General features: G+C 39.6%; 7 protein-coding genes across 15 annotated transcripts; 4 read left to right on the forward strand and 3 right to left on the reverse strand.

Moving 5' to 3' along the window:
* Positions 1-919: 919 nt before the first annotated feature.
* Positions 920-4,935, reverse strand: MAD2L1BP (MAD2L1 binding protein). Its single transcript, XM_026681076.2, has 3 exons — positions 4,805-4,935; positions 4,336-4,610; positions 920-2,120 (listed from the first exon to the last, which is right to left on the reverse strand). Exons 1-3 carry the CDS (start codon positions 4,833-4,835, stop codon positions 1,584-1,586), a joined length of 843 nt encoding a protein of 280 aa, XP_026536861.2. The 5' UTR covers positions 4,836-4,935; the 3' UTR covers positions 920-1,583.
* On the forward strand, positions 4,815-23,050 carry GTPBP2 (GTP binding protein 2). 3 transcript variants are annotated; one of them, XM_026681044.2, is made up of 12 exons: positions 4,815-4,953; positions 13,055-13,081; positions 13,420-13,604; positions 14,627-14,735; positions 15,079-15,276; positions 15,380-15,554; positions 15,771-15,990; positions 17,039-17,174; positions 18,592-18,650; positions 19,052-19,223; positions 20,129-20,293; positions 20,695-23,050. In XM_026681044.2, exons 1-12 carry the CDS (start codon positions 4,867-4,869, stop codon positions 20,890-20,892), a joined length of 1,731 nt encoding a protein of 576 aa, XP_026536829.2. In that variant the 5' UTR covers positions 4,815-4,866; the 3' UTR covers positions 20,893-23,050. The 3 variants fall into 3 exon arrangements, with proteins under 3 accessions (XP_026536829.2, XP_026536837.2, XP_026536821.1); XM_026681052.2 differs by lacking the exon at positions 4,815-4,953 and adding an exon at positions 5,030-5,152; XM_026681036.2 differs by lacking the exon at positions 4,815-4,953 and adding an exon at positions 7,404-7,692.
* Positions 23,051-26,543: 3,493 nt separating this feature from the next.
* POLH (DNA polymerase eta) lies at positions 26,544-44,039 on the reverse strand. 3 transcript variants are annotated; one of them, XM_087965976.1, is made up of 11 exons: positions 44,004-44,039; positions 41,078-41,130; positions 36,294-36,428; positions 35,469-35,686; positions 34,487-34,656; positions 32,132-32,235; positions 31,739-31,858; positions 29,511-29,634; positions 28,754-28,819; positions 27,943-28,112; positions 26,544-27,426 (listed from the first exon to the last, which is right to left on the reverse strand). In XM_087965976.1, exons 1-11 carry the CDS (start codon positions 44,004-44,006, stop codon positions 26,628-26,630), a joined length of 1,962 nt encoding a protein of 653 aa, XP_087822102.1. In that variant the 5' UTR covers positions 44,007-44,039; the 3' UTR covers positions 26,544-26,627. The 3 variants fall into 3 exon arrangements, with proteins under 3 accessions (XP_087822102.1, XP_026536809.2, XP_087822107.1); XM_026681024.2 differs by lacking the exons at positions 41,078-41,130; positions 44,004-44,039 and adding an exon at positions 37,435-37,733; XM_087965981.1 differs by lacking the exons at positions 41,078-41,130; positions 44,004-44,039 and adding an exon at positions 37,176-37,727.
* Positions 44,040-44,074: 35 nt separating this feature from the next.
* Positions 44,075-83,140, forward strand: XPO5 (exportin 5). Its single transcript, XM_026680970.2, has 32 exons — positions 44,075-44,311; positions 46,374-46,495; positions 47,157-47,229; positions 47,765-47,902; positions 48,449-48,631; positions 49,654-49,680; positions 51,265-51,450; positions 51,885-51,961; positions 52,435-52,534; positions 54,875-54,958; positions 55,401-55,526; positions 55,783-55,873; positions 56,287-56,415; positions 56,774-56,895; positions 58,481-58,636; positions 60,105-60,146; positions 61,006-61,095; positions 62,313-62,512; positions 63,887-63,986; positions 64,723-64,904; positions 72,036-72,136; positions 74,311-74,407; positions 74,721-74,857; positions 75,115-75,212; positions 76,169-76,215; positions 76,975-77,069; positions 77,981-78,043; positions 78,561-78,643; positions 80,455-80,562; positions 80,705-80,845; positions 81,038-81,202; positions 81,705-83,140. Exons 1-32 carry the CDS (start codon positions 44,207-44,209, stop codon positions 81,843-81,845), a joined length of 3,609 nt encoding a protein of 1,202 aa, XP_026536755.2. The 5' UTR covers positions 44,075-44,206; the 3' UTR covers positions 81,846-83,140.
* Positions 83,141-84,902: 1,762 nt separating this feature from the next.
* On the reverse strand, positions 84,903-92,128 carry POLR1C (RNA polymerase I and III subunit C). The gene is made up of 9 exons (XM_026680991.2): positions 92,016-92,128; positions 91,047-91,118; positions 90,412-90,519; positions 89,459-89,591; positions 89,230-89,346; positions 88,739-88,888; positions 87,808-87,957; positions 87,063-87,179; positions 84,903-85,370 (listed from the first exon to the last, which is right to left on the reverse strand). The coding sequence occupies exons 1-9, from the start codon at positions 92,082-92,084 to the stop codon at positions 85,252-85,254; spliced, it is 1,035 nt and encodes a 344-aa protein (XP_026536776.1). The 5' UTR covers positions 92,085-92,128; the 3' UTR covers positions 84,903-85,251.
* A 297-nt stretch (positions 92,129-92,425) lies between these two features.
* Positions 92,426-105,262, forward strand: YIPF3 (Yip1 domain family member 3). 2 transcript variants are annotated; one of them, XM_026681002.2, is made up of 9 exons: positions 92,426-92,759; positions 96,735-96,935; positions 97,579-97,685; positions 98,973-99,018; positions 99,708-99,800; positions 100,036-100,167; positions 100,935-101,048; positions 102,018-102,141; positions 104,835-105,262. In XM_026681002.2, exons 1-9 carry the CDS (start codon positions 92,673-92,675, stop codon positions 104,948-104,950), a joined length of 1,020 nt encoding a protein of 339 aa, XP_026536787.1. In that variant the 5' UTR covers positions 92,426-92,672; the 3' UTR covers positions 104,951-105,262. The 2 variants fall into 2 exon arrangements, with proteins under 2 accessions (XP_026536787.1, XP_026536795.1); XM_026681010.2 differs by having other exon boundaries at positions 92,503-92,759; positions 99,711-99,800.
* A 6,285-nt stretch (positions 105,263-111,547) lies between these two features.
* LRRC73 (leucine rich repeat containing 73) lies at positions 111,548-131,654 on the forward strand. Of its 4 annotated transcripts, none has more exons than XM_087966263.1 (6): positions 111,548-111,689; positions 119,133-119,293; positions 125,568-125,690; positions 127,362-127,462; positions 128,525-128,708; positions 130,822-131,654. In XM_087966263.1, exons 1-6 carry the CDS (start codon positions 111,634-111,636, stop codon positions 130,890-130,892), a joined length of 696 nt encoding a protein of 231 aa, XP_087822389.1. In that variant the 5' UTR covers positions 111,548-111,633; the 3' UTR covers positions 130,893-131,654. The 4 variants fall into 4 exon arrangements, with proteins under 4 accessions (XP_087822389.1, XP_087822393.1, XP_026536736.1 ...); XM_087966267.1 differs by lacking the exon at positions 111,548-111,689 and adding an exon at positions 115,211-115,468; XM_026680951.2 differs by lacking the exon at positions 111,548-111,689 and adding an exon at positions 115,282-116,451.
* The last annotated feature ends 1,187 nt before the right edge of the window (positions 131,655-132,841 follow it).

The raw sequence follows: 132,841 nt of genomic DNA on the forward strand, positions 1-132,841 counted from the left end.
GCCGGTACCGGGCCGCGGATCATTTTGTGATGCCGGTACCGGGCCGTGGCACAAAAAAGGTTGGGGACCACTGCCATAGAGAATCTATGGGGCATTGCCAAGAGAAAGATGAGAGACATGAGACCGAACAATGCAGAAGAGCTGAAGGCCGCTATTGAAGCATCCTGGTCTTCCATAACACCTCAGCAGTGCCACAGGCTGATAGCTCACATGCCACGCCACATTAAGGCAGTAATTGCTGCAAAAGGGGCTCAAACCAAGTACTGAGTACATATGCATGCTTATACTTTTCAGAGGTCCGATATTGTTCTATGTACAATCCTTGTTTTATTGATTGCATGTAATATTCTAATTTTCTGAGGTTGTGGATTTGGGGTTTTCATGAGCTGTAAGCCATAATCATCTCAATTATTACAAATCACAGCTTGAACTATCTTGCTTTGCATGTAATGAGTCTATCTCATATTAGTTTCACCTTTTACGTTGCATTACTGAAATAAATAAATTTTTGCACCCTATTCTAATTTTTCGAGTTTCACCTGTATATCTACCCTAGATTTAAACTCTAGTGTGAACATATTTAAGACTACCTCCAAGAGACCCTTATATCTTTCTGTGCCTCAGAATAACTGGTTAAGAAACATATCCATTTTCAGAGTTACAATGTTGTCCCATATATCTTCCTTCATTAGACTTCTTTCAGAAAGAGATTAGATATTGACCTATGCTGGCCCAATATTAATCTGTTTTCATACAATCTGAGCATGTGCAATAGCTAATGGGGAATATTTCTTTTTCACCCATCTCATTACTTCTGACAGTGTTGAACAGGAACTGAACAGGAAATAAAAACCAAACTTTACAATCTTAAAATAAATTTATAGGAACAATTGAACACAACTTCTAATTCCATAATAAGTAATTTTAAAATGTAAGCTTTACTAATAAAAATCAGAGGCAGGTCAGTATTCCAAAAGTGAATATTGAAATTGAAAACTGGAGATCATTCACACATTCTTAGATAAGCATGTATGTAATTGTAATCACACCTATCACCTAACATACACTCTGAATTGCTGCTTGAGATAGGAATGCACCTATCCGTTGTAGAAAATATCAACTTTAACTATTATTCTTCCAAATGGGAGAGCAACTATGCTGCCCTGAACTACAACCAATCTTTAGACAATTTTCACTATTGAAGAAAGCAGCAATGTATATAACTTTCACCATATTTCTGGAAAAAATACTGGAATACATCAAATTTACATAGGTGCACAAATCCCACTGGAAATTCAGTATTGAGTCAGGTATATACTGGCACAGATATTTTCAAGTATCCTTTTATATAAAATCTGCAGCACAGAATACAGGTTAATGGGTTGCATAGGGCTTTGATAATGAATCAGTTCTCCAGCGGTACTTTCTGTCATCATAGACACATGTATTTTTTCAGCTCTGTATTGCAGAGTTTAATATTACTTCTGAAAGGAGAAGAACTTTTAAACAGGGGAATTGTTCTTTGCGATGGAACAAACACAAGATTAGCGTAGTTAGTTAAGACCTTTTCCTTAAAATATTTATCAAGAAAAATAATTAAAGCCTTTGATTATTACTGGAGCTTGGAACCATATATAATCATCCCAAGCAGAGTTTATTTCTTGGCAAGTGGAAAGGGCTGTACTATTTTCACGACTGCACAATAAGTTAACAGTCAATTTCCTTCCTCGAGTTGGCACTTTGTAGTTTAGTTTAGGTCTGAACCAGTCAATACCACAGTTGCGATGCCCTTGAGCCATAACAATGACACTCATGGTGGGAACAGCCTGAAGCTCGCTGAACACATCTGCCATGAAAAGAGAACGGAATAGCTTGCGAACACAGGCTGAGGTTGACAAACTCTCTTCCATGCCACTCATGGATATATCTTGTAAGTTGATTTCATAAAGCTCTTTGGGGCTGACAGCTGTACCTCCAAGCAAAATAAGAACTCGTGGGATCAGCGTCAAACTGAACATAATTTCCAAGTGCTGGAAAACACCTTCAAGATCATTCAGCACTTGCTGGCACTTTTTGTTGTCCTGATCTTTCAAATAGACTTTCCTGACCGTGTCTTTTTCCTATGAAATTAGGGGATTTAAGAGATGCATAATTTAGCATAAAAGGAATAAGGAAACACTTTATTTCAAGACAAAGCATTTACATATTATTTAGAACCCCATCCCAGCTTAATATAAGAAATGGCATCTACTGTTATGATAAATGGAAAGATACATGCATATTTATTCAGTTGTTATCCTGTTACTATTTAACATCAACACAAGACCACTGGCTGAGGTCCTTCAGCTGTACAAGACTGATATCTTCAGTAGGATATTGATACTCAATTATACATCTCAACTCAAACTAGCCAAATGATGCTGTCAGGTTGCTTCCTTAGGGTCTGAAGGCCAGATGGGAAGAAATAGGTTCAGGCTATTCAGGTTCTGGCAAAACCGAGTTGGTTATAGGTTTGGGACCTCTCAGCATTGTGGAGTAGCCATCTTTGGCTTTGAATGCAGTAGCACTCTGAGCGGATGGTATACAATTTGGGCATTCTCCTAGACTCCTGGGTCTTTCTCAAACACCAGGTAGCTATCATAGCTAGGAAGGCCCTTCTACAGCTCTATCACTTGCAGCAATTGGATCCCTCTCTAGATAACAGGGAAAATAGTAGTAGAAAGCCTTCCCACTACCATTTATGCTTTAACCACCATCTCACTACCAATTATGCTTTAACCACCTTCTCGCTACCATTCATGCTTTAATCACCTTACATTTGGATTCTCATAATGCACCTACATGGAGCTACCCTTGAAAATCATTCATAAGTTACAACTGATCCAGAATACAGCAATGTCAGAAATTATTGACATGCCACAGCTTTACTCTACTAAACATCTCTACTAAATATAACATCTGCACTAGCTTCCAGTGGACTTCCAGGACATACTGCAGGCTGATTTTTTTTTTATACGAATGGCTGTCTCCAATACATGTAGTCCTCAATTTACAACAGTTCATTTAATGACTGTTCAGCACTGAAAAAAAGACACTTATGACCGTTTTTCACATTTACAACTTACAACCATTACAGCATCCCCATGGTCATGTGATTAAAATTCAGGTGCTTTGGCAGTTGACTCATATTTATGACGGATGCAGTGTCTCTGGGTCATGTGATCACCTTTTTGGGACCATCTGACAAGCAAAGTCAAATAGGGAAACTTTTATTTACTTACTTATAAGCACTTAACAGTCGTGCTAACTTAACTACTGCAGTGATGCGCTTAACAACTGTGGCAAGGAAGGTGGTAAAATGAGGCAAAACTCAGGTAACAAACACCTCACTTACAGAAATTTTGGGCTCAATTGTGGTCGCAAGTCAAGGACTACCTGCATTCTCTGTTCATTCCATAAATATTACAATGTGGTTATGCTCCAAGGCCCCCTCTTAAAAAGTAGCATTTACTGGGATGGTGTAAGCAGGTCTTCTCTATTGCAGCACCTATCTTACGGAACACAGCACTCCCTGATATTTTTGCATGGGCTCAGCTTTGAGGGATTTTTGTAAGGCATTAAGCTTTTTCACAACAACAGTCAGTATTGGGTAGATTCTGCATGCCATGTAAACTGAAACATCCCCCTTCTTGCTCTCGCATTTTTACAATGCAAAATCTCAACCTTCCTACTACCAGTTTATGCTGGTGTCCGATAATTATTTTTTTCCCCCATGAGAGGAAAAGCGGCAGAGAATACAGATAGTCCTCAACTTATGAGCCTAACTGAACCCAGAATTTACCTTGCTGAGAAATGTGTTAAGTGAGTTTTGCCCCATTTTACGACTTTTCTTCTGGCATCTGTTAAGCGAATCACTGCGGTTGTAAAATTAGCAACAGGGTTCTTACGTGAATCTGGCTTCCTATTCGACTCCTACTTGTCAGGTCGCAAAAGGAGGATCGCATGAACCTGGGGACACCACAACTATCATAAATGTGAAATCAGCTGTCAAACATCTGAATGTAAATCACGTGACCCTGGGGATGCTGCAACGGTCATACGTGTGAAATGTGGTCATAAGTCCCTTTTTTCAGTGCTGTTATAAACTTTGAACGGTCACTAAAGGAACTGTTGTAAGTCGGGGAGTAACACAAACCAACCATCATTAGGGCCCAATGCCGCTTTCCTTCTGGCCTCAAGCAAAAGCCAAGGGAGCGAGGAGTGGCCCGTCCTTCCATTCACGCAAAGGGAGCAGCAGCAGCAGCAACCACCGTTCCCCAACCCGCATTATCTCACCTGGCTGGCGGGCTTCGGCAGCTGCATCCGGCACAAGCAGGCGAGCTGCTCGTAAGGCAAAGGCAGCTGCTGTCTCTGGTACAGGATGTGCTTTAAAAGCTCGCAGGTGAAACGGAAACATCCCTCGCGGGTGACGGAGCCCGGAAAGACGACAGATAACGGGAAGGCGCCTCCAGAAGCCGGAGCCGCCGGCTGGGTCGTCAGCGCCACAGTCACAGACACGGTGGCGGCTTCGCCGAGCTCTAGGCTTGTCTCGGCGGCCTTCAGCAGGTCCGCTGCAATAAAGAGAGAGGGGAGGAGAAGGAGGTAAACTTAAGTGTGCGGCTGCTCCTCTTGCTTGCCCGAGAACGAAAGGAAAAGGCCCGAGGAGAGGAAAGAAGAAGCCTTGTTCAAGGAGACCCCACCTCAAGACTCCTCGAAAGGAGAAGAGGGGGGGGGGAACCGCACCCGGGTGGCGCTGCAGCCTCACCTTCTCGTTGCGTTGCTATCGGCGCGGCCATTTTCTGAGCCTTCGCCTTTACTCCGGTTTGAATGGCCGCCTTCACGGAGCATCATGGGAATATCGCCCGGACGTCATTGGAGCGCGGGCCGAGTCCCCCGGCGCCATCTTTGTCTCGGGTAAGTTGAGCGCAGTTTTGCCTTGTGTGGGGCTAAAATTCAGGGGTCTCCAATCTTGGCAATTTTAAGACTTTGTGGACTTCAACTCCCAGAATTCCTCAGCCAACTTTGAATGGCTGCCTTCACGGAGCATCATGGGAATATCGTCCATTCTTCATTAGAGCGCAGGCCGAGTCTCCCTGCGCCATCTTTGTCTCGGGTAAGTTGAGCGCCGTTGCCTTGTAAGGGCTAGATAAGGGGTCTCAGATCTTGGTAACTTTAAGATTTTGGACTGCAACTCCCAGAATTCCGGCAGTTTAAGTCCACAAGTCTTAACATTGCCAAGGTTGGAGATCCCTGGGCTACATTTTTCTGAAATGGTCAAGCTGCTCAGTCTCATTCGTCCGCCTTCTCTTGATGTTTGACTTTATGGTATGATTAAAATATAGACGCTACGCGGGGAAGCCAACACTGGTCTAAGAGCAGCTATTTGCATGATCCTTAGAAGAACTGTCTTGATTGTCCCCGCCCCCAAACAAACTTTTAAACTTTGGCGGTGACTCAAAAGCGGGACTTAGTGGAGGAAACGCGTTTGCCTCTGTTGCTAAGTTTAGATCTTCAAATATCTGCCGAAAGTAAGATGACTCCCCACGTTTCCAGGAAAACACAAAAAGCGAATTTGCCTCCATTGTATGTCCGCACTTAACTTAAATCTCCACGTTTTAAAAGATACAATTTTGCCCAAATGAAAGTTAATAATCGTAGATATAAGCAGGATCTCCTGGATTAACTTTTTAACAGCTACCTGAGACCATTGTGCATAATAAATATTTTGAGAGGTATGCCGTTATTTATTACTTTAAAATATATTGGGATAGGAGAATCTTGGGACATTCTTCCCATCACTTCATTATGATGACAAACTTCCTTGAACAAGTTCTGAGAAAAAAGTTGAATTTTATAAAGCATTGTGCATTTTTAAAAGGATGGTGTGATTGCAACTGAAAACCCAGGTAGCAGTTGAACTTGAGTTGCACTGGGTAGTATGAGTAATGCTTTCAGTATTTCTACATCATTTTCATAATACATTAATCATGCAGTGTTTTGTATATAGTCAGTTGAATCTGAGGCAATGTATTTCTTATAAGAGGCAATTCATTCCAACTGATGCAACATGTTGGCAATATCCAACAGCAATCTCATATTGAGGTTGTTACATGAGGCTGTTGACTATATTTGTAAATAAAATAATCCACTAACTAAAGTGGGAGAAGGATCTGTTCTGACCACATGAAAGAATAATTCAGCTGCTTTTGTAACTAAACTACTCTTAGGCTAAAACATATGTGCTTTTGATTTAAACTGGGGAATTAAATCTGTGAACTTTATGGATATTATTTGTTACTGAAATTATATTGTACACAAATGTACAAATATGCTGTTGTGCTGTTTATAATGTATTACTGCTAGCTATCAAGGCAATTGAAACATATTTATCATATGACACAGTCACATATTTCAATAAAAAGGAACATAGGGGTAAAATACAAAACAAAGATTATACTATGAAAAACATTCCACTGGAAACTGTATTGGAAAAATTAAGGGTTTTTTTCTTGCTATTTAATTATGTGAAATTACATATTTTTTGAAAGTCACTACTTTTGTGATGGTTGGAGATACATTAATAAGAATCAGTTAAACAAAACAATAGATAGAACTAGTCATTTGAAATATGTGATAACTGACCCTAATAATTCAACATATATAATTAATGTAAGTTGTGAATTTAAAGGTGAATATGTTTATGCCTGCAATGTAAAATGTAATAACATTTTCTTCTATCTCTCTCGTGAAAATTAGTATTTTAAAAAAATTGAATTCAGGATTAGAATTAAGATGCAGGAAACAAATCTTGCATTTTTAGCATACAACACAAAACATGATGTTTAATTTAAATTGTGGTCTAATTCTGTCTGGAAAATGGCTTTATTATAATAAATCGCACATTTCTTAGGACTCCAAAGTTGAATGATATCTTAGGAGCTTGCTCCTGCTGTAAAGCATACAACAGTAAAAGCTGAAGCAGACGTAAATATTTTATTGGGATGTTTTTATTCGAGACGCTACACAAACCCTACAATTAATTTCATCGCCCCCGAGATTGCTTGATGTTGCAGTCCTGCGTTCTGTTCAGAGAACTGAAATAATTGGAAGCAAAACAAAAAACGGAGGCCTAGTGGCACGGAAGCTTATGCCTTTTAATGCAATTTGCAATGCTACCAGGATCCCCCGTTGGTTGCCTAGCACAAACTAACTCGGCTCTCGTTGGGCAAAATGATCAGAGAAAGGCTCTGGCCCCAGTCCCATTCGCCTCCGCATTTGTCCGAAAAGCGCCGCCTTCCACGGGAAAGAGGACGCTGGAAGTTGTAGTCCAATTGTGTTGCCGCTGGGGCCCTGTTTCCCGTGGTACCCTGCGCTTCTTTCTGACGCCAAGCGCCAGAGTGGAGGGTAGCCGTCAAAAACCCAGTCTCGGGCTGAGAGGCAGCCGCAGCCGCGGAGGTCCTGCCGGCTGGCCCCAGGATGGACTCGCGGGTGTCCGAGCTGTTTGGGGGTTGCTGCCGGCCCGTGGGGGGCGGCGGCAACGGGGGTGCCCTGCGAGGCCGCGGCGGCGGCAGCGGCGGTTCTTCCAAGGGGAGGAAGAAGAACGGGAGATACCGAGGTGGCAAGGCCAACAACCCGCCCTACCTTCCTCCGGAGGTGAGCGAGGGAGCCTGCTGAGCCCGAGGTTGGGTCGGCAGGAGCTTTTTCGAGCACGAAGCGGAGGGCGCCCGTCTTCCAAGGTTCTGCCTGGGACGAAGATGCTGATAGTTGGAAGTCAATGGGAGTGGAGCTGCCAGCGTTGAAGGGGATTTGCTGGCAAAATAAAGAGCTGGTTCGTGTTTTAGAGGAAGAATCGACGCCTCCCAAGAGGGCAACCTCTTGTCGGGGTGTAAAAAGTGCTGTTGTGGTGAACGCACCGCCGAGTTTCGTTTTTGGTCTTTTCACACCCCCTCTTCGAGTCCATTCGGGGGTCCTTTGACTGATGTGGCTTAGAACTCTTCCCTCTGACAGCTCCGCCGCCGGCCTCGCTCTAGTCTAGCAGATGTCGCAGGCACTTGGAGCTTGGCTTCGCTTTGAGGGAGAGTATTAAGTTTTGGGACTAGGGAAAGCAAAAGTGACTTCAGTTTTTGTTTCCTTCTTTCTCCTTTTGCTGATGCTGATTCACTAAAATTGCATTTAAATTACATTTGTGCTTCTTTCTGGATATGTAGCCAGCCAATCAAATTTGGAAAGAAGCTTCGAAATCGAGGTTCTAAAATAATTTCAGTTGAAATTACTGGCATATATCTTTGTAAATCTTTGGCTCTGAACAGTGAGCTCTTTTCTAGATAGTGGGAATATCCTAATTCTAATATCCTTATGCTAATTTTCTAGCCCATCCTCAAAACCAGCCTTCTGTTAATGGTAAAGGCAGGTATAGCTGATAGCAAACTACATGGTTCAATAGACTGATTCACTAGAAAACAATGCATAGACACCTCTATATATCTACAGATTATAATAAATTATAGTAATCAATATGGAGAAGATTTTATGAATTTATATAAGATTTGGGCATTTGTGGATATGAATGTCTAGAAAAGTTATAAGTTGTATGTTTCCCTGCAATCTAAGATTGTATGATATACAGGGAAATGTAAGATCTCAGAATATGTTTCTGAGTGAGATAAAAAGTGCTGGTATTATTTCTTTCATTGAGATAATTTGAAATTATTCACCTATGGTTTTCCTTGATGCATTTGGTGGCATATTGGGGCTATCAAATCGAACAGATGACCTTTCCCAGGTTTTAAAGATCTTTAAACCCACATACTTTGAACAGGGTCTTAAATGAGGATGCTTTTAATTTTTAAATTTAAGTAGCCTTTTTAAAAATACTTTACCACAAAAATTTGGCTTGCTTTGATCATATAAAAAGTCAAATTAGCAAACTAGGCATTAGTATATGAAAGTAGAAAATGGAATTTAATGAAAGGCTGAAAAAAGTTCATATAATCACAAATCCAACATAATCCCAGGCCTATGTCGCTAAACCTGCTTTTTGTTATTTATATGATGTGGATGTGCAGTATGATTTTTTTATAGCCAGCGATTATGCCAGTATTATACTTTCTATGTGATCTAAGACATGAAAATAACTACTTTTATTCAAAATTTTGCTTCATATTTTACAACACTGAGTTCTTCCAAGTACCAAGATAAGAATTATTCTTTATACTGTCCCTGAATTTTCAGTGTTACAGCACTATTTTTTTGTCCTCAGTTAACAGCATGAAGTATTGCTGGGCATGTCCAAACCTGTTTCTCCTTCCTCACTTCAGCAGCAACCCAGTGGATAATTAGTGTTCCTTCAACACTGCTAATTTGTATTGTAGGCATAATTTCTTAACTTTCATGAATTTGGATGTGTGTGTTTATATACATTGCAAAATAATGCTCTATTAATAAACCTGTGTTGTGTAAATAAATTATTTAGTCTAATCTCCAAAGTTGGAGTGTCTAATTGCAGGATATTCTTTGATAAGTATTTCCCGTCACCAGCCCTTTTACACCATAGTTAGGCTTTGAGCTTGAAAATAGTACACTACGTGGAAAGAATTTTAGATATAGGAAGGAAAGTTTGCTAAAGAGAGAATGATGTTGGATCTAAAATGGTTAATTGTTTTAGGAAGCAATTAAACTTGAGTAGATACATTTTATGTTATTGTTAATCTGATTTATAATGCTTCCCTTTGAATTCCTAGGTATTAAAAGGTATTAAAAGTATATAAAAGCTCCCTCTCCTAATTCAAGGCCAGCAGGATATGAAGCAAAGTCACATACCTGTTTTTAGAGAAAGATTATGGACTTTCTTACTATACGTTTTATGAGTAATTTAAGTGTTCACTATTACAACCAGAGAGAAATATTTTATGCAAAAATATTGGCATAACTTGTTAAGATTAGAAGAACTATTGTTCCTTAGATCCACCATGACATAGTTCACACTGACTATTTTTCGCTTAACATTATGCTCAGGTCATGAGGAACATTAGTTATTTGCTAGAGTTGTTTGACAATGTATAGCAGAACACCTTTGGGATGGGAGCCAAATAAAGTATGTTAATGCAAAAATTTGATTAGTGGTGAACAAAGTGTAGAATTGTTCATCTCTCGTCAGTTCTCCAATTTTCCTGTTTATGATAGTCTTCAGTTATATTTAATAACACATCAATTACCAATCGAGACAAACAAATTAGTTTTATTTTTAGTTGCCCATCTGAAATGCATGAATTCTGGGCAGTTTACAACAAATAAAAGCAATACAAAAAGGAAAATACATTAAAACATATAAAAATCATAAAACAATATAAAAAACCAAATAACAATTTACAGACAAGATATAAAAACCAATATTCAACAAAACCAATGTACAAGCTGTACTTCATGTCAATTACGGTATTTAGTAATAGTACTTAGACTTATATACCGCTTTACAGTGTTTTACAGCCCTCTAAGCAATTTATAGAGTCAGCATATTGCCCCCAACAATCTGGACCCTCATTTTACTCACCTCGGAAGGATGGAAGGCTGAGTCAACCTTGAGCCTGATGAGATTCAATTTGCCAAATTGCAGACAGCCGGCCACCAGCAGTCAGCAGAAGTAGCCTGCAGTACTGCATTCTAACCACTGCACCACTGTGGCTTCCCTTTATTTCTAAAGAAAATGTCTAGTGAATGATACCAGAACAGAAAACCAAAAGGTATTTGAAAGAGATTCATGAAAACAGAGTGAGAGTCAAGAGTCTATTTAAAACTTGTCTGTCATTTATGAGATGATTTCTGAAGCTTTCTGCATGATTTGACTTATTACAGTTGGTAGAAACATTTTATTAAAATCCTTATTGAATTCTTTTTTTTTTGTAAATTTTATTGGTTTTTAAAAACAAACAAAACAAACAAAACATAAAAACATCAAACTTTCTTCCATAAGTATACAAGCAGTGTGCCGGTTGGTTTACAAATTATTTTGTGCATCCATTTCGTAGTCTTCAGTTACAGTTACATTGCATAATAGCTCATATTATCAATCAAAAATTGAATACCCTAGTATTATTAATCAATCATTTGACTATAGTTTTATTCATTCGTATTTTATGAGATAACCATAATTTACTCAGTTTATTTTATAAGAATTCATATTATCCTCCCAAATCTATCCTAAAAACATTTTGTAGATATAATTTTAAAAAAGTATATCTTTATATATTTATTTTCTAAAAATCTACATATTTCATTACTGTATTTTATTATCTAACCATTGGTAGAAAAGGTCCCAAATTTTATAAAATTGTTTATCCTCTTGTTCTCTAATTTCAAATGTCAATCTACTCATTTCAGCACATTCCAATATTTTCTTAATGATTTCCTCCTGCGATGGTATTTTCTCATTTTTCCAGTTTTTAGCAAATACAATCCTAGCTGCTGTTAATACATTTACAATCAAGTATTTCAAATCTTTGCTATATGTATCAGGTAAAATTCCCAGTAAGAATATCTCTGGTTTCAAGTCTATATGTTTTTTTGTCATTTTTTCCAACCACATGTGGATTTTAGTCCAGTATTTTCTAGCGTCCGCACAAGTCCACCACATATGGTAATATGAGCCAGGTGTCTGATGACATTTCCAACATTTTTAGGATTTATTTTTGAACATTCTTGCTATTCTTGTCGGGGGGGAAATGCCACCTGTAAAACATCTTGTACAAATTTTCTTTATAAGCTGTTGACATTGTCATTTTATAATTTTGAGACCACAATTTTTGCCATTTCTCTAAATCAATCCCATATCCAAAGTTCTTCCTCCAAACAATCATAGTTTCTTTAACTTGTTCTTCTTCTAGTTTAATTTCTAATAAATATCCATACAGTTTTTTAATCACCTTTTCATCAGTACCTGTCAAAATCTTATCTAGATCAGTCAATTTATCATAGAAACCTTCTGTTTTAAAATCTTTATCATACCTTGAATGTATTTGCGCATATGAAAACCAATTCATCTTTATACCTTGTTCCTCTAGTTTTTGTATAGATTTAAGTTCACCCTTTTCATTCAATATTTCCCCATATCTGTTTGTTCCTTCTTGTATATTATAGGATAGGAAAATGCTTCAATAGTCGATAAGCAGACTGAAATTTTCAAATAACATTGTCTTTTAATCTTCTCCCAATTTAACCACAAAGACTCCTGTATATGATGTCTTCTAAAATACCCCTGTATTTTAGTTCCCTTGTACCATAAAAAAGCGTGCCACCCCAACAACAAATCATGTCCTTCTAATGTCAACAATCTAGTATTTCTTAATGTTATCCATTCCTTGACCCACATCAAGTTTGTAGCTTGGTTAAAATCCTTATTGAATTCTTGTGGCATTTACATTAGTGCATAAATTGCTTTAGATGCATGTAAAAAATGGTACTTTGAACAAAATGAATGATACATAATTTTCCTGCCTGGGAATGGCTATGGGAATTATATTGAGAAATATCAAAGAATGGTTTTTGGTAATGTAGGATTTAATCTGTTTTGGAAAAAGTATTTTCTAATAAAGAATGTAACAATATGTGATACTACGGCAGAGAGTTTGTGAGGTCTTTGAACAATATGTTATATTGGTCATATAGCAATGAATTCATTAGTAAACCAGATATAATAAGTATAAAATATGAATATCTTCTAAGTTTTTCTTATATTTTTCTTTTCTTTCTTAGTTTGTATTTTGTATTTGTTTTAAGGTTAAATATTGTCTTGTTAATTATGTTTGAACTGAATAAATAAATTCAATGCAACTTCATCATTTGTATAAAGATGAAAGAACCATGATGTTAAGTGACTTGATTTAACTGCTATAATTTAAACTAGTCTGTCATTGCTCTCTGGCAACTATATTTAGTTGTCAAAAGAGATGGCAGGTTTTATATATGAAATGTTGAACACCACATTATCCATTAATGTCAGATCTCTTCTTCTTGTATATAGGCAGAAGATGGGAACATAGAATACAAGGTGAGTCTCTCATAAAGCCATTTAAGAGTTCAAAGCTAAATGATTCTGTAAGTTCCATGTCTAGGAAGAGAGAAATAAATAACATACAAATAAAAATGATTTTTGCCAAAACATTATTTATAGATGTGTTGGCTATTTCATACTTGAATACTGAACCTGGGTATTATTAAATTTATACAAAAACATATTATTCAATTATTTTAGAGTGCCTTTGAAAAATTGTTAGTCTTGTTGGCTTAACAAATGTTAAAGTATTATGCAGAAAATACTGAAAAAAAATATTCAGCCCCATCAGACCTCTTTGGATGCTGATTATAATTACTTCTTTCTTTGGACAGCTGAAATTAGTTAACCCATCTCAGTACCGCTTTGAACACCTAGTAACGCAAATGAAGTGGCGACTACAAGAAGGCCGTGGTGAGGCTGTGTACCAGATTGGTGTAGAGGACAACGGGCTGCTTGTTGGACTGTCTGAAGAAGAAATGCACGCCTCTCTTAAAACGCTACGGCGGATGGCCGAGAAGTATGTGCACCTGTCCTGCTTCTTGGCCAGAGTTAGCCAATGGTGTGCTCTGTTATTTTGCTGTCATAGGTAGACTTAATATTGGAAATTCAGCTAAAAGCCAACAGAGGAGATGGTTTCAGTAAGATATTTTTCTCAGAGTACCACCACATGGGTACGGTACCTACTAATTGTTTCAATTGTAAAAAGTTTGTGTGTGGCTATGCATATTTTATTATGTGCCATTACACTCAACTGGGGTTGGGCAGCCTTTTGATGGGCAAAGGCCATGTGTCATATTTGGGAGGAGGGGACTGTAAATGAACGGGGTCACTATAAATATATAGGTTGGGCAGAGTTTGGCAGGAAGGTTTGGCAATTTTTTGACAAAGATTGTCTAATGTAGGCAATTTTCTCTGTAGTTTTCATGAGATTCTCCTGTCAAGATGACAGGAAGTTATGTTATCAACAATCATGACCATGTGTATTCTGAGTAGGGAGAGGGTTAGGGCTGAAGTGTCCCCATTCATTCATTTGGGGAGTGGATACTTGCTCATGTTGGAAAGAGATCCATTCCTGATATGTTTCAGAAATACAATTAGCATTTACCTTAATTAGATTTAGTACAAATGACAGTTATGTAGCCTTACTATAGCTGTCATTCCCCCCCACCCAGCTTCAGCCTCATTTAGGTAAAGTTTTATCTCTACATGTCCTGCTGTGGGCAACATGTAATTAGTGGAACAGTTGTCATATCTGGTGATCTAGATAAAGCCAAATTATTACAGATCTTATAATGAGTGAACTCTTTTGACATCTGTGCAAAAATGTTTAAGGGCAATGGTGCCTCCCCAAAATTGGCAAATATGCACATTCATGTGGATAAATATCAGATCATTTTGAAAATACAAACATTTTCCTCAGTATTGTTTAACTGTGAGAGGCTTTTCTGAGCAGCATCATAAGATAACCAGATATTTGTCCTGCTGGGGATTGCAGATGATTCACTAACCCCCAACAGTGTTCTGTTTTGCCTTTTGCAGAGTGGGAGCTGACATCACTGTGCTTCGAGAAAGAGAAGTGGATTATGACAGTGACATTCCCAGGAAGATAACAGAGGTTCTTGTCCGAAAGGTCCCAGATAACCAACAGGTAAAAATTGACCTGATTTAAACACCGTGAGAGAAAAACTGAACATATTTCATTCTAGATTGCTATATTTGTCTCGATTTTGAAGAGCTATAATTGATAGGAATGGCTTGATAGAAAGTGTTAAACTCAGTTTCTTATCTTGTGCATATTTTATAATGCAAAGTAGTAAATTCCAAATGCTTGGGAATTCTTTATTGTAAATACCTCAGAATTATGCAAACTTTGTGAAATTTGGTATCCTTAATGCATTGATCTGCAAAGTAGTCAAGCCTAACTTGCACTTATCAGTTCATCTTTTGAACAAGATGAACAATTTAAAATAACTCCTCAATTTTCTTTTAAGTTTTTAGATCTGCGGGTGGCTGTGCTTGGAAATGTAGATTCAGGCAAATCAACCTTATTAGGCGTCTTGACACAAGGAGAACTGGATAATGGGCGAGGCCGGGCGCGACTCAACCTCTTCCGGCACTTGCATGAGATCCAGTCAGGAAGAACATCTAGCATTAGCTTCGAAATTCTTGGTTTCAACAGTAAGGGAGAGGTATGCGTATTTGTAGACCGAGTTTATCATTTGATACCTCTGGATATGAATTTTTACTTGGGCTTTTATAAGAGTTCCGTAACCTGCATTTTCTGCCTTTTAGGTAGTAAACTATAGTGATTCACGGACAGCTGAAGAAATCTGTGAAAGCTCTTCCAAAATGATTACCTTCATTGATTTAGCTGGCCATCACAAATATTTAAAAACCACCATTTTTGGGCTTACAAGCTATTGTCCAGATTTTGCAATGCTGGTGGTGAGTGCCAATACCGGAATTGGTAAGTGGATGGTCAGAGTTCTCCTTGGGGTTACAGAAGGGTGACATAATGCCTATAGTTAGCCAGTGGGCACCAGTAGTTTAAATTAAGATTCATCCACAGTAACATAGAAATGCTTCCATTGGTTTCAAACAAAGGGCATTGAGTTATGTGTTTCAGCTGCCCTGAAGCCCTACCTTTTTGATTTGATTTTCTGTTATCTTCTATGTCTTACAGCTGGTACAACACGAGAGCATCTCGGCTTGGCGATGGCCCTTAAGGTGCCTTTCTTCATCGTCATTAGCAAAGTGGACTTGTGCTCAAAGGCCACTGTGGAGCGAACAGTGAAACAGCTGGAGCGAATTCTGAAGCAGCCTGGCTGCAACAAACTTCCCTTGCTAGTAACATCTGATGATGATGCAGTTACAGCAGCGCAACAGTTTGCACAATCCCCCAAGTACGAATCACGGTTTCGTTTGAATGGGAGGGAAGACAATTAGCAAGTATGGGTGCGGTTTAAAACTAACACACCTTCAAAATGATGCATTTAGCAAGAAAGGTATGAGTGAGTCAGGTTTGTGGAGCTGGCACTGGTTGATATCGAAGAACAATAAGCAAAGTTCAAGTGATTCTTTGCTTTTATGTCTTCACTCTCTGCTTTGAGAGTAGGCTGTTTTGATTTTATAGTATTTACTCTTAGGGATGATTTTTATACTGCGGGATAGCTTACATATAATAACTGGATAGTCTGCAGAAGTGACTTATGGAACTGGAGGAGAACAGGTGATGAAACGAGTGTTCTGCCATTGTGATGCAAGCCCCACCCCTTTTATATTGTGATATTGCACTCAAGGAGCTTCTGTCACACTGTCTCAAGATTTGCTTCATTGTTTTGAGAAAACATTGGACGCTTCAGATGCCTTTGATCATCTGCAGCTATGCTGCATACTTAGGATTGGAACAGTTATGGGCATACAGGTAGTCCTTGACTTGATCACAACTGCACCTGGAATTTTAAGTCATTGCGGTCATAAGTTGAATCGCCACCTGACTGGATTCAATTTTATAACCAGTTTTATGATGGTTGCTAAGTGAGTTACATGGTCATAAGTCTGAATCCAGCTTATCCAATGGATAGGTTTGCTGAAAAATGGTGAAAAGATTGTAAAAGGCAGGATCCTGCAGACAGTCAAAAATGCAGGCCAGTGGCCAAACACCTGAAATGCGAACATGGGTGGTGCAGCTGTTGTAACTTTGAGGACAGATAGCAATCAACCTTTTTGAAGTCCATCTTAATTCACCAATAAATGACCAGTTGTAAGTCAAAGCCTGTACAGGTTTTGATTCTGTAAAAATTACAGGATACAGAAATTGTTGTACCCTAATTACTTACACATTATTCCACTTAACACATGTGGAATCCAATCTCATTCATATTGTATTCAGTACTAATAGGGATGCCCAATGTCATGGATCACCAGCTTCTTTCACTCGTTTGTTTGCAGTATCACTCCCATCTTCACCTTGTCCAGTGTTTCTGGAGAGAACCTGGATCTCCTGAGAGTATTTCTCAATATCCTTCCTCCTCTGACAAACAGCAAAGAACAGGAAGAGCTGATGCAACAGCTCACTGAATTCCAGGTACACGATAGTCTCTTCTCAGTTGAGAGTCTCCAGCTGTAGTATGCGAAGGCAGGGTATTCTCTGATTCATGGATTTATAGTTTGGGGGATGTTAAAACCAAGCAATTGTAATTACTTTCTGATTCAAAGACAAATTAATGTGATTTATTATTTAGCAATAGCAGTAGCCCGTAGGCTTAAATACTGCTTCATAGTGCTTTGCAGCAATGGTCGCCAACCAGTGGGCCGGGGACCACTGGTGGTCCGTGAGAAAATTTTGGTGGTCTGCAGAGAAATGTCCTCCCCAAAGCAATTAATCCAGGCTGCATGGGAACACAAGGCTATGCCACCCACATGGCCCGTGGGAACACAAGGCTTGCGTTGCTTGCATTGCGAACAACATGAAGTAGTGAGGGGAGGGGGAAAAGGACAGAGGAGGGGAACTTGCCCCATTCACTCCACGTGCCTGGCCTGGCCACTGGGCTGCTTCTTTCCGCTTCTTCTGCTTTTGGCTGCATGCAAGGAAAGAAGCAAAAGTCTTTCTTTCTCTCCCCCCAACTCTGCCAGAAATAAGCTTTTGGGACCCTGCAAGGCCTCTTGCTCCAAGAGATTGTGCCGGCACAAGTCTCACAAAGACTCATTTCTGGCGGAGTTTGTGGGAGAGAAAGCCATTTTGCTGCTTCTGCTGTTTTCCTTACATGAAGCCAAAAGTCAAGTCAGTCAGTTTCTCTCTCTCTCTCTCCTCTCTCCCCCCCCCCGCCCCAAGAACGGAACTGGATATGTATCCTGCGATCCCAAATAAAGAATGGTTGATTGGTTGGAAAATGGAGTGGGGAATTTTCCTGCAGACATTTTTGGGGGATTTTCCCAGGGTCTCTGGTCTGCGGGATTTAAAATTATGAGTTTGGTGGTCCCTAAGGTCCAAAAGGTTGGCGACCCCTGCTTTACAGCACCCTCTTAAGTGGTTTACAATGTCAGCATATTGCCCCCAAGAATCCCCATTTTACCTACCTCAGAAGGATGGAAGGCTGGGTCAACCTTGAGCTGGTAAGGGTCAAACTCCTGGCAGTTAGCAGGGTCAGCCTGCAGTACTGCATTCTGTTCCACCGTAGCTCTTCCTCCTCCTTTATTTGTCTTTACCATTCTTCATTTAATCTCATTGTTAACGTCCTACCAATCATTGAATTGACTCCCAGGTTATTTCTTTTATGAGTTGAACCTGGGAAATGTTTGCACAATGTAATTGGTTTACTGAGAACTGGGATGCTTGAGGCTTGTAACTGGTGTAAGGAAGACAACGTTAAAGGCTTAGAATTCCTATACAAGAACTTGTACTGTTATGTCTGAGAATAAAAGCGTCAAATTGTTAACTCGGGCTTTGAAGTATCACAGTTCAGCACAACATATTTGAAACCTCCATTCTTTTTCTGCTACAGGTGGATGAAATTTACACCGTGCCAGATGTAGGCACAGTTGTTGGAGGAACACTATCAAGGTTGGTACATACGAATTTTGTAAGAAAAAACCAGGATGGGTAGGGAGTGGTGTCAAAGACTTCTTATATCCAGAAGAAGGACCAGGAAGTAGCATTTATTCTCCTTTTCGTGTTATAGGTAAATGTAGGTAAACGTTTATATCTTACTGAATGAGTCAAGGTAGGCAAAACTGCACTCCAGTAAAAAGTAAAAGTATTCCCTAAACAAGTCCTATGTTCTTTGAGCATATAGCATAAATACTTATTCTCTGGAATATCAGATCCAAATTTTCTCTTTGGTATTTTTCATATTTCAAGAGCAAAGAACCTGCATCAAGTTAATTATCTCAATTAGACACAAGAAGGCTTTTCTCCCCTCCTGACAGCTAAATACGGTCATCTTCATTTTATGCCCTTGCTAGTGGGATATGCAAAGAGGGAGAGAATTTGGTTGTTGGTCCAACAGATGATGGCAAGTTCCTTCAACTGAAAGTATGCAGCATCCAACGAAATCGTTCAGCGTGTCGTGTCCTTCGAGCTGGGCAGGCTGCCACCCTAGCTCTTGGCCTCTTTGATCGCTCACTGCTACGCAAAGTAAGCTCCTCCTTAATCCCTCTCTGTCTTTGGTTGTAAAAAACCTTCTCCTTCTGTACCTTTTCTGCAAACAAAACATCCTGCTTTATGGATATTGGGAAATAGAGGTCCCTATCAGAACGCTGCCATTCTGGAGAGGAGGAAAAGCACCATGGGTGGAATGGTTTGCATGCTTTTGCTTTGCTTGGGAATGGAGGGGGAGGAGAATTGGCCATCTGCACTGACTGCCTCTCTGCCAGTTCCAGCCGCAGTGCCCCGAGGACAACCTCTTCTCACCATCCAGCCCTGGAGATTCTCACAACACTTTTGCAGCAGGTTATTGGTTAGAGATGGATAACAGGGCATTAAGGGTAGGGGTTGAGGGGGAAATTGAGCCTAACACTTAATTCTTGAATTCAGATTCTGCCTGACTTCTCTGCAATCATTTTCTCTCAGTAAAAGTTCATTTTGAAATATAAACTCTTTAAGAGTTTTACTTTCTTGGGAATGTAGCTGAGGCAGGTCCTTACAATAGCGAGCTGGGTTCCTCTGGACTGTCTGCTTTTGAGGACAGTCCAAAATAATAAATAATAGATAGATAATAAACTCTTCTCAGTTTATGCCAGTTTATGCCATAAAATTTAAGTTCAAGGAATGGGAAAAGTGGGAACTGTTTTCCCATTGAAAACAGTTTCAAAAGAACAAGAAATAATTAGATTGAATTCTAAGCAGGATTAGTCAGCTGTTAGATCTTTCCCACTCATTTCTTGTGTCCACATTCTTATCTCTCCTTCTTTCTTTGGCTTTCGGAGCAATAAATAAGGATTTCTTTCTGGAAAGATTGTAATCTGTAGTGATCTGTAGTTTTGGAAGAGTTGAGCACCATTGCCAAGAAAATTCAGTTACCCAATCTTGCTGTCATCTAGGGCATGGTGATGGTCAGCCCAGAGATGAATCCAACTATTTGTTCAGTATTTGAAGCTGAAATTGTTCTACTGTTCCATGCCACAACTTTCCGGAAAGGTTTCCAAGTAACAGCACATGTTGGAAATGTACGGCAAACAGCAGTTGTGGAAAAGATCCATGGGAAGGTAAATTTCCCTTTTCTTGCTAAATAGAAATTTGCTTGTCTTCTCACTTGTGTCACAATCACTCTAAGGCCTACCCTTGAGGGTAAGCCCCTTGCTGAACTAGAAACCAGGAAATCCTCAGTTCTAAACTTTCGTTAGGTATGGAAACTGATTTGGCTCTCTCAATCCAACATTGGAGTGGTGTTTTGTGGAAAATATAAGTTGCAAGCACCACATGTTCAACCCTTGAGTATTACAAAATAAAGGGGGATTCTTGTTGTTGTTATTATCCAAAGGGATGCTTTCACAGATAAACCCACCGCAAAAACTCGAGGGTATGCTAAGTTGCTTTCCATGGTTTTCTGGAATCCCTAAAAGTAATTGAACTTTTAAAATTCTAACATACTTTTCCTTTTGTTCAGGACAAATTGCGAACAGGAGAAAAGGCAGTGGTTCGTTTCAGATTCATTAAACATCCTGAATATTTGAAGATAGGAGCCAAACTATTGTTTCGTGAAGGAGTTACCAAAGGTATTGGACATGTCACATCCATCCAGGCTATCACCACTGGAGAAAGTGGCCTGGAACACAATCTGTGTCCTGATCTGGTCAGCTTCTGACTCACACCAGCATTTCTCAGTGCTCCAAATAAGGGAAAGATCTCGTGCCATTGTGCAGAGCCGTTGTTGGCCAATCACTTTACATAGGCACATCTTGTCTGCACTGCAGAAGCCAGAGTTACCTGTTGGACTGAGTGCCCTTCCTGGAGCAAGTTAAGCTTGTTGTTTGTGCATCACCTGCTACTTCCATATTCCTGCTTTTCCTGGAATAGACAAGCAAACAGCTGCATCTTTGACTAGGTTCGAACTCCTACTTTTGTTGACCATTATGGGGAAGTTATTTCCTGAGAGGGGCATATCCATATTGAGTTGGACTGTAATTTTGGGATGCTGCCTGGGAGACAACAGTGGTGGACTCGTTTGTGTTCAGAAGGGTATTAGTGTTGTCCTCGTGCCTGGTTTTGCAGGCTTTCTATGGCAGATGAATTATTATTATTAGGAACTAGAGCTTAACGTTCTGTACTCCCCACAGTACAGCTCAGGATGTTTCTAATCATTTTAAATTATTGTTGGTTTCACATTAAGTCAGTAATGAAGAGTCTCTCTTCTCCCCTCCACCTTTGTGTGCAAATCCTGATCAGCTTAAAAAAGGGAGGGGGGAATACGGTAGGAAGTAATCCCTCTAATGCAGGGGTAGGTAACAATTTCATGACCGGGGCCATGAAGTCTTGTGTTTTGTTTTAAATGGCACTCCAACAGCTGCAGAATCCATAGCTGGTAATGCAGTGACATTGCCAGAATAGATGGGTCGAAATGTTCTGCCTAAACTGGAGAAGAGGATGGAGGCCTTTATGTAAATGGATACATATAATTTTCTCTGAGGCCTTATGCAGCTACACTTATCATTATTATTTTTTTTAAAACCCTGCCACTGAAAACCGGTGGTTCTGCTACCTAATTTCACCAGCATGAGCAATGGAAAGCTATGTGTAGGACACAGGCTGTCCATCCTTTGCTCTAAAATAGCCCTGATCTAATGGCAACTACAGTTCTCCAGCTCAGTTCTTGATACTGTCAGATTTCCCTGCCACCTTATTAGCCGTTTGTTCCTCAGCAGGTGCCCTACCTAAACAAGTTCTTAGAGCAGAGTGCCCCAATATACCACCAGACCCTACGTTGCTTGTTTCTTGAAGTGAGTGGTGGCTGGCAATTTTGATTTCTATGTCTTTCGATATTCTTAACTTTTCTGAGATATGGATATCCAGGTCCAACCTATTTCTTGGGGCAAGAATCTTTATTTCCAATGGCCATACCAGTTAAGGCTGTTCTAGCTGTCGCAATATTGGGAACACTCCCGCAATTCTAATTCTCTTATTCAGCTTTGCCATCTGCTATCATTTGTATTACTCTAGTATCTTTTGCAGAAAATCGCCTTTATACCTAAGATTAAATCTGCAACTTATTGAAAGTATAGCTGAATTTCTGAAATGGTCATCAGACAGAATGGTATCAGACAGTGACAGATACCTTCTTTTTTTTATTAAGATTTTTAAAGTTTGCAATGTTATTTTTATTGTATGTTTTGACCACTATTGCATCAAGGGCTCGAATAAACGAGCTAACATGGCCAGTAAAACATATGACTTTTTATCCTTCCACTCGATTCCCCATTCTGCTGTTTCATCTCTGTTGTACAGAGATTAGATTATTCAGAGCAACTGTTCCCAGGATATAACATGATACTATTAAGTCTTTGTATATAGAAAGATTTTTATTTAATATAGCCTTTTAAGAAAAGCCTTTACTCACCTCCCTGGAGAAAAGAAAATCCTTCCTATAGTCCAATAAATAGTTGCTAAGTATCATGGCTATTTGTTGACAAGCAGTTTTTCTTTTGAAGTTCCTCTTAATTACACACAAGCATTTTGAAAAGCTGGCTTTCTACCTTCGGATTTTGTCCTGTAGTAGGAATATATGCTTTCTCTGCAGTTTACAGTGATGGTTAAGTTGACCCATTGCAAATGTAAACATTCAAGGTGCTTTTTCTACCCTCAAGTCCAGGCGTTTCCTGGTCTCCGCCTTCCCCTGCCTTTTATTGTGTGTATGTGTTCTCAGTGCCAAGCCTTTCATATTCACTGTTTGTGATTTCTTAAAAGGAGAGGGATGTTTTCATTTCTCTGTATAATGCAAATTAAAGATGCTTTATTGAAAAAACAAAGCTGTGGTTTGCTCTAAATGTACTGCATAATTTACTCTGTCCCTTTAATAGTTTTTAGCTCTGTAAAAAAATGTTCTTATCCTGCCCTGACTTTGTTAGTTTCAGATGTTTGTACAGTCATATTTGCAAGCTAGTATATGCTTATCTGACATTACCAAATACAGTATGTGCTAAGCATTTCATAATGAGAGTTTGGGATATAGATTCAATGCCTTAAATACACTATACTTAATGATATTTGAGGTCACTTACAAAAGCAAAAAATCTTTCACTAACAAAGTTCAAGACCAGTTTATAAATACTGGATTAATATATTATTACTCATATGTCTTGTTTCTTTATTCTAATAACTGACACTCCTAATTGTGAGAGGATTTTTTATTTAACCCATTTGTTGGTGCTGCAATTGTTGTTATGCAACATCAGCTACATTATATTAATTCCTGTTCTTAAGTGCAATAGAATGAAGCAGTATTACAAAGTAGTTGGTAATTCCTATTTAAACTTCAAGCTTACACATGTATGCGTGCGCACACACACACACACGGTGGTTCACAAATACAACAATAACCAGTAAAATAAAAATTAAAAAATCAGACAGATGTTTTCACTCTCCCTGGCCAAACTGTTCAGCAAAGAGCCAGGTTTTCTAGCCCTTTTAAACAACAGCATGGAACTCCAGGTGGAAGAGATCTCATTCCGGAAAACAGGTACTACTACAGAGGTGTGCTTCTGGGATCCCAATGGAGACTATGATATTAATAAAAGGGAATTGGTGTGTGCCATCGCTGTAGTTTTCAAATCAGCTGGATAGATGCTGTGGGAGTAGGGTAGTCCTCCAGTAACCAGGGCTTTATGCTGTGTAAACTTCATAAATAATAGAAATCTGAATTGTATCTGGAAGCGATAAGTTTTATTTTGCTAAACTAAACAAAAAGAAACAAATGCATATTTAAGCATTAAAAGAACAATATATTTTAAAATTCATAAGCATAGTAATAATGAGTAATAAAGTAATACACAAATACATAAGGATCAGTAATACACAAATACATAAGTAATACACAAATACATAAGGATCAGAAAATTATGTCATAAACAATTCAAATAATTTTGATAATATTGCTTGATAGTATTCCTTGCCCCCGTTTTAAAAAATATAGCAATCCAATTTTGCAAGGCTGATATCGATTTCTCCTTACTCTAAATTAATTTAACCAATTTCCATGCCCAAAATTTTCACAATTTTTTCTAGATTTCAAATAATGGAATATGCCAAAGAAGCATATATGTGTATTTAACATATGATTAACCCAAAGTTGTCATCAGGACAATAGGACAAGAGCAAACCATGTGGGAAAATGCTCCAACCCCTAAATTATATATCCATCAGCAGGAAAGCTGACCAATCCTTGCTAAATTTTATTTGAGGCATCTCGTAGAAAAAGCAAATTTTCAACGCACTACATTCATTTTAAGAGTATAGGCGGCTAATTTTACATTTAATGCAACTCTCCACAGATTTATAGGATAGGACATTTAAGCATGCATTCCAAAGATCATATAAATAATATAAATTTCACCAATTTCCTTCAACTTCATACAAAGAAGGATTACTGGTTTAGGAGCCACAAATGATTCTTCCAGCTCTTCTGACAACTGCAGTGTTAACAGATAAAGATTCAAATAAATAACAAATACTTAAGTTGCATATATTGTAATGCCAAGAGGTATTCTAAGGCAGTGGCCCCCAACTTTTTTTGTGCCACGGCCCGGTACCGGCATCACAAAATGATCCGCGGCCCGGTACCGGCATCAGCACGCATGACAAGGCAAGGCGAGCCAAGCGACCGGCCAGCCAGCTGTCCCCCGCCACCTTCAACTCCTCCTTTGTACCTTTTTTGTGCTTTTTTGTGCTTTCTTAATCTCTTCAGCCATCGGGACGGCTCTTTGTTCGAAGCCGCCGCCCCCCTCAATGAAACTAAGGCGCAAGGATTCCTTCAGGACCCAAACGCTGCTTTCCAACCGGAAAAGCTCATCTGGAAGCACTTTCTCGTCGAAACAAGATGGCAGCACCCAGCAAACCGGCGGCCCGGTAGAAAATGATCCACGGACCAGTACCGGTCTGGGGCCCGGTGGTTGGGGACCCCTGTTCTAAGGTATACCAAAATAAATACTGCAAAGGCTATAAACAGCTTCTTCCAAATGAGTAGATCCAAAACAATGAGAGATTATTTATCCAATAGTAAATTATTTTTAATTAAATTAAGATTATCCCATCGTGCAATTTTGTCATAGATAAAAAGAAGAGAATATTTGTAGCTGAGGGTTGAACTGTGGAGTCCTTGGTGCTCTCTGAACTAGGTTGTTTTCTTGCAGATGTTTCATTACCAGACTAGGTAACATCAGTACTAGTATGGAGTGGATTTGCTCTGATTTTATACACTAGTAGCTTACTCTGTCAGTGTTGGTGAAAGTGGTCTTGGTGCTTCCTTCATTGGGCTGTTTTTTACTGTTTGGCTTTGAAGAATGGTTTCTTGCAAAAATAAAGGCCATTGGAGTTGGGCAGTTAATAAATTTAAATATATTTTTCTTGGATGGTGCATCATGTTGCACAAAAAAATTCCTATTTATATTATGTTTTAGCATTTTGAAACCACAAGGCTGACTTAGCATAAGAGTTTCATTTACTAAAAGAATGCTTGGCCTAAACAATATAGAATTCTACTCCCAGAAGAGACAATATTGTTACTGAGAAATGCCTAGAGTCAAACAAATAAAATAGAAAAGTATATTACAGGCTTTTTTTACACAAATTTAGAAAAAGAAGCATTCAAATACATGGCAAGGTTCTTAAGAAATTTAAAAAAAACGAGAATGAAAACTGAAGTATTGTTTTCCAAAGGTTGTGGGATCCTCAATGCTATCAATCTAGCTAGCAAAACCAATAGGAAAGGATGCTAGAAGTTGTAATCCACCATCTGTGGGAAGTGTAGATTTTTCTCCCGTCTTAAAATCAAATCCAAAATTCTGTGCTATCTGATATCAAGGTTTCTTATGATTTTCACTCATTGTTATCCTGACTGTAATCTGGCTTTTAGAACCTCTACATGAATGCAAGACTTCTGAAATAAGCAAATCTTCAAAATGATAGAGTGATAGTAGATGAATTCCTCCTTACAGAGCTCTGTTTTAAAACTAGTCATAGGACAACTACAGAACTATTAGCAGAACACAATCTAACTGTCACATTGTCCATTGTCATCTTGTCAAATAAAGCGGGGGACTTCAAACTTGACAGCTTTAAGACTGGTGGACTTCAACTCTTAAAATTACTCCTCCAGTCATGTTAGCTCAGGAATTCTGGGAGTTGAAGTCTACGTCTTAAACTTGCCAAGTTTGAAGACCCCTGAATAAAAAGTAACAGAAGGCCCTGCAGATAGCATACCTTTGATTACAGATTTTTATCCTCATTCATTAGCTCCCAGAAAGATTAGTTTTTTTAAGGAACAATTTATTAGGATTAGTTTATTAGTGAAAGTACATTTTCTAAGTCACAAGTTACTCAAGTGAGCAACTATGGTGGCAATGGTTTAAAAAAGAAATCTAAAGTCCTAGTTCCATCTTGCTTTGGTCGTTTGGCACTGGTGGTTCTCTGTTCCCTTGATTTATTTTTTTCCTTCACTGGATTGTCAAGAGATTCAGCTGATCTGAAGGAGTTAGATCCCAAGAAAGAATTCTGCAGTTCCACAGCAAAGTGGTAATCTGAGTGTTCAGCGAACTCCCAGACTGCCACTTTTTGGTTACATTTCTCACATAACAAGCAGTCATCCATTGAGGAGGGATCAGCCAAACTCATAGCTCCTCCTTCCTGCAAAAGTCCAGGAGCAGCCTGCACGTTTTCTTCTTTAAATGGATCAGGAAGCATTTTCATTTCTGAAGATGACACATAACCTTCACCAGTCAAAGTGGCCTCTTGCAAAGGTTCCATCAACTGCTGTTCGCCCATCATGTTTGGGTTGCTTGGTTCCATTAAGCCTTCTGAAACTTGGCTGCTGTTGTGAGAACTCTTGGTCTGAGTAGCTGTTGGTACTATCATATCACTTACATCAGGAACGAAACACCCAGCAATAGCCTGGCCTTGTTTTCTTTTTGCTGCCCTTTGAAAGAGTGTTTCAATAGCATTAACTGCCTTCTTACTGGTCACCTTTTGGGGACTTTCAAGAAACTTTGCATTCATGCTTTCTTTAATGGTGCTGGTGTGTTGAGTACGTTGGCTATGACTGGTCAAGAAGGAAGTAATGTCCACAGACGATAGTGTAGGGACCTCAGAAAACTTGCTTACACAGAGCTGAAGAAGTGTAACAGGAGGAGTCCTAATGATAGAAGCAAATTATCAAGCAGTTCAAAAGAAAAACACACTCAAAACTAAACTAGATTATAATTTTTCCAGTAATTTGACTTCTCTAAGCATGGAAGTATTTGTCCCCAGGTTATTCTTTCTGTTTACTCTTTCTTCTAGTACTTCAAGATTTTTCTTTCTTTAATCCAAAAATAACTACCCAAGCAAGATACACAGCTGATTTCTGATAACTAGCACTCCAAATTTTACTCTGTCCCATTTTTAATGCAAATTTTCCTTCTCACACTATACCACTAGCTTCTTTGCCAACATCTTGCACAGAATCTTCTAATGTGCTTTGGTTGAAGAGCCAGTATATGTTTGGTAACCCTTATTTTTCAAAGAAAAAAAGTTTCTACTCATCTCATTCTATTATTATATTTCATCTCCCAATTCTTACTGTACACAACAAAATTTAAACATCAAGGATAAGAACCATTTTCCCCCTCCAAAGTAGCTTATTCTTACATTCAAGAAGTAAAATTCTTACCATGTCGCTTGCTGGCCTGCTGCTGTGTTACAGTTCTGGATTAGTGCAAAGGCGTCTCTGCTAATTTTTTGAGCATCATACTGGGACAAGGCACAGCAACGCGTTAGATTGGTATGTTTACCACCCTGCATATGGATCCCAACAGTCAACTGTTTAGCGAGCCGGTTGTTCTGTGGAAAAATAAATATATTAAATAAATGATGGAAATAGTTCCATCAAAGATCATAACAAGAGATACTTGAGATATGAAGCCCCTGAATTTTTTCACCACTGAAGATGTAGCCAACAGAAAAGGGTTAAAACCTTATCCCAGTAGAAAAGCAGGCCTAAGACTTCTACAGTTTGTGGCTGTAGCTCCTTCCCAACTCACTCTTAGTTCTATTTTCCTTTCTTCCATCTGGGCCAAGAGGCAGTAGAATGCATCCATTAATGAATGGATTAATTGAATTAAGAAATAGACAATGAATTAAGAAACAGGGAACTCTTGAGTACAAAGAAACAAAGACTGTAGGAAAAAAAAATGGCCTCAACGGGCTTTTTAAATGATCATCTTTTCCCACCCCCCAATCTTTTGTTTCTACCTTGCCCATCCCACTGAATTTTTTTCACCATTTTGACTCTTCAGAGCAGACATCTATTTATTTATCATCAGAAATTCTACTCAATATCATGGTAGTCAATTCTGCAGCAAAATATTTCTGAGAAAGCCCTGAATTAAACAGGTCAAATCCCATCAAATAGCAAAAGGTGTTCTCCCATATATTTTTCCGTTCTATACACTTATATATTGGTTAGATAGCATTATGCCTACCTGGTCTTTATCCTTATTCAATCTCTCTTCCAGCTCCAAGGCCAACTGCAAGAGCCAATACTGCACCTTCAGACAGGATTACAATACAGTTACAAATCTTAGGACTATGGTTAGTATGCTGCTAATTAAATCAAATTAAAAGAAAATCTTCCTTTCTCAAATGGTCAGATTTCTGTATCTTCAAAATCAGAACCAGAATATATTAATACATAGGTTCATAACAACAATACAAAATCAATATCAAATAATTTATGCAGTTGGAAAAGTACCAAAATACAAAGCAGAATGACTTTCTGCTTATGGTCCAAGATAATCCTATAATCCAAATTATTTCAATATATTATAAGAACTATAGGCTATTCCCACTGATTGAACTGTCAAAGGAAGTTTTGCAATAGCCTCTTTACTGATTGCTGAAGACCTAAGTGCAATGATTCCAAGGGTGCAGGTCTTATGCCCCTTCCTCCAACAGCAAATTATATTTACCCATGCACTACAGTAGCATATGAGCTATTTGTTATTCTAAATTGACATTCTGTGTTTACCTCCTTACTACTAATCTGAATATACAGACTCCCTAAAACAGGAGGATAATAGATCACACTCCAGTTAATGAGAAGGCAGTTGGTTGGCTGTGAATATTTCTATATAGTTTGCACTAGAATCAATAAACCTATACAAATTTTGCAAAATGTATTCCAATTGGCTCAACATTTGCCAGTTCAAATCATATGCTATTCTTGCTGCATTTTTTTACCTGTTTCTGAGTAACCAATGCTGTTTTTCCAGGGAAATTCTTACTGCAACCAATGGACTTTGGCAATTGTCTAGCTTTCACAGGCTCAAAATCAATTCCTCTGCACAGTTCATATAACCAGGATCTGGAAATCATACATAGAACCCCAAGTAAATAATAATAAGGTTTGTGACTAATCATTGGTTTATGTTGTTATTTGTTTAATTATCCAAAATATTTGGAAGTTGCATCAATTTAAAATAAAGGATTCCAAAATGGATAATTTAAGGAACCTTTATTTAGGTACCATTTATATATTTTCAATAAAGCCACCTTTTGCTCAGTAGACCCCAAAATTCACCAACTGGTGCAAAATAATGATTCAAAAAGGCAGATAGAGAATTAAGGAACATGGAGTCTTTGACACAGGACTTAGTTTTCTGTATCCAAATAGATTATATGTATCTATATTTTTACATCCACAAATCTCCCGAGTTACTGCTCCTATTGTTGAAACACTGGGAATCATACTTAGTTTAGTTTAGTTTTCTTTATTGTCATTGCACCTCGTACAATGAAATCAAACACCATCTTTGGTGCACATCATGACCATGAAAATAAACACAAGCACACATCCTTCACACTCCACATATTGAACCAAAACCCCCAATACCGCACCAACACTACACTATACAGTAGAATTCAAAAGAGCTGCTGCCCTGGGATAGAAGCTGTTTTTCAGCCTATCTGTCCTTATTTTTATTATTTTTATTTTATTATTTTTATTATTTTTATTTTTATTATCCTGTACCAGATGGTAATAGTTCAAAAAAAGGGTTCCCAGGATGAGATGGATCTTTGAGAATGTTTTGAACTTTCTTAAGGCAGCGAGAGCTATAAAGCTCTTCCAAAGAGGAGAGAGGGCAACCAATGATCTTTTGGGCAATGACATTAACCCTCTGGAGTGCCGTCCTATCTGCCACTGTGCAATTGGCAAACCATATAGAGTTGTAATAAGTTAAGATACTCTCTATGGTGCAGCGGTAGAAGATCACCAGCAGTTTTTCATTCACTTGTTGTTTTCTGAGGAGTCTCAGGTAGTATAATCTCTGCTGGGCCCTTTTGACCAGTGCTGCAATGTGAGCACCCCAGGTCAGGTCCTCTTTTATGGTAACACCCAGAAACTTAAAACTGGCCACTTGCTCCACTCAGTCTCCATTGATAAGCAAGGGCTGGATGTCTGATCTGTTCCTTCTATAATCCACTATAAGCTCTTTGGTCTTATTGGTGTTGTCTCCACACCACTTTTTGTGTTTTGAGGGATACTACAAACCAAAAGTAACACTGGCCACCCAAAGATCCACCTCTGCCCATCTGTTTTACATTACTATGACATATTACCATTTGTATTTGTTGTCTCTTAACACATCTATGAATTCTACCCTGAGCTCAGTAAAGTAAAAACAGAAGACCAAATTAGATACCGTGTTTCTCATATAATAAGGCGGGTCTTTTTTTTGAGCCCCCAAAATGGCTAGGCTGTCTTTTCGGGGTGACTTAATTCCCCCTTGCATCTTTGGGCGGGCGGGTGGCGATGGCTTGGATGTTGACCTTGGCGTTGGTGGGGCACTCGTATCGGGGTCAACGCAGGCAGCACCATATCCGGTGCGCAACAAAAGTACTTCCTAACGGCAAGCCCCCACCATTCCCCACCATTTTGCATGTTTTAATATAGGCCTTAATTTGGGGGAGGGGCTTAATTTCATTTCATGCCTATAAAACATGCTGGGACTTCCTATTGGGGGAGGCCGTATTGTTGGAGAAACAGGGTATCATGTAAAAAACATAAAAAGATTACTCCAAAAGATCAATACTTGTGGCTGGAGGGAAGTTGAGAATATAATCCAATGCATTGCTGTATTAGCTGGAAGCTATTACAGGAAGATTTCACTTGCCACTCATTCTTTGAATATCCCACTTGTCAATCCAAACAGCACTACAAAGAGTTAGAATAGTCCCACACTGTATCAACTAGTCTTATGATTTATTTGTTATCATATTTGGCTGATTTTTTAAAACTGAAAAAAACCCTTTCAAAATATAGCATATTTCGTACAGTACTGCATTTGTTTCTCATTGTTTCCCAAAATGTCTATTTTCCCTTAGAATAAATTAATAAGCAAAAGAATTAATTAGAATATACTATAAAAAGAAAACACATGGAATCCAAAATTTCAAAAGTGACTTGCCCAGTCTTCTCTCCAAAATGTGTCTGAAGCTGTGATTCAGTGAACTGGATCAGCTCTCCCATATATTGCACTCCAAGACATTCAGTAATAGAAGCACCTAGTTTCCCTCCAAGGTTGCGACTACAAGAGAAAAAGAAACCAATTGGATGGAGAAAGAAAAGATACTAGATCCAGGTACTAATCAGCAAAAGTATTCAGGTAATCACCCAAAGAGGTAAGGACTGCAGGATTTGCGCTATTTGATGAATGGCAAAAGCATGAGGACAGAAACAGTAATGAATAAGTCGCTTCCGCCTATACTAATAAGAAGCAAGCACAAATATGCTCAAGTAATAACATGCAGGAGAAAAGGATAACTTTGAAATTCATGGCTATATCCTCAGTTTTACGTACATGTTGCCGATTGGCATGTTGCTAAAGAGCTGAGGAACAGCCCCTTGTGATACCAGAGTCTGTCGATTTGGTTTGTTGAGGCCACAGGCCAGTTTTGCTAATACCTGAAATGAACCAAATGGCTAGTTTAGCAACAGTGGCTTTTCAATTTCCTAAATTCAATTTTTAGAACAAAAGAAATCAAAATATAAGACATAGTACAAATACAACTACTCCAAATTATATAGTCACTATATTGTGGAATTTCAAGGACACAATGACAGATTTAACTTACTTAACCAAAAGGAAATTATATTTGATCCAAAAATATAAATTCTCATATGTTTCCCCTCGTTTTTATTCTTATCTGTTATTTGCATTTATTTCATCCTGGGGCAAAACACCCAATAGAACTGTATTCATTCTTAATACCAGGATTTATAAAATTACAAAAAAATTTAAAGCAAATTTAGATGGAATGACATGTTCACAGCAGTGTAAGGAGTCTGGAGAATAATGCATTTGCTTCAACTTGGGCAGCTTGCTTTTGGGTCCAGAATAGAATTGTTCCACTTTGTGGGTACTTATTCCAGTTTGTCCCAAAAGCCTTTGAAATAAGACTAACCCAGAGCAGATAGCAGACTTAGAATATTCATCTCATAGGGGATGCCACTTCAGACTTGACTAACTGCATTACTTTCTTTATAAGAGTTTAGGATATTCCTGCAATTATATAAGGGAAAGCATAAGGTGACTTCTGTTAGATAGGCAGGTGGAAGTATCTTTTGGGGAAAATAACAGGTCAGGTTATGAAGAACAGAGATGCAATAACTTGTGCCAGTTCCTTCCTTCTCTTGTTACTTAGGTGGACTATGGTAATCATATTAGCTTACCCTTTGACCTGTAGGTGTTGTTGCTAAATGCCAAGTTAATAAATAAGACCTCCTTCCCCCTGCACTGCAAGCAAACAAGACAGACACAGACTTCAACAGATAGTTAGAACTGCAGAAAAAAACAATTGCTACCAGTCTGCCTTCCACTGAGGATCTGTATACTGTATGAGCCAGAAAGAGGGCTGTGAAAAAATCTACAGACCCCTCACATCCTGGACATAAACTGTTTCAACTTCTTCCCTCAGTTCTATTCAACACTATAGGGCATTGCACACCCAAACAATTAGACACAAGGACAGTTTCCCCCACCCACCCCCACATGCCATCACTCTGCTAAACAACTAATTCCCACAACACTATCAAACTATCTGGTAGGGCTGTATTACTATTATCCTTCTTCTATTTCCTATTACTTATTTCCTTATCTTCTTATGACTACAACTTTGCTGCTTGTATTTTATGATTTACATTTTTTTATTTCTTATCCTAGTATGATTTATGTTGATTGCTTATTTATTATCCTATAGTTATCACCGAATGTTGTATCTTATGATTTATGAATATATTTTATGATTATGATCATGATTTATCACTTGTTGCTTGTATGTACAGTGAGAGCTTATGCACCAGAGACAAATTCCGTGTGTGTCCAGTCACACTTGGCCAATAAAGAATTATATTCTGTTCTGGTTCTATTCTATTCTTATAAGCATATTTTAGGACATAACAACAAAAATAATTATTTAACCCATACAAAAGCATAAAATTAAAATCACATGAAGTATTAGTACCACTTCATGAAGCCTTAGTAAAGCCACATCTGGAATACTGCATCTAGTTTTGGTGACATTACAAAAAAGATGTTGAGATTTTGGAAAAAGTACAGAGAAGAGCAACTAAGATGATTAAAGGCCTGGAGATTAAAACATATGAAGAACGGCTGCAGGATTTGAGTTTGGCTAGTTTAGAGAAAAGAAGGACTAGGGGTGATATGATAACAGTATTCCAGTATTTGAGAGGCTGCCACAAAGAGGAGAGGGTCAACTTATTTTCCAAAACACCAGAGGGCAGGATAAGAAACAATGGATGGAAACTAATCAAGAAGAGAAGCAACTTGGAATTAAGGAGAAACTTCCGAACAGTGAGAACAATTAACCAGTGGAACAGCTTGCCTTCAGAAGTTCTGGGTGCTTCATCACTGGAGGTTTTTAAGAAGAGACTGGACAGTTACTGGTCTGAAATTGTATAGGAGGCTGGACTAAAAGACCTCGAAGGTCCCTTCCAACTCTATTCTGATTGACTGAAATAGCTTCCCCTCAATATTATCAAACAGAATGTTCCCAAGTGCTTCAAGGTTTTTCCTTTCCTTTTTCTCTCTGTTATATTTCCGGCATTCATTGGATACAGATTTTGACATAGACCAATCAAGAGTTGTATGTGTTGAGTAGCAGTGAGTTGAACATTAGAAAACAAGCAGCAATACCTTATTGTGAGAAATTCCAACAGAACATTGAAATCCAGTGACAGACTCCACAGCAGCCCTCATTTCTTCCATGATCACTGCCCCTACTGTCAGCTGCAATTCTGGATTGCTGGGATCTCCAAAAGGCAATGACGTGAGCCACTGGCACACACCACGTTGTCTTATCTCCTCTACAAAGGAACACAAACCAATTCAAAGTAAGCATCTTGCTAGACTGTTAACCATTTATAACCATATTCATTAATGAACCACATACCAATATACCAAAAAACTGTTTTTAGCATCTTAATGTCACTCATGATATAATGCCATGGTACAATAATAATATATAATTTTACACAATGCATTTGGGTGGCTGGAGCATATGAGATCCATTCAAAGTAGACCAAATGGCATAAAGGTTTGCTCAGGAAGATTTCAGTTTACATAACATATAAAAAAATATCATTATAAAAGTTTGAAGAATATATATCAGAGCATGGTTCCTAAAAATAGATGTGAGAAAAGTCCCAAAGTTGGACCAAACAAGCCTTGCTGGAATTGTACACATATGTAAAAGAGACCACAGTCCTAGAGAGTCAGCACACAGAATGAGCATTTTGTGTTGGTATTCTATCTTTATTTTTCTGGAACTCGAACACATCACAGTGAGCTAAACTTTCAAGTGAGAAAAGCAGGCATGGATGAATCTTTCAGTTCCAAAGGTAAACAAGAAATGTTGGAAACCAGTCTTTGATTTCCTATATTTTAGTTTAGATAATAAGAATAATTAGCACTGAAAGTTTTTCCAGCTTCAATATGACAGTCTCAACTCATCCCTAACAGCAAAATCACAGAAGATCAAGTTAACGCAGTTGGGAGAGAGAATCCAATCTGATTCCAAATGCTATCCAATTCTCCAGAAAACATAACTGGACTGAACATTAGTATGAATGGAGTCTCTCTCTCTCTCCACCCCTCGCTCCTCCCACACACACTCTACCTTTGTTGTCAGTATTTTCTTCTTCTTCAGGGTTATTTGGGAATCCTTGAATATATGTAGTTCCCAACTGCTCTACTGGAATATGTTGACCTTGCATCTTCTTCAGCCTTTCTTGTATAGCTTGTGTTAAGTCCAGATAAGCTTCATCGATGCTGGCACGTTCAATCACAGCAAAACGTGACATCACTTCCATCACCTCTATGCTGGCTTCTCTATATCTACATGAAGACACCAAATGAATTTTGATATTTCTGTTCATCCTGCCCTTTCATAATGTAGAATTTGACAACTTACATAAAAACCTCTTCATCCCCTTGTTTTTGTATAGCTTCTGAAACTCTGAAATTATACATTAAAATTCAGCAACAAACTATTCATGGTTTGTTGTAGTTCTATTATTTCCAATAAGTAGTAAAATGAATAGAAAATGAGATATGCAAAACTTCGGACTTTAAATACTTTTAAAAAAGAGGTAAAACCCTGTCCCATTCCCTACACATACACATACATGCAGAAATTCCTTTAATTCATTCCTAGTGCTACTATTATATCACTGTCCTGAATACTGTTATCATAGGATTATATTTTTTTAAAGAATAGACTGAATGTACTGCATCCAGTTTTTACAAGGCAAGCTAACATATTTCTTTAAACTGTTTAGAAAACAAACGTAAGTGCCAAAAGCAGAAAATTCACCAAAAAGCAGCTGTGATTAAGAACCATACTGAGACATTTTTTGTTGTTGCTTCAGATGGTTTCACAAACACCCAAAGGGGAGGGGGGGGAGAGAAAAGTAACTGTAAAAGCTATCAATCCCAGGTTTACCTGGTGAGGTCTGCTTTGCCACGGGCCTCTGGCACTCTAGCCAATTCGAGATCTGGGCACAACTTCTTGGCATCAGCAGCCCACATGTTTCTTTTAACTCCAAAAGCACGGGCTTCATAGCTCACAGCAATTATCCTGAATTCCATGAAGGGGAAATATAATAGATATTACATGAAGGAAAAAAACGATCATTTCCCCCAGTTTAGCATTTAGATAAGAGCAGGTTTTACAATATCACCTACAGATTGAATGCAACTCAGAATTTTCTTCTTGAACATAGAATATTTAGTCATTTTGAGGGAACATTCGTCCCTAAAGATTTTCAGAAGATATTGAGAGGCTATGAGCCTGTGGTAATTGACAGCTGCTGAATCAGTGCTATGGTCGTTCCACCCCCCCCACCCCTCAGGTTAAAAATACATACTTTGGCCCAGGCTGAGCAAAAAGTATCCTATTCAAGGATTCTATATATAAAACACAAAAGAAAAAGACCAGACAAATTTTAGAGAAGCAATGTGAGAAAGACATGATATTTAAATGAGGACACCACAGAAGCTGGTCCAGAAATATAAAAAAAACCATGTGTACATGAAACATGCATTTTCTCCCATTACCGTTTATGAACATGTTGAAAGAAATAACCCTTCCTAAAAACACATTATTTAATCTAGATATATATGCAAAGCAAAATACTGGAGTCATCAGGCTTTCCCCCCCTATTGTAAATAATATGCTTGTTAACAGAAGGAAGACTTTTGCGTGTGTGTGTCCTTGAATTAGGGGGGTTTTTTTGGTGTTTTTTTATGGGGGGGGACGGGACTCTTGGCTTGGCTGCCTGGATTAGTCCCTGAAGTTTTCTTGGCAAGATTTCACAAATCCTACCCTCTTTCTTAGGCTGAGAGAGAGAGGCGCAAGGTTACCCAGTCGGCTTATACGCTCGTCACACCAAACTGGCTCAAAGAAAAGTAGAATTAGCTTAAAACGTGTCTCCGCGAAGTTGCACTTTCTTTGTGGTGCTTTTAACGATGCCGGAAGAAGACACGGCTCGTTTGTTTTCTGAAGCGAGTCATTCCTTCGCCTCGATTATCTAACACTTCATTTTCTTCCCAGTCTATACAAGGAGAGGAGAGGAGCTTCCTACCCGCCACCTTTCCACGTCTTATACTGCACCACGACACACGGCTTTCCATGCAGACGGGGATCCAGCCGTCGCTCCACCTGTATGTAGAAACAGTCCATATCCGCCAACGCCACCACTCGCTCCTGTCCCCGAACCATCGCGGTCCGCTGACGGCCACCAACGAGGATTAAACCGAGGCCAGAAGTAGAAGGGGAAGCAGAGGAATCCGGGATAACCTCCCTCGTTTGAGTCCCGTTCCCGCCGTCGGGCAGGATTAAAGAAAAAAAAAAAAACCTCTTCTCTCTACTGTTTCTAACATCCGCCCAAAACACAAGGCACCTTGGGAAACGTAGTTTTTTAATATCATAAAAGTAATTGCCTTTGCATAGTATATAGCTCGACGCTCCTTATGCTTTTATGGATAGATTCATATTTTTTCCAAGTATGAAAACGATTTGCCTTTGCCTTCTCTGGGTTCTTTTTTTTCCAATTTCCCACTAAATGTCTATGGAGATTCTCAGTCATCCGGGTCATGGTTGTCACAACCAGCGCTTGTTCAAAAGGCAACTGGACTTTGTCTTTTCCCCCTAAAGAAGCTTCTTGGATGAAAAGCAAAACGTCTTCAAAGAAAGAAAGAAAAACAAAATCCATCTGCCTTTTGAAAAAGCACTTTTGGGATTCCCACACTAGCCTATATAGGAGAAAAGCCATCCTGGTTTATGTTAGCAAAAAATAAATAAAAATGGAAGAGCCTGCTAACATCTTTTCTGATCAACTCGTTTAATTAAAAAACATAAGCTTTCGTGATCTGCAGCTCTCTTCATCAGCATAAGCAATAACACTTAGACGTATATACCACTTTATAGTGCTTTACAGCCCCCTCTAAGCAGTTTACAGAGTCAGCATATTGCCCAATCTGGGTTCTCATTTTACCCACCTCGGAAGGTTAGAAGGCTGTAGGATTTAAAATGGGGTAAGGCAGAGTGGGGGAAACAGGTTTGGTAAAAAGGTTGCTGATGAAGGGAGCTGCAGATGACAAAAGCTTATGCCAGTCATGAGTCAAGACACCTGGCCATAAAGATAACAGTCTAGTGCAGGGGTCTCCAACCTTGGCAACTTTAAGACTTGTGGACTTCAACTCCCAGAGCTCCTCAGCCAGCTTTGAAGTGTGGAAAGGGAACTTCACGAAGACAGTAGTGTCACAAAAACAGGAAAAGCCCAAGGGGAATATCAGGTCAGCCAGAAAACAAACTTACATAGGAAAAGGAATCAAATAAAAAGTATTAAAGAATCCCTATAGACCAGGGGTGGGCAAACTACGGCCCGCGGGCCACATCCGGCCCGTTGGTCTGTCCAATGCCCCTGAAAAAAAATCGCTGCCATTGGTCTGTCCAATCCGGCCCGCCCCTGAAAAAAAATTGCTGGGCGTGGCATATTGCCCTGTGCCGCGTGGCCCCCAAAGCTGCAAAACAGTGCGGAGCAATCTAGGGGTAGGAAAGAAAAGAAATTTGCAAAGGCCTCGGCTGGGAGTTCGAAATCACCTTCGAGTGCGACCTCTCCGAAGGTGAATCCCCGCCGATCCCCTTTTTTTTTCCGGGCTTCCAGGCTTAAACTTTGCAAAGGCAAAGCTTGCAGGCTGGAGCGTCTTCCCGCTGAGGAGCGGGAAGGGTTCCACCCGGCGGGCGGGCGGGCTGCTTGGAGCCACCTAAAGCTAGGCCGCTGCTGGTGGAGCCTTGCCCTGCCTTGGTGCCCCGTTTCCCGGCTCGGCGGTCCTGCTCGGGCGGCACTTTAAAAGCCTGCTCCCAGCACCCGAGCAACTTCCCAGCAACTTTCGGCTTCGTTTTAACTCGCGGGCGCTCGCGCCTGGCCCCGAGCCACGCGGCGGAGGGGAAGCCCGGCAGGCGGGCGGTTAGGCGGGCTGCTTGGAGGAGGCGACCGGCGGCGCTCCGGGCTTCCCCTCCGCCCGTGCGGCTCGGGGCCAGGCGCGAGCGCCCGCGAGTTAAAACGAGCCGAAAGTTGCTGGGAAGTTGCTCGGGCCGGGCTTCCATGGCTTTGCAAAGGCAAAGTTTGCAGGCTGGAGCGTCTTCCCGCTGAGGAGCGGGAAGGGTTCCGCCCGGTGGGCGGGCGGGCTGCTTAAACTTTGCTCGGGCGGCACTTTAAAAGCCTGCTCCCAGCACCCGAGCAACTTCCCAGCAACTTTTAACTCGTGGGCGCTCGCGCCTCGCCCCGAGCCGCACGGCAGCCCGCTCCAAGCAGCCCGCCCCGCCCGCCGGGCGGAACCCTTCCCGCTCCTCGGCGGGAAGACGCTCCCGCCTGCAAACTTTGCCTTTGCAAAGCCCTGGAAGCCCCGGAAACCCGAGCAACTTCCCAGCAACTTTCGGCTTCCTTTTAACTCGCGGGCGCTCACGCCTGGCCCCAAGCCGCGTGGCGGAGGGGAAGCCTGGCGGGCGGGCGGGCGGACTGCTTGGAGGAGGCTCCGGGCTTCCCCTCCGCCAGGCACGAGCGCCTGCGAGTTAAAAGGAAGCCGAAAGTTGCTGGGAAGTTGCTTGGGTTTCTGGGGCTTCCAGGCTTAAACTTTGCAAAGGCAAAGTTTGCAGGCTGGAGCGTCTTCCCGCCGAGGAGCAGGAAGGGTTCCGCCCGGCGGGTGGGCGGGCTGCTTAAACTTTGCTCTGGCGGCACTTTAAAAGCCTGCTCCCAGCACCCGAGCAACTTCCCAGCAACTTTCGGCTTCCTTGTAACTCGCGGGCGCTCGTGCCTGGCCCCGAGCCGCGTGGCAGAGGGGAAGCCCGGTGGGCGGGCAGGCTGCTTGGAGGAGGCGACCCGGCGGTGCTCCGGCAGCAGCAACAGGCAGTTTCACCTGGGCTCCGCTCAGGTGTCCGGCTGGGGCTGTCAGGAGTTGCTACCGCCCGGCGCAGCTCCGTGCGGCTCCAGTCCCGCGTTGCCTTGGGAAGGAAAAGGCAAAACCAGGAGCCGCTGAGCCTGAGCCTCCGGTGCCGCTGCTCCCGTTGCAAAGCACCGCCGCGGCTCTTCCTTTTTGCCTTTCCCTTCCCGAGGCAACGCGGGACTGGAGCCGCGCCGGCGGTAGCAACTCCTGACTCAGGGGGCCTCCGAGGGGAGGGGAAGGAGGAGAAGAGGGGGGGAAGGGTGGGGGGGGACGATTCCCAAAAAATCTTGTGCTGACCCGGCCCGTCTGTCAAATTTTAAAAGTCAATGCGGCCCTCGAGCCAAAAAGTTTGCCCACCCCTGCTATAGACAAAAGCATAAGTAATTAAGAAAACTAGACAAATAGGAAAGGAAACAAAAGATAATTTAGAAAACCCTTAGAAACACAGGACATACCAAATAAACAAAACAAAAGATAATTTAGAAAACCCTTAGAAACACAGGACATACCAAATAAGCAAAACAAACAAACAAAAGACACAAAATATAAATTACAAAAGGGACAGACAGGAGATTGCCACAGAACAAATATGAAAAACTATCTTAAAGCTAAAAGAGATTACAGAAAACCAATAATACAATCTGGCCACCCCCGCAGAGTTTGCCCTCCGGCGGAAATAGACAAACTCAAACAGGATTTGAAACATTAGGCACAAATACAAACACTCACACAAAATCAACTTACGAAGGGAGAAAAGGGTATAAAAAACCAGGGACTTACCATGGGAAGCTAGCTAGCCCAGGAACGCAGACTTCTCGCTGTTCTCCGCCTTCCTGAAAAATAAAAAGATCCAGCTTTCAAGCAGTTGTCCGTATCCTTGCACCGGAGCTCTCCCAGCGGGAAAATCGAATTCTCGAAAGAAAGGCATTTTGACACCTTTCAACAGAAGTCCACAAGTCTTAAAGTTGCCAAGGTTGGAGACCCCTGGTCTAGTGACCCCCCCCCCCCACATTTGCTTGTGGTCTGCCTAAGCAGATCACTTTCCCCTGAAGATGCCAATCAGAGTTGTCAGAATCTGGTCACGTTGCCAACTTCAAAAGCCGATACAAAAATTTATACCACCAGATAAAGACTGAATGCACCAATTATCACATAAAACAAGAGGAAAACCTTCTACGCACCAATTCCACCCGTGTTTTCTACAATTTTGTAAACAACAAACTAAAAGATTCAAGGTCCATCCCACCCCTGAAAGGACCTAATGGTAAAGACTGCAACGATGACACCATTAAAGCCAACATCTTTAACACATTCTTTGGCTTAGTATTTGTAAACAACAATGGATCATGCCCAGTATTTCCTAATCAAACCACAGACAACTACAATGATCTAATACATATCGATTTTACAGAAGGCAATGTTGAAAAAACACTACGCAATCTAAAATCATCTCTATCTATTGGACCGGACGGAATATGTGCATACTTCTTTAAAAAGCTATCTACTGCCATAGCAGAACCTCTAAGCATAATCTTTGAAAAATCTTTCAGGACCAGCTCCTTGCCAAACCTATGGTCACAAGCCATGGTCATCCCCATCTTCAAAAAGGGAAACTCCAGCCTAGTTGAAAATTACAGACCAATCTCCTTATGCTGCGTCACCTGTAAAGTCATGGAATCAATTATTAACCAATCCATTATCCTCCATTTAGAGATAAACAACCTACTCTCTAATAAACAAATTTGGTTTCAGAAAAAAACTATCCTGTAATCTGCAACTCTTACACTGCAAAAACATATGGACTATACAACTTGATCAGGGCAAAGCAATAGACGCAATCTACATAGACTTCTATAAAGCCTTTGATTCAGTGGTACACGACAAACTACTCCTAAAACTAAAATCTTATGGTATCTCTGGACACCTGCATAACTGGATAGAAGCATTCCTGTCAAACAGACAACAAATGGTCAAAATTGGGAACGTCCTATCAAATTCTGTACTTGTCAACAGTGGTGCCCGCAAGGCAGTGTTCTAGGACCAACTCTCTTCATACTCTACATAAATGACCTCTGTGATCATATTAAGAGCAACTGTCTTCTCTTCACTGAAGATGTAAAGCTTTTCAACACCACAGACAATACTGCTAACCTTCAAAAAGATCTCGACTATGTATCAGAATGGTCAAACAAATGGCAACCTCAAATCTCAACAAATAAATGTTCTGTCTTACATATTGGCAAAAAAAAATCAGAAAATAAAATACAAGCTGAATAGTCAAGACTTTGTTGATGATCCAAACTCTGTCAAGGACCTTGGAATACTTATCTCTAATGATCTAAGTGCTAGAGCCCACTGTAACTACATAGCCAAAAAAGGCATTAAGAGTTGTTAACCTAATCCTACGTAGCTTTTTCTCTGGTAATATCACACTACTAACTAGAGCATACAAAACATTTGTTCGACCAATACTTTCATACAGCTCATCAGTCTGGAACCTGCATTATGTATCTGATATTAATACAGTTGAGAAAGTCCAGAACTATTTCACAAGAAGAGTTCTCCACTCCTCTACTCGTTGCAGAATACCTTATGCCACCAGACTTGAAATTCTAGACCTAGAAAATCTAGAACTACACTGCCTTCGATCTGATCTAAGTATAGTATATAAAATTATACATTGCAATGTCCTACCTGTCAATGAATACTTCAGCTTCAGCCATAACAATACAAGAGCACACAATAGATACAAACTCAAGGTTAATCGCACCAAACTTGATTGCAGGAAATACGACTTCAGCAACAGAGTGGTCAATGTCTGGAATACTCTACCTGACTCTGTGGTTTCTTCCACAAACTCCAAAAACTTTAACCTTAGACTGTCTACTATTGACCTTACCCCTTTCCTGAGAGGTCATGCATAGGGGGCATGCATAAGCGCACCAACGTGCCTACCATCCCTGTCCTATTGTTTCTTTTTTATTTTTCTTATATGTATCAATTTCATGTATTCATAACTATATTTATTCTTATACCTGTTATAATCGCTTGACAAAATAAATAAATAAAATAAAAATAAAAAACATGAGGAAATCATGTTGTCTAGCCTAGGGTTGCTAAATCTTGAAGCACAACTCTAACCAAAAGCCAATACCATTTCATAAAATGGTTTACTCAGAAAGGGTATCACTCCCCTGGATTTCTTGCCCTGCTACCCTAAGACGCTTAAGAAACTTGACTATTATGATTCCCGGACAATGCATTATTCCTCCATCCAGACCCCATTCACCCATGAAACTAAAACTGAGACTCAATCCTGTGAAGCCTAGGTCCATTTTTAAAAAAAAGCTGAAAGTCGTTTCACCCACAAGAATATATTTCTGAATATTCCCTGTTGCAGGTTGGCCTTTGTAGAATGACTTTCTTTTATGTACACTGTGAGCATTTGCACCAAGACAAATTCCTTGTGTGTCCAATCACACTTGGCCAATAAAGAATTCTATTCTATTCTGTGACTTTCTCTGAAGAAAAAGAAAATCGAACGTTTGGAAAGTGGGGAGAGAGGAAACCCGAAAGAACCGAAGTCCCGCAAGGGAAATCCTCAGCCATCCAGGTCATGGTTGTCCCAAAAGTGTTTTTTCATGAAACCAGAAACTCTAGTTGCCTCTTGAAAAAGCATTCTACATTTCTAACTCTATATGCGTACCATAGAGTTGGATCCAGCTTGTCCGGCCGCCGTTCAGAAGAGATCAGCTGATCGCCTGCGCCTGCGCACTGCGGCTTTTTTCCTCTCCGTGGACCCGGCACGCCGTTGCTTCTTGGTTCCCCCCCCCCGTGCTTGGTTGCCGTGGGCAACGCCACCTCTCTCCCCCTCCCGCTTCCCCCCGGAAGTTCTTGCTTGCAGGCACGATGTCGTGGGACCCCGTGAACACGCACTGTGAACAGCTGGTGAAGGCGGTGACGGCGATGATGGACCCGGCCTCCACGCAGCGCTACCGTCTGGAGGCCCTCAAGGTATCGTGGCGGCAGCGGTTACGGGCGGGAACGCCCCTTCGAGCATGCACGCAAACACGCGGCCCGTAGTAAAGTGGGACGGAAAGGCATGGCCGCCGCCGGCCTTTTCCCGCTGCCGTTACCGTGAACTCGCCTCTGGCCATCGTTTGGAGCAGTTATGATGGAGAACGTGAGAACTCGCTCGCCCCTTCGGCTTTATTGATGCCTTGGGGGCCTCGACGGCTCTTGGGCGACACATCCCGCCCTCACGATCATGGGGCTGCTTATTCTGAGATTAAAGTACAGGCGTGGTCGTCAACTTACGACCACAGCGGAATCCCAAATTTATTTTGTTAAGTGAAACCTTTGCTAAGGGAGTTTTGCTCCCTTTTGCGATTTTTCTGGCCCCAGTTGTTAAGTGAATCACTGCCGTGGTTAAATGAGTAACCCGGATGTTAAGCGAATCCGGCTTCCGCATTGACTTTGCTGGTCAGGAGGTCTCAAAAGGGGATAACGTGACAGCTGGACATTGCAACCGTCATAAATACGAGTCTGTTGCCCAGCCCCTGAATTTTGATCACGGGATCATGGAGATGCTGCAAGGGTTGTAAGTCTGAAAAACGGTCATAAAACCACTTTTTTCAGTGCCGCTGTAACTTTGAACGGTCACTAAATGGACTGTTGTAAGTCGAGGACTACCTGTATTATTTTAAATCATTCCTATCACAGGTGGTCCTCGACTTAATGATCACAATTGAGCCCAACATTTCTGTTCTTAAATGAGTTTTGCCCCACTTTACAACTTTTCTTGCTACAGTTGTTAAGTGAATCACTGAAGTTGATAAGTTGAAAAGTTAGTGAATCTGGTTTCCCTGTTTGCTTGTCAGAAGGTCACAAAATGACACACAGCAACGGTCATAAGTAAGAACCAGTTGCCAAGGATCTAAATTTTGATCACATGATCATGGGGATGCTGAGAAGTCGTAAGTGTGAAAAAAGGGTCATAAGTCACTTTTTTCAGTGCTGCTGTTACTTTGAAATGTCACTAAATGAACTTTTGTAAGTCGAGGACTACCTGTATATTGTTTAGAAAACATGGGAAATAGCCTACTTATGTAAGGTTGACTGCAGGTTCAGCAGACCAGATAGCTGTCTTCCTGCAGTGGTATTCCTGGAATATAAACACTGCTGTGCACCGTTTTTCCTCGACTCCTGGTTATATTGCTCTGAGTTGATCTGGCTGTGAAAGCATCAGGACAACATGTAGCAAATATGAAGGTTTTAAAGAAAGGACTAACAGAAATAGTACTATGTCAGCCATAAGGGGGAAAATCGACATTCCATATGGAAGCAATGTTTTTAATTGTCTCACTGAACATTGATGAAATAAGTGCACATGTTTATGCTTGCAAGAAGTTTTCATTAATCAGGTAGATTTAAAACTCAGGAAGGCAAGGGGAAGGGAATAATATGGGTGATATCAAAGCATGTGTTGAGCTACATTTTTAGATGTAGACATTTTAGATGTAGAAGACAATAAATAGAACCTTCAAAATATATGATGTAGAAACTTAAGTTTGATAGAAGAAATCAACCATAACTATGTATAGAAATAAGTTTGGGACAAATTAATTTTAGTTAAAATATTGTAAACATTGTAAATTGACATTAAAAAAAAATAGAAAACTAGAAAAAGCTAGCAATGAGCTAATGTAATAGTGCAGTTAGTGGTGAATAGTGTCTATGTAACCTAGAAATCATCAGGAAAATAGTCCAATAATTAAGAGGGGAAAAGTAATCCATTTGGATTCACAAATTAGAAAATAAAAAGCAAACTAGTCTTGCTGGTAGTATCCTGAAAGTTGTGTTCATAAGTGTGATATACATCACTTTTAGTTAATATGCTGTACAGTGCCATACCCTAAATTATATAAGTAGGCTGGTTTCCCATATTTTCAAAACAATGTAGTGGGAATGATTTAAAATAATACTTAATCTCAGAATTTGGTTGCCTTTTTTATAATTACCTTGGTGAACAAATTATACACTTATGCGCTTAAAATAAATTCTTACTCCTTTTCAGTTTTGTGAAGAATTTAAAGAAAAAAGTCCAGTTTGTGTTCCTTGTGGATTGAAATTAGCAGAAAAATCCCAGACTGCTATTGTCAGGCATTTTGGTCTTCAGATCTTGGAGCATGTGGTGAAGTATGAACTTTTAGTTTCACCAATTGATGTAATATTGCAATTTCCCAGATGTTTTTAGCTTGAAGTTAGACTTGCATCAGTCTTATTATAATATAGCAATAGATGCAATCATATCATTATAATAGTAATAGTATATGTATATAACAAAAATGATTTGGTGACAATTCATAGCAGGAATTGATACTCAGTATTTTGGTGTTAATGAAATAGCTTGCACACACTTGCCGTAGGACACAATCCCCGCCTCTCTCTGTACTATTCACCCACCCTCCAGACTGTTCCCCCCCTTCCCCCGCCCCATTGGTGATTTTAATCTGGCTTTCCCATTGACTTTGCTTGTGGGAAGGCACCAGGAAGTCACAGTTACCATGAGATCCTTGCTTAACAAAAGCAATAGAGACTGCTAGGATTGCCATTAATAAGCAATGTGGTCACATGATGTAGCACTTTATGACTGCATTGCTTAGCAAGACTCAATTGTTGTTGTTAAATGAGAACTGCCTTTAATTCTTTTAAAGAATTTGCTTTTGCTTTGGTACAGGAAAGTTGAGTGGGATAGGACAACTTGAGAACAGAATATCCCTCTTATCTTACCATGTTATGAAAGTTTATTTATTAACCAGCATAACATAGATTTGATGTCTGTGTTTTGGGGGGTTAGATTCCAATGGAATACCATGGGTCGACTTGAGAAAGTCTTTTTGAAGAACAATGTCATGGCACTAATATCCAATGTAAGTCTCGCTTCTTCTTGAACTTAAGCTGCTAAATCTTATTTTAATGGTACAGTATTTTTCACAAAAATAAGGTGTTATTGTTTAAATCATCTTTTAGTTATAGACTTATAATTTATTTTCTGGACAAAAGTGCTATTGTATTTATATTTATTGTGATGAAAAGCTGCATTAGTCAGCTATAAAAAGAATTGCAAAATGTTTGCATTGCAATACTCAAAAGTAAGGAATAAAACTTGTCTGTACAATATTGTTCAGATCGGTGGTAAAGACAATACACTGAGATTTGGCTTTTCTATTTGTCTGGATATAAAGTGTCCCATTTAATATAGAAATGATCAAAATATTGTTTTTATACTTGTCCTACTTTATAAAGTATTCTAAACTCTTAATAATCTAGGACTGTTTCTTAAATGGGTTAATTTAAAGCGTTCTTTAAAAATTTATACTATATTTCTAAAGATAGGTCTGTGAGTATTAAATAATATAGTAGTACTATCTTCCATCTTGTAATATTTCAGTTTTTGATAAACAGGGTACCCAGAATATTTTAGAAGAAGAAAGTCACATTAAGGATGTTCTCTCTCGCATTGTGGTAGAGATGATCAAACGTGAATGGCCACAGCACTGGCCTGATATGCTGAAGGAACTGGACACGCTGTCTGAAGAAGGGGTAGGGCATCTTACAATGATATTGCTCTACCCATTTTGGATTTGTTTTTGTAGGACAGATTGCCACACTTACAGGGCATGAGTACAATTTTATTGTTTTCGGCAAGGTTATGTCAAACAATACATTTGTAAAAGCAAAACTATAATGAAAAATATAGATCTTATGATTCTTGATGAATGTATTTTCTTTTTATGTACAGTGGGTGCCCCAAAGACAAATTCTTTGTGTGTCCAATCACACTTGGCCAATAAAGAATTCTATTCTGTTCCATCTCATGTGAGAATATCGACCTTGTAAAATTTATATCCCATTTCTAATATTAATTTTTGTTATCCTTTAATAATGATGGTCAGTAGTGTAGGTTAGGAATGTTGGGAATGCCATGGAGGCTTCAATCCTGCTCTAGGAGATAATTTTATTTGAGTTTATTGCATCTGATTATGTGCACAGTCCTTTAGCATAATCCATAGTAACCTTCTGAAAATTAAATGTTATTCCCATGACAATGGGAATTGTTCCCTTAGTTTGTTTTGCTTTTCACTCTAGGAAACCCAGACAGAGTTAGTAATGTTCATACTTCTGCGTCTGGCAGAGGACGTGGTTACTTTCCAGACATTGCCAGCTCAACGACGACGGGATATCCAGCAAACTCTTTCCCAAAATATGGAGAAAATTTTTAGTTTCCTGCTAAATACACTACAGCAAAATGTTAATAAATACAGATGTGCGGTAAGAGTCTTACCACTGATTAATAAGAGCTAGATAGTCTCAAATTTCAGGAATGGCAAAAATATGACAACATCATTGCTAATGGTTAAATCATGATGTGAAGTAGAATCAAAAGAATTTGATCCTTGTGGCAGAAAGCATCCCCTAGCCTTTGAAGAGTGAAATTGATTTATAAAGACTCAAGAATTAGTTTAAAAATCCACAGAGACCCCATTTTCATGTGTAGCTTATTGTTTTTATTTTACCTTTTAAAATAAGTCCTGCAATTAATCAGTAAATGTTGAAATTTGGACCTTATGTATAAAAGGGACTAACTATCCTTAATTCTTGGCATATTTAGAATGAGAGGAGATTGATTGTTAATGGGACTACATTAACTATTTGAACCTGAGTTACTTGTAAGAGTAATAAAAACTTCAGATTATGTATTGTGAATTGTATAGGTTCTCTTATAGAGAAGTCTTCTGAATGATATATATTCCAAAAGCAAGGGGATAAGGCTCCAATATCCAGAATATGTCCTAATCGAATTCAGTGGTTATTCTGAAATAGTAGTCTGTATGTATAAGAACGATTTGAGATTCATCTGGTTGAATATTTTTCTTTGTTATCATTCATGGATTGCTCACAGCAATTTATCATTTTGAAAAAGAACAATGTAATTTGATCATTTATGCACACCTACAGGTTGTTGGCTTTATGGAATGCTTTCATAGCACTATGTTGCCAATCACAGATTTGCTTCCCTCACGCATTACTGCATTATTAATGTAAAACAAACAAAGTAACACTTAACATTCTTTTATAGAACTGCAGATTCTGACAGAATTGCTGTTTAAACCTCAGGACTGAAGATAATTAATCTTGTCCATCTCATTTAAATATGCATTTGATTACTAACATTGGAAATATAACTTTGTAAATATCCTGATTGTCTCCCATAAAAAGAAAATTAGGAGGTACTGTAATATTGAGAAACCAAGCTATGTTTCATTAAATAATTCACTTTTTTTCTTTTTCAGAAAATTGATGCAGCTCAAGAATCAAAAGTAAGTGAAACCAGAATTAAGAAATACAAACATTTCTCATGCTCTTAATGCTTAGGATATGGTCATTCTTTTCCAAACATTGTTACCATTAATGCTAATGTTCTCTTTTCATTATTTCGTTCATTAAATCCCCTCTTGATAAATTTGTATTATACATGATAAAATATAAGGGACAACGTCCATCAAAGTTCATAAATGATAGAATACGGGAAGATAGTTTTAATGGCGATTTGCCTGTTTTCTTGTTTTAATAGTAATTTGCCTATTTTAGGATTTAGAATAATGTTTCCTGTATTCCTTCAGAAAGGCAGAAAACCATAATTACATTTCTCATCAATCAGAGGCAAGTTCCAGAAGCAGCGGAAAGAAAGGTCAGGGTCTGTGGGTTGGCCAGCCTGATTTCCAGCATCTGAAGGAAGTAATATTTTCAGATTGGCTGAGTACTTCTTTCACAGGAACAAAAACATGTTAAATGTTGACATGAGGGAAATGCATTTAATATTTTCACTGTGTTTTAGCAATAGGATCAAGACTGTTAACTTAAATGACATGATCATAGATGGGTGATTCTGTAGACCAGGGGTCCTCAACCACCGGGCCGCGGACCGGTACCGGTCCGTGGAGCACTCTGTACCGGGCCGCAAAGAAAATTTTTTTTTAAAAAATGGCAGCTTTCTTCGCCTTCGGTGAATCCTGCTGGGATCGGGGATCAAGGACACAAATGAAAGAAGGGTAATAAAACGTCTGCCAGCAAACCACCAAGTTCAGGGAGCGCCTCGGCCCTGCCTCCCTCAGCCCCATCCCTCAGGTGTCTCCCTCCCTCCCTCTGGTGTCTGCCTCGTTCCTCTCTCAGTCGCTCTCTCGCTGCTCCACCAGCCAAAGAAGAAACTGCTTCAAAGAAGCCGGGGGGGGGGGTGGCTTTTCCTGTCGTCGCAGCTCCTCCGAAGCGCCCGTTTTTACCCCCACCCCGCCCGCCCGCGGGCGCTTCAAATCAGTGCTCCGTTCTGCCTGCCTGCCTGCCTGCCTGCCTCGTTTCGGAGCAGCTTCGGCTGAGAATAATAACTATTCGCCTCTTTTTATCAGCGAAGCTACTCCGAAGCGAAGAAGGCAGGCAGGCAGGCAGAACGGAGCACTGTGGATTGAACGCGCACGGGCGGGCGGGTGGGCGTAAATGGGCGCCCGGAGGAGCTGCGGCGACAGGAAAAGCCACCACACACCCCGCTTCTTTGAAGCAGTTTCTTCTTCGGCTGGTGGAGCAGCGAGAGAGCGACTGAGAGAGGAACGAGGCAGACACCTGAGGAGGAGGGAGACACCTGAGGGATGGGGCTGAGGGAGGCAGGGCAGGCGCTCCTGAACTTGGTGGTTGCTGGCAGACGTTTTATTACCCGACTAGGTAACAACATCAGATGTTACCTAGTCAGGTAATGAAACGTCTGCAAGCAAACCACCAAACTCGGATTCTTCCTCCCCCATCCCCCACCCCCGGTCCTTGAAAAAGTGTTTGTGCTTGAAACTGGTCCCTGGCACAAAAAAGGTTGGGGACCACTGCTGTAGACTCTCAGTTACTATTTTTTTTCCCTCCAGGCACAAGCAAATTGTCGAGTAGGAATTGCAGCACTCAATACTCTGGCTGGTTATATAGACTGGGTGGCTATGAATCATATCACAGCAGATAACTGCAAGCTACTGGAAATGCTCTGCTTACTTTTGAATGAGCCAGAGCTTCAAATAGAAGCAGCAGAATGCCTCTTGATTGTGGTCAGCAGAAAGGTGAGTTTTTCTTTTCTGTCTTTTTCACAGGCATGTTTCAGGCATACACTACACTACAAGATTGTCAAGTGGAAGGCTGTAACAGTCCTTTCTTATCTATTATGAATTTCCTTCTATTTGGTATTTTGGACTATCCCTCTGGCAGCTAGGGTAGAAGCTAGTAATTGAAGAGAATTTCTCCAAAATTACCAATGTCTTGTTTCCAACCTTTTGAGTGCTGGATGAGTCTTACTACTTCGGTTTAAATTACTGTTATTTATTGATTGAACTGTTACTAGCATTTTAAATGAAGAAAAGGGGGAATATTGAATTACACGTTCTGCTTTGAACAGTCATTGTGAGAAGAAAATGTTCAATGTAATAATGCCAGCTAATATACTTCCAGTGGATAATATTGTTTCATAATAACGTGATGAAACTGTTATGTATTTTAGGGAAAACTGGACGACCGCAAGCCCTTAATGGTTTTGTTTGGGGATGTTGCCATGCACTATATTCTCTCTGCTGCCCAGTAAGTACTATTCTCTGCTGCTGTAAATGCATAGTGATTATGTACTATCAAGTAATTGTTGAATCATAGTGATTTTCTCAATGATGATCTGTCCCTAACCTGGGTTTTTAAGTCTTCCAACAATTGTGGATGGAACATATAAAATTATACACCAGTAAAATCCATTTTGTCAACAGGCCCAATTAATTAGTACAGGATGCGGCTAGGCATGGAAACTAAGCAAGGTTGGGCCTGATTATTATTGGAAGGGAATATGAGGAGAAGACTAGATTGGGAAGTCAGAAACATATCCCAGAACAATATAATGGCAAATCACTCTTGTCAAGAAAATTGTATGAATGTTTCAATGAAATCATGAGGTGTCAACTTGAAATTTTACATATTTCTTTATAAACAGTGTTATCTCATGTGTAAATGGTTCTTAATTATGTGGTAGAACTTACATAACTCCTGCTTTTTTCTTTACTTTTCAGGACTGCAGATGGTGATGGTTTGGTAGAAAAGCAGTATGTTTTCTTGAAGAGACTTTGCCAAGTATTATGTTCTTTGGGCAGCCAACTGTGTGCATTAGTGGTGAGATATAACAAAAATTATCTCCTTTTGCTGCTTCTTACCAATCAGTCTGGTTTTCAAAAGATAATTGCCTTTTTGCCCAGTTTGGGAATGGTGTGGACAATTGGCAGCCACTTGGTAACTGCCAAAAAGTTATTGTATGTTCTCAGCCTCCTAAGTATGTGACAATCCTACCGTGTTTCTCACAAAATAAGGCCGGGCCTTATTTTTTTTTGACCCCACCCCCAAAAACAGCTAGGCCGTCTTTTCGGGGGTGACTTAATTCCCCTCCCTTGAATCCTCGGGCGGGTGGGCGGTGACAGCTTGGATGTTGACCTCAGTGTTGGTGGGGCACTTCGTATCGAGAGACCTTCCGCCACCGTTGCTTTCCCTTCTCCCTGTGCTGCCGCGGCGTTTTGCACGGCCATGCGTGGCCAGCCAGGGCTCCTCCCTGCAACCGGAGCCCGGTGGAGACACTCGGCTTCAGGTGCTCCTGTCGCCGCCTTCCCTTCGCCTTCGAAGGCAAAGCCAATTCTTTTAAAAAGACGCCCTACTACCGGTATGACAAAGCCTCCTCTGCCCGAGAGGGCAGCCCAACTCCATGTGGGGAGGCGAATCTCCCGGGGCCACAGTGCAGGATCGTCCCACCCTGGGAGAAGCGCCCAGCCGCCATCCCTGCCTGGCACCGGACAGAGCGCGAAGAGCTTCGCCTGGGGCGCCCAGCGCAGCTGACAGACAGGGCCTCCTGCCTGGCGGCGGAGCTCTCGCCAAGGCAGCGAGTGCCTCCCCACCGGGCCCTGCGCTCATCCCGCCAGGGCCACACCAGAGCCGTGTGGGCTGGGCAGAGCCGGGAAAGAGAGCCGCGGATGCGCGCCGGCCTGCCAAGCGAAAGAGACGGGCCGACCCGAGCTTGGCTTCCTTCCCAAGTCCCTCCAGCCCAAACCCGAAGGGGCCATCAGGAGAGGCCGCCCGAGGCAGTGATAGAGCCCACCCATCCGTGGACAGGGAGGCAAGGTGACAGCCTGCGCTGCGTCCTCCGAGCTGAGCCCCGCCGAGTGAGTGCCTCTGCCCAATGCTCGTGCCGCTGCAGCATTTGGAGCTGCCGGCGCATTTGGAGATGCGTGGGGATGGGGACGGGTTGGGTGAGGGGTGGAAAGGACGGGCAGCTTTGGGCTCTCTCCGCCGGACCCGCCGGCCATGGAAGCAGCGCTGGCGTCACCTTGCCTCCCTATCCGCGGACAGGTGGGCGCTATCACTGCCTCGGGCAGCCTCTCCCGGTGGCCCCCTTGGATTCGGGCTGGAGGGACTTGGGAAGGAAGCCAAGCTCGGGTCGGCCCGGCTTGTTCGCTTGGCAGGCGGGCGCAGACCCGTGGCTCGCTTTCCCGGCTCTGCCCAGCCCGCACAGCTCTGGCACGGCCCTGGCAGGATGAGCAGAGGGCCCGTCAGGGAGGCACTCGCTGCTGGGCACCCCAGGTGAAGCTCTTTGCGCTCTGCCCGGCACCAAGCAGGGATGGCGGCTGGGCACTTCTCCCGGGGTGGGCCGATCCTGCACTGCGGCCCCAGGAGATTCGCCTCCCCACGTAGGGTTGGGCTGCCCTCTCGGGCAGGAGAGGCTTTGTCGTACCGGTAGTAGGGCATCATTTTTAAAAGAATTGGCTTTGCCTTCGAAGGCAAAGGGAAGGCGGCAACAGGAGCGCCTGAAGCCGAGTGTCTCCGCTGGGCTCTGGTTCCAGGGAGGAGCCCTGGCTGGCCGTGCGTGGCTGCGCCAAACACCGTGGCATTGCTCGAAGCGCCGCGCCAGCATGGGGAGAAGGGAAAGCAATGATGGCGGAAGGTCTCCCGATACGAAGTGCCCCACCAACGCCGAAGTCAATGCAGGCAGCACCATATCCAGGTATGCAACAAAAGTACTTCGTAACGGCAAGCTCCCCCCCGCCATTCCCCCCCATTTTGCATGTTTAATATAGGCCTTAATTTCGGGGGAGGGGCTTAATTTGATTTTATGCCTATAAAACATGCTGGGACTTCCTATTGGGGGAGGCCGTATTGTTGGAGAAACACGGTAGCACCTCTGGGAATTCCAATTTTAATGCATCTGAAGGTATCAGGTTTGGAGAAAGCAGGTCTTGCATCTTCCCCTATACTAAAGATTTGTTCTCTCTGCTTTAAATATAAAGGGAGTGAGAAGAAAGGGAAATGCTGCTCTTAATTGTATGGTTGAACACTCCAGACAGGAGTCTCCTGTCCACAGAAAGCTTCATGCCGGCAGGAAGCTCTTCTGCTGGTAACAGGTGAACCCCTTGTCGTCTAATCTAAATCATGTTAGGGTCTATATTCACATTGCTTCTCTTCTCTTAACAGGGCCCTGATTCTGATGTAGAAATACCTGTCAACTTGGGCAAATACCTTGAGTCATTCCTAGCTTTCACAACCCATCCCAGTCAGGTAAGTAGATAGGGCTGAAGTGAAATATTTTCCAGTAATTCAATGTAAAAATTAGTCATATATGGTATGTATTTGTGATGACCTTATGGATTACAAATATTTTAAAATGGATTCATTATTCCTTTCTGAGATGAAGAAAGGCTTCTTAAGTCAAAGCCACCATATTCAAATACAGTGGCATTAGTCTGTTTATTCAATTTATAATATATTGGGCTTTTGCCCTTTTTTTCTGAATCTCTAGAAAATGTTGCAGTACGTGCTTCTCTAGTGCCTTGCACTACTAGTATCTACCTTGTAATATTGAAAGTGACTATGTATTTTAAACAATATTTTTGGAATTTGTTTTGGCAGATGTGAGAAAAATTATGTAGATTACATAGCTGTTCTAGTTTCATGATAGTAATCCCTATCTAATAGATTCTTTAACTTTTTATTTTCCTAGTTCTTACGTTCTTCTACCCAGATCACGTGGGGTGCTCTTTTTCGGCACGAAGTCCTATCACGTGATCCTGTGTTGTTGGCTATTACCCCAAATTATCTGCAGGCATGCATGACTAATCTAGTGAAGGTATGTTAAGAGTGTAATAAGATGTAAATACGATGTTTGAAAAAAAGAGTAAGTTTTTAAATTGAGTCAGCTATTTTCTGAACCTCTTTCCTAGCAAGCTACTTCTAATACGACTGCATGGCAGCAGAATACTTTCTAGTCAGTAAAATATGTTCCATGTCCATTAATCTGTTTTAAGATCATTCTCCAGAGTCTTTATTTCACAATATATGTGCATAGTGTTTTCACCTCTCATCTCATCCTTTTCTTTTTCTAGTTGGGGTTTCCTTCCAAGACAGACTGTCCTAGTTGTGAATATTCTCGTTTTGATTTTGACAGTGACGAAGACTTCAATTGCTTCTTCAATTGTAAGTTGTTGTTCCAGCAAAACCCAACTAAAACTTTCAATATATTTTGATTTGAACAGCGTTAACAGAATCTCAGTATGAATAATTTCAGAGTAGATAGCTATTGCTAAGTCCTGTTATGCTTTCTATTTAAATTTTCTTCAGAAAATAGATATTTTCAAGTATATCTGAAAAAAATGTTTGAAGAAAGAATGGGTGTTCCTCCAGTCTATCTAATTTTATATTACCTACAGGCTTCACCAGCAGCATGGAATTCACTAGAAACTGGGAGCAATCTATAAAGCCATTCAAACAGTTTCCTTTTGCAGGATGAACAGTTCAAACTTCAGATTTTGTATCCATGTTGCAAACGTGGGTAATTCACAGTCATGGTAGTTGCAAATCAGACTTTTATTGTTGTTTTTCCTTGCCAGCTTTCCGTGCACAACAGGGAGACGTGATAAGGATGGCATGTCGGCTAGATCCTCACACTGGCTTCCAGATGGCTGGGGAATGGCTGAAATTCCAATTGTCCCTTCCTCTTGATACTAGAACTGTGAACTGTAAGTTTCTTTAACAGGAGGGGGAAATGCTAGGTATTTAACAGTGGTGCACAACATGGTTTTGTTTGCTTTGCCCTGGCAGTTTCTCTTAATTTTTCTAAGTTAGACTTTCTATTTAGATGAGGATACCTGAAACATGATGATCACTCAGAGTTTAATTAAAATCCATACATATCTCCAATTAATCATAACATCATAATTACTGCTTTTTTGATAGTGAAAGCAGCTTTCCAACAAAACATAAGTTTATTGTAACTGCATCCATTGTGACATTTTTATGGCAATACATTCTTATTGAAAGAATAGTCTGATATTGTGAATGTTCTGAAATTTTCTTAACTTTGTCTTCTTTTGATAGCTAAAACAAATGAAAGACCCTCCTCCATTTTTTATCCTTCGTGCATTGGGGTGCATTGGGATGCTATGACCTTTTTCTTAGAAAGCATCGTTAGCCCGATGTTCCGAACCCTGGATAAAGAGGTATGTGCCCACATTTTTGTCTTGTTTTGGTTATCCTTGACATAATGTGACTATGTTGCTTCTTAAGAAACATTGTGGGGAATACAAGCCTTTAGATTATATTTCAATTATTTATAACATTTTTCCTTGGGAAAATTTTAATTTTAAAATATTTCAACCTTGTTGTGTTAATGACATTGTATAGTCCTTAGTCTCTCTGAGCTTGGTTGCTTGTTTGCAGACGTCATCAGGGGTATTGAATGTTGGCTTTGTTCTCTATTTATATACCAAAGCTTGCCTTGCCAGTGTTGCTGGGCATGTAGGCTTTTTAACCCTTAGTAATTCCTTAATAAGGGCATTGTTTTCTGCTTGATTATTTTTCTGGTGTTAATTCCTGCTTATCTGGGTGTTGGTTGCTGGAGAAGAAGTGTTCTTTTCATTTCCTTCTTAGTCTTTTTATTGAATGGTACATAAATATGGTTTATCTCTATGTGTCTATTGATGGCTTAGTCATGTGATGACCTGTATGTATCTCTTGATGACTCAGACATATAAACCAACGCAGAGTTAATCCCAGGTAAATAGGGATTAACACCAGAAAACCAGAGCACTCCACCAGACCTTCACATATCCTTGCGCACCTTCCTCAGCACCCACCCAAAGCCTTGCACCACACTGGATCCTTGCCTCCTCTCCCTATTCCGCAGCAGCCTCCCAAACTTTTCTCTCATGCCACACAGGACTTCACATACCCTTCTCTACCCTCCCCTTATCTGCCTGCCAGCCTGCTTGCAAGCTGCCTGGAACGTGCAACTTCCTGATGGCTTCCCCGCTGATTTGGATTGTTGGGAAATTTGCAAGGAAATCTCCTTGCTTAATGACTCACAAACCTTGCTTAACCACAGCAACAGGGATTACTGTTGCTATGTGATGCAATCACATGATACTGCATTTTACATCCACGATTGTTTAGAGACAGAAATTCCAGTCCCAACTACCAAAACTAACTGAAGATTACTTACGGATGAAAAAATGGGATGCAGCTTACAAAGACGAATATCTGTGGAGATTCTCAGTCATCCCCGGTCATGGTTGCCCCAGAGGTACTTTTTCAAGAGGCAATTGGACTTGCTAGTTTTTCTTTCTGGATCTCCCCACCATCCAGTCAAAGCTGACGGAGCTTCTTGGATGAGAAGTGAAACATCTTCAAACAAGAAAGTCCAGTTGCCTCTTGAAAAAGTACCTTTGGGATTACAAAGACCAACATATATGTTTGTATTCCTAAAATTATTTTCAAGTTTTCCAAAAATTATTTCCTGTAATAATTCAGCTGCTATAAGGTGGGCATAACAACAATGCAATTCAAGGACCATGTGTGGCATACCAGCATCTTTTTTGTGCGTCCCAGAGCCTCGTTACATAACCGTGGCCAACAAAGAACTTCTGTGTGTTTTGAAGAATTCTTGGTGCCTTAAACACCCCCTCTACTTTCTATTAAAATTGTCCAGTTAGAATTAGTCAGACCTATGAGATTTTTTTTGACAAATACTGATATTGTGTGAAGCAAAAAGATATATGATCACTGTCCATTTTCTTCCTATCCCAGAAAATCCCAGTTTCTCAAGGCATAGAACTATTGCAGCTTGTCCTTGGCTTTGAAACAAAAGACCCCCTGATTCTGTCCTGCATCCTTTCTAATGTCTCGGCGCTCTTCCCATTTGTTACGTACAGACCAGAATACCTGCCAGAAGTTATTGTCAAGGTAAATGTTTTCTATTACAGTCAGTAAACATTGGGTTTCTGGAATCTATTTCACTGCTGTGCGGAGACACGAAGAGAAGGACATTCAGCTCTGTGCCTGCTTCAACCTTGATAACAGAAATTCAAGCATGTATGGAGTCTCTCCTTCTCCATGGAAAGTCCCACAGAGTCTCCCTGCCTGCTTTAATCTCAGAAGTTGAAATCCAAGCATTCACAAAGTCTAACCCCCCCCCACCCCCAATGCACAGAAAGGAATTCTGTTTGAGATTAGCTGTAACAGTGAGTGCTGAGATCATCGTCATTGAATGAAGTAGTCACTTGGGCATCTTATTTAGCAATTGCTTCACTCAACAACCCAGACCATGGTTATAGCTGTGGTCATTAAACAGAGACTACCTGTATGTCATTGAGATTAGAGCTGAAATGTTTAACTTGCAGGTTGTAAAGAGGAAATAGGAAGAGTTAGCTTATGTAAGCTAACACTCTTCCAGGTGTTAATTAAAAGATTCAGGTCAGTCACAATTAACACTCTTCCATGTGTTAACTAAAAGATGCAAGTCATCACAGGACACAAAACAAACAAATCCAGCAAACACAAGCCTCCCAATATCTGTGCCCTCATCCAAATGCCCAAGGAAACAGGTGTTTAAAGGAAGCAGGGCTCAAATTGCATGGAGATAGGGGGGGAATGTAACATTAACTTATAATATGAGACTCAATTTCATTTCTGTGTGCAGAATATACAATTTCTTGGGTAATAAAGAAGGGGCTATTTTAATTCTAGACGTAGGCCATGTTCCATACGACACATTCGTATGTTCAAGGTAACTCAAGTTTTTCAACATTCTAGGATAGGGAAAGGGTTTTTTTGAATGTACTGGAGATCAAGAGGAAATAATCCCCGTAGCCAATGTTGTAATTGACTGATTATCTGAGGCTCAAGTCCAGCTGTTGTTTTTTAAATTGTTCAGTGTTCATATCATTTGATTTATAGTACATGACTGATTTTCCCAATGTGTTCCTATGTTCCACCACAGGCACAGAGAGGGATTTAGTATGCTTAATGATGTATGAAATTGTTTAAGAACTCCAACAGAAGGTGCTGGAATCACCATCTTTGAGTGCAGCAGAATTAATATCTGCAGAGACTGCCTCCCCCTCTCTCCTGGTTTCATTAGTGAATGAGGCCCAAGTTGCCTACTTAGGCAGACAGCTTTTTCAATGTAGCCTTGGAATTGTGAAGCAGTGCTAGAAAAGATTCACTAAAGTATATTATGAATTATTTCTATGGATTTGCTTCGCAGGGAGAGGGGAGAAAAACACGCACATGATTTTGTAATAAAAATCTTATCCTAAAATAAAAATAGGAACAATTTAATCATTAAATAATTTTAGGGGGCAGCATTTTACATAAAGAGAAAATACGTTCCCATGAAATGATTGGTAACTTTTTGCTCTTGTTCTCGTAGCTGTTTGCCTCTGTCACCTTTGAAATTGTAGAAGAAAGCAAGGTAAGTTCACTTCATAAATGTGAGGATGAGGTTTCCTGGTGAAACTGCAGAGCAAAGTCATTTTGATTATATTACATCTCTTAGACACTGTTGAGACTATGAAATAAGAAGGGTACTTCAGTGGCCAAGCTCTACATGGACTACTGTGGCCAGGGAAAATAGTATTGAAACACTTCAAACTGTGAATTTTTTTATTTGTAAACCACTCAGAGGCATGTACATATAATGGGTGGTATAAAAATTTGGTAACTAAATAAATTAAAGCATAGTGGAAAAACAAAAATTTGAGTAGCCATTTTTGCAATAATACTAAATTTTAGAAACAGATTTCATTCATAGAATTTCCACTGCAAAGCAAGTTTTATACAACAGGTATTTTTATATTCAATATACAATTAAGTATCTTGGGAATATCAATTTTCTACTAAAAGTAAACATAATGAGCTGGGTAGGGAGTTTTGAAATCTCAGACACTAGCATGGTTGCTGGGGGGGAAATTGACAGGTAATAGTTTTAAGAGCCTTGCAAATTCTCTATCCCTTCTTAAGAGCAAAAGCAGAATTCACTGTAAAAAAAATTTCCAATAGCTCCCCCGTCATGATCAATGATAAATGTAGGGCATCACGTTAAAAGTTCTGCCATCATTAGAGGTTTGGATAGAAACCAAGCTGTCTTTGTTCTCCAAACCAGGGCAGTTGTGCTAGAGTTCTACAGAAGTTTTAGAAAATTGCTTTGTTTCAAAACTGTTTTTGATTATTTTACTTAATAGCTTGTAAAATGTATTAAATTCTTAAAGAAGCTTTGTTTGCTAAATTAGGTAGAATACAATGCTGCTTTTAAATTGTATTTGTCTGTCCAGGCACCAAGAACCCGTGCAGTAAAGAATGTGAGAAGACATGCTTGCTCCTCCATCATCAAGATATGTCGGGATTACCCTCAACTTGTTCTGGTATTCAATTGCATTTTATTCAGCTTGAAACAGTTTTTCTAACTTGAGCTATTTTGGGGGTAGCTATTTTTAGTTGATGTTTTAGAGCTTACTAAGATAAGCTCTTTGTTTGTAGTCTGTAGCAAAGCAAGTTTAAATAATAGATTTTTGTATGTTTTAGTAGAAAAAGAAATCATGATTGGTTTTTGTTAGTGTTAGAAGTCTTAATGGAAGTGAGAAACAGGCCAGCTTGGGTTTTCAAAAATAATTTGGTTGTTTTCATAGCAAGTACATAGTTATGAATTATTTTAGATTACAGTGTGTATGCAGTGTATCTATGAAAATGTGGATGGAGCTTTATAACAGCAGACTGCAGTTCTAGAGCCAAACCTTAAGAGAAATTCAAATAAATTCTAATTTAGAGAAGGGCAATGTGAATGGTAATCAGTGGATGGCTAGACACTAAAAATTAGTTGCTGGGAATCCATAACGAATTTCCTAGACATGTTTTATCCTATGAACAATGTGGCAATACTCTTTAAATATACAAGAGGTTATCAGACCAAAAAGGATCAAAACTCAGTTTGTCATTCCAGACACAAAATGTTTGTAGAAGGCAGATCCTTAAAACTAAATTTAAAAAATTAGGGGGGGAGCTTCTAATAAGATCAGATCCTGTTCTTACTGGAACCAGTTACCCAGAATCTCTATTTCACTGGATTTGTTCAACCAGAGGTTGGCCTGCCATCTGTTAAGCACACCTCAGTTTGGATCCCTGTATTGAGCAGGAGATAGTTCTCAAAGGCCTAATATGTTCTCATCTAACTCTGTGATTGTATGGTCTTCAATTGTATGGCCTTTCAACGAAACATAAGTGATAAGAGACTTTAATTCTTTTTTTTTTTTTTTGAGGGGGGGGTGCACATAATTTTTATTAAGAATGTTTATAATAGTAACATTTAATACAAACTAAAAGAAAATAGGAGTAAAAAGTGCAAGAAAAAAGAAAGAAAAAGAGAAAAATAAGAATAAAGAAAAATATCTAAAGAGTAAATTTTCAAACTTTATCACAACCAGCATAAACAAACTCTTCGCCCTCTCTAAAAACATGTCAGAACTGAACTGGAGGTGGCTCTTATCTTGAAATATTACTTCTTGTAGTACAAAACATATCCTTGCAGTTAATGTTGTATGGTGTTTTCACTTAACCAACAGTTGCTTGAATCTGTTAATTATAGCCTAACTTTGACATGCTGTATAACCATGTGAAGCAGCTGCTATCAAATGAGCTGCTCCTGACTCAGATGGAGAAGTGTGCTCTCATGGAAGCCTTGGTCCTAATTAGCAACCAATTTAAGGATTATCAGCGGCAAAAAGCTTTATTGGAAGAGCTCATGGCTCCTGTTGCTACACTTTGGTTATCTGATGAGATGAAAAGGTATGAAAAGTTTGATCAAGTCCCCTGATAGTCTCCAATATAAAAAAAAAACCCTACAGATCTGTGCTGGGCTTTGCTGTAAACACGTATGCAGTGATTTTAATTCATTGTGGTTGTGCATAAGAAATGCTTTTGTGCAGACATTTATTAAAGCTTTCCTTGTTTTGAGTTCAGTGTGCAGGAAAATGGCATTTATTAAATGTTATTTACCTTTAGAAATTTTTCTAATCTAAATATTTAGGTTGCCTCCAGAATAAAGTGGAGTACAAAAGAGGAAAGAGATACATGTCTTTGGTACAAGCTTCTATTGTTACTCCTCCCATTCAGTTCACAACTTCCAGCTCCTTTTCAATGGCAGGATCATTTTTGGAAAACTCACCACACAGTACTGTAGAAATGAAGCCAATCAATTCAGTTATTCTGATTACCATTTATTTCCAGTTTTCAGGAGAGTTTAGAAAAGCAGAGTTCCATGGCAGTCATTTTATACCTGTGATGGAATATTATTGCAGGAACTGAGAATTATAGGCAACTCCACACCATTTACAATATATGAACTCCATGGGTGTGAACTGCATCAAAGATCTTTGAAAGTTAACAGTGAGAAGAGAAAATGTGCTTAATATCGATGGATGATGTTGATAAAAATAGTATGGAATGTGTGGGCTTTTTTTATGGTCGAAATTTATTTTTATTTATCTATATCCTGCCTTTATTATTTTTATGAATAACTCAAAGCAGCGAATATATCCATTTATTTTCCTCACAACAGCTTTGTGAGGTGAGTTGGTCTGAGAGAGTGACTGGCCCAAAGTCACCTAGCTGGTTTCATGGTTAAAGTGGGATTTAGGTTAAAAGGATAAATGGCTAACTTATTGTGAATAAAAATTGATATCTTTCATCATTTACTGTGAGAAATTAAAATTAAGAGACATGCAAATGCAAAAAAATGCAGACTTGTTTGCAAAGAAAAATAAGGATCACCTTTTTCAATTTTAAAATCATTTTCATAGAAAATTGCAAGAAAGGCACATAGAATAGTCCACTGAGTGAGATACTGTAGCAAAGTCATTTATAACCCAGATTGAGATTAGATTGTAGACATGATGATGTCTAATAGCATTATCTTATGCATACATATTCAGAAATCCATCCTGTTCAGTTTAATGAGGTCCTTGTTTGGATTTCAACTTATAAATCTTTTTATCTTAGTTTGCTCTAATCTGTCACTAGATTTAAGTAACATCACAAGTATTCATGGATCTAACTTAATAATAGTGTTTCATGACAACTTGCTTCCATAGCTGATTAGATTGAATTGATTTGTTTGAAATAAAATATGTTTGTGGCTCTGTTTTCTGCTATCACACACAGAATTCTTATGAATCCTGAAGATTTTATCCGGTATGTTGGTGCTGATAATAGGATTGTAGATCCCAACATGGAAGATCCCTGTGGTTTGAATCGTTCCAGAGTGAGTATTAGGTTGTCAGAAAATATGGAAATTAGAAAAGGAGATTTGCTCATATCACTGAAAATTTACCCTTAGTGAGTAGTGGATAGTCTTTGGAAATACAGTAAGTTTATGATGTGTGGTCTGAACACAGATATGCTCAGATCTACACATGCTTTTGGGCAAGACGAAATCACAGTAGGTCTTTTTGGTTGTCTTTCTGTTTGTGTAATTTTAAGTGGGCCCAAGTAAACTTAAAGTTATTTGCCTTATCTAGGTGCTAGTTGGAAGGGGATTATCTAAATACTAAAATATTTCCTATTGCATAATACCGTAATAGTTGGCTTCTTTCAAGATGGGACATAATAGACCTAAGCTCATTAATCTGAAATTCTTAGATTTGCTACTTCCTTCTTTTCCCACTATTTGGCATATATAGAATATTAACATTGCCTCAGTCAGTTTGTTGTTCCACAAGATCTTTTCAGAGTTGAGATATGAGCTTCCCTGAAGGGCACTCAGTTTTCCTTACAAGAAATTATCTTTTTATATCAGCTAAATATGCTCAGGCTTTCTCAATTAATTTGGGTTTTAAATGACCCATTTATATAAAGCTATGTTTTGTGAAGAGCCTAGAAGACCTTGGAATGTAATGATAAATAGGAGAAGAGAGACGACTAGAGAAGGCTCTAGAATAAGAGGAAAAAGTGAGTATGGATAATGTAAGTAATTTCTGTGTCTTTTACTTTCTGTATAGATAAGCTTTTGTGTATACACAATTCTGGGAGTTATAAAACGAGCTCGTTGGCCCACTTCCTTGGAAGAGGCAAAAGCTGGAGGATTTGTGGTGGGATATACGCCTAATGGCAATCCAATCTACCGTAACCCCTGCTCAGGGCAGATCCTGAAACTTTTTGACAACTTGCTTGCTCTGATAAGGTGGGTCAATATGACACAATTCTCGTTTCATAGTCAATGTACTCCATACTTCCCCTTAAAGTGAATGGTAGCATCTGTCGAAATATTTTATAGTAAAGAGTAGAGTAGAAGAATGAACTCTTGGCTTTAACCTGCCAATTGGACTATATGTTTTGTGGGAGTCTTCCAATTTCCCATAACAAAATCAAGACTAGCTTTTCTTAATAGTCTTCATATATTTTGAATCCTGTCAGTCAAGTCATCTCTTCAGTCTTATATGATAACTCTTTGCTTCTCGTGTATCGTTGTTGAAGGATTTTGTGTATTAAGCCTGTAAGTTTGTCTTGAGGGAGTAGGGCACTATTGGAAAATGTCTTGTGGCTCTCTGTATTTGAGCAGCCTCTCTGTTGGGAATATTTTTTGTGTGTTTATCTTGAGGGAAAGAGGAATAATCAAATGAAACTTCAGTACTGATCTGATAGTACAGTCTCATATAAAATAAATTTATCTTCCATAACTTTGGAGTGGAGAGTATCATTCCAAACTAATTCAGAGGAACAATATTTACTTGTATGCAGTTTGCTAGAATGACCAGATCCAAAGAGAACACTGTTCCTGCACTTCTAATAGCATTAGCTTATGTACTTCCTTTTTTTTTGGCCAGTATTGGAGTGAAAGGTGAGCTGCTGCATCAGGCACAGCCTTTTTAAAGTGAAAGATAGAGTTTTTGACAACTTGACCGTGAAATGGTGGCTTCTGATAGCATCAGTTTTGCATATGTGCCTATCACAAGCTTTAGGATTAAAACTCTCAGCCAGCTGTATATTCTTTCTCAGAAGCAAATTACTGAATTTAGCATGATGACAAAGATATGACTGAAATTTAATTGTTAATCTCTCCAATTGGATTGTTTTATTCTAGTGTAAGTAAGATACTTTAAAAGAAAATGGCTTTACAAAATATGATGTCAGATAAAGAGAGATTTTTCCTATGATACATTAAAATAAGCCATTATAGGTAAACTCTGTAATATATTACATTTTTGCTCTAGTTTCTCTACTTTCAGTTTATTCATTTTTTCCCTTAGCTTCACTGTTAATGTAAAAAAAGGATCTGTTCCTCTTTTAGGGCTTATAATTACTAATTACTTTAATCTTACAAACAGTAAAATAAAACATGCTTTACATTCCTTTGTCATGTGTACATAAGAATAGACTTATGTACTGTATAAACTGCATATTTGAAGCAGACTTTTCTAAACTGATATTCACGAAATAATCACCTTTACTATTCATTATTGGATCTCCAAATGATCTAATCATATTATCAGTACTTGTTCCCATTCATTCATTGTAACAGAACAATTTGGGGGTGAAATGTTATTTGGGTTAACATTCATTCAAAATCTTGTACAATTTTTCTTAAAACTCAACCTTGGTTCTTCTACAACATAACATGCATTTTCACTAACCTATCAATTCCTATTTTCATCTTATACCAAACAATCTAGATGACACTAGTTCAAATAATTTGATATATACCCTAGTTCTTTTGCCTTGGTTCACAAAAATGGGATGTATCATTTTTTTCCTTAACAAATATTCATTGACATCCTCTACCATGAATATCTTGTACAATCCAAGTTGTAATCATCTACATCTTGCAGACATGATATTCTTCCGATTAAAATCGGAATTCCGATTTTTGGAAATCGCCCACCCCCTTTCTTCTCCTCCTTCCCCTCCCCTTGGAGGCCCCTGAGTCAGGAGTTGCTACCGCCGGTGCGGCTCCAGTCCGCGTTGCCTCGGGAAGGGAAAGGCAAAAAGGAAGAGCGCGGCGGCTTTGCAACAGCAGCAGCGGCACCGGAGGCTCAGGCGCAGCAGCTCCGTTTTGCCTTTCCCTTCCCAAGGCAACGCGGGACGGGACGTCGCACGGAGCCGCGCCGGCGGTAGCAACTCCTGACAGCCCCAGCCGGACACCTGTGCGGAGCCTGGGCGGTGCGGCGGAGGCCGCTGAGCAGCAGGAAAGGGAGCTGGGCAGCCACGGACCATCCGTCTCTCCGTGCAACATGCCACCGCCCGGCCCTGGTGAGGGAAAGCAGCGGGCGCTCCCGGGCGGCGGCCTCAGCCTCACCCGCAGGGAAGCGGCTGCCCAGCCCGATTTTTTTTCAGAGGGGAATATCATGCCTGATCTTGCCAACAAATGTGAGGCGTAACGTTGGGTGTTGCTGTCCATAGTAGCTCTAATATAATAAATTTGATTAAGATAAAGCAAGTGTACATTAGATTACCATTCTTTGTTGGACCTATGGCACAGACAGCATTTCCTGTTAACTGTAAAGATAAAGTAGTGGTCATGTTTGACACATTCTTTCACAAGCACAGTCAAAGCCAGTTTTTGTTCAAAACATATGTATACTTCTCTATGCAAACTAGAATAACTAATCCAGGGTTTATCTGATTAATCAGCATACTGTTGCCTACATTCCACTAACTAGGATGCATAATCCACTATTCAAGTAACTATAAGGTACAAAATAAAAGCAAAATTCAGTATTCATGACTGTCAATTTGCAGGAAACAAGCAATATGGGTGCCTGTATGTTTGTAAAAAAAACATGAGTCTTAGATGTGTTAAGTTGGGAAACTTCAAAGATGATAGGATAGACCATTTCATGCTACAAATTTTGTATCATTTTATGTCCTTATAATGTATTCTTTATAAAGAAAGCCCCCTATAAGTATAGAACTAATGCAAAAGGGAATGGTTTGAGCTAGAGCCTTCCTCTTCTTTCATAGGAAAGTCTTTCAGAATTTGTTTTTATCCCTATTTAGAAGCATTGCAGTCTCATGTCAGCTAATATTTTTTTCTTGACATAATTAAACTACAGAGGCATATATCCTCCTTAATTTAAATGCCTCGTATTTGTGTCTTGGTGGCTTTGGTGGAAGTAAACTGTGCTTGTCCACAACTTGTTCCCAGCTTAAATCACTCCAGCTTGAATGACAAGAGTTGAGTAAATGGCTCTTCTTTGGGTTTCTCACATGGAAATTTGTGTTCTGTGTGACAAGTGAAGTTGTGAATACAGCTAACCATTTGCAAAAAAAAATAAAAAAATATGAGTATAATATAAACTTCCAAAGCTGTGTCATTGGGAAGAGAAAAATGTATACACGTCACAAAACTGAATTCAATGAAGGCTGTTTTATTTAGGGAATCTGCGGTGCAGTAAATGTTGCTTTTAGTTGAACTGTTGCGGTGGCTGCTTATTCACATCTTGTTGGGTGTTTCTCGGGTCTTTTCCTTTTCTGTTGTCTGAAGGAAAAGTATCATTAGTAATTATTTCTAATACACCTTGCAGTTTTGTTATTGCTGTCTTATTGCATGGTTTAATTTGCTAAAAGTAGAGCTTAATGCAGCATTTGGGCTTCCAGAGTAGAACCCTCATTGTACATATTAACCCTCATTGTACATATAAAGGGGCCACACCTTTTCTTGGGCTTGTATGTAGTACCCAGGTTCAAGAAAATGCTCAGCTAAATGAAGTAATTAACACACGATTGATTTCTGTTTCTGATGCACGCGTATCTGTGAGCCTACATAGCTATAGGTGAGCCAAGGAAAGGCTTCCTCTCCTTTACAGAGCTAAGGAGTTACAGGTATTCCTCACTTAATAATGACAGTTGGGAGCAGAATTCCATCACTAAGCAAGGTGGTTGTAAATTGAAAAGATGTATGACTACAATGACTTACAATCACATTGGCAGTCATTAAAGGAATCAGGCATGATCATTAAGTGTGATGTCACGTGATCCCAGCTTGTGACTTCCTGATTTTGCTTGATGGAAGCCAGCAATGAAGGTTGCAAATAGTGGTCACATGGCCATGGGACACTGCGACGACTTCAATTTTGAGGACCCGTCATAAGACCCGTCATTCAGTGCTTTCATAACTTTGAGTGATCGTTGAACAAGTGGTCATTAAGTGAGGACGACCTGTATAGTACTCGTGGCAGATCCAAAGCACACCTGCTTCAGATTTGAGTTCTGTACCTTTTAATTAGAACTTTCTTGGCCAAAATAACAGCTACTTGGACCTGTTAACACAGAACTCATAGAAACTTGTATGGCAACCATCTCCCTCTAGGCCTGACTTTTATAGCCTGCCAGAAGATCAAATCACATGCATGCAGATGCAGAATTGTTCTGTGGTCACCATGCAAATTATTCTTTTAAGTAACCTGTAGAGGCAATCTAACTCTTTTACCCTGATTTTCCTTCCTGCAGCCACCCATTCTGATATTACGAAGATGCAGGAACAAAAGGGAAGAGGGCAGCCGAGGAGACTGGATGAGGAGCAGGAGAGGGTATTTTAAAGCAGGGATCCCCAACCTTTTCGACGCCGCGGCCCGGTTCCGGTGTCAGCTGGGCGCCGCGGCCCGGTTCCGGCGTCAGCTGGGCGCCGCCATCTTTTTTTGACGAAAAATCACTTCCGGTGACGTCACGGAAGTGATTTTTCGTCAAATAAGCGGCGCCAGCGCTCTGGTGAGCTTTTCGGGTAGAAATGGCTTTCTACCCGGAAAAGCTCACCAGCGCTGGCGCCGCCATCTTTTTGACGAAAAATTGCTTTTTTACCAAAAGATGGCGGCGCCCAGCAACCAGCGGCCCGGTAAGGCTTGTTCCGCGGCCCGGTACCGGTCCGCGGACCGGCGGTTGGGGACCCCTGTTTTAAAGGGTCAGCAAGGTTGTGCGAGCTGGGTTAGGCTACTATGAAAAGGATAAGGAAATGCCTTCCAAGCAAAATTACACCTTTTAAAATGGCATTGTATGTGTGATCTTGATAAACATCCAAAGTGGTCCTGAGTATCATAGTCTTTTCCTGCACAATTTGGGGACATGTAAAACACGTGAAGTAAATTGATGGCATTGCCAAAATGTTCACTGCCATGCTATAAATTTAATTGATATTCCATTGAGTGCTATCTAGTATGGGAAAAGGATTTGCAGGTCACTGAAAGGTATCTTTCAGTGACTGTTCTTGAATTTTGCTTTCCCCTGAAGCTAATGCATCAACTTTCACTGTTATTTCAAATATCAAACCTTTTTCAATATCAATTTTTGATAGTTGAAATATCAGACACATACACACACACACACCATTTTGATTCCAGTATATGTTTAGAAATATTGACTGCATTAAGTTGTGGTCAGTCACATTGACAGAACATTAAAAATATGTTTTCAGCTCTTTGGCATTCTTCAACTCCAGAAGCAACAGAGCTTAATGTGACACATTTAACTTAGCCTATGACAAACTCCTGTATCTTACGGATTTATTTACCAGGTTTACATCCCTCCTGTCCTCTAGGAACTTAAGATGATTTACATATTTATTTTGCAACAGTACATGCTGTTCAATCCAATCAAACTCAAAGCAGTTTACAGCCCAAAAGCAATACCATATAACATTAAAATAAATGAGACCACAAACCTAACAAAAGAACAGCTGTTCAGGGAACAGCTACCACATCCATATCCATAGCAGAGAAGTGTTCCTTATCACCAATCTGGAAGGAATTAATGGCTTTCCCAGAAAAATCTAAGGATGAGCGCATTCTCTTCATCACACACCCCCTCCAGTTTTTTCCTAGAGGAATACTCTTGTGAGGATAGCTTTACTAGTAAGCTTTGAGGAGGATATATGGTTTCATGCCAATGCAGACAGTATTACTCACACTTTACATATGCTGTCCAATGCGGCTCAATCTAATGTTGGTCAGTTCCACGAGTTTGGAAATCCTATTCTATCTTTTTCCCAAAGGTGCTTTTTTCAAGACGCAACTGGACTTTCTGGATTTTCTTTGAAGACATTTCGCTTCTCATCCAAGAAGCTTCTCCAGAGCTTGAAGAAGCTTCTTGGATGAGAAACAAAACGTCTTCAAAGAAAAAAACCTCTTGAAAAAAAGCACCTTTGGGACAACGATGACCTGAATGACTGAGAATCTCCATAGACATATTCTGTCTTTAAAAAACAAAAAAAAGTCTTGGCTTAAAAGCCAATTTTATCTATTGCAATATGATTTTAAGCCCCTACTCTGGTGCTTAAAGGCTTAACCAAAAGAAATAGTCACTCTCTCTTCATAATGTGATGCTTCTCCTTTCTTGCAGCCTCTGTTAGCACCCTTTGAAATGAATGGGCAGTTCACACCTCAGAACTATTGTTCCAGGCCCTCTGCAAGCTCAGGCAGACATCGCTGCAATTGGTTTCTCTTTGGTCCCGTTTCTTCACAAGTATATAGAGACTTCTTTTAGAGACTTCTAAAAATGACAGCTGAGACTTTGGAGAGCAATTGGGAGGCCTGCCCCTGCCACCCAGCGACCTAGTCCTTTCTTTCCCTGCACCCTCTTACTTTGGGGGATTGCTGCTCTAGGGGGAACAGTCTGAGTTACCCTTGATCGCCTCTAGCAGCAGGCACAGAGGCAATTTTGGCGAAGGCTGTTGGGCCCCTTGGCTGCAGAATTTGTGCTGTGTGCAGTTCCCGAAGCCCTGAGTGGAGGTCTGAGGTCTCAAAAGGAGAGAGGTAGGTGAGACAGAGACCCTTCCTCCCCACTCAGATGGTCCATCCAGCTGCCGAGGGGTCCCTCTTTAGCCTGGATGGCAAGAAAGAAGTCACCCTAGGCTGAATGGAGGTTCTTCCCTGGCAGCATGGTGTGGTTAATGCAGAGTTGTCCTGCCTTTCACGGGGGGCATCTTTCTGCCACAACGTTGCTTATAGCATGTGAGTGTATTCATGAGCTGCTGCATTCTGTCAGAGCCACCTGCCATTCTAGGCACCGTGACCCATCCTTAGGGAGGCAGTGTGTCCTGCATGGGTCCTTGCAGCCAGCGCTTCAGAGGGCCAAGACCAGGCAAATTGGAGCAAAATGTTGTCTGGAGTACCATGAATCCTCCACACAAACTGGAGATTTCTCCATATGCCCAAGGCAGGGACGGTTTTTATTGGTATGGAAGGGGGATCCCATGCACAAGTGCTTGGTCTCACCTTCCTCCTCACCAGATACAGGAGCTGTTTACAAGCTGAAGGCGGACTTCCACTGTCAGGGTAACTGTTAGATTCAACTTGTGATTGTAAAATATCACATTTTCTTCCAGGACCCACAACAATTTGTATATGCCAGAGATGGTGGCTAAATTGGGAGATACCTTTGCAAAGGCCTTAGATATGCTGGAAGTGGAGAAGAATACCATCCTTGGTAAGTAGCTACTTCTTACAGGGCGGAAATGTCACTTGGCACACGAGTCCTTAAGTTACGATCATAATTGAGCCCCAAATTTCTGTTGCTAAGAGAGACCATTAAGTGAATTTTGCCCCATTTTATAACCTTTCTTGCCATAGTTGTTAAAGGGAATCACTGCAGTTGTTAAATTAGTAACATAGTTAAGTGTTACAGTTAAATGAATCTGGCTTCCCCATTGTCTCTGCTTGTCAGAAGGCTGTAAAAGGGGGTCACATGAGCCCTGGACACTGCAACGGTCACAAATATGAGTCAGGTGCCAAGCAGGTGAATTTTGATCACGTGACTATGGGGGTGTTGAACGGTCGTAAGGTGAAAAATGGTCATAAGTTAATTTTTTTCAGTGCTGTTGTAACTTTGAAGAGTCACTAAATGAATGGTTGTAAGTCAAGGACCATCTGTATTAGGCTGGGCCAAATGATCCAGCCGAACCAAAACCCAGATCCTCTGATTTTCCTAAGTTTGAATGAGACAAATTTCAGGTGGTCTGGCAAGGCAGATATGACAAAAAATATGCCCCTTTCTCCTTCTTCCTTTCACAGTACGGTTTTCCTTGCTTTCAAGCGCAACACGACCTAACTAATCCACATACCCCCTTCTCCGAGTCATCCCAGCGGAGTTATCACATGCAATAATGCCTCTGTCTAATGGAAAGAAGACATCCATAGAAACTGAAAGCACATTTGTGATATCAGCTCATAGCCAGTGCAAAATATATCATTTGGGATGATATAGATCTCTTGCATAATGATATTAGTATACAAATGACAAATTTATGCAAATCAAGTAATTATAATTTAGCAAAAAGACCTCATCCAGATTACAGTGTATTTACCAAATCCATTATTACAGCAGAGAATGTTCATATAGAAATGTCCACTGTATTTCATGTGCACTAAGCAAGGCACTGTTTTGCTGTACTTTACATGACTTTTACGGGCTTTCAGTTTTTCAGAATTTTAAGTTTAAATCTGAACTTTTCCTTCCAAAATCACCTTGGGCTTGACTTCTCTAAGTTGCTAGGAATTCAAATTCTTGCTTGCCGTTTTGTATTAGATGTGGCTTTTTACAGGAAGAGATTTAGCAATTTATACTGGTTATCAAAACTGGAGAAACTAGTCTAGCAAAATGGTGAGTTTTTAATCCATTTTAGCAAGGACAACAATGCCTACTCATTTTCTGTAAGGTCTCCTCTTGCAGTTAGGATCCTGACAGACTACAACAGCTAATAGTCAAGTCTGCATCACTTTTGCTTTTAATGATCTCCACCCCAAGTACTTTGGAGGGATGTTATTTCCTTTCAAACCAAAGCCAAGCTCCCCTCATAAATTTACAGGTCTGTCGGGTTTTCTCAGGAGTGTATCTCTTTATCCTTGGCTACTGGCAAAATAATTTTACAGAGAACTGTTGAAGTCTACTTGCATCAGTCACATAAACTGCCTGCAGCAAAGAAATGAGCGCTACCAGCATGTGACTGGTTTAAAACTTGCTTATCCCTAGTCAAAGTATTTTTTAAATTATCATGTTTATTCAGCCCCAGCTCCCCATCTTTTTAACAAATAAGGTGGAAACTGCTAAATAATTTGACTTGATAAGTCTTCAAAAAACTCAGCACACTAGTATTCTTTCAAAATATTTGTGGTATACCCATCACATTCTATTGAACAAGTTAATTGTATATGGGACAAGGATCTGAAGCTACTTCTGTTTTACAAATAATTTTTATTATATAAAGTTTGTAATGCAGGTAAGCCTGGAAAGATTTATTTACATTACACAAATATTATGTCTGCAGGATATTTCTGCTCTAAATTTATTTGGATTTCAGTGCATCATGAATTACATTAGTGTTCAAGCAGGTAGAAGTCTCCATGAACATGATTATAATTAGTTATTTTGTAAAAAGAAAAAAAAAATCAGGAAAAAATATTGTTTTGTTTATAACTGCACTCTGAAAGCATCACATTTTACTGCCGTTTCTCTCAACTTTTAAGTTAAAAGCAATCATGCTCCAAATTGACCTATTCCAGACATCCACAAGTAAATTTGGTAGCCAGAACTGCTTAGGTCACTGCCTGAATAGATGAATCTTCCCACTGGGAGATTGCTGACCCTATTTCCTCTTTTGTTAGGTCTCCCCCAGCCTTTGCTGGAACTTTATGACACTCCTGTTTACAAAACGGTCTTGGAAAGGATGCAGGGGTTCTTCTGTACACTCTATGACAATTGGTAAGAAATCCATAGATTTTTCATAATGCTATGTTACTTCACATGTGGGCTTTCTATTACTTTTCCACTATGGGAAAAGGAAGGTCTTTATTTGACCCAGCTGGATTTATATGTTCTTGTAACTGATTGTTATAACGGCTATAACAAGAAAGAAATGTAAATGGGCTAGATGGAAATTGGCCTGATCCAAAATCCCAATTTTACTTTGCGCAGGTACAAAAGTACAAGAAAACTTTTCAAAGCAGAGCACCCTTTGGCTCTTCTGCCGAATGTATAATTTATTCAGTTCTAGACTGTACCTTTTGAATTGCAGTTTCCACATTCTGGGTAATGCTGGCTCATCCATGCAGCAAGATTTCTATGTTGTTGAGGGTCTAGCAGCCGAGCTCCTCAACTCAGCCTTCATCAATCTGGACAATATTCCTGACTACAGACTCCGCCCTTTGCTTCGTATCCTTTGTTTGCTTTTTATTTATAGTTCTTCCAAATTTGGGGTAGGGGTGTTGGAAAAAAATCCGATTTATGAAAAATTCAAGAGATGGGTGCATCTGCCTGTTCTGAGATATCTGGAAGCAAAATTGTTTTGTGTTGTTCGTATCAGTTCAAGAGCAGAAATTGCCATGACTGGATGAAACTAATGGTTTTCAGTGGGGGAAATATAGACGTGTATTTGTGCTGCTCCACTTCTTTAACTAGTTTCATGCAAGGTGTTTTTGTGAAACCTTTGGTTATCTCCTGCCCACCTGAACACTACGAATCTTTAATCTGCCCTATACTTGGACCTCTGTTCACCTACCTACATATGGTAAGAAAATGCTGTGTCTGAGAATACTGAAAGAGAGAGTTAGTTTTTGGTGGTGAAATTTTGAAAATGTTAGATTAATTAATTAGAAAAAACCAAGATCACACCTGTTCTCGGTTTCCTGGTATTTGTCATAGAGCTATTATACTTGAAAGTATCCTTTGCTTAAGCAAAGGATTTTGCTAGATGTGATGTTGTGACAAATTTCCTAGAGATATTTTTGCATGTGATTAGAAATGACCAAAAACACAGTGACAGAATGCATACTCCCCATGTGTTTCTCTCATGTTAATAGATACAAGTTACTATTGCTTGAAGCTTTAGCTTATAAGAAGCAGATCTTGGTAAGGATTTAAGATGATCCCAAACTTAATTTGGGATGCTTTCCTTATTAATTTATAATATTTTAGCTGTTGTTACCTGCTTATAGTATACTTGAGAGTTTTTGACTACCCGGAAGCATATTGAAAACAGTGTTGTGTTGTTGTTTCATAACAAGTACTAAGAATAGATGCTATCTTGGGGATATCAGTAATACCATGTAGTTTTCTCTCTCTGGCCTTAAACTTCTGGATAAGTTTTACATGGTATGTGAGATCATCTTTATGCCCTATAAAGCAGAGTAAATTGAGAAGTGTTGGCCACTGAAGTAGCCAGTGAAATTCATACTATATAAAATTAACCTCCAAAATACTTAAAACTCTGAAAAATGCAATGATGTTTTGCAAACAAAGATTTCAGTGCTTTTTATAACTCTTATAAAGAGCAGAGTAATAACCAAAGGGGAGTAAATTAGGTAACTTCAGTGACTTGCATAATGTGAACAGGTCACTTGAATTCAGTTTGTTCTGTCACTGAGTTTGACATGGTTTGGTGTAGAACATTCAGAGCTCCAAGTATACAGTATATAATTGAAATCCTTTATGTCATGTTGCTTTTTTTTTTTTTTTTTTTGCCAGAGGCTGTCTCAGAAATGGCAAGTTATCAATCAGCGGAGTTTGGTTTGGTAAGTAAGGCTTAAACAAGAGGAGAGGACTGCTCTTTGAAACTTACATTTTATTTTTTTATTCTTTTTTGCATTTTGTGCCTGAAGTAGCCTTTTCTGAAAGGGACAACTATGGTCATAAAGCAGTAAGTTTTTCTAAGACAATGTCAGAGTAAAGTAGATAAACAAAAATGTATGTACTTTTGGCACTGACAGATGTTTTTGCACGAAGTACTCAAAACTAAGGTGGCATAATGCAGAAGCTTTTCCCTAATTGTGTTCTGTCTAATCTCTGATTGTGGAAACACAGAAGATTATCAACACATTGACTTACCTGAAGGGCTCATTTGGAAGATGTTTGGTTACCTCAGTCTCAAACTATTTAGAGCTTTTAAATGTTTGAATCAGCCCTCTAAATTGACTTAGCAGTGAAACTATTTTTACAAAATGGAATTGTTTGTTTCACTTGGTGGCTAGTCCTAGACAACAACCTACCTATCAGTTAAACTTTGACAAGTTGAATTTTTTAAAAAAATATAAAAATATTTTATGCCACAGATGCTGCCGATATTATATCCCAAAGCTATGATCCTAATCCTATTGCAGTCTCATTTAGAACAGGCTGGGCATCACTATATGGAACAGATGAACCATCTTTCATTAATATTTTAGTCTTGGTAATATGATAATATTCAGCATCTGTTGTGCCTCTCAGATTTCTGTTGTGCCCCTCAGGTTTCTGTTGCCATCCTAAAATCTGTTTCCTTTATTATTTAACAGCGATGAAGATACAGTAGGTGACAATCCAGAATCTCAAGAGATGTTGGAAGAGCAGCTGGTTAGACTGCTCACCCGAGAAGTTATGGATCTAATCGGTGGGTGAAATGAGTAATATATGAACACAACTCCCTAAGCAGAAGGAATACTATTAGTATTTTTACAGGGATTTAGATATTATAATACTTGACAGTTACCGGATTGTCTAAGTATTCTCTCTCTTTTATTTTCAAAAATGCTATTGTTCATCTTATCAAGATGTTCCTTTATCAGCGGTAGGTTAATAAGATAGGCCTAATTATTTGCAATCATTCTTCTTGGATGTTGATCTTCAGGATGAAAAGATTGATAATGATAAATAAGCAGCAAAAAAACAACAGCCATTTTCTACAGCATATTCTTAGCTGCTAAATACGAGATCAAAATTACTTGAGAGTATGCCCTGCAGTGTGTGATAGTTTAATAAGGAATTTCTCAGAATACACATTCATGTAGAGCAGGGGTAGTCAACCTTTTTATACCTACCGCCCACTTTTGTATCTCTGTTAGTAGTAAAATTTTCTAACCGCCCACCGGTTCCACAGTAATGGTGATTTATAAAGTAGGGAACAAAACCCCTACTGCCCACCATGAAAGCTGGAACGCCCACTAGTGGGCGGTAGGGACCAGGTTGACTACCACTGGTGTAAAGTCTGGCCTTATTCCTTCCTTTTTGGCTTTTATCATTTGATTATTATGTCCAAAGCAAACTTGAACACTTGGAATTCCATGCTCTTTACCATGGTGATTTCAGAAGACGCTTAGAGGAAAGAATGCTCCAAATCACGTTTTATTTTATTCACTTAATATAAAAAAAGGATTGCATTCCTTTTTTTAATGAACTGGGATTTCCAGTGTAAGATACATTTCAAAGTTTTGCAAAGTGAAAATTAGATGATACTGAAAGGAATTCTTGAAAGCATCATGTCTCATTGACTCTGATATTTATCTTCTTTTGATGTATTTGTAGCTGTTTGCTGTGTGTCAAAAAAAGGTGCTGAGCAGAATAATACAGTTACTGCAGATGGCGACGGTAGGTAATTGTCTTGTTCATTCTGCTGCCCTTGAGATTTGAATTGAATTGGTCCTACATATATAAAAAGTTTGTGGCTAACTTACTTTTAAAAATAAAGTTGTTGTTCTTGTTCTATAAATACCTTTAGAATTGCTAACCACTTCAGTGGTTTAATTATTAGCAAAGAATCAAAGCCACACTTCAGGAATCATTGACACAATATTCCAGCCCAAAAATGGATGTAAGAATGTTAATAATCCATGGCTCCAGGAACAGTATTTCTTCGCTGCAGTTTTTTTTCCTCAAATTGATTATCCCCAAAGATCCATATTTTGGCTCGCTGTTCTGTAGGTCATCTGCCTCCTCTTGACACTTCCTGGTAGTGTGACTTCAAGATAAACGGAACTATGAAGAAATACATTTGTGTATGTGTCCAGCCAGCATTTTTGATGCATCTGTGCCTTGTTCAAGGAACAGATATTCTGATCGAGATATGGTTCGTAATGAATCTGGTTCACATTATTTTCCCTGATAGATGAGGAGATGATGTCCACAGAGGTGACTCCATCAACCAGCTCTGAGCTCACTGAATTGGGCAAATGCCTAATGAAACAAGAGGTAAGGAAACTCTGGTTCAATATTGTCTTCATTTTATTTGTGACAATTGAAGGATTCACTTGAATTCTTGAAAATATAAAGTCTGATAATAACTTCTTCCTGCTTCTCATTCTTTGGGGGAATTTGTTCTTGTATTTTAACCTCTAATATATATATATTAGAATAAATTCAGGTGGTGAGCAATTCTGAACATCTTTGTTCAAAATAGATGATGATAGACAGACAGACACATAGACAGACACATAAATGCAGTCATAAACTGTCATATTGTATGATTATATCCTTTAGCAGCAGAAATCACAAACAGTCCCAGTTGCCATCATAACTGTTGAGGTAATTCCCTGTTAGGAGAATGAGTGCATACAGGGAGACGTATTTGAGAGAAGTGTTTGAATAATACACACACAGTACACAGATAACACTGTACAGTAAATGTAGGTTTTTACTTCCAGAAAGGTTTAAGCAAAGTCCAAAATAAGCAATCCAAAATCATTCACAGGTAAATCAGTCAGTTTTTCAATCCAGGGATAATCCAAATATCAAAGTCCAGTGTCAAAAACAGTTCAGTAACAGACTTACATTAAATCCAGTAATATCAGTCAATTAGAAGAAATGGAGCAACGGCAATACTTTCCAACAGAAGGAAACAGAGATACACTTACACTCTCTTCTGAGACTCAGACTAAAACAACCTAGGTTTCTGGCTCCATCTTATGGCTGTTTGAGAAACCACACCCAATTGCATGCTCTTGCATTCCCTTAAAGATATAGTACTAAAATGTTTATCCTGGTTTATATATTTCTAACCCAAATACCTGTTAGGTGACTTACATTCCTAACAATAACCCCAGGATCATGGAAGCCATTATGTGAGGACTTCACATGACTCCATTGTAAGAACAGTCAGGAATCCCTGGCAAGCAGACTAGTGGATGAGAGCTACAGGCCAAGGGGCTGCTGTGGGAGCTAGGGATCATGGGGCTTGCTAGCAGCACTCCTTGGCAGTGGCCTTCAAGCAGTCTTGGCCCACGCCACTTTTCCCAGCATTAAGCTCCATGTTCCCTAGTGCCCACCCACAGAATCAGCCACCTTACCCATAGCTCTCAACCGCCAGCCTGCTTGCCTGGGAGCCCTGCCTCTTCCTAGACAAGAAGATAACAAAAAATAAACTGGTGGTGATGGCGTGGCAATCCTGAATGCAGGCAGGCCTGCATTTTTATCATGACTGCAGGCAATGCAACGGCTAGAACGTTGAGGATCAGTCATAAATTCTTTCTCCATGCCATAACTTTGAAGTTCCTGAATTAATGAGTATAACTTGAGGACTATTTGTAGACTCTCTAACTGGTTCAGCAAGGCCTTTCTTCTGTTTTTGAAGAAAAGAAAAAACATTCTTTCTCCTGTAACCTCATTACATTGCCAGTTACATTCCAGCAACCCTAGAGAGATCCCTGTAGAAAAAAAAAAGTCTGTAAACTTAGAAATTACACACAGAATATTCAGTACAGATCTGCTTTTAAATAAGTACATACACTCTTAAAAGCTATTGCTTTTGTGAAAAAAACTTTTAATTTATCATGAAAGTCTTTTTATAATATGGAAATATTATGGCCAGTTCTGTGGGGAAATAGGGTGATTAATTTTTTTTCTTGATTAATCTGACAAAGAAATACATTTCTGTGCTTCATGAAACATCTAGAGTTCCAATGTACTTTTTAATTCTGCCCTATAACTAAGAGTGCCTTGACCCATAAGACAAAAATCCTGTGAGTCTGTAAGTGGCCTAACTTTTCTTTTTCTTTTTCCCCAAGAATGTCTGTACTGCTCTGCTAATTACAGCCTTCACATCCCTTTCCTGGAAGGATACCTTGTCCTGTCAAAGAACTACCACCCAACTCTGCTGGCCATTGCTCAAACAGGTACCTCGATACTGAGTTTAGCAGGATACAAAGTGGTGAATGGGATAAAAGGGTATTGCATTAAGTAAAATAGGGGTGAATATCAGAATTTTGGAAAAGAGCCCCTTCTCCCCGTCTTGCCTCACTTCAATCTCTGCCATAGGTTCTCACAAAGAATATGATGATCCCTGAAGCAGCGATCTGGTTTTTCACAAGTGTACTGAAAGGGTTACAGGTTCATGGGCAACACAATGGCTGTATGGCAGCACTTGTCCACTTGGCTTTCCAGATCTACGAAGCTTTGGTAAGGAATTGGGGAGAAAATCCATTCCCAGGTCTGCCATCTTTGTGGTTTAGTACCACTCCAAATCCAAGGCTCATTTTGGTGGGATGCAAAGTTTTGAACATATCATTTAGTGGTTAATTCCCTCTTTGGAAATAGCCATTTCTCTTCTGGCAAAGATCCCTCCTGACTCTTCTTTTTTGTTATTTAAAGCGTCCACGCTATGCTGAATTGAAAACAGTGATGGAACAAGTCCCAGAAATCCAGAATGATTCCCTGGAGCAGTTTGATTCCAAACTACTCAACGTAACGCTTCAGAAGGTGGCAGATAAACGGCGGAAGGACCATTTCAAACGCCTAATTGCAGGCTGCATAGGGGTAAGACATGATATCAAGCAACAGAGAAATTATCTCATCTCTCAGGATAAGCAGGGTGTTTCCCCCCGTTGACTTTAACCGATGTCAGAGCTTACCTTTTCAGGCCATTAGTTGTGACTCATGTTGCACAAATCCTAAATTGTGATGGTAGAAACATTGGGTACTCGTGGAGATCTAACCATGTAGCCTTTACTATTCTATGATTCTCCAGAATGTATCTTTCCCACGTCATCCATGGCTAATTACCTACTCCCTCCTTACTGCTACAGAATATATAGCATTTGATACTTTGTTTCTGGCTTTGACTGACTTGAAGTTGATCCGAATTAAATTCAGCACGTTGAACAATCTAGGATACAGGAACAAGACACGTCCCCACAATTGTGAGGGGATCATAACACTGTGGAGTGGAGGGGTGGGAAATTCTACAATTTTAGCAGAGGCTATTATTGTTGGAATATTTCTATGCATCTTTTACCTATTCATTTTTGTTTCTTTACAGAAGCCCCTAGGAGAACAATTCAGGAAAGAAGTCCACATCAGAAATCTTCCATCTCTTTTCAAGAAGATGAAAGCACCCCTAGGACAAGATGTTTTTGAGAACAGTGAAGAGGAAATTCTCATTGCCCTCTTTGAGCCATAAGCTGAAGACACTTCCACTTTTTCCTCCTTTATACTGTGTTTCACAGTAGCCATATTTCCTTTGTTTACTCCTTTCCTGAGCCCTGATACAGTTCTCACTGGCCTCATTCTCCTTTTGGGAGGGGGAGAGATTTTCTAGCTCCACTTGCAGCTTTACTGTATAACTTTATCATTTTACTGTCGGATGGTGGTTGCTCAGGCATTCCAATCCAAGTGTCATTTGGCCAGTTCTTTACAAACAACCCTTCATATATACCTATAGTATTTGACCGAGGAAGGGAGAAAGTTCTGCAGCCTCTCATTCTCTCTGCTACTTCTCCTTCAGGACACCTGTACTGTTGCTGCCTCAACATGACACTAATAGGAGACTCCTGCTTCCCTGTTGGAAAGACACAGCTTGGATGAAGAAATGCAGTTGTGCATATTGAGTGTTGATGAATCACTAAGTTACACTACTCAAAAGTTTTATTATTTTTATTACTTTTGAGAAGTAGCATTGGCCATATGTTCCAGCAAACCAAGTACCATTGAGAAACTGGAGTGAAAACATTTTTTAAAAAATTCAACCAAGCCTCAGGAAGCCTCAGCTTAAACATCCTCTTCTTTGCCCTACAAATATTGTTGAAATAGGTATTCTAGCTGCAATCAGTCCTCATCTGTCAAAAGTCAGATTTTTCTAAACAAAAGGAATTCAGAACTATTTTATACTGGTTTAAAATAACATGCTGAAACGCTGCCCCTGAATGTAGAATGCAGTACAGTTCTGGATAATTTGGTTCAGTGTCTGATGGTACAGAATGCCTCCAAGCCAGGTCTTAAGTGTTTGTCCGAGAGAGCGATAGAATGTGACCATAAATTTGCCAGATTTTAATTTTCAGTCTGAAGAATTAGTATCAAATAGAGGGGCTTTCCTTAGTGGCTGCTGTAATAGCTTGACTACAGGTAGAACCGGATGGTGTTTTTCAATTAAGCGGCTTTGTAGTATACACATCTGGTTACATGACAGAAAACAGGTCTTAATATTGATATTTGGATCCTCACTAATAGCCAGACTCCAGTCTGATTTGTTTATAATCCTGATCTCAGCGTAACATTTATTTAAACCAAATTTTGTTAAATAGCTTTGGAATCTTGCCTAACTGTATTTATTGTGTCTTAATTACATTTCAATTAACTGTGCCCGTAAAAGACGCATTTAAAACAAGTGAGGGGTTTTGTTTTTGTTTTTTTGTAGAGATGTTGTATCTGAAGATGTCTCCAAATCAATGTCAGTAAAAGTCTCATTTTATACAAACATTGCTGTTCCTTTGCATTAATTCTTTTCACACCTTTTTTGAACATCACCACCATGGCTGCTCTCCGGGTCAAATACTGCAATTATGAAAATTGCATACTTAATGCAAAACATGCTACCCTGACTGAAGCACTCCTGTTCAACACATTCAATCAGCTGCATCCCGGAAGGCTCAGTCAACTACCCCAAAACTGTGCTTGACTGTGCGTGCACAAATATTTTCATATAAACCTTTAGTAAACTTTACGCAAACAGTAAGCATAGGCTGCAAACCTTGCAGATGCTTTAATGCTTCAAGCTTTTGTGTGAATGCTTTGTCTTGCTTTACTGAATATAGTCAAATACTGTATTTTTTGCACTATAAGACACTCCAGAACTTAAGACACATCTAGCTTTTGGGGAGGAAAACAAGAAAAAAAAAACCTGCCTCTGCATCCCAGCATCCATCCGATATTCATCTGGCTCACATCCTTACAATAAACAGCCTGGTCAGCTTCAGCATGTTATCGCAGCCCCAACATGGGGCTTGACAGGGCTATGCTCCATTGCGCCAATCACTGGTCAACTGAGCTGAGCTAGTGCCGTCATTGGAGAATGCTGGAGCCTTCACTGTAGCGGCTGGTTGACAGATCAGCTTCCCGGAACACTGCCAATCAGCTGTCCTAGGCGGTGGGGATCACCGCCTTCGCCATTCACCATTGCCACTGCTGTTCAGCAGCGATGATTAGCAGCAGCAATTGGCATCAGTGGTGATTAGCTAGACCAGCTAATCGGTGGTATTCCGGGAGGCCGATCCAAACTGCCAATCGGCTGCTCTGCAGCAAAGGCTCCAGTGTTCCACAGCAGTGGCAAACGGCAGCAGCAGGGACAGGCGGCGATCTCCCTCCCTCCGCAATATTCGCTCTATAAGACGCACAGACATTTCCACCCACTTTTGGTAGAAAAAGTGCATCTTGGAGTGCGAAAAATGCGGTACATTATTTTAAGTTTGGGCTAAAAATTAGACATTCTTATCAAAGTTGGGCAATTCCAGTTTTGGGAGGTTGGAAATAGGATAGTTCAATAAATTAAAAATAAAAATTTTGATGACAAAGTAGCACAAGGAACTACAGCCATTCATGTCCTGTGCCTTCTACTCTTCATAATGTTATATGCTACCAAAGGTACTTAGCTCGCATACTTCAAAGATACACAATAATATTCCTCTTAAGAGAAGATTTCTTGCAGCTTAATTTTTCTAATTCAACTAGTTTATCAATAGGCATTTTTCTCCTGTTTCAATTAGAAATTCTGTATCAATAATGGATTAAACTGGAAGGATATTCGGGTTTTGCCAGAAAGTAGCTTAAACGTACTACCTTAACTTTGGAAACAGTTGGAATCTCAAGAGAATACTTAGGATGAGAGGAATATTCAAGGTGGTATTTCCCTCCTTTAAAGAGAGGCATGTGTCCCAGTAACTAAAAAGTAACTTTTTAAAATAAATGTACTGAGAGAATGTTAGGAATAAATATTTTAGATCAGCATATACTGATATTATGCATAAATGTACTAATGACAGCTAGCAGGATTAAAATTCTTAAAAGAATCAAGTATTTTCATGGATATTGACGCAGAAAACTGTACAGCTCAGGCACAGATTAACTGACTTGGGGATTTTTTGGCTGACTCTAGGAACTATGCCAGATCGTGAAACTGTCATGGTATATAGTGCCAGATCAGCAAAAAGGTAGTATGTAATAGGTGATCCACTACACAGCGGTAAGATTTCTACAACACTGTTGTAATGGAAACTAAGACTAACACAGGAAATTGTACAGTTCACTCTAGGAGTCTCCATGTGCATGTGATTGCAAAGCCTTATCAAAGAATGGCATCCACCATTGCCGGACCACAAATCCTACACAAGGCACTGCGTTATCCTGAATTTTAGTTGTGTCCACGTTGTGTAAATAACAGTAACAACTGTTCAGCAACCATTGTTCATTGACATCTCGGAAGTCTCATTGTCTTACAGATTGATGCAATCTTGATTAAAGTTGTTCCTCTTCAAATCAGACATAGGGATTTTGATAGCGGTATTTCCCCACAAGAATCTTTAGTGTTCCCAACTTTATTTCTTCTGGATGGATTTTAGCTCCTCTAAGAAGCGCTGGCATTTTCCCATTAGTACTTTGATTGCTTCACTCACCAGCACATCTGGAGGCAAGATGCCTGTGGATTCTACAGAGACTGGGGGAGGAGGGGTGAGAAAGGGTCTCAGTTTGAACTATCATAAAGCATAAACAAGATAACATATTAAACTGTTAAGCAGCAGATGGAAGTTGAATAGTAGGATTCGTTACTAGGCACCAAGATACTGCTGTGCTTAAAAGTCTGTGAACCCTTTGAATTTGCAATATTTCTGCATAAATAAGACCCAAAATATCTGTTCTCCATACATGTCCTAAAACTAGATAAGACAAACGCAATTAAACAAATGAATCAGAACCCAAATTGTCTATTCCAGAGCCATATTTTCACCTCTTTTTGAAACTCAGTAAGGATGAACAATTCTTTTTGAAAAGACAAGGTGTTCTACAGGAGCAGCACCATCCCTCAGAAGAGCTTCCTGCAGATTAGTGTTTCCCAATCTGGCCAAGTGTAAAACTTGTGTTCTTCAACTCCCAGAAATTCCCAGCCAGAGAAGTTACTTTGGTGATGGGACCCCAAGAAAGGCATATTTCCTATATCTTATAGGGTAACTTCACTTTGGAGCAAGCAGCCTTGGAGATAATCAAATTAAGTATATAAATCAGATTATTTTTAATAAACTATGACAACTGTGGTTTGTTCAGTACATCACAATTCACTGATACATGAATACAAGTTATGACCTTCAACAGAGCCAAGAGAATAATCTACTTTTTGGGCTTTTCAAATAAGTCATGTTCCCAAAATAAGCACAAATGTTTTCAGATTTCGAAGCATTGAATGAAGGACTGGCTCAAACGGATTTAAAGATAGAATTATATCATGCCATTAAAATGACCACTGAGATTATTTGGTTCTGTATCATTTTGATGCAAAAACTAACTATAAAATAAAATACAGAACTGTAGAATAAAAAGCAAGGAAATTACACAAGGTGCTTTGTCATTTGACATTTCGAAGCTACCCTGTTTCTCCAACAATACGGCCTCCCTCAATAGGAAGTCCCAGCATGTTTTATAGGCATGAAATGAAATTAAGCCCCTCCCCCAAATTAAGGCCTATATTAAAACATGTGAAATGGGGAGGGTTGCCATTAGGAAGTACTTTTGTTGCACACCTGGATATGGTGCTGCCTGTGTTGACCCCGATACGAAGTGCCCCACCAACACCGAGGTCAACATCCAAGCCGTCGCCGCCCGCCCACCCAAAAATGCAAGGGGGGAATTAAGTCACCCTGAAAAGACGCCTAGCCATTTTTCAGGGCTCAAGAAAAAATAAGACCCGGCCTTATTATATGAGAAACACGGTAGTGGTTAGCAACAATATTAGACAACCCATAAGTGCAGGCATCCTTCAACGCAGTCCTATTATAAACTGGCTTTCTACTTTTTTTTTAATCTACAAATTAATAAGGCTGACTGAGCCCCACCGACAACTCTCATTTCTATTATTTCAGCCTCCAAAACAGTCCTAAATCCTATCCATCAAACTTGATAAGTTTAAAAACAAAACTGGAAATGAGACCCCTTTGATTTTCAGAGGCCTAGAACTCCAATCCTTTACCCCTCAAAAAAAACAATACAGTGAAACATTCACCCCATCCTGATGCCAAAAACCTTCCGCTTGTTATTGCCTCCAGGAAAAGGAATATCGCCCCTGATCCAAGGAAAATTGTGTGCTCATTACACAATCCATAAAGATCAATAACAAAAGAACATGTAAATTACTCACAGATGTAATGATCTCGTACCCGAGCCAAACGTACAAGGTTTTTCAAGTCATCATGACGAAAAATTTCTCTACTGAATGTGTCCAATCGAGCATTAGCCACTCTTGCTACTTTCTTTCCTAGGGGAAAAAAAAAAAAAAAAAAGAACCAATACCTAAATTCCAAAAAATATTAACATATCTTCAATGAACCTTTTTTATATACGGCTGGATTATGTTTATTCGTCTCTGCTTCAACTCAACTACAAAACAGATTCCAAATAACATCTTGTCCATCTAAATTGCTGATTAATAGGTTGGAAACCTGGACAACAAACCCCACCTCCCCGGGCAGTCTGATTCTATGTAGACTTTTCCAAATATCCCTCAATGAATTTAATTGAGCTTTTCTCTTAAGGTTTGTAATCAGTCTTCACTTTTCAGAACCAAACATCAGGCATTCATTCGATTTTCCGATAGTCGAGGAAAATAGCCTTAGTCTCTGCATAGCAAATAGAAAAAAAAAAAAGGGAGGAAGGAGTCCAACCAAGCATCCATTTTTGTTGTGGCTATTTTGCCATTTTTTGTAATACAGCCGCCACAGAGCTGATTGGAAGCTCACAAATTAAGACCATAAGGAAGGCAAACATGCACTTCATCATACAGAAGATATAAAGTTCTGTCATTGGGGGGGGCGGGAGGACAGAAGTTGGTCAATAAAATACAGTTTGTGATTTTGTACCATTTAAGGATTGAAGAAAGAAATTACCTTTGATTTCCTCGATCTCAATAACTCCAGAAGAAAAACACTTTTTCAGCCGCTCAGCTGCTTCCCCTTCAACAGGCTGCAATAAAGTGATTTCTGGCAACAAACGGTAACTGGCTGTGGCAACTGGAGAAAATTTGGCATGATCTTTGCCTAAAGAAAAATGGTGACTTTTAAAAAGCAGATGAATGCAATCAGGCATCAGTGGGATGAAGTGGAAGCAGAGAGAGAAAGCTGGCAGAAAACTGGATTTGTTCTGCACATCTGTCCAACCCTCTAGATAATAAAAATCAGTTGCACTCTTCTAAATAGGCCATTCATCTTCCATAACATTTGTCAGTAATGCTGCTTGCACCAAAGAAGCTGAACACAGGCAGCGAACACACATGGCAGGGATTCTTAAACTCTGGTGTGCAGATTGCCAGCATTCCATATAGTCCCTAACAGTCCTCCCACTAATTCATTGCCAATTAGCTTATCAGTACCCTATTCACCTCAGCCCTTGTCTCCAACCTACTACTACTACCAACCTTTACAACATGCTGCTTTCCAAAAATGAAATGTTGACTGAAAACAGATTCACTGAAGCACACAAGCGGTAATACAAATAACAACAGGGATGCTACATTTCACATTATTGACTTTATCTAACCCGAAACTCAAATACAATCTTTATAATACTAAGACAGGAATTACAAAGTACTGTGGACCAGTTATGCTATCTCATAAAGAAAGAACTTGAGTTATTAAACAAGCCAGAATAATCCAAGTGGTAAATCAACTACGCCTTACCCTCTCTAAAAAGGACCCCTTCTCTGAGATCTAGCATCTATTGAGAAAATATCAGCCACATGTACAAAGTGAGTATTCCCTCCTCCCCTCCCCCCAAAAAAATGAAATTGCCAAATGTATATCAGAACTTTAGCTGTCTCACCAATGCCCTTTACGCAGTGCATAAGTACATCGATCTCTTGGCCAGGACGCAACTGAGCAATGAGGATATCATCATGGACAGGTCGGAAATTTGCATTCATGTTGTCAGCTTGAGATCCTAGTGGAACCCACTCCATGTGTTTGCTGTAAACTATAAGAAGACTATTTTTAAAAAGAGTTGTGCTTACAACTACACAGACAAACTGTGGCATTATTCAATTATTTTCTGGGCCCTATGTGCTGTTCCAATCCAGCAGGGCATCTTCTTAATCAAAAAGGAATAGCTAACAATTATATTCAAAGTGGAGAGAGGGGAAGGAAAAACCACACACACACACACACACACACAATCAATTTTGCAAGCCCTGACTTCCAATTTAAAGAGAAAGATTTGGTAGACTGAGAAGGCTTGAATATGAGATTATGTCAAAAGTTTGTTTGCATTATAAACATAGAACAGTAGTGATTGATGACTTGAAGCAAGGATTTTACCTTTATGGTTAATATAAAGCTCATTAGGATCAGATGATTCTCTAGCCGCCTGAAGATTCTTGCTGCATTTTATTTTCAACCGAAACTGCAATGTGTTAATTTCATCACATTCATCTTCTGAAAAAAGCAAGGAAGAACAAAGTAAAGCAAGATGCACACACATTGTTTTAAGTTCTACTCAGTAATAGCCAGTTTCAGCCCCTGACAAACACCTCCAACATTATCTTACCTTCACTCTTGTACTCAAAGAGACGAGGATCTGCACAAATAGGAATCAATCCCAAACGGTGAGCTAGGATTTCATCCTGCACAATGGAGGTGTTGTTGTATACAAAGACTTTTTCCACAGCCATAGTTGGCACCTAAGTAACAATTTGTCAAAGCAGTGGTGCTCAGTATCTATGAATTTCTGGTGGTCTAACATACTAATCTAAACATCAAGTTAGAAATGTTTAAAACAGGCTATGTAGACTCCCCAATGTTCTTGTATTCACAGCCCACCTTTATTTCTGAAAAGTTTCTTCAAGCTCCAATAGAAGGAATAGACAATTTTAATAATAAATGAGATCCCAAAGATATCCACTCGGTGTACTTATACCGACTATGCAGATGTAATATAACACTGCCAGTTTGGCTTAGTGGTTAAGGTACCAGGTTAGAAATCAGGAGACTGTGAGTTCTAGTCCTGCCTTAGGCATGAAAGCCAACTTGGATGACTTTGGGCGGGTCACTCTCTCTCAGCCCAACTTACCTCACAGAGTTGTTATTGTGGGGAAAACAGGAGAAAGGAGGTGTATTAAGTATGCTTGCCACCTTGAGTTACTTATAAAAATAATAAAGGTGGGAGATAGACAGATCAAAGAGAGCAGGGAGGGAGGGAGAGAGAGAGATGATAGATATCACTGGGCTTGCCATTTTGGACAACAGCTTTCTAAAATTCAGTATAATAATACTATAATAATACTCTTTTTCTACAACACAAAAGTATTTTAAACTTCTACAATGAAACTGCCTAATTTAAAAAACCACTCTAAAGACTTTGTATTACAATTTGTCTTTCACAACAACGTATTTGACAATCCTTCTCAATGCAAATGTTGTGATATTTTTAAGGATATTCCTATGCATTAAAATACCAATATGACTATGCTAGCATTATTTCTGTGGAAAAGAAATCAATACCTCAGCAAGCAAGATCCGTCGGAAAGCATTAGCAATGGCTGCATCAATCCCTACCATGTCAAATTCCAATGTACTTTCATCCATATGGATCATATCTATTCTGAAATTCTGTGGAAACAAAGTTTGAAAACAGGAATCTATAAGCACCTTCTTTTGGTCAAAAAAAGATTTTGCTGACAAACAGTAAGAGACAACAAATCTATTCTTTAAATCGAACCCTGCTATGTGCACTGAATATCATCTATTGGGTTTGTAAGCTATAGTTAATAAAGTATGAACTGGTTGAAGAAGTCTTACCATACAATTAAATGATATCATTATCAATGCTGAATATTCTGATATTTTACAATATTCTACAAATATTCATTTATTCAATTCACATTCTTTCCCAGTCAGATAAGCACAGAACATGGCTCGTGCACATCTTTCATAAACAGCAAGGAATTGAACTAGGTTCTCCGCCATACAAGCAATATCTACGTTTGAAAATACACTACAACTTGAACCAAACTACAAACAAGCTAATACGATTCAGAAATAGTGTTTTGCACTGATTTGTTATCAAGTAAAGTTCCAAGGAAATAGGCAACTTTTGACTTTAAAGTGCTTCACAGAAAGAATCACTTCTTTCTCACCTTTTCAAATCTTTGCTTATCCCAAGCATCATTGTATCCTGAATAATTCCCAGGAAAATCTGTTGTGTGGACCTGGAGAGGAAAGAAACACTTGGTACCTCTTTGATAGAAAATGCAAATTATGCCAGGTTCAATCCCTGAATAGAGCTGAAATCCTGAACAGCTGCCAACCTGGGTATGTGTTCAATAAATTACAGGTAGTCCTTGACGTATGACCATAACTAAGCCCAAAATTTGTTGTTAAGTGAAAAGCTGTTAAGCGAATTTTGTTCTATTTTGCGACATTTCCTGCCACAATTGTTAAGTGTTATTAATACGTTAATAATATGTTTGGCTTCTCCATCGACTTGGCTTGTCAGAAAGTCACAAAAGATGATCATATGACCTGGAACACAGCAACCGTCATAAATATGAGTCAGTTGCCAAGCATTCAAATTTTGATCATATGACCATGGGGATGCTGCAAAGGTTGTAAATGTGAAAAACGGTGGGTCACAGGTCACTTTTTACAGCGCTCTTGTAACTTCAAATGGTCACTAAAAGAACTATTGTAATTCGAGGACTACCTGTAACGACTTAATTCGACATACAGTAGTTTCCAAATTCAAAACCAAGATGACTGCTGCAAAAAAAATCGCTTTACAGAATTACGGGGACAACTGGTGGAGGTCTTGCATACATCTGTGCATCTTCAAGCAGCAACCTGCTTTTACGTGGGTAAACTGTCAAATCGCAGTGAAATATCCCAGACAAAATTCGCAAATCCCTTCCTCCCTGTATCACGACACTGTTCGAAGCAGCGCTTCATTCATTCATTCATTCATTCGGCTGCATTAGATTTATACTGCTTTATATTACATAAGTCAGGCTTCTGTCTCTAGGAAACAGCCACTCAACTCATGAATAAGACCCGCTTCGTAGCCAGACAACACTACCCCTCCACCCGTCCCGCTGCTTTCTTTCGCTTACGTTGCCAACGCCGAATTCGCCCAGAACCACGCGAGTCCGCATCTCTTCCACGCTCCCGGGTGCTGCCATCCTCCACGCAAACGCGTTACATATGGTACAGCCAAGCCCAATGCGCAAGCGCAAAGTTTTACAATCGAGCAGGAAGGCGTTCTCTCTCACGTGATATTCGAATTCCGGTTGAGCGGCTCTTCCCACCGAACGGAAGTTGGTGGCGGGGAGGCCGCCATGTTGTGTGTGGCTCTTTCCAAAATAAACATTTGTGTGTGTGTGTTGTGTATATGTGGAGGCGTGCTTTAGAGTCACGGGTCAAGAGGGCGTTTTGAGCGCGTTGTAGACGACGTCTTGAGGATTTTTTCCCGCTTTTCTGTACGTCCCGTCGTTATAAGTTCCTTTTGCGTGAAGTTCGTTTCGTCTGGAACAATCAAGATGGCCCCGTACTCAGGCCGGCTCCTGAGAAATCTCGCGAGAACACCTGAGTCTCCACGTTCCCCTCCTCTTCGTGCGGCTCCTTAACCCCCGAGCGCGGATTGCTCTGGCTTTGCTCCATCCGGGCTTTTTCCGCCTGGGCTTCGGTGGCTCTTCCCTTAGCGGGCCGGGCGGGGGGAAAGTGAGAGCGGGCCCGGAGGCTTCGGTGCCTCCGCAACCGCTGCTGGGGAAATGTCCGTCCCTGGGGCAGCCGGGGGAGCGAGGAGCGGGGATGCGACAGCGACTGCGGAGTGGGGAGCCTTCGAAGACAACATGCAGGTAAGGGGAAGTCGGGTAAGGGCTTTCCCGTTTCTTGCGATCCCATCCCCCGAATTCGAATTGGGCTCCCTTCCCCACAGCCGCCGTCGCCCCGTTCCTGGGTTTGCTTCTGGAAACACCCACGCAGGGTAGTCCTCGACTTACGACCACAGTCCAGCCCGAAATTTAGGATGTTAAATGAAACTTTTGTTGAGTGGCTTTTGTCCCGTTTTACGACCTTTATTGGCCCGGCTGCTGAGTGAGTCTCCAAAGCTTTAGAATAGAGTAGAGCTGGAAGGGACCTTGGAGGTCTTCTAGTCCAGCTCCCCCCTCCTCAAGCAGAAGACCTGGCCTAGACCATTTCAGACAAGTGTCTGTTCAGTTGCTAAGTTAGCGACAGGGTTGTTAGGTTGATTTTGCTTATCAGGTGGTCTGCAAAAGGGGATCACATGACCCCCAAGGACCCTGCAACCGTCGTAAATGCGAGTCAGTTGCCAACGGTCCGAATTTTGATCAGGGGACCGTGGGAGAATGCCACGAAGGTCGTAACTGTGAAAAACTGGTCGTAAGTTACTTTTTTTTTTTCAGTGCCGTAACTTTGAACTGTATCTAAACGGACTGCCTGTATTATATGGTACACCTCCCAGAGCCCTTCTCTGAGGGAGATGGACGGTTAAGAAATATGAAATAAAAATAAATTAAAAACACCAACAAGGCTGGAAATGTGCCTGTGTTCTCTGCGTGATGGAGGAGAAGCGGCTGACACTCCCAGCAATGTCCCTTGGAACGTAGGCAGTCCATAAAGAGAGTCCATGCGTGTTGTGCGGATGAGCAAAAAATCATGAACGGTGTCACAGCAAAATAAATACAGGGGAAAGGTCCCAAAGGCGGTTTGTGCCAGAAAGAGGTTGGATTCCACACTCAGATATCTGATCCACCAAATTGCTGCTTAACTTTTTTTTTTTTTGCAAGCGCTTTGCGTAAGCTTAGTTCCTGGTTTCTAGGTAGAATTGGACAACAATGCAGCTGAAAAGATATTCACAACATTAAGTTTAAGCTTGTGCTTGGGTTGCTTATTGAACTAATAAAAGACATTGATCCGCATTCCATTGTTCTTTGTTTGCCAGACTTAATGAACATTTGGCAGTTTTCACAGGGAAGAGCCCCACCTCCTTGTTGTCAATATTTCTACCAATCCACCCAGGCTCTGGAAGCACTTCTGTCATCCATTTCTGTTGCCTTTGCTATACTCATAGTTGCACAAGGTTCAAAAATGTATCCATAATGTTGAATGCATTATAGCAGTGTTTCTTAAACCCTCTGAGAAATCTGCAAAATCAAAATTATTTGCCAGATCTTGAAGATATTTGCAAATATTAGAAACAAGATCACTCTTTTATTATTTTTGTTTGTTAAAAAGTTTTTTCATGAAAAAAATTAGTTTAATATTGTTATTTGTACATGATTCAATACCCGAATGTTCTACAAATTATTGTTGTTAGTCATGAAGTCATGTCCAACCTATCGCAACCCCATGGACAACGTTCCTCCAGGCGTTCCTGTCCTCTACCATCTCCCGGAGTCCATTTAAGCTCACACCGACTGCTTCAGTGACTCCATCCAGCCTCCTCATTCTCTGCCGTCCCCTTCTTCTTTTGCCCTCTATCGTTCCCAGCATTAGTCTCTTCTCCGTTGAGTCCTTACTTCATTAGGTGGCCAAATTATTTGAGTTTCATCTTCAGGGTCTGGCCTTCTAAAATGGCCATCTATAAATGGATCAGTTTTAATTTTTGATAAGTAAATATTGATACATATAACCCATACTGACAAAAATTATTTTGGGGTCCTCCATAATTTTTAAAAGTGGGAAGAGGTCACAAAAGCAAAAAAAATTAAACATCGTATTACACAATAAAATGCAGCACACACGGGGTATGGACAAAAGCAAAGAAAAGTTTACAAGAGTAAAATAGTACAAAGTGGTAAAACAGTAAATGGCACTGATATAAATTAAATTTTGGTTGTTGCTCTTTTTCTTACCTTAAATCTTTGGTTACTATTTCTTTCTCAGTATTTAATTGCTCATTATCATGTATTATTTTCTCCTCCTGTTTCCCTACAACAACAAACCTAATGGGTGAGTTGGGTTGAGAGAGTGACTAACCCAAAGTCCCAGCCAGCTTTAATGCCTAAAGAAAAAACTAAAACTGGAAACTCTTGGTTTCTAGTCTTGTGCTTTAACCACTAGATTAAATTGTACTCACAGTATACTGCCATTATACTGTACTATCAAAAGAAAAACAGTGCATGCTTTTAAAAGGGAAGATATGAATATGTTTCTGAGTACAACAGTATTTGTCATTTTACTGTTGATTTGGCAAATGGAGCAATTTACCCTAAACCAATTGAGCAGGTTTTCTTTCAGGTTAAGGTAAATACTGTCTAAAGATATATGTTCAACATATAGTTTTGGGCTGAGGAAACTGGGCAGCTGCTAGATGCAGCAAAAAGTTAGCATGTTCTGTATCTCCTTGATGGCCTTTAGTGATTGTCTGGATTTTTGTAGTCCAGATATGATAATTCTATCAACTTCCTCTTTTGTGTTTTTTTTTTCCTAGCTTTATTTTTCTGTCATTTTCCATTTCATTCTCGGACATATTACCAGAGTGCTTTTTGTTATTTCAGTTTAATCAAACATAAAAACAGTAACAGACTAAACATATAAAGGCAAGCATTGCAGGACAGTAGTGCCTCATTTACTGAAGGGAGCTCACTGGGCCCAGCTGAGGAAGAGGCATTTGGGATATTTTTAAGGACTACAAAAAATGAAGGTTCTAAGGCCTTCATTTGTTTGTTTAATCTTTGAAAAAAATCAAAAGTGGAGATCAGGCAAAAGATCCCAAATATGTGGAATATTTGAAAAAGGTTTTTCTCTAGGTCCTGGTGAGTCTACCGAGATAACAATTTGTGTGTATTCTCTTTCAGATAGATACAACTCAGAATTTCTTCAATGTCTACTGCCCAGGCCATCATAGAGACTTAAAAATACTACAGTGGAACCTTGGACTGCGAATGCTTCTGTTCACGACCAGATTGGGTAATGACCAGAGTTTTTGCTTCTGTTTTGCTTCTGGTCGTGAACAGATCTTTGGGTGGTGACCAAGCAAACTTGAAAATTGCCACAGCCATTTCCCCTTCAGCACCATTTTATTTTTGTCCACGCATGCACAGACAGTCATGCTTCCAGTCACAACCAAATCGGGTTACGACCGTAGTCCTGAAGCGGATTACAGCCACGACCCGAGGTTCCACTGTACTTTGAGTTTAGCTCAGAAGTAGACCAGACCTGACCTAATAAAACACTACAACAATGATGTTATAGGAATGATATGATTGCTAGGATCCCATCCCCAGTGGGCTGTGACCTCACAGATATGTTCCACACCACCTGCAGTTTCTAAGCCAGGCCTGTTGTAGGACACTTTGTGGTCTGGTTCACGGGTTTCCTGAGCTGCGTAACAATGTTGTCTCTTACCTTGGACTATTCTTCAGGCTGTTACATTTTTATATTGAAATAGTTTCCAAGGTTACTTAGTGATGTTGAAAACAGCACTTTTGTGAATACTTATTCTTGCAACTATACATAGAGCTTTTCTTCATAAATTCCAATAATAATCTCTAATTATATCCAGTATCATAATTATATCAGTATGTATGGAAGAATGTAGCAAATAGTGAAAAATAGGGTTTTTCCAGCTCTGAGTAGTCTGCATAAATTAGCTGCATAAATTAATATGAAATTCCAAACTGGGAGTAATTCTTATTCTAATGTTTGTAACCGTCTGTGCCTTTTCCTGGTAGACATTTTCTAACTGGATCCTTTTTCTTTGAAGGATTTTTTTTGGGGGGGGGGCGGTGTTATAATCCATAGTTCTTGTTAAGAGAGGATGATTGTGTACCTGTCTTGAGATGCTGCTTCATTTTTGCATTATCCAGGGTGGAGGCTCTGCTGTAATTGATATGGAAAACATGGATGACACCTCTGGTTCTAGTTTTGAAGACATGGGAGAAATGCACCAGCGCATGAAGGAAGAGGAGGAAGTAGATGCAGAAGAAGCTGCTGCAGATGAAGAAGATGGAGAGTTCTTAGGAATGAAGGGTTTCAAGGGGCAGTTGAGTCGGCAGGTAGCTGATCAGGTAAATGGAAGCCATATTGGTTTACTAGTGTTCCTCTGATTTGGTGACATTTGAGCTCAGTGGACTCCTGTTTCCAATATGCTTCTGACTCTAGTCCTCAAGGGGACAATGTTCTGATCTTTCTTTCATAATACAGTATTGATCTTAAATTTATGTCTGTCTTTTTTAGATCAACAATATGTGCACATAAAAGATACAGGGGACATCTTTACCACCCAAAATCTTGGGTCATTAGATAAGGCTCATAATATATTTGTGATACTGTACAAATGATATCATTGTGATTTATAAGTTAGGGTATCATTTGACTCTAACCATTCAACTCAGGCAATTAATTATGTTTAATGAACACATAGTTTAGTGTAGTGTATTAACAAAATTGCATAGTCAATACTACTTATTTATGAAAAATTGGTTCTACTTCCTTGTCATCTCAGAAGTAAAATAAATCTTGTTCATGGAATTAAGGGAGGGGGAATGCCTAGCCCTGTAGTATCTTTCTGTACATTATAATCCTAGACTAAGTAACTCTGCTTTGATGTGGTACACTAGAAATGCTCTTGATCTGCATTTTTTTAAAGTTCTCTAATTCTTCAGAAGGAGAAAAGAGAGTGTGTTTAATTAATATTTTCCCTTTTTTAAGATGTGGCAGGCTGGAAAGAGACAAGCCTCAAAAGCCTTCAATCTCTATGCTAATATTGATATCCTCAGGCCCTACTTTGACGTTGAACCAAACCAAGTTCGAAGCAGGTAAGCAAGCCTGTAAGCCTATCAGCTGCCTTATCTATCAGTGCCATTCATAGAGGTGCTCCTTATTAACAGTTCAATTAATAGTTTAATTATGTTAATTACAGAGCTGTCATTGTGATTGAAATCAGTTATCCACCATGATATTGTTTTCTGCTAATGAAAAAAGGCCATTCAATTACATAAATATTGTTCAGGCCTAGAAATTGTTTTGTTTGTAGTTTTCTACTGGAAGTCTTTTTCAAGCCTTTTTTTTTTTCACAAGTGAAAGGGTATTCAAAATATTCTTAGCTTTGTTTTTCTTTTTCAAAGAGAGTTTTTAAAAAGCAGAAGGTGAAAGAATGACATGCAAAATTATAGAATATTAATTTTATCAGATGTATTTGATTTAGCACTCTTATTCAGTAAATGTTGATTCAAAGTTTTATTAATCTGTCCCTTTACTAATAATTAAAAGTCAGAAACTTCATTTCTGAGTACATTAGCTTCTGTGACCATTGTCTCGATCGCAGGGAAACAGCAAGAAATGCAACTTTATACAATAGTTATATCTTTATCTTCTTTGCTTTGCTTTACCCTACGGCTTAATGTTGATATGAGCCTGGCTATGTAAAGATTACCGTATATACTCGAGTATAAGTCGACCCGAATATAAGCCGAGGCACCTAATTTTACACAAAAAAACTGGGAAAACTTATTGACTCGAGTATAAGCCGAGGGTGGGAAATGCAGCAGCTACTGGTAAATTTCAAAAATAAAAATAATTAATTTGGGAAATGATCTCACTATCATGAAAGGTTTAATTGATTCACTAACCCAAAAGAAGAAGATGATGATGACAGCGGGAGGCAGGAGTCACTCTCTTCCCTCCCTCGGAGGCCCCCTGAGTCAGGAGTCACTACCGCCGGGCGCAGCCCCAGTCCCGCCGCCTCGGGGAAGGGAAAGGCAAAGCGCTTTTTGCCTTTCCCTTCCCGGCTGGGGCTGTTGGGAGTCGCTGCCGCCGGAGGCCGCGACTCCACACCATTTTTTTTCAGAGGGAATCTGACTCGTGTATAAGCCGAGGGGATTTTTTCAGCACAAAAAATGGGCTGAAAAACTAGGCTTATACTCGAGTATATACAGTATATATGGAAAGAGAATTCTATTTCTGTTATATCAGTTCTGGCATTTATTTTTTCATAATCTATTTTATTTGCTAGTAAAACCAACAGACGTTCAAATGGGATGGCTGTCTTAGTAATCAGATGCTTGCTTTCTAGCTATTAATCTGTACAATCTGTTTTAATTCAGATTGCTGGAATCCATGATACCTGTCAAGATGATCAATTTCCCCCAGGTGAGTTTATTGCTAGCGTGAGCTGCCGAAAATCACTTGGATGAGATGGGTGATCAGAAAAATCAAAATCATCATTATACTACTTCATTTTTTTCAGCTATAAAATTAGTGTAATACAGTGGTATCTATCTTAGGTTTCACCAAGGTAGCCGTCTGTTTTCTAGTTGATAAACTGCTCAAATAGAAGAGAGTAAACAATGCTAAAGAATGATGACCATATGCAAAATGTAGTGGAGCAGTGCTTACATTGTTTCATTCAACACTATATTGTCACATATCTTAGTTTATATTTAGTAAATAGCCTTTCAGCACAGTGGGCAGCCAAACTTGTCGCACCATTCAAATGTAATTGTCCCGAAAGACAAATCCTTAGGGCATCATAATTAATTGTAGAAACTGAATTTCAAGTTCAATAAACTCAAACTATGAAATTGATTTCATCTAGAACGATATAACATGGCTTTTCATATTACATCAAGTCATTTGAACACTGTCAGAATCATTTCACAAACAATTACATAGAATAACTTGCCGTTTATGAAAATAATATAAAAGTTCTTCCCTGATAGTTCTGTTACTCTTGCAAATATTTAAGAAAACATGAATGAGATTTTGAATATATTTTTAACCAACTGACATAATAAGTTACTTTGAACATTGTTAAATGGCTACCATATATTATTTTCCAGAAGATAGCTGGTGAGCTTTATGGTCCTCTCATGCTAGTCTTTACGCTGGTGGCTATTTTGTTGCATGGAATGAAGACATCAGATACTATCATTGTAAGTAGAGGGAAATTGCTTTCCTGTCTGATAAGTAATCAGTTCTATGTATCTTTTGAACTTCCTTGATGTTGCAGTCATACATGCGTTATTGATGGAAAAAGATTTCTTTGGAGTACAATTAATGCTTATTGCAGACTTCACTACATGATATATTTATGGGAAGTATTAATTGATAGCCCCATTTGCATTTTTTCTAGAATGCCTCTCTGATATTCCCTTGCTCTTTCTGCAGAGGGAAGGTACATTGATGGGCACAGCAATTGGCACCTGCTTTGGTTACTGGATAGGTGTTTCCTCCTTCATATATTTCTTGGCATACCTATGCAATGCTCAGATCACCATGGTCCAAATGTTGTCACTCCTGGTAAGTAAAAGTCAGGCTGGTCTATTGGAGTGTAGAGCAAGTTTTCCCAATCTAGAGTCATCTCAAAAGAACATAGTTAAGATAGTCCACCATATCTTGCAAATGTTGAATTAAAGATAGTAAGTTTAACAGTACTGCTATACTTCCATTTTAAGTAAACTGATGTTTTTATATCCATATCAAGTATAGATGAACAACTTTCTGTTAATCCTAGAGCCAATAACGCAGTCTTTATAGTCCCAGAGCCAACAGCACAAATTGAATGTTCATGGTATCCATCTTGGGTTGGTTTCTAATTGCTTTTATAACTTTTACTCTTTTGTATCCTGCCCAAGTCTTTTTATTAGGACAGTCTAAAAACATGTAAAATAAATTAATATCACACAGCATTGAAAGAAAGTTTGTGAGTCCCTGAATGATTCATAATCCTGCAATATTGTGATTTACACTGTGATTTGAGCTTAACCAAATTAAAGCAAGGTATTGTGACGTGGAATTTATAAAATTCACTGTTCTTTTTAGATTCAGGCATTACAAAAGATTAGATTTTTGATCAATTTCTAAACAATATATTTTCATTAGTCTGCGTATTACTGTTGGCTGTAATAGCCAGGCGTTATTTTAATAATCTGCAGATCACTGATAACCAGTTACTATTTTTTGCACTATATCAGGAGGAACAGCAGAATGAATATAATGGTGTTATTTTTGAGACTTTTCCCTGCCTTCATGCTCTTATAAGCTATGCTTTCTTCCTTCATTTTAAGGGCTATGGACTTTTTGGGCACTGTATCACCCTATTTGTCACCTACAATATCCATCTTCACTCCCTTTTTTATATTTTCTGGCTGGGAATTGGTGGTCTCTCCACACTACGAATGGTGAGTAATAGTCATTGGGAGGCTCTATGCAAGTGTTCTGGGGAAGGGGATGTTTTCTAAGCCCCTGTCTCGTGAGAGGTTGGGCAGTGCTATCCTAGAGGGGGATGCTCCATCCCCTACATGTTGCCAGAACCTCTCCTGCTGCCCTGGATACTGAAACAAATGACCATTGGCCCAAGGGCCACCCTGCCAGTGGTCATTCCCACCTGCTGCTTTGACACTCCCTTATCAGTACAGGGCTCAACAAATTAGGTTTGGATTGAGATGATATGCACATGAGCTGAAGATGATGATTAATTGCACAAAATTTAACAAAAAACTGGGAATGATGGAGTTTTAAGTGGAATAGCTGTTGCACAGGGAAAGTGCCACTCTTGGTACAAGAGACCTTAATCCAGTGGTGTGGATAGGGCTGGAAAAATCTCATGCTGTGGTGAATGATTAGGATATCTAAATGTTTCGTGTTCTTAGTGGCCCACAATGCCAATGGATCATTGATCAGTTTCTGGCACTCAGTCTGTGAGGGCAGATTTTACATGCTGGGATAGATAAATCCTCTATCCCACTGAGAGTCCAAGACCCATCGGCTAACTGATTTGGTCCAAAAGTCGTTGTGGCTGCTGCTCATGTTACTACAGCTACTTGGAGCTACAGATGAGAGCTAGGATACAGATGGCAACCATAAAAAGAACCCTACATACTGTGTAAAGTTTAGCATACTGTATTTAGTTCTGGTCACCATATCTCTAAAGGGATATTTTGTAAGGCTAGAAAGGTGTATAAAAATGATAAATTATTTGGAACCTAAAATAGCTTCCTTTTCAAAAAAAAATGGAGAAGATGTGTGGTTCAGAGATAGGAAATGTACATAAATGAATCCTAGAAATTGATATTTTTGTTGTCCCTGTGCTCTTTAGATTTTATATCTGGAGATTGTAAACCGTGAGATCTGATTTCTGTTTTTCCTAGGTTGCTGTGTTGGTATCACGCACAGTGGGACATACCCAACGACTCATCTTGTGTGGAGCACTTGCCACCCTGCATATGCTCTTCCTTCTTTACCTGCACTTTGCTTATCATAAGGTTGTGGAAGGTAAGAGAAGAAGTTAAAGCTGTTGGGTTTGGAAGAACTGCCCACTTGTTTCTGACCTTGTAGGGCTCTAAGCCTTCTTCTTCAACAGTTCTCCATACTGTTAATCCAGTGCCTTGGTTTTATATGATGACCCCATTCTTGCTCTGGGCAATTTCACACATAATGGCTTTTTTTTAAAAAAAACAAACATCTGTAACTTTCATATACAGTGGGTATAAAAAGTCTACCTACCCCTGCTAAAATGCCGGACTTTTGAGATGTAAAATCAGACCAAGATGAATCACTTCAGAATAACATTTAAGCTGTACAATTGGATTTAAAAGCAAACTAAAAAAATTAGGAGGAAAAATAAAAGTAAACTCACAAATAACATGGTTGCATAAATGTGCACACCCTTAAACTAATACTTCACTGAAGCACCTTTTGATTTTATGACGTGTTTGGTCTTTTGGGGCAGAAGCCTATCTTGTCTTGGGAATCTTTGCCCACTCCTTCCCTTGCAAAACCACTCTGAATCTGTCAGGCTGTAAGGGTATGCATGCCCTGGTCACCCCACAGGTTTCAATTGGATTCAGGTCTGGGCTGTGGCTAGGCCATTCCAAAGCTTTGATTTTTGGGGGGATGAAGCCATTCTTTTGTAGATTTGGAGGTATGCTTTGGGTCATTGTCATTCTGAAAGGTGACATTCCTCTTCTTCAGCATTTTAGCAGAGGCCTGAAGGTTTGTGCCAAAATTGACTGATATTTGGATCTGTTCCTAATTCCCTCCATTTTAGAATAGAATAGAACAGAACAGAACAGAATAGAATACTTTATTGGCCAAGTGTGATTGGACACACAAGGAATTTGTCTTGGTGTAAATACTCTTAGTATATATAAAAGAAAAGATACACTCATCAGGAGTCGAGAATCATAAGGTATGACACTTAATGATAGTCATAGGGTACAATAAGCAACCAATCATACTGGGAAATTTTGATTTAAAGCCCCAGTTCCAGCAGAAGAAAAGCAGCCCCGAAGCATAGTGCTGCCACCACCATGTTTCGCTGTGGGCAGAGTGTACTTTTGGTGATGCAGTATTGTTTTTACATTAAATTGGAATTATGGCCAAAATGTTCAACTTTAGATCATAACATATTTTCCCGTATGCTTTTGTCAGACTTGATGCTGGATGTAGCCGGATGGATGTTTTTCTTTGTAAGAAAAAGCTTCCATCTTGCCACCCTACCCCACAGCCAAGACATACAAAGAATGTGGGAGATTGCTTAAATGTGGAAAAAAAATTCTGAAGTGATTTATTTTGGTTTGATTTTTCTTTTACATCTCAAAGACTTAGTGTATAGGCTTTTTATATCTACTATAGGGTAAGTATATGGCAGGTATGTACCAAATCTATTGTTCCAGAAATGAAATCTAGCAAAAAAAACAACCTAATGTCCCAGTAGATCTGTCCTTGTCTGATCCTAAAGCCATGCCTGGAGTCCCATACCATGAGCAGCTTCTAGATTGATAAGTTCACCTTCAGAAAATATTAGGTTCCTCCTGAAATAAGCTCGATCAAGACTGAGAGAAAGTGACCACTCCAGAGTTTTCCAGAACGTTTCACTCCTAGAACAATAATCTTTCTTATCCCTAATTCTTGTCTTCAACATATATTGTAGAAAACAATTCATATCAGTAAAAGCAATTCAACAGTGGATCCAACTGTCTTTAGAAGTTGTGGGTTCAGCAGAGGTATTCAAACAGAGACTAGATAATCATCTGCCAGGAATTCTTACATTTAAATTATCCATGAAAAATAAAGTTGAATGACCCAAATGGACTCTTCTAACATAGTCCTCTGACACTGCGGCCCTTATTTCCAAAATATGTATACATTCATTCAAGTGAGGCAGGTTTTGACTTAAGAAGCATTACAGATAGTCCTTGACTTACAATGATTCATTTAGTGACCATTTGAAGTTAAAACAGCACTGAAAAAAGTGACTTTTTTCACACTTAATGACCATTGCCTCATCTCCATGGTCAGATGATTAAAATTCTGATGCCTGGCAGCTGACTCCCATTTATGACAGTTGCAATGTTGCAACCCTTTGCGACCTTGTACCAAGCGAAGTCAATGGGGAAGCCAGATTCACTTAACAACCATGTTACTAATTTAACAACTGCAGTGATTCACTTAACAAATGTGGCAAGAAAGGTTGTAAAATGAGGCAAAACTCAGTTGTCTCCCTTAGCAACATAAATTTTGGGCTCCATTTTGGTCGTAAATTGTATTAGCACAAAGCCTGATGGGAGAGGCGCCAGCTTTGCCTTGAAGTGTATCTAAACTGTCAGTTTCTTGCACTGCTGATATTTATAAAAGGAATAAATCCCATCTTCATAATTTTCATAATTGTTACATTTCAGCAAGCTGTGATCATGGTTTCCATTGTTCCCTCCAAGCAAAGTCAATGAGGTAACCAGCAGGACATCAGAAGTTGCTATCACTTGGTTAACGATGCCAAGCAGGACTGCTGGAATTGGTCATTGCCAAGTGATAACTGTGTAGTTTAGTGACAGCGATTGTGCTCCCAATTATAAGCTCATAGTCCCATGTACACATAGGGATTAGGCTGAAACAAAAAAAGTAAGGTAATGTAAAATTAACCATGATGAATATTATAGCCTGATTATTGATTTTCTCACTTGTAGGCATCCTGGACACATTGGAAAGACCCAACATTCCTCCCTTTCAGAGAGTTGCCAGAGACATTCCAGCCATTTCTTCTGCTGTAATGAATATAACAAACAAAGCGGTTGCTGCATAGACCTAGCCTTACAGACTGGTGTGCTCACCCTGTTTTTCATTGGCTGCTGTTACCACAATAAATGGACAAAGTAACAGCAGTAGTAACTGGCTTATCCGCAGATTTGCTTTTGGAAGAAGACTCCAAGGACATTTCAGAAGAGCTGCCCTTGTCCAACTTTGGCCAAAGTGGATTGGATAGAGCCCTATATATTTAATTGGGATTGCATAAGTCACCCTTTTTCTCCATATATTCTTTGTGCTTGCTTTTGTCTTTTTAGACTATGTGTATCTTCTTTGTCAAGGGAAGAATTAAATTAAATGGATATTGGTTCTCAGTAGTTTCTTCCATTGGACCTTCATCACAAATTGAGAACAGGTACATCACTTAAATGCCCACCGTCATCTTCTGAAGCCAACAATTAGCTGTATCCTGCGTACAGAGTCTTGTATGTCAAGACTGCTATTCTTTGGTTAGCCTAGTAATTTCTTAATGTATGATACTCTTTAACATTTAATGAAGGCCTCATTTAGAACAATGAAACATTCTTAGTTGAGTAATTAATAAAAGTCATGCATTTGTAGTTATAACAGTTTTAGCTCACCCTCTTAATACTACTATGTTATATCTTTCCAAAGCAAGTTTAAGCTTTAGCTAATTGTCACCAATTATTTTTGCTTTTAGAAGTCTCCCTAATATATCATCAGGCTTCTGTATTGTGTTCGTCTGTGAGTCAGACTTTCACAGCCACGGCACAACTATAATGACGTGGGATTTCCATAACTTCCCTGTTGGGTTCTTCCCTAAAGGAAACATATTCCTTGTCTACTATTTAATCAAAAGCACTGCAAAAATGACACTGACTTTTGAATTCTGCTTTTTAAAATAATACAAGCAACATATAGTTCCCATCACTTCATTCTGCTATTTGTTTTCATTTTTTTCCAAACTTTTGAAAGAATTACTGCAGCTCATAAGATGCAACTATTGTATCCTACAAAAACTTGTAGCTAATAAGAGATGACATTACTTGGAACTTTGAATAATTCTACAGGCATATTTTAATTATTTCTTGAAATTAATAATAGCAAAACATAGTCTGTCATTTGGTAAATTTTGTCATATGTCATTTTGTCATATCTTCAGAACAGTCAGAACTGGGGAAGACTAGATAAATGTTTAATCACGATTAGAAAACATTTCATAGTAACCATATCTGGATTAGATGGACATTTACTTTTGACTTCTGCTTTTTAGAAATGGTACATGCAACATTGAGTAACTATCTATTCATTATGCTATTCGTTTTCATTTTGGTTTTTCCAAACTTTTGGAAGAATTACTGCAGCTCATAAGACCATATCTGGGTTGGATGGACATTGTACCAACCACGGGTGGAAGGGATAAGTGGATTCCTTCCCTTTGCAAGGATCTGTATTGGTATTGGTGCTTTGTAACTTATTTACAAATAGCGGCAAGGTAGCCATCTGTGCTACAAAACCAAGCAACTTCAAGTGATTAAAGAGAAAGTAGAGCTCCAGAATAATATATCTCAAATGCATATATGAGAGATGGAATATCATCTCAAGTATGGTCTGTATTGTCCCACCAACAGCTAATAGTTTGCATGATTGCACTGCAGAGAGTTGCAAGCCTATAACAGTGATCACAAATGCCATAAAGTGTGCAGAATCTGTAATGCTGAATGAGCGACTATTTAGCATATGTCTTGCATTTTCTACCCTTCTCCCAAGTAGTCATTTATAACCCTTCATTTAGCAACTGTTCCAAGTTACACTGGCACTGAAACAAGACTGGTTCTTATACTGCTGACCACTGCAGAGATCAAAATTTGGGCACTTGGCAACCAGCAATTGTTGCAGTGTCCCAAAGGTTTGGAATCCTATAATCTGGTTCCTGACAATGGGGGAAGCCAGATTCATTTAATTTTTTTTACATTTATTTGTATCCTGCTTTTTTATTATTTTTACAAATATCTCAAGGTGGCAAACATATTCAATACACTGTCCTCCCCACAACAACGATTAATCCCTAATCACAGTGGTTTGTTTAATGACCATGCTAAAATGGGTCATAAAATTAGTCATGACTCCCTTAATGACCACCTTGCTTAGCAATTCCAGTCCCAATTGTGGTCTTGCTCAGGATTAATTATAGTTTATCTTGAAAAGAATACTTTGTTACAGCAAAGGCAAGTAATGTATAGTTACATTTCTTTTCCAAAGAGACAAGCATTTGTTGATATTTAAGACTAGTCAACTTTATTATATCATAAACTTGCTGATCGGATCTATTTCATAAAATTAAATATCTGTGAATTAGGACACCTGCTTGTAGACATACAGTAGATTACAAGCAAATTTACAAATTCTGGTAAGATATTTTCAATTATCAACCACCATTTAATATCCTAAGAAAGGTACATGCTGCCAACTTGTATTTCTCTAGGAAACACACTGACCACTATGGAACTTCTGAGATTGCAATTTAAACAGTGGTCCATAGCCAGAGGAATGGAAGAAAGGAGAGTAGATGGAAACAATTTTATGTTTCTAATTACAACAAGTTCCTTTTGTTCTCCCCCTTCTAAAGAGTGAATTAATTTTTTTAACAGTCAAAAAGGTTTACTAGCCCTTAGATAGTAAGAATGGGGAAAAATAAATATATATTTTATGTAGATTTCTTTCAGTAAATAATAAGGAACTTTTAATGGCTTTGACCAAATTCCTAGAGTCCCTTTCCCAATATTGTTCTATCCAACAATAATAAGGCGATTTATTTTAGGGTAGCAAACCAGTTTGAAAACAAATATTTGTTATTTACTATGTACAAACAATTGCGCACAAGATGTAAACAAGGATAGTTGGGGAGGAGGCTCCCAATTTTTATTTTGTCGAGAGCCACATATCTCAAATAATTCATAGTCATACAAGGTAAGAGTACACAAAAAGAATTTATCAAACAAGCAATATTTGGTCATAAAATTGACTTGTTCTTAGACATTTAGCAAGCCATAGGTAAACAAATTATTAAGGCCATGTGCCTTTCAAAAATTATTTGGAAGAAGCCTGGAAAAAAAAGTGACTTAATGACTAACAGAGAATATATGCTTATTCGAAAACATAGGTACTCCTCGACCTAAAACCATTTAGTGACCAAAGTTCAACAGCACCTTAAAAGTGATGTATAGTAGAGAATATTTTAACTGATAAGGAAATAAATACTTAGCTATTTTTGGAGATGGAAGCCTAGATAGAAAGCAAAAGCATTGAGTGTGTCAGATAAAGGTAAAGGTTCCCCTTGCAGATATGTGTTTGTCATTTCCAGCTCTAGGGGACAGTGCTAATCTCCGTTACAAAGCCGAAAAGCCAGCATTGTCCGAAGACATCTCCGTAGCCATGTGGCCGGCATGACTAAACACTATTTTTCTACTTGCATTTTTACATGCTTTCGAACTGGTAGGTTGGCAGAAGTTGGGACAAGTAAATGGAGCTCACTCCATTACGTGGTGCTAGGGATTCGAACCGCCAAACTGCCAACCTTTCTGATCAGCAAGCTCGGCGTCTTAGCCACTGAGCCACCGTGTCCCTACTGAGTGTGTTACAAACGACATTAAAAGTTTGAAATAATTTCAAATTTCATACTGAAATTCCTGTTACTGAACAGATCCAATTAGTATTCCCTGTTCCCTCCCAAAAAAGTTGAGTTGGCTTCTCCTAGGGCTCTCAGAGTTGCCTTTTAAATGGAGAAAGCAAGAATATGTTAATCTATTCACTGTTAATCTATCACTAGGGAAATATGTAAACTGCCAAGAATCATCCAGTTGCAGTGTGATGTACAATAAATAAAATAGAAGTTGCTTTGACTATATTGTTGCTAATCAGTCATTTCCAGTTCTTCATGATCTAAAGGACGTGTGTCAAACCCGATTGCATCACGTGACGTATCGTGACTTTTTTGCCTTTGCGGAGCCGGAGTGGCTGTGGCCTGTGCATGATGCATCCATCCCGTGGGCCGCCAGTTTGACATCCTTGACCTAAAGGATATCTGTGAGGGAATGGAGCTAAGTTTGCTGTCTGCACTTAGAAAAAGCACTTGCAGCCCAGCAGAAATACTTCCTATCCCCACCTCTCAAAGGGCCATAAATTTTACAGTGCCCAAAACTTGAGAGAGTTTTGAGTTTTGAATTTTGAAACTTGAATTCCTTCCTTCCTTCAACCACTCACAAGGTTTATTCAGAAGCATCCCCACAGGTCTTCCAGGTGTCTGGCAAATGGAGCCAGGATGTTCACAGGCAGCTTCACCCCACCCAGGCCCTTAGCCTACAAATGTGTGGGTGTGTAGGAGAAAAGAGGAAAAAATGGCAAGCTGAAAAGGGAGTGGCAGCAACCTCTGGGAATTTACAACAAATTACAGGTAGGCAAGAGGGCTATGGTATCAGTCAACTACCAGGACCACAAGTTATGGGGAGCGGCTTATCATGGTGTGATACCTTCCTGCAGCTCAACTGAAGTGCTCAAAAGCCACCCTGCCTAAGGGTGGAGCTCAGCAGCATTCAGAAAAAAATGTAATCCTACTGAAGCAGCCCTTAATCCCAACAAATGTAAGAACTTTTAGTAGGAGACTGTGAAGTTGTATGCCACTTTACAGATGTTGAGCTCTTGTTTGCTTTAAGGACTGAACATTAAAAACTTATTCACATTATTATTATATAGCCATATTATTAATATGGCTATATCAACCTCCAAGGCTAAGAGGTTGGAGTTACCCTAGAGTAAGTGTAGCTATTGGGGAAGAGGTGTGCTACAACAAAGCATTGTGTAGAGTTATTTGCTATGCTATGGTATGTCCAACCCTTGAAAAACAAAAAATCCCCACAATACCTCTTCAATTTGCTGCCATTGCTTGTTGGGTAAACTCAGGCTCATGCTACCTCCGATCCATAATAATCTAAGCATCATCTTATCTTGGATTTGTGTGTGTAATGAGTATGTGTGTTATCAGTGTATTTTTTTTTCTGTGCTTCATATTTTGCCTAGATCTACCTCTTTCTCCAAATTAGCAGACATTTGATTGTTAGTCACCATCAAATGTAAACCTTTGAACCTAGATAGAATTCTATTATTACTTTAACATCTTATTTGCCTGGAATAGGCATCACCTATTGATTCAATCTTCATCTTTTAAAACTGAGCAACCAGCTCTTATGCTGTCTTTTTTCATCTTTAGCATTAAATTCTTGAAGTCTTCAAAGTCATCAAAGTGCTTTTGTACTTTAAACTTGTGTGGAAATACTATGGTTGATTATCCTGCTCTTCCTAGTCTAAGACAAATGTTTTTTTCTTCCTTAACTGAGGGCTGAGTATGTTTTTATTTTCAGGTTGCCATTTTTTTTTTTCTTTGACTCCTCATGATTCTCTACCCTGCAATAATCCACTGAGCAAGAGGAAAGGAACAGCAGGAATTAATTCTGCTTTCCTCTGCATTTCTGGAATTTAATTAATCACATAAAGCTTCAGCCAAGCAACCCCTGCACAGTTTGACTGCTAAAGTAAGCAAAGCTCCTTTATGAAAACACTGCCTCCCAGTTTTATTTTAAAACCAGCTGCTACTTTCTAGGATGAGGATGAACGAAGTCATGGCTAGATCAACTCAGACACTAAACTTTGCAGGGAACAGACTATTTTCCTGAACAGATGGCCACTGCCAGTGAATTTTTATTGTACTACACTCAGTCACGTTTGTGAGATGGGCAGTTATATAAATGTGAGAACGACAATAAATGTCACTTCCTATAAATGAAGGTGAACATATGTGTTCCTAGGATAATGTTGCCAGATCCCAATCTGGATCAGTCACTGGGACCAGAGGTTTAGTCTTCTGAGCTTTTGGACTTGTGCTGGAGCCCATCCTTAGGGAAATTCTCACTACCAGAATGTGTAACTTCCTAGCTTTTTCCAAATCTTCTGCCAGAGGAAATCTTTAACTCCTCATGTTCCAATATATCCTTAGCCACCAATCTGTTTCTCACCAAGGATATTGTAAATGGGACTGGGTAATAAGATTGTGTACACAGTCTCTCCAAGATGAGTGGAATCGCTGTGAGAAGGGAATCCTGCTGCTGTGGGAAACTAATAATTGATTTCCCACCTTCTTGTCTACATATAATTGTATTCTTAGCTCCTCTAAGGGGGGGAAGAGGGGAAGGGTTTCTCAGATAAGCCAATCCTACTCTGAAGTTAGGTGCCAGGACTGTTCTCTGCCTGGCTTTCTAAGTCATAAGCAAATAAATTGCAGCTATGTAATTTCAGAAACTGGGCTCATGAGAGCAGAAAAAAGAATAGAGTATTACTATACGGTGACAGTGGTGACAGCAGCTCAAAGCAATTCCACAAGAGGATTTCATTTGAAACCAGCTTGCCCATGATCCTGTGGCATCAGCAGTGTTGGAGAGCTGATCCCAGTCATTTCTGATTCATCAGCAGCATTTCTGAAATAAACCTAATCCTTTCCTTTAAAATGCTGTGGCTCTGCAGAGCCGGTGGGCAGTCCATGCCCCCATTTGCAAAAACTGCTACCTCCCTGTGGGCCACCTGTCCTTGCAGATTTTTCATGGGAAAGGTGGCAGAACAACTTTTCAACTTGGATAAGGAGGGCGTCGATTTCCCTTTGACAGAGAATAGATGTCAAGAGGATTTTTAGGGCAGAGGAATAGCTCTTTGCTTCTCACTGCAGCAAGGTGAGTAGAAGATTGTGATGATGAATCACTATTAGCACTCGGGGGAATGGAAAAAAGTAGTGTGTGAAAATGTACTAAGCCAAATTCTGAAGCCTGTTAAGCCTGTCAGATCAACACACTCACTATAGATGGCATAGCCCAGCTGAGTTCTATTTGATCATTCCCCAAAAGTAATTCCCATTGAGATTTACACCCCTTCCCAACATCTATTCAGTTACAGCGTCCATGTTTTGTTTGGAAACAATACCAGCATCTCCACATGAAAAAAACAATACTGCCTCTAAAATCCCCAACAGCCAATACCAGACAGTGCATGAAATACTGAGATGATGGAATTATTATGTAACTAAGTCAAAAATTAAACTGAGGAACTGGGAATTGGGATGATGACTTTTTATCCTAGATTGTTTTCCTTTAATTTTATTTGTCTACTTTCCTTTTTTCTTCTTCCAAATACTGTTTTGATGCACAGGCTTAGGCAGAACCCCCCTAAGTTGTAAGTCTTCTCCAGCAAGATCCACCTGGTACCAAATGGTCTTTAGGATGCCAGGCTAAGAACTTTTATTCTCCCATGCCTTTTAATAATGTGGTAGTCGGTGCAACAGTGATTTTTGATTTTGCTGTCGTTTCTTTTTCCTTCTGTTACTACTTTAATGTTGATCATAATTTTTAATCTTTTTGTATTTTTGAACTCAGCAAAGTAGTTTATAAAATTAAAACTTTATTAAGTAAAGCTACCTTTTCATTGTAAGTTTTAATTATTGTACTATTTTTACATTGTTAGAGGAAGATGGCGCTATCTTTCTCATGAGTGGTTGCGCTGGTGTGCCCTACCACCATGCCCTTTTCAGCACTGTGTGCATGGTTTGTGTGAATGTCAAGGGAGTACTTTGTGTAGGACAGTAAAAGGCAAAGCTAATAATGCAACAGTCATACTGATGTCCTTAAGAGGTCCCTCTATGAAGGCTATATATCTTGACTCAGATAACTAAGAAAGAGGCCAGGCGTTTTGCTGATATCACACTGGTTTAGATATCATGCTAAGTCATGAAATGGCTTTTCCTATGTGCTGTATGAACATTAAGCTTCACACGCTATCATGATCCCAGGCTATTGTGGCCTGCTAAATTATCTGTGATAGCACAGTCAATAGCAACAATGAGTACTGAGAGAAGGGCCATTATTTAAGCCCATCAGCATCTAGGATCGCAAACATGATCGTCAACGTCCAATTATGGATATGACACAAGAAGAATCATCATCTAACCACCCATTGAAACACCCCTACATAGCATGTAAACAGAATGGCAAGCTCTTGTGCCTTAAAGCTGCATCGGGTAGCAAAATCTGGGGACCAGGGATTGGGCTAACAAAAACTCTTCCAGATGCACGCTTGCTCATGCATATGTATACCAGACTAGTATGACCAAATTAGCAAGAACAAAACCAATGATTATCAAAACCAGTTGTTGCCTAATTTTCTTAACAACCCTGCTTGAAGACTACTGATGAATAGCTTCTCAAGATTCTTTTCCCAAGGCTAAACATTTCCAGTTCCCTTAATCTCTTTTTATAGGACATAGTTTCTAGACTCTCGGTCATCCCTGTTGCTTCTCTCTAAACATATCTAAATTTGTCTCAATCCATCTTTAATTGTGGTACCCAAAATTGGAACCTGTACTGAAAGTGAAGAATGATTAATGCAAAAAAAAAAAAAAAAACACCTATTTCTGATAATGCAAGGTAAAATAAATTTGTATTATTTATATTGCAGTCATTATTTATTGAATTTATATGCCTTCTATCTCAGTGATAATTCAATTCTAGACACCATGTTATATGACTGACTCACGTTCAGTTTGTAGTAACATAACAACATACAATTCAATTTTCTTGATGAGTATCATTGATAGCTGGGAAATTCTGGGAACTGAAGTCCACCCACCTGGAAAGTTACCGAGTTTGAAAAACACTGTCCTAATTTCCAATATCAATCGAAGCTCTATAGAGAGCATTTTATCCTATTGCCTCTGTGTGTGGTTTAGGAGTTGTACAGAGGCGGAGAAAAGGGCACTCCAAAGAGTGATAAAAGGGCACAAAAGATCAGCGGATGTTCTCTTCCCTCATTGGAGGATTTGTATAACATGGGATGTAGAAGGAAGATACAAAAGATCTTGAGAGACCCTTCACATCCAGGCCACTCGTTGTTTGAGATCCTACCATCAGGAAGACGATATAGAGTGCTGAAAGCCAGGACAAGTAGATTTAAACATAGCTTCTACCCAAGTGCTGTGATCAGGTTAAATGCAGAGTTATGAATCTGGTGGTCTTAACATATATATATCCTGGTTGTATAGTTTTAATTGTTAATTGTTTTAATTTGTTTTACATTGTTATTTGTATATGTCTTTTGGTGTTGTTCAGTTGTATGTTGTGAAAGAGCACCTTATTTCGTTGTTCTCAGGTTCTGAGTACAATGACAATACATTTATCTATCTATCTATTCCTCACATGGTTTTCCGTCAACTAAGAAACAGACCTTATGATTCACATTCTGGAGGATGGTTTTTGATTTTGTAAATGGAAAAGGAAACTTAGCTCTTCTTTCTGAGGTGGAAGGACTGAATTGTTGGAAGAAAAATCCAGGTCCAGTTCCAAGCCAGGAATAAAATGGAGGCTGATTGGAAAGAAAGATTCTGTTTATCGGTGAACAGAACCAACACGCACATAGCGTTCAGTTCTGGGACAGCTGAAAAAATGGAGTTGAAAGTTTTATCCCTTCTGGATTCCTATGGGGTCATGTAGGAGTCATACAGTCATGGCTGTATAGGCAAAAAGGGAAATGCAAATTCTAGGTGTTTGTCTGAGCTAATCTTGTCAACCTTTGACTTGTCGCTTATGTGAAGTTTCTGTCTGACCCAGTCTTTCTGAATGGATTACCAAATCTGCATTTCTAAAAGCTGGCCTCTTTAGTTTCTGCTTGGGGCAGGGAGACTGGGCTTGTTTCTGCCTCCCTTAAGATGTTTTTTTTTTCCCCATTTCTCCTTTAGGGCAAATATTTTATCCTGCCTTTTTAATATTCCCCCCAATATTTCATTCTCGAGGAGGGTAGGTCAGTGCTGACTTTCTACAGGATCTGATTAAGGAAGAAGAAGAAGAAAAAAACCCTCTGAGCATCCATAAAGTAAACTGCGGACCCCCATCTTTGCCCTTTGGGATCTGGTGCTCTTCCCCAGGTATTTCCACCCAGAAGCATCCACAAGAAAGAAGTTTATCCAAAATTAAGTCACCCCCCCTCGGATCGAGTCCAGCTATTGCTTTCTAAAATAATTGCGATTCTCCCATCCAGCCCTACCTGGATATTTTTATTTTTCTCTCTAGACCGGGGGAGGAAGAGGTCCAGGAGTGGGGTGCTTTTGGCTCCTGCAGGGATCGGCCCGCGGAGGGATTTAGTGTGAAAAGTGGTGGCTGGAGGCGCCGCCGAGCGGTTGTCTTGGCAAGAAGCAGCGGCGGCGGCGGCGGCTCCAGTATCGGAGGGTAGCCATAGAAACCGGCCCAGCGCCATATCAAGCTGGATCCTTCCTTCCCCCGGGACACCAGGAGGGAGGAGGCAGGACTGGCCGGCTCCGCTCCGTGCGTCGGTCAAGCTGCGTCAAGGGCTGCAGCGGTAGCCGCGGGTGCGGTAAAAGCAGGAGGAGGAGGAAGCGCCGGAGAAGGGAGGCAGAGCCTGGAGGAGGCTCTGGAGGAGTCGGGCCTTGGTTGCTGCCAGAGGAGAGCAGGTGGGGCCGCGCCAGGGAGAGAACAAGGCGGCAATCAGCCCCCAGGCTGGCGACTCGAGCCTTGCGGGTTGGAAGAAGCGCGCCGGGGGAACGCGGGGTTTCTCTGAAACGGGAGCAAACCCGGAAGATACTCCGCGGACCCTTCACCGGCGGACCCCTGGTTCCCGTTTCTGCGAAATCCAGAAAACCCGCCTTTCCCTGGCTTTTAGATCCTGGAAAGACTTTGGCTCCGATTTGGATTTTGCATTTCTTATTCCTGGGATTTCTGCTGCGCCGCCTATCCGTCCGCTCACTTTCCCATCCATCCTTAGAAATGGAGCTCGCTCCCTTTCCCCCCAGTCTAGACGGCAGGCGCTGTTAACCTCCGGACTTTCAACTCGGGTTTTGCGCGGAATTTACTTCAAATTGCCCGGGGATTGATGCATCTCCGCGGGTCCAGTTCGTGCAACACGCCCAGCAGGGTTTTTCCGAATTGCAGATGGTTTTGATCAATGCATTCCTTTTATTTGCAATTGCACCAATCCTCCAATTTTACACGGGGTTATAAGACTGTCGATTCACTCTTTTCTGTAACGCGGTGCTTTTCTCTCTTTTTAACTGGATTGCAGAGCGCTCCCGGTGCGCTAATCTGGGTTTCCCATATTTTTTTGACTGCAGCAATCCGGATTAACGTAGTTAAACTGCGGAAGGTGTTTGCTGGTTTTCAGAGCGATGTTGCCAGGGTCTATTCAGATCTCTGGGGAGACTTTATCCAGTGCAGAAATTCGGGATATTTGTGAGAGCTTGCGGGAGAACTCCATCAAACTGCTTTCCCTCCGTGGTTGCCAACTATCAGACAGAGATTTCGGTCGCATCTGCAAGGGGGTGGCAGAGTCTCATTCCCTGGCTCAACTTAACCTTAACTTGGGGATTGTTTCCAATATCAATCGGGTCAAGCAATTGGCTGAAGCTCTGAAGACAAACCGCTCGGTCCAATCTTTATTGTGAGTAGGCCCTCCATTTAGTACCAACCGAGAATGTTGCCTCTTAACTCCGGTGGTGCAAATCCTGCAGGGCAAATGCTGTGCTGGTTTCTTAAAAAGTTGTGTTTCATTGACGTAAATGGAATTTATTTTTTCATTTTATTTATTTTGATTTGTCAATTGCTTACAAGATAATAGGTAGAAGTATATACATAATATGAATACATGAAATGGGTACATATAAGAAAAATAAAAGAAACAATAGGACAGGGACGGTAGGCACATTGGTGCGCTTATGCATGCCCCCTACAGACCTCTTAGGAAAGGGGTGAGGTCAATAGTAGACAGTCTAAGGTTAAAGTTTTTGGGGTTTGGGGAAGAAACCACAGAGTCAGGTAGAGTATTCCAGACATTGACCACTCTGTTGCTGAAGTCGTATTTCCGGCAATTAAGTTTGGTGCGATTAACCTTGAGTTTGTATCTATTGTGTGCTCTTGTGTTGTTATGGTTGAAGCTGAAGTATTCATTGACAGGTAAGTCATTGCAACGTATGATTGTATACTCAGTATGTCTGAATGTACTCAGGCAGAAATGAGGGCTACTAGAATTCCTTAACGTAGTTCAGTTATCCTTTCAATATTGTTAAAATGGTTATAGCTCCAAAGAAACATATCTTCCTGTCCTCGGAGGCAGGATTTGAATGCATTGTAAAGAACCAGAGGTCATCCAGTCCGAAATATTGCTAATTACAGCAATTGAATTCTGCAGGGTAATAGGTAGTCTTTAGTAAATGCCACAAATTAGAATGTTTGCTATTTGAGCTGGAGCTGATAAGTTAAAAACTAATACATTTTAGTAGGAATGCAATTTCCCTACCTTTGGTTAAGAAAGCATGAAAACATAGACCGATATTTTGCCATTTTGATGCATTATGTTGATGAAACAATTAAATGAACTTCCAAATCTTGTATTAATTTTCAAAAGTCAGTCCTCTTAAATTTATTATATTTTTTTAAAAAGCTGCTTCAGTCCCTATAATTGCAGGTTGTATGATTTTCATTTACCTGATCCAAATACAGTAGTACCTTGGTACTTGTCATTAATTGGTTCCGGAAGTTGCGATCAGTACCAAAAGCTATGAGTACCAAATATTTTTTTTTTCCAGAAGGAATAATGAAAATAAAATTAATGCATTCCCAAACCAAGGACAATGCACATTTTAAAGGTAATATATAAAAAGATAGGGTTGTATATCATTACTTTGCATGAGAAATAAACCTAAAAGCTAATAGATTAAATAAAATAAAAACTTTGGCAATAGCTTAGAGTCCTTATATACTGCTTTACAGTGCTTTACAACCCTATCTAAGCGGTTTTTACAGAGTCAGCGTATTGCCCCCAACAATCTGGATCCTCATTTTACTCACCTTGGAAGGATGGAAGGCTGAGTTAACCTTGAGCCTGGTGAGATTTGAACTGCCAAACTGCAGTCAGCCGGCAGTCAGTGGAAGTACTACACTCTAACCACCACTGTGGCTCAATAGTACTTTACTTATACTGATGAGGAAAACAAATGCAAAAAATATACAAAATTACCACAGAAGCTAAGAAGAGTGCAAGGAGATGTGTAGAGGGCAAGAGCTACCACATGACTATTGGCTGGAAAGGGTAGTAAATCACAAGATAACCAACACCGACAAGGTCTAGCTTGAGTACCAAACAAAGGATAAGTACCAGGACAAAATGTTCTCAACAGAAAGCATGAAATAGCAAATTCGATGCTATTGGGTACCAAGGTACCACTGTAGTCAGAAAGCTTCAACCAGTAATGGGTATGGCTAATGCCAATTATGAATTTGAAGTTTTAAGAAGAGTACGTTATTTCTTAAAACTTACCCTATTGGTTCTCAAATAATGACAGTTTTTTCATATTTTTTAAATGTATTTTTATCAGGATAATAATACACAACCTTTTCTGATATTTATTGTCTTTAGAAAGGTGGGGAATGGCTGCCTCTGGTATAGAACAGTTGCCCTGAACTTGAATATTTGTTACAAAAAAACCCGCAGCAGAATGTTTTATCATTTAATCAATGCTTCAAATTGTCTACCTTTTCTAATTAACAATTAAATTAAATTAACAAGTAACTTTCATGAATAAGAACCGACCTAAGGAAAGTCTCAGGGGTGTCCAGCCATGGCAGATTTGTGGACCTCAATGTCCAGAATTCCCCTGCCAGTGCTAGCTGGGGAATTCTGGGAATTGAAGTCCACAAGTATTAAAAGTTGCCAAGGTTGGACATCCCTGCTTTTCGAGATCACTTCCTACAAAAGAATGTAGGAAGACAGTTCAGACAAAAATATTATTAATGGGCTTTTAAACAATACATTTTATTGATCATTTTCTCTGCCTCTTTCAAAAGGCTCAGGTGTTCTTGTCCTCCATTGTAACCTTCCTGTGTTTTTCTACCAGTGCCTGGTTTCGTTCTAATTTCTGGAAAACAAGTACATATGCAGCAAATATGCCAACTAGTGATTCTCAATGTCAGCCACTTTAAGATGTGTGGATGCTGGCTGAGAATTGTGGGAGTTGAAATTCACACATCTTAAAGTGGCTGACGTTGAGAAACACTGACTTGGGATTTATTTATCATTTGCAAGTCAAAGAAAAGAGGGTCTATAATTCCTTTTTCTTTATGCAGCCTTCATGGGAGTCCTCTGACAGATGCTGGTCTGGCCATTCTCAACCCAGCTTTATCCATCCATCCATCCCTCGTGGCCTTGGATTTGGGGGACTGCATGCTGGGGGATGAAGGTATCAACTTGATTTGTGGCCTTCTTCCTCCTGATGGGGCCAAGTCAGGTAAGGAAGAGAGGACAGGTCATCTTTTGCAGCTGTCTCTTTGGGGGGTGGGGTTTATTCCACCAAAGCAAAAGGGACTGTGGGAGTGACAAGAGTTCCTTATCCAAAAGAAATTATGGCTTTGGTTTCTTAGTGCCATGGGATCAAATGGAAATCCTCTGGTAGATGGCGAGGCTTTAAGGGAGTTAAGAATAAATGAGTGTCAAGCAAAATGTTTTTAAATGTTTAATAAAATTATATTTAAAAATGATTTTCAACTCTTCACGGGCAATATTAAGAACAGATGTGTACTTCTTTCATGTGAAACTAGAATGGGTTTTTGAATACACACACAAATATGTGAAGCATTCTTCTACAACATAAAAAAGGTTTTCTGTAAATATGATGCATTTGTTTTCAACAAAACAACTAAATATAGCAAAATTCAAACAAATCTGGAATTATTAGAAATAATACCAGAGAGTGCTTGACTGAGTAAAATGCCCCCCCTCCCCCATTCTTCACTAATTTCTAACCCAGATTCCAGTAGGAATTCAAGAGTGGAAATGCTGAATGTATATTCTGCTGAATATGGTTCTTTGGTCTAATACAAAAATAAATGAATAAATCTGTACTTATATACACATATAATCACACACACACACACACACACACACACAGACACACACATTGTAGGGGGTCTGCTCTGATTTAGGTCAATCATATTAGAATGATAACATCCAAGCATAAAGTTTTGGTCAGGGCATCCAAGATTTGATAATTGGGAATAATACCATCATTTGGAGTTTAGTAAAGTCTGTGGAGTTGTCTCAAAGAGAAATGGGCGGCAAACAAAGTCTAATCAATAATACCACAATGACTAAGTTCTGTTGGTTTTGTTTGTGTTGTTTTCTGTAAAAACTCAACTTAGCTAAGTCCAGGACCAAGTCATAAGACTGGATTTCTTTTATTTCCAAAACTCTTTTTAAAGGATTTAAAGCATTCCAGCTAGATTAGGAAACTCAAACCAACAGAGGAAAGATTAGTGTAATCTAAGCATTGTGTAAATAAATTTGTGCTCAAGCTTCATTTGTGACCAATCTAGACTGCTGATACAATAGTGTGCACAATACAAATGTAGCTGTTAAGAAGTTGGATGGAACAGTTCTACCTGGCCAAAACATTATAGGGGCAAATCTGGGTACCTCTTAACAGCTGAGCAACCACTTTTGCAACATTTATAGGCGGTTAGTTCTATTTACCTAAGGAAGAAAAATTGTTTGGGGCATTTTCAAACAGTTTCTGCCTGATAAGAAACCACTGCTGTATAGAAAGCAACGTACCGAGATCTATAAAATCTGATTTGCTCTGCATACATATTTTCAATTTGCCTGCTGTCTGTTTTTGATTAGGGTTTTTTTTAAACAACCTGCCTCCCTTTTTTCCATTAGGAAAATTGATAATTAATAATTCCTCAGTACACAATAGATTGCAAGAGGTTATAAAGCTCTCTTACACTAGCTGATGTTAAAGAAAGTACCACTATATTATTATTCAAATATAAACAAATGGAAAAATGTATATTGTTTTTTCTTTTCTTTTCCAAGTTGGAATTAAATAGATAGAATAGAATTCTTTATTGGCCAAGTGTGATTGGACACACAAGGAATTTGTCTTGGTGCAAATGCTCTCAATGTACATAAAAGAAAAGATACATTCGTCAAGAATCATAAGGTACAACACTTAATGAGAGTCATAGGGTACAATAAGCAATCAAATCATACTAGGAAACAGTCAATATAAATCATAAGGATACAAGCAACAAAGTTACAGAATTAGACTGTGACCATGATTATTACTTTTGACCTTCAGTTAAGGACAAAATTTTTTTAATAGAAAACAATCATTTGAGGTTGCTGGTAGTAATTGTACTTCTTTAAGCATTCATCCTTAGGAATTCAATCAAGTGCTGATTTTAAATGGATAGAAGTTACATAAATGAACTTCCTAATGTTATGGTATATTTTAAAAATTAAGTAATAAGTAATGCAATCTTGTTTTTCTGATTATCTAAAACCATAATAATCTTCCCCGGAACATATAACTGTATATCTTTATTTGATTGAATATTGTAACATCTTGTCTAATTATATAGTCTCTTATAGTATAGTATGTTTGCCCACATTATCAGTTCAGCTGATCAGACATATGCATTCATATGTAGAAGTGTAAAATGCTAATCAGCTGTGGAAATGTATACCTAAGTCAAAGGGTAATGAATATATACAACATTTTAAGCACATATTCACAATATAGCTTAATAAACAATCTTCTGTTTTGAAAGTATATTTTTGTTTATAGCATCCTGGGCTTGTAGACGAGACATATAAACTGCCATGCAGGTCAACCTGTTATATTTATCTTTTTAAATTCATAACCTCAGTTCTCAACTTACGACCACAATTGAGCACAAAGTTTCCGCTGCTAAAAAGGCAGTTGCTGAGTAAGTTTTGCAATAGCTGTTAAGTGAATCATAGTTTTTCAGCAAAGTTGACTTTCCCCATTGTCCTTGCTCGGCGGAAACCGGCTGGGAAGGTTACAAAAAGGTATGACCCATGACATACCCGGGTCAGTGCAGTTTATTTATTTATTTATTTGATTTGTCAATTGTTTACAAGACAATAAGTACAAGTGTATACATAGTTGTGAATACATGAAATGGGTACATATAAGAAAAATAAAAGAATAAGAGAAACAATAGGACAGGGACGGTAGGCACGTTGGTGCGCTTATGCACGCCCCTACAGACCTCTTAGGAAAGGGGTGAGGTCAATAGTAGACAGTCTAAGGTTAAAGTTTTTGGGGTTTGGGAAGAGACTACAGAGTCGGGTAGAGTATTCCAGACATTGACCACTCTATTGCTGAAGTCGTATTTCCTGCAATCAAGTTTGGTGCGGTTTACTTTGAGTTTGTATCTGTTGTGTGCTCTTGTGTTGTTATGGTTAAAGCTGAAGTATTCATTGACAGGTAGGACATTGCAATGTATGATTTTATATACCATGCTTAAGTCGGACCGAAGACGGCGTAATTCGAGGTTTTCTAGTTTTAGAATTTCGAGTCTGGTGGCGTAAGGTATTCTATAACGGGTAGAAGAGTGGAGAACTCTTCTTGTGAAATACTTCTGGACTTTCTCAATTGTGTTAATATCACATACGTGATAAGGATTCCAGACTGATGAACTGTATTCGAGTATTGGTCTAGCAAATGTTTTGTATGCTCTGGTTAGTAGTGAGATATTACCAGAGAAAAAGCAACGTAGGATTAGGTTAACAACTTTTAATGCCTTTTTGGCTATGTAGTTGCAGTGAGCTCTAGCACTTAGATCATTAGAGGTGAGTATTCCCAGGTCCTTTACAGAGCTTGGGTCATCAACAAGATCTTGACTATTCAGCTTGTATTTTATTTTCTGATTTTTTTACCAATATGTAAGACAGAGCATTTATTTGTTGAGATTTGTAGTTGCCATATGTTAGACCATTCAGATACATAGTCTAGATCTTTTTGAAGGGTAGTAGTATTGTCTGTGGTATTGAACAGCTTTACATCATCAGCGAAGAGAGCGCAATTGCTCTTGATATGATCACAAAGGTCGTTTATGTAGATTATGAAGAGAGTTGGTCCTAGAACACTGCCTTGGGAACACCACTATTGACTGGTACTGGATTTGATAGGGCGTTCCCAATTTTGACCATTTGTTGTCTGTTTGACAGGAATGCTTCTATCCAGTTATTCAGTTGTCCAGAGATACCATAAGATTTTATTTTTAGGAGTAGTTTGTCGTGTACCACTGAATCAAAGGCTTTGCAGAAGTCTATGTAGATTGCGTCTATTGCTTTGCCCTGGTCGAGTTGAGTAGTCCATATGTTTTTGCAGTGTAAGAGTTGCAGATTACAGGATAGTTTTTTCTGAAACCAAATTGTTTATTGGAGAGTAGGTTGTTTGTCTCTAAATGGAGGATGATGGATTGGTTAATAATTGATTCCATGACTTTACAGGTGACGCAGCATAAGGAGATTGGTCTGTAATTTTCAACTAGGCTTGGGTCTCCCTTTTTGAAGATGGGAATGACTGTGGCTTGTAACCATAGGTTGGGCAAGGAGCTGGTTCTGAAAGATCTTTCAAAGATTATGCTTAGAGGTTTGGCTATGGCAGCGGATAGTTTTCTTAAGAAGTAGGCACATATTCCATCCGGTCAGATAGATAGAGATGGTTTTAGGTTGCGTAGTGCTTTTTCAACGTTGTCTACTGTAAAATCGATATGTATTAGATCATTATTGTTGTCTGCGGTATGGGCTAGGAAACATTGGGCATGATCCATTACTGTTTACAAACACTGAGCGAAGAATGTGTTAAAGATGTTGGCTTTAATGGTGTCGTCGCTGCAGTCTTTACCATCAGGTCCAATCAAGGAGGGATGGACCTTGAGTCTTTTAGTTTGTTGTTTACAAAATTGTAAAAAGCACGGGTGGAATTGGTGCTTAGAAGGTTTTCCTCTTGTTTAATGTGGTAATTGGTGCATTCGGTCTTTATCTGGTGGCATAAATTTTTATATCGGTTTTTGAAATTAGCAACGTGACCAGATTTGTTTTTCCGCCAGAGTGATCTCTTTTTGGATTGAAGTTTCCTTATTGATATGGGTAATCTGCTTTTTGTTTTGTTTTTGGAGTTGTTGTTGGAACATATAGTTTGATGACTCTTTTGACTTCAAGTAAAAATATGTTGTAATGATCTTCAACAGTATTGCATCCAGTGAATAGAGATTGCCAATCGAGGATGAGAGATCGTTATCTATAAGATCATAATTGCCTTTTTGAAGTTACAACTAGGGATGACATCGTTGTGGTGATTTTTGCGTGGACGTATGTTGAGGCAAAAGTCAATCATATTGTGATCACTACTGGAAAAGGGTTCTTTGGTTTGTATTCGGTAAATTAAATTCAAACTATTGCAGAAGATGAGATCGAGGCAGTTGTTCAGTCTAGTGTTGTTGGTTACTAGTTGTTCAAGACCTAGATTTGTAATAGCATTGAAGAAGGTTGTGTGTATGATTTCAGTTGTACAATTATTTAGGGTCCAGTCAATATGAGGTAGATTGAAATCTCCAAGAAAGATAAAAGGGTATGGGCAGGATGTAGCCCATGTTAGTAGTGTATTTAGCTTGTTTATATGTTCGATGTCATAATCAGGTGCTCTGTAACATAGTAAGAATCGAATTGTGATATTTAAGGATAGTTCACAGATGATGGTTTCAGGAAGGGCAAGCTCCTGGGTAACTTGGATATTTTTAGATGTAAGGATTTTTGTAGAATATAGCAACACCACCTCCTCGACGATTTTCACGATCAGATCGGTAAACATGATAGTCTCTTACTGTGGTAATGGAGTCGGGAGAGATGCATTGAGCCATGTTTCACAGACAAATATAATGTCAAAGTTAGCCATATTTAAGAGGATGAGAAATTCAGGTATTTTATTCACGAGGCATGCCAGTTGCCAAATTTTGACCAATCATAAGTGTGAAAAATGTCACAAGTCACTTTTTTTTAGTGCCATTGTAACTTTGAACGGTCACTAAACAGAAGGGTTGTTTGGATTGGAGAATCAGAGAGCAGAGCTTCAAATATTCCTGAAACAGCTTTCCCCAATCTCGTGCTCCAGAAGTTGTGGGACTGCAAGTTAGGAATTCTGTGGTTAGGATTTCTGTTCTCATTTCAGCACATCTGAACAGCATTCATTGGGGGAAGGTGGAACACGATCAGATATTTAGCTTATTGTTCCATTATTGTGACAATTGGGGTGGTAAAATAATAACACTGTTGAAGCTTGCCTGTCAGCCACTCAAGCAACTAGAGCAGGGGTGTCCAACCGTGGCAACTTTAAGACTTGTGGACTTCAACTCCCAGAATTCCTCAGCCAGCAAAGCTGGCTGAGGAATTCTGGGAGTTGAAGTCCACAAGTCTTAAAGTTGCCACGGTTGGACACCCCTGAACTAGAGCTTCTTTTGCTTCTGAAAATGTTTTGTTTCACTTCTAGTTTCTCCATATCTAACATGGATCACCAAATAATTGTAGCGCTAGTTTGAACAATAGCGTGTTGAAAGTATATTTTGAGGTTAATGGATCAGGGTTGGGTAAGTTTCATCTGCATTAATAATTCAGGGATATCAACCCTGAATGGAAGAGGCTTTGTAAAAGTTGCCTTGAGGTCACTTGGCTTTTCTTTCTTTTATACCTAGGATTGAAGGAACTGACTCTCAGTGCAAATTCTGGCATCACCCCCAAGGGATGGGGACGTCTGGCTATTGCAGTGGCTCATAGTTCACAGGTGCGAGTGTTGAACTTGGACTACAATCCCCTGGGTGAGAGGATTATTTGGATTTGGATACTTGGCAGTGTTTGTGCATCCTTCCGGCTACTAGAGATCTTGTTTGGCTGCTACAGGTTATAACATTTAAGGCTTGCATCTTAAAATAAATCCAGATAATACCCAACGGAGCTACTTAGAAGGCCGTTATGTCTTCTCGGTTAGGGAAAAAAGTCAAATTGTCTTATGCCATGGATGCCCAATTTTTGGATTTGCCTGAGCCTCATTGACTGAAGAGGAATTGTCTTGGGCAGTATATAAAATATGTAGTTAATGTATGTAAATAACAAACTTTAATTTTTGTTATAAATCTCGTAGGGCTGCCTTATTTGCTGTCCAGGCGGCCTGTGGATTTGACATGGTTGCCTTATACCAATAGTAATTTAAAAGTAGTTTATTCTGTCCTCTAATCAAAAGGATCTAAAGACTATGAGAAGGCTACTTGGGGAAAAAAAGCAAATTTGGCAGCTGTGAAGCTGGTTTCTACAAAATCAGCCCAATTGTGCAATTTATCCGGTGTTTTCTATCCCAACCTTCTATAGCGCATTGTCTTCTGGATGTGTTGGGACTGTACCTCCCCCACCTGATCTTCAAAGGCTGGTAGGGACTTGGTAAATTTTCAGTCAGGTCTCCCCTCAATCTAGTTTTTTTTCCCCCCTTGTCTGTAAGCCAGGACCATTTTGTCAGGAATAATCTTCTATCCACATGCTTAAAATAGAAGCAATAAAAGAAGGCTTAAGAAACCACTCCATAATTGAAAGCTGAAAACACCAAACCAAACCTGCCATCGTCTATTCTGGAAAAGTAGGACGGAGGACTACCTCATTCTGCGCAAAGGAAGGGCAGCAGAGCACTATTGGGCCATCTGGAATCAAGATTATGAGCTTCTCCTTCAGACTCTGTGGCAGTACCTCGTTTGTGGGGTCACTGGCTGGATTCTATCCCACATCCTGTACATCTTTACCCCTGGGCTTGGTGAGCATCAGTTAGCCCTTTCCCAGCTGCCGCTTCAAAAAATAGCAAGGCAAAGAGGAGTTCAAACAGTGGTTGCCATGGAAACTTCTTCTCTTCCCCGCTGCATTGCTGAGCTGATTTGGCAGCTGGTGAGCCAGGCTGCTCTGTACTACTTACCCCACTGAAGGAGATAGATGTGAACATCTTGGCCATACTTGTGCATGCCCTACCTCACCTTGCTGTCTCAGGATGAATATCCCCCCTCTTTCCTCCCCTCCATCTCAGTTCCCATGGAGAAGTGCATATCTTTTTATCTGCTAACCAATCATAAGCTGCTAGAGCGCTACTCAGAGACAAGGAGAGAATGATTACTCAAGAGATTTGCTCAGTGTCTAAGGATTTTATTTGATTTTTTTGCTATTGTTGGGTTATAGTTTGCCAAGGATGAAAAGCAGGAGGAAAAGGAGAATTTCCTCACCATTGCCTAGCATCTTGCACTGTTAACACACAGTAAAGTATTAACTCAGCATCGTGTTTATAAAGCTGCAACTATGGAATTCAGCATTAGGAACCATAATCTGAGGGAAAGCAGAGAAACTTTCAGCATTCAGATGACTGCGGATGTCCTTCATATTCTGCTACTCTTGAAATGGGTGCATCTGGTAGAGCTGCACTATGTTTTTCTCACATCTCCTGTCTTTCTGTTCCATAGGTGACCAGATAGCAGCAATGCTGGCTGTTTCAGTGGCATCCAGCCGCACCTTAGAAGTTTTAGACTTGGAAGGGACAGGACTTACCAACCAGTCAGCTATGGTAAGGCAGTATCTCTCTTTGTTGCCCTTATTTCTCAGTCATGAAAGTCAGTGTGACAAACACTTGCACATCATCGCCCACCAGTGTATTTTTCCTTTTCTCAAGGAACCCAAGAATTTGCAATTACTTAAAACTTTATGATGTGGAAGACATCCTACCTCCCATTAGATTTTGGTTTGATGTGAAGGGAATGGGTTTGTTTGTTTTTGGTTTTTTTTAACCAAAAGAGATGGACACAGTCACAGGTGTTGGATAGGGTGAATTAGTGATAAAAGCACAGTACCATTCTATGCAGAACTTGCTCTATGTAATTATTGTAATTGGGAATAGGAGGAAATATAACTGTTTTAGGTTAATTGGCCATTCCATCCTTGTTAACCCCTTGTCATCATAAGTACACTTTAGATCTTGTAGGAGTCTGTCTAAGTCGGTCACCAGGACCAAAGGTTTATTCTTCTAAGCTTTCAGGCCTGTGTTGAAGCTCATCCTCAGGGAACCTTTCTCTTCAGAATATGTGCACATGACTGTTCTGAGTTGTATTTATATGATGCCTCTGTTGTATGTGGCTTTTTGTTGTTCCTTGTATTTATATGATGTCTGTGTGTGGCTTTTAGCTGTTAATTAGGGTGCTGATGGCCGGCTGTTAAGTACTTAGTTGTTGTTTCCTTGTGCCACCACACTTGGCTCCTAAATACATGGTAAGCTGGTGGTGGTACATCAACACCCCTATTGACTGATCAAGGGCCCGTTTCCCAGGCTTCAATAATTTCTCTGGCTATTTTTGTCCCTGCTCAGCCAACAATCTTAATAGCTGCAAAATTGAATACATGTCCTTGTTCATTGCAGTGAGTTTAGGTCCCCTCATCTAACTGCTTGCTCTTGTTCTTGCAGTCTGGTGGTTAGCTTCCTTCCAATCTGTCACGGGGGCAAATCATGCAGGGAATCTGGTAAATTACTTTAAAAGTTTCTCCCACCTCCAAATGATGTTTGTAGTGCATTTTTTCTCACCTGGTGACTAGAGTGAGCTGTTTTTCATGATGCCCCTGTTCTAACTCCATTCAGATCCTATTGGACATGGTGGAAAACTATCCAACAGCTCTGAAGACATTGATCCTGGCAGAGAACAACATTAGTCCTGAACTACAGCAGCAAATCTCAGACCTTCTTTCAGAGGGAGAGGAAGATGATGAGACTGTGAACCATGAAGTGATGGCCAGAGAGAAGAATTCCTGGATCTGTCAAAGCAGTAAGATTGGTTCCCTTTTGAGAATGGGAGGTGACACTGTGTGGGAGATTTACATGCATGTGGAATTAGGATACTACATTTTTTTATCTTTTGATTTATTTGGAAAGAGGAAAATAATTTTCTTTACTAGAACACTAATCATTTAATCTTTAGAATGTTTCTATCATACTGTAAAACTAATTTGTATTTCAGTCAGTTGATCTGACTTTATAAGGGGGAAAAGTATATTTAGCCATGTAGAACAGTTTAAACAGACCAGATACTTAAATAGCCCACTAGTTGAGACTCCTAGTGATGAGATGCTTTTTCAAAAATAGAGGAATTCTCTATATTTCAGATCACCATATAAATTGATGGAGAATGGATATGTTCACATTCTTGTAATATTGAAGTTTTGATACTTGTATCTCCAAATTGTATTGTTACTTCATCCCAATATTTACTTGTATTAGCGTAATTGGCATAGTTCATCTAGAACTGAAATTCCTCTTTCAGGATGAAATCTTAATAGAAGCCGATGGATACTAAATTTGAATATAAACTAATAGTTAATGCTTTCATGGAGATGGCAAGCCACTTCCAAAATCTTTTCAAGAAAACTGCAGGGAAGACTTCTGGGAAAGAAATGACAAGCTGAAGATGGCACCACAAAGGTTGAAGCTGACCATGACATAATGAAGACCCAGCGAGTAGACTGCCTCTCCATAATTTATCTCTGGACAATGAGAGGACTTGAGATCACCCACAAGTGCTCCAGATAGTTGGTCCTCATGGGGAGATCACAAGAAAGTGATCTCAGTAGCTTTAAAGCTCTGGGAGATGAGGGAATAGCTATCTTGTTCAAACTCCATTTGGCTCCTCAAAAAGACACTTGGCTTGCATACCTCCTTTCCTAATCACTTTTGGAAAATATTTATTAACTGCTTTTCAGCTATTAGGAACTTTCAAATCAACAAATTTTACAACACCCAGTGAGTCTCCTTCAATCCTTTATAAGTTTGAAATAGCAATAGCCTTTAGTCTTATATACTGCTTTACAGTGCTTTACAGCCCTTTCTAAGCAGGTTACAGAGTCAGCATATTGCCCTCAACAATCTGGGTCTTTATTTTACCGACCTCTGAAGGATGGAGTCAACATAACAGTTGTAAATCTGTTAAAAAGTTATTATCCAGGGTTATTCTGTCTTACTATTTGTAATTCCATTTTGTCGGTCATCTCCAACTTATAGTCCAGAATTTATTTCCAAGTATTTCTGCATTAATACTTGTTCATCCCTTTCTTGTCAGTCTTCCAAAATATTCTGTCAGTTATTGTTTCTTTTTTGGAAGTAATACATTCTTATACTGTAGGAAAACAGTTGCAGATTAGCTATCAGATGCTAACCCCATTCTTCAAAAATTTCCTAAAATGTCTCAAATGTCATAATGTTGTTTGTCATTGGTAGGTTTCACAAAAGACTCTACTTTTCTTCTGCCTGAAGGTTTTAGTCCCCTCTAGTGTTTTATTTTTAAAATTGCAAAATTTAAATTTCTATTGCTTATTTTCTAATAGACTTAATTCATATTCCCATGAAAAATACTGGATTTAATTATTTCCCAAAGCATTTAACAAAATATTCCAAATCTGTCTGAACCCCTAATTTGTTTCTAACTTTTTAAGATTAAGTTCTTATTCAGCTTTTTGCTGTTTACCTCAATTTTTTTTAATTATGCAGGCTGTTAATTTATCTTTTGTACTGAAACAAATGTTAACTCACTAGGTGATTTTACAAACTTGTTGCTTTGAAGATTTCTTGCAACTTTACAGTAATTACACTTCCAATGTGTTTAGAAAGTGAGACTTAATGAACCTGGTGTTCTTAAAAGGTTCTGCTGCAGTTGAGGATGGCTTCCTTTGTCTCCTAGTGCTGAAACCTGCAGGAAACTGCTGTTATCACTAGATAAGAGATGGCTGGATTTTTGCTGTTGTGACTTTGAGACGAAGTTAAAAGAAAAATTCACAGGCTGAAAATTAACCATTTTGCTTTTGGATTTTGGCAGCACTATCTACGGGGCCGAAAGGAAGATAAAAAGTTACCAGTGTCAATGCTAAAGAAACTTTTTTCCATTTCAGATTCTAGTTCCCAGATGGTCTTGGTAACATCAGGCCTTGGAGAAAGTCTATTAGCGGAAACAGAGATGTGAACAGAATGTCTGATGAGAAAAATATTTCCATGTACTGTATTTGGAAAAATCACATATTGGTAGAAATGTGTATTTTCACACATCTTGTGTAATGGTCTACTGTGCTTCTGAATTCATGTGTGCACAAAGCAAAGATAGGAAAGCTGATATGCCTGTATGCAAATACTGGGCTGTGTGACTGAAGATCCACTTTTTTTCCTACTCTGGAACCAGATCCTAATTAATCAGTCCTTATCATCTGCTTTTGATGATTCAGTTGTGGTATTTTTATATTTTGCCACACTTAACTGATCTTGAAGCTGCTTTTTTCAGATGTATATATTTATGTATAAGAGATATTCTTTTTATTGCTTGTATTTATGCTTGGGTAAACTTTTATAAAATTCACAAAAACATGGCAGAGTTCTGATCTACGTATGGATGAAAAAGTTAGAAGGGATGAGATGTACACTAAAAATAGTAACAGCTCACCTGAGCATAGCATTAGTAAAACACTTTGGCTGCTTGACTCCAAGAATCTTATTGTCTTAATGAAAAGCAGAACACTAATAGAATTATGTTGTAAGAACTTTTTCAGCCAAGGCCTACACTGAACTCAATTTCACGTACTTTGCTGTCTTTACTTTCTCAAATCCATTTTGATACACGCTTTGTTTCACAAAACAGCAATAGGCCATTAAAAATAAAAGCTACAGCAATCACATAATTGATTGTGGAAATAATATTGATAAATTAATTTAATAAATAAAATGTTGATGCCTACCAACTCTCAAATGATTCTGGGTGGCTCTTCCAAGTTGGGGCTGAAATGAGAGGGTGCATACAGTAGTTACCAAAGACAACTTGTCAGTAAACAAGTTGCACTGCTCAGATATCTAAGGCCAAGTAAGATGCCCAGAATAGTACATTATCCATTTTCACCTTCCTATCCCACTTCAAGAGAGGACACACAGTCAACTATCCAACTAACAAAGCTGCAGGCCATCAACACATTCCACTTTCAACTCCAGAGTGTTCATCCCTATCCCACGAGTATTACAGGGGATAGAAGCTGGCAATGCTAGATACCTAGCCCTCTCTGTCCTCAAATGGAACACTGGTGTTGAATGACATCCTCCTCCCTGAAAGTCATAGGCCAGAGATCTCTAAGATCAAGCAGGAATTCACAAAGTAGGCCCAGATTTCTTAGGTTAAACCTTCCTACTCAGCCATAGAAGTGGAGAAAGATAGAAAATACCACTATGGATGATTCAGAGCCAGATTAACTTACAGAAGCAAATATGAGAGAGAAAAGTAGCACGGTTCTCCTCTTTTGTCCCCCTTTCTTCCTCCCCAGACTTCCACTGCAATGAACTAGGCTGACTGCAAAGGGAAGACATAGGATGTCAGGTTAACAAGTCATCCTGTCCTCCCACTATGCAAATTTGGTTGAAGAGGAAGAGGCAGTTCTCCTTAGATGGAGCAGAAGACTAACATTCATGCGTCAGATCCATCAGGCTTTTCCAAAAGGCAATCTTTCCACAACTAATTGGGGTGTGAGGGGTAGTCTGTTAAGTCCCTAGACTAAAAGAATCAGAATCATTTGCTTCTATGGATCCCGTGTTATATCTGTTGTAATTGGGTGTTTGTAATAGAGAACTTCCTTTTTTTGCTTCCATTTTTCTGAAGTACCTAATACTGTAAAGTACTCAAGACAGAATGAGGAACTCCAGGGATGACAAAGTGGGGCTTTGGCCTACAAATTCTATAACCTTCCAAAGACATTCCTGGACCTGTTCCCATGATACCTCTGATTTTGGAAGCTAAAAGTATATAAAGATGAGAAAGATGCTTTTAGAATATCCACAGGACAGAGTGAAGGTTATGTAACACAGAACCCATTAACTGCCTTAGTCTTATTACTAAGAGCCCTCCTTGCCTATTCCATTTTCCCTAGATTTTTGATCCCA

This window comes from Notechis scutatus, chromosome 1 (genome assembly GCF_049901735.1).
Source record: "Notechis scutatus isolate UNSWTSFEM ecotype Mainland chromosome 1, rNotScu1.2, whole genome shotgun sequence".
Lineage (NCBI taxonomy): Eukaryota > Metazoa > Chordata > Lepidosauria > Squamata > Elapidae > Notechis > Notechis scutatus.

Excerpts from the sequence above, each read along its gene's own strand:
- XPO5 (XM_026680970.2), top strand. The coding sequence starts at position 44,207 with ATGTCGTGGGACCCCGTGAACACGCACTGTGAACAGCTGGTGAAGGCG. Across the intron at positions 52,535-54,874 it reads GCCAACTGTGTGCATTAGTG|GGCCCTGATTCTGATGTAGA; the intron begins GTGAGATATAAC and ends TTCTCTTAACAG. Across the intron at positions 78,644-80,454 it reads AATGCCTAATGAAACAAGAG|AATGTCTGTACTGCTCTGCT; the intron begins GTAAGGAAACTC and ends TTTTTCCCCAAG.
- POLH (XM_026681024.2), bottom strand. The coding sequence starts at position 37,571 with ATGGTTCGGGGACAGGAGCGAGTGGTGGCGTTGGCGGATATGGACTGT. Across the intron at positions 34,657-35,468 it reads AGAAAATACTGACAACAAAG|AGGAGATAAGACAACGTGGT; the intron begins GTAGAGTGTGTG and ends GTTCCTTTGTAG. Across the intron at positions 31,859-32,131 it reads AACATGCCAATCGGCAACAT|TCGCAACCTTGGAGGGAAAC; the intron begins GTACGTAAAACT and ends TTTCTCTTGTAG.
- LRRC73 (XM_026680951.2), top strand. The coding sequence starts at position 116,180 with ATGTTGCCAGGGTCTATTCAGATCTCTGGGGAGACTTTATCCAGTGCA. Across the intron at positions 119,294-125,567 it reads TCCTGATGGGGCCAAGTCAG|GATTGAAGGAACTGACTCTC; the intron begins GTAAGGAAGAGA and ends TTTTATACCTAG. Across the intron at positions 125,691-127,361 it reads CTTGGACTACAATCCCCTGG|GTGACCAGATAGCAGCAATG; the intron begins GTGAGAGGATTA and ends TCTGTTCCATAG.
- POLR1C (XM_026680991.2), bottom strand. The coding sequence starts at position 92,084 with ATGGCAGCACCCGGGAGCGTGGAAGAGATGCGGACTCGCGTGGTTCTG. Across the intron at positions 89,592-90,411 it reads GACGGATCTTGCTTGCTGAG|GTGCCAACTATGGCTGTGGA; the intron begins GTATTGATTTCT and ends ATTGTTACTTAG. Across the intron at positions 85,371-87,062 it reads GGTACGAGATCATTACATCT|TCTCTGTAGAATCCACAGGC; the intron begins GTGAGTAATTTA and ends CTCCTCCCCCAG.
- YIPF3 (XM_026681002.2), top strand. The coding sequence starts at position 92,673 with ATGTCCGTCCCTGGGGCAGCCGGGGGAGCGAGGAGCGGGGATGCGACA. Across the intron at positions 100,168-100,934 it reads TCCAAATGTTGTCACTCCTG|GGCTATGGACTTTTTGGGCA; the intron begins GTAAGTAAAAGT and ends CTTCATTTTAAG. Across the intron at positions 102,142-104,834 it reads TTATCATAAGGTTGTGGAAG|GCATCCTGGACACATTGGAA; the intron begins GTAAGAGAAGAA and ends TCTCACTTGTAG.
- MAD2L1BP (XM_026681076.2), bottom strand. The coding sequence starts at position 4,835 with ATGGCCGCGCCGATAGCAACGCAACGAGAAG. Across the intron at positions 4,611-4,804 it reads GATAGCAACGCAACGAGAAG|CGGACCTGCTGAAGGCCGCC; the intron begins GTGAGGCTGCAG and ends TCTTTATTGCAG. Across the intron at positions 2,121-4,335 it reads TGCCGAAGCCCGCCAGCCAG|GAAAAAGACACGGTCAGGAA; the intron begins GTGAGATAATGC and ends CTAATTTCATAG.
- GTPBP2 (XM_026681036.2), top strand. The coding sequence starts at position 7,516 with ATGGACTCGCGGGTGTCCGAGCTGTTTGGGGGTTGCTGCCGGCCCGTG. Across the intron at positions 7,693-13,054 it reads CGCCCTACCTTCCTCCGGAG|GCAGAAGATGGGAACATAGA; the intron begins GTGAGCGAGGGA and ends TCTTGTATATAG. Across the intron at positions 15,555-15,770 it reads GAGTGCCAATACCGGAATTG|CTGGTACAACACGAGAGCAT; the intron begins GTAAGTGGATGG and ends TATGTCTTACAG.